Source organism: Pelophylax lessonae, assembly GCF_965119305.1.
Source record: "Pelophylax lessonae genome assembly, chromosome: 4".
In the NCBI taxonomy this organism is placed as follows: Eukaryota; Metazoa; Chordata; class Amphibia; order Anura; family Ranidae; genus Pelophylax; species Pelophylax lessonae.
Window position 1 is genome coordinate 89,281,888 of NC_138771.1, and position 142,742 is coordinate 89,424,629.

Sequence of the window (142,742 nt, forward strand, 5' to 3'; positions counted from 1 at the left end):
AACTTCATTTGAAGTGCCACAAAGTAACATTTCATTAATGTCTCCACACTACAGCGGCAGCAACATGCGGTGCCTTCCAGTACATTGCAGTAAAATGCTACATATCCGCACTTTACTGCATCTCACCACACCTCCCGTCTGGGTTGTAGTGTGATCGGGGCACATAAAAAAACAATTGTTTAATAGTTCAGAAAAACGCAGGCCCAGGCCACCACACTATATGTAAATGAGTCCTTAGGCTGGGTTCACCGATGTGATTCCTTTGCATACCCCATGCGATACTGTGCTGTGTAATTTGAGCCCATCATTTTGTATGTCTCAAATCGCACCACATGAAAAGATGCAAGCACCTTTTCTTTCTGTATTGGAATCAGATTGCATGTGTTCATACCCATGAGATCCAATTCTAGCAAAACGCACTGCGTTCTACGACCTGCTTTGGGGTGTCGTTACCTTTTAACCACTTCCCGTCCGCCCTATAGGCGATTGACGGCAGGAAAGTGCAGAGCGGCGATCGGTGCTGTGGCGTGTCACTCTGACACACCGCATCTCTGATCTCGGTAAAGAGTCTACTGACGTAGGCTCTTTACCATGTGACCAGCTGTGTCCAATCACAGCTGGACACATAGTACACAGGAAGAGCCGTTGATCAGCTTTCCTTAGTTCGTCCCTGACAGGCACGAGTATAGGAGAGCTGATCTACGGCTCTCCTGACAGGGGAGGGTCTGCACTGGTAATCAGAGCAATGATTACCAGTGCAGATCAATAGGGGGAGTGCCACTAGAACCACCAGGGATGCCCACCCATGACCCCAGGGATGCCCACCATGGCCACCAGGGATGGCAATCAGGGCTCAGGGAGCCCGCCAGTGCCCTCCCCATCAGTGATGCCCACCAGTGCCATCTATCAGTGCCCCCCACCAGTGCACATCATTGCCCACCAGTGCCGTCTATCAGTGCCCCCCACCAGTGCACATCATTGCCCACCAGTGCCATCTATCAGTGCCCCCACCAGTGCACATCATTGCCCACCAGTGCCATCTATCAGTGCCCCCCACCAGTGCACATCATTGCCCACCAGTGCCGTCTATCAGTGCCGCATATTCGTGCCACCCCATCAGTGCAGGAAAAAACGTATCCATTTACAAAATTGTATAACAAAACAAAAAAACGTTTTTTTTTTTTTTCAAACTTTTCGTTTTTTTTTTTTTATTTGTTTAGCAAAAAAGAAAAAACCTTGCAGTGATCAAATACCACCAAAAGAAATCTCTATTTGTGGGGAAAAAATTATATAAATTTGGTTTAGGTACAGTGCTGCATGACTGCGCAATTGTCATTCAAAATGCAACAGCGATAAAAGCTGAGAATTGGCCAGGGCAGGAAGGGGGTGGAAGTGCCCTGTATTGAAGTGGTTAATTGAGACTTGCATCAGATCGCATGAACACGTTTCATGCATCGCATCAGTGTGAACGAGCCTTAGGCCATATTCATACTGGCACCCGTGTATTTAGCTTTTCCAGACACAGCAGAAGTCATCTGGAACATAAACAAAGGTTATGCCTCCAAATCACTCTCTTCTCTGTTTTTAGACCCCGTTCACACTGGGGTGACGCTACTTGCCGGGGCGACCTCACAAGTCGCGGTGCGCAGCTCGCACCGCGACCTCGGAGCGGCCGGCACGGACTTCATATCATTGAAGTCAATGCAGTTCGCTCCAGTTCGCCCCAAAGAAGCTCCGGACCCTTTTTCTAAGTCGGAGCGACTTGTGTCGCTCCTATTAGAACGGATCCACAGCTTCTCTATGGCAGGCGACCTACGGCGACCTGGTCGCCTGACAGGTCGCACCAGTGTGAAAGGGGTCTTAGGAGTTCCTGCTTTAGGACTTGTTTACATCACAAACCCCGCATTCAGTGTGTAATTCTGTAAATCCATTTATATACATTTGTAATGCGCTTTGAGGTGCATTTTTAGCATTGTTTTGGTTTCTTTACCAAGCTGCATTCACTCAGTGATGGTTTGTGGTGAGTTCTGCTACGTTTATGTGCAAAATGCTGCACTTTTTTTAAAAACGCACAAGAAACGCACTGCAATGGGGTAAACTATGCCCAATGAAATCCATTCAATTTCAGATGTAGACGCAGCTGTGTATAGGCTCACCGATTACCATAGGGCTGCGTTTAGATGCATAAGATCGCATCAAAACACTTTATGCATCTAAAACGCAGAGTTTTTTCCTGCCCATGTAAATAAGTTCTAGGAAGCACCTGTAGATAATAAAAAAAAGGTGTAGGCCATTTATGCACCTCTTGAAGCCTGGCTGAAAAGCTCCCAGAGATGGCGCCCTTCCATCTCTGCTGGCTGTGTCCCGGTGCTTTTTTGCACCCAGGATGCAAAGCGGCAACTTCCAGCCCCACTGCCTGCAGCCTGGCAAAGTCTACGGTAGGCTTTAGCTGGATGGGGATGAAGGTGGTAGAAGAGTACCAGAGTTTGGAGCATTCATCAATGAACACAGAGGGTCCTAAATGTGGCTTTCACTCAGTACAATGTTAGCCCCATCAAGCCCAAACCTGCCATAGGCTTTACCAGGCTGCAGGTGGCAGGGTTGAACTCTGTGCCTCCAACGCGCACTAAAACACCACAGCAGCTAGACGGTCCCATGTGTGGGGGGTTTTGGAGGGCGTTGAATCCTTTTGTATCTGATGGGTACACCCCAAGTGTGCAGAAACTCAAAATCCCGCTCGCTGTGAAATCTCAAAGGGTCCTTGGAGCCTTCCTGCTTCCTCAAGGAGAGTCTCACTTATCCTGCTTCACTCTGTATAACAACATCAAAGAAAAGAATACACCAAAACGTGAGAGGCTTCATACAGGGTGCAGCAGGATGAACTACAAAGAAGCTGGCAGCAGAGATCTCATCATCAGCCCCCAGAGGATATCAGTGAGAGAGAGGAGAGTGGGGGGGGGGGGCACGCTACAGGCTCCATTACAGAGAAATCAGCTTTCTGTGGATTATCAGCCTCATCACTGAAACCCCCACCCCATACCCAGCACACACACCGCCAGCCCCCCTCCCCCATACCCAACACACACACTGCCATACCCAGCACACACACCGCCAGCCCCCCCCTCCCCCATACCCAGCACACACACACACACACTGCCAGACTCCCCTACCCAGCACGCACATTGCCAGCCCCACCCCCCCTCATACCCAGCACACACACACTGCCAGCCCCACCCCCCCCTCATACCCAGCACACACACACTGCCAGACTCCCCTACCCAGCACACACATAGCCAGCCCCACCCCCCTCATACCCAGCATGCACACTGCCAGCCCCCCTACTCCCCCTCATACCCAGCACACACACACACACACTGCCAGCCACCCCACCACACACACTGCCAGCCCCCCCCCCCACCCCTAGCACACACACATTGCCAACGCCCCCCCCCCCCATACCCTCATACCCAGCACACACATTGCCAGCCCCACCCCCCTCATACCCAGCATGCACACTGCCAGCCCCCCTACTCCCCCTCATACCCAGCACACACACACACACACACTGCCAGCCACCCCACCACACACACTGCCAGCCCCCCCCCCCCACCCCTAGCACACACACATTGCCAACGCCCCCCCCCCATACCCTCATACCCAGCACACACATTGCCAGCCCCACCCCCCTCATACCCAGCACGCACACTGCCAGCCCCCCTACCTTCCCTCATACCCAGCCACACACACTGCCAGCCCCCCCCCTACCCACCACATACACTGCCAACCCCCCCCTCGTACCCAGCACACACATTGATCCCCCTATACCCAGCACACACACTACCAACGCCCCCCCATACCCAGCACGCACACTGCCAGTCCCTCCACCCCCCCTCATACCCGGCACGCACACACACACTGCCAACAACCCCTCCCCCCCACCACACACACTGATCCCCCTATACCTAGCACATACACACTGCCAACGTCCCCCCCCCCCTCATACCCAGCACACACATTGCCAGCCCCCCTCATACCCAGCACACACACACACACACACTACCAGCCCCCCCTACCCAGCACATACACTGCCAACGCCCCCCCCCCTCATACCCAGCACGCACACTGCCAGACCCCCTCATACAATGCCAGCCCCACCCCCCCTCCCTCATATCCAGCACACACACTGCCAACAACCCCCCCCCCCCCCCACCACACACACTGATCCCCCTATACCCAGCACGCACACACTGCCAACGCCCCCCCCTCATACCCAGCACGCACACTCCAAGCCCCCCTACCCAGCACACACACTGCCACCCCCCTCATATCCAGCACACACACTGCCACCTCCCCATACCCAGCACACACACTGATCCCCCTATACCCAGCACACACTGCCAGCCCCTCCCCGGCCATGCTCGGTATTACCTGTCTGGAGCTGAGCCCGGTGATATTTCTGATCAGACTCCCCAGCTTAGAACTGGCCCCAGGCGGGGGGTCCTGTAGGAGGAGGCCGGGCAGAGCGCTCAGTGTTCTCTCTACAATCTCACTCATCTTCCCTCCGACTATTCACAACAACAACACCAGCCGGCATCTTCATCCCACACTTCCGCTTCTCTTCAACAACACAAAACTTTATTCCACTGACAATCACTGCGCTAAACACTTCCACCACTAGATGGTGCTGTAGGACCATAGGATCGACAGAGCACAGCTCCAGCTACAGAGCGCTTTCTACACCCACAGAGACCGACCCCAGAATGGAACATTGGATGGACCTGGAGGGGGGCTCCTCCTATTCACATTAGCCAGTTCCCATATTCAGCAACTTTTTATTTATTTTTTTATTCTGTTTTTTTAATTTTTTACACACATGTAAAAATCAGCATTTTTTGGCAATCAAACTGAAACCCCCCCAAAGAACATTATATATTTTCCTAAAGACGAGGCCCTGGAGAATAAAAAAGTGGGAGTTGTATTTTTTTATGTTGCACAATATTAGCGCAACTGTTTGCACAATTGTGAATGACAGATACAAGGCTGTGACTTACTCCAGCTCAGGTCTGTACAAAGGCATGGACCTTCAACTCAGGGGTGGATTGGACGCGTGGGCAATTCTGATGCCCCTTAAAAAGGCCACATTGCTTGCACCACAGACATACCTAAAGGCTTCCTGGTGAAGAGGAGTAAAAAGTCCCCACCGGTGTCCTACCTAGTGCAGGATGAGGACGAGGACAGAGCGCAGGCTGTCCCCCCCAGCATATGCCATGTCCAACCAGTGGCAAGATCTGTGCCCCACTGGAGGCTCTCCTCCCCGGCTAGCCCCTACCAAGCCACCCCAGCTCCACCTGCAGCCCCTGGCCACCCCTGCCAGCCAGTTCAGCAACCCAGCGTCAGTGCAGTAGGTGCTATCCAGCCTGAGCCACCCAGTGAGCAGAGAGTACTTAGAGAGGAGCTTCCTCCTGGGATGGGGGTCAGGAGAAGGGGAGAGAGGGGAGCCAAGTCACAAAACTAAAAGTAAAGGAGGGTTATAACCCCTTTTGTTTTTGTTTTATTATTTTTTTTTAATAATTTTTGCCATCTGTGTCCCAGTGGGAGATTTACCTTCACTTCCTGTCCCATAGTCAAAACAGGAAGTGGGAGGAAATCCCTGCAATTTAGGTGAATCACCTGGGGAAAACCCACAATTTGGGATTTTCTTTTAATTTACTTTTAATGATAATAGTAAGGCTCCATGTACACGGGACGCTGGAAATGGCCGTTTAGGAGCAGTTGGGCATTTTTTTCAGAAGCCCCTGAACCCATCTACATTTTATCTTATCTGTCCATGTATACCAGGTCGTTTACAGTCATTTGCAGGCAGTTGCGTTCAGGGACTGTTTTTAGAACGCAATTATTTGCGTTCGAACGTGTGTTTCCCGGCGTTTCAAACGCACAAACGCGTCCGAACGCGTCTGAACGCGTCTGAACGCGATTACCCGCGTTTAGCGTTCGTGTTTTTCCGTTTTAAAGGGGAATAATTTTTTTGACCTCTAGGAAAGCTTCTAAACGCAAACGCTGCTAAACGCCCGCTAAACGCGGGTACAAACGCGACCGAACAGACGTTTCAAACGTCCTAAAAATTCCAGCATTCAAAGGGACTTTTAACAACGTCCCGTGTACATGGAGCCTTATTAGGACAAATAAAGAGGCTAAAAAAAAAAGTTTTGCCTTTAGTTATATGTTCAAATAGAGAGCTGGAGGAGGTATCAGTGGGCTAGACATGAAGTGACATCACAGTCCCAATAAACAGTCCAGGGATGGCTTCTGTTGACACGGACAGATGTGAGTAGCGGGAGCTCCGAGTCCAGCCTGGATCCCCGGCAATATCCTGAGTAGCATTAGCGGTATTGGTGGCACCGGAAAACCCGATCAGTGAGGACAATTGTAGACCCAGTGAGAAGATGAGCAAAGACTGGCAACGTTCAGCAGCGGAAGGGCTCAAGGAGTTTGCAAGGATAGATAAGCTGGAAGGCGGGCGTAGCCACCCACACACGCGGACTGGCGGTCCCAGTGGGAGGGCATTCTCGCAATGCATCCTGGGATTGATCATAATAAATACTGAGGGGACATGCGACAGGGCATCTTTGGTGGGAAGCAGAGTCCCAGGAGGAGGTGGACGGCTGTCTCTCCTCCGGCAGTGTGTGATGAAGGTGGTCTTAAGTGGTCGGCCTAGTGAACCAGGTATGAAGCTGAGCTGCAGAGGATCCGGTATAACTGACGGTGAAGCTGTTGGCAGAGTCTTTGGGGAAAACAATGTCCGTGAGTACTGAGGGACCTGCCAAAGGGTCTGGCCCAGGAAGGGGGACCACTCCAGTGAAGTCAGGGGATCAAGGAGCTAGCTCACACGGAGAGTATTACAGTAAAGGGGGTGCCATGTAGAAAGCCCTGAAAAATAGGAACAAAAAGGGGGTGCCAGGAAGGGCACTGAAGAGTGTTCTGCAGTACAGTACAGCTTATCTAAAGTGGTGCATTTATTATTACTTCATCAATATTGACAAGGTGAAGCAGCGGCCTTGCCGCACTCAAGTACGGTTAAACGTCCCAGCAAATTGTGCATAGTTTATTCAAGCTGGAGTATCCAACTCATTCTGTTCTTCTATCCAAGTTCTCAATAAAACCACAAAAACCAAAACCCCTAGACTTTGAAGTCACTGAACTATTGTACTGTTGCTTTGGGTAACCCAGGGGAACCCGTCACCAGCAGCTCCCCAGGGAGTAGTGCTACAAATGGTTAAGGTGGATGGAGGACAATAGATTGGGGGAAGCAAGGAATAAACACAATGTACACAAGATTTAAATAAGTAACACAGTGAAGTATACGTAGGGGTTATACAAATGAGACACACATGTTATAGAGGGGGGTGTTAGGGAAAATGTTCAAGTGAATCATATAAATGGAAGGTGAAGAATTGAAACCCAGAGAGGAAATAAGAATAAATAGTGGGGAAGGTTTGGTGAACTTTAAGTTTTATGAATTTAACATTTTAAGCACATGTGTTTTTTTTTTGTGGTGATAAAGTTGGGGTATTGGGAAGTAAACACAATGAACACAAGTTTGGAGAACTGTACATATGAACAGGGATGAAAGGGGACACACATGGAAGTTATATGGGGACTTGTTTTAAGTATGAGATGCACAAAAGGAAGATAGGGGAATTTTGAGCTGAGAGGAATTGGGTCCATAACGTAATAATGGTGCAATTATATATATTTATAAAGGAGAGGGGGAAGGAAAAAAAGAAAATAGATTTTTTTTTTTTCGTATTCCCTTTTTTTTTGTGGCAATGAATAGAAGGTTGTTATCATCATAACCACCTAGGATGTGCTTATACTGATTGAATGGAATATGTGATTGCAAAGTTTTTTTGCACACAGGAGAGAAAAGAATATGCAAATATTAAGCCCCGGTTCACATTTGTGCGACCGCGGAGATGGCATGTAATTCGGAGCGCACTGCTCCTAAATTACATGCGATCTCATGTGCGGTGCAAATTTCAGCCATACAGTTTGTATGGCTGAATTCGCACCGCATCCGCACTAAACTCGAACATGAGGCTTTTTTTTATCCACAGCAGGATCGGATCCCATAGTGGTTCACACTAGTGCGATCCGATTCTGTGCGAACTGGCAGATCGCACTGCGATATGCGATCGCAACTGGGGATGTCGTTAACTTTTAATTGACACCCCAAATGGCAGTGTGAACTGCCAGAGGTGCGGATGCGATGCGGGATCACGCTGCATATTCGCAGTGTTCCCGCATCGCACAAATGTGAATCAGCACTTAAAGAGTGCAATATAAAAAAAAAAAAATGTATTATTATTATTATTTTTTTTTTTGTAAGCCACTAAGTAGGAGGGTTAGAAGAGCCGGGAAGGCTGGAATTGGTATGGATTGCTCACATATTAGCAGATGCGATGAGATAATGGTAATACCCTAGTTCTTTGTTTAGTATGTAAGTTGGGTGCATGGTTGAGTGGGGATGAAACAGGAAGTGAAGATGAGCGAGGGAGTGCAAGAGTAGTAAATGTTGCAAAAGAATCTTGTGTCCGTCGATATGAAGGGGTAAGAAAGACCCCTATTGGAGGATTCAGGAAAATATTTCCCCTTCTCCTTTTTTAATTTTTTCTTATGTAAATGATAGTCATAGCTGAACAGTGTCTTTCTGTCCTGGAATGTAAGGGGCCTAGGCACAAAAGTTAAGCGCACACAGGTGTTTTCATCTGTTCAAAAAAGCCAGGCAAAAATTATATGCCTGCAAAAAACACACATGCTTAAAGATCGGCTTGATTTCTTAAAAAAACATGAATTCAGTGGGCTTCTCACTCATGTCATACATCCTACTCAAGAGGGGTCTCTATTATGGTGCATAGGACGGTGACATGGGAGTGTATCAGGGTTAAATGAGATTCAGAAGGAAGATATGTTTTCATTTATGCCATGTTATATTCATTACCATTTGTAATTATGGGGATTTATAACCCACCACATTGGGGGTATTGAAAGAGGCAATGTCGGAAGCCAAGGCTAGAGGTGGAGCACAGGAGAAGACGTCACAACTGATGACGAAACGCGTACGATTGGAATGCATGTGGTGACACTACTAGATGTGGTCGGAGCGCATGCAGTGACACTACTAGACGTGGTTGGAACGCACGTCATAACTCGCTGCATTCCACCTCTAGCCTTGGCTTCTGACATACAAGTGGGGAACCGCATGGAGGACACTATTGTTTCTGGATATTTTTCTTTTGTGCCTGTGTGCATGCAATTTACACAGAATAAGGGTTTTACAACTTTTTATTGATTAATTAAATTGTATGGTGTAGCAACCGCTGTTGGAAGCGTGCAATAGGCATGCTATTTTTATCATTCATCTAGCTTTTTGTCCATAGCAGCCGCTCTTTAACACTTAATATTTACTCACATATAGAACATTATTGTTTTCACATTCACTATTCCTTGGCGCGAGTGGAATTCATACACATTCTTTACTTACCAGCTAAATATTATACTGTACATGAAACATATCTTAGTCCAATTAGATTGCACAAAATGGGGAGGATGGCAACATCAAGCTGCATGAGATTCCGTCGGGAAGAGGCAGATTTTCTCCATGTAATGTGGTATTGTAGCAATGTATTGAGATATATGAAATTAATTGTAGACAAATTGTCAAGAATGTTAAAAAGACAAGTCCCAGGTATGATAGAGGTATGTTTATTGGGGCTACTAGAAGATGAGCACTGGTCTAGATGAACCAAGATATTCCTGCAAGGAGCATTATTCATGGCAACTGGCAAGGAAACAAATAGTGGAAAGATGGATTCAACCTACAGCTCCATTGGTTAGTCAATGGGTTAAAGCCTTAAATCAGATTTTACGATATGAAATAATAAAGGTATGAACATAGAGGAAATGATCAGAAATAGTATAAAATATGGGGAAAATGGAACAATTCCTACTTGTCGCTGGATAAAAATGAAGGTTAGAAATTAGTACAACTTGAAAGAAGATTAGGAAGTAAGGTAAAAAGAATAAAGAGGCAGTGGAGAGTGGAAGTAGAGGTGGGATGTGTGCAAATATGTGTAGGGAAGAGAATGGAATTGTAAGAAGATGTATGAAAATGGTAACTGTATTTGTAATTAATGAAACTAAGATATTGTATTATGTATTATAAATGCAAGAAAATTTGTAATACAGAGTGTTAAAAAAAAAAAAAAGTTAATGTGCGTGTAAAGGCAGGCGTCCCAATTTTTTTTATACATTTTTTGAAATGATCAGTGACTTATAATGGGACTGCGATAGTGCAGCGGATAATCTGACCCTTAAGGATGCTGGGGGAAACTGGTTAACTGCCACTAACATCACCTGTGACACTTATACAGTGGTCAGTGACAATACTATACACTGTCACTGGACTAATGACTCTGGCTGGGATGGGGTTAACATTTAGGACGATCAAGTGATTAAATGTGGGCCTAACAGTGTGTAATGTGTGCTACTTTTTACTGAAGATCCCTTTGTTTCTTATCCCTATTTTGCAGGGATAAGAAACAGAGAGATTGTTCCCTCTGTACAGAGCCCTGTGTTGATTGTCAGCCCAGGGCTCTGGGCTGTGATTGGACACAGCCGATAAGCCATCTGCTGACAGACTCTGGCTGTGTACAATCACAGCAGGTGACGGCGGGGGGTGCACACATATTGGTATATTACTTTGCCTGTACTGGCTGCCCATTCAAAGTACATTGCGGGAAGGCAGTCTGTAAGTGGATAACTGTCTCATATAATCATAAGCACCGTGTAGTGTCATAGGCGCTGTGTAGTGCCATAGAGTGCTGTTTTTCCTGATGAAGTTATTTAAATTCTAACTGAAAAGTTTTACCTACAGGGAAGCTCAAAGCGAAACTTCACCCAAAAGGTACCATGAATATCTCCTAAACTTGCACTGTTTAGGAGATATTCCAGTGAGCTACAGCCAATGACGTTACTGCGTATGCGCAGCATGCTCTGCATTCAGGGCAAACTGAGTGTCCCTTGAATCAGAGAGCGCCATGCCGTGATCCTACATCAGCATCATCCACGTTCTAGTTATTTTATCTTCAGTTATTTTTTTAAGCACTAGATGGCGGCTTGTTACTGTAGTCTCTTATTTGTTTATGCAAAGTTGACCACATGCATTTCTAAGTATGAGACTGATTTTGATTTCTCTTTTTTTAAACTTTCTACATTGGTACAGGTAACCCTGCATGCTGCAAACCCCAATATGTCATGTCAAAAAATGCTGTTGTAGTAACTCGATAGTTAGCAAATCAGGTTTGCCAGTTCCTGACATTCTGTAAAGAGATACTCATTATATCACTACATCACTGACAGGTCTACTTTAAAGTGATAGTAAACCCTCCGTTTTTTTAAGCACCGATTTAATCATTTACTGAGTAAGCAACGTCATTGTTTAATCCTTACCTATGTTTCAGTTGAAGTTGGTCCCATGATAGCTGCACCAGGTTTCCTGTTTCTGGGAGGCTCCCTTCACTTGCAGCATCCTATGGAGTCACCCTTGCATGCAGGGAGTAGAGTTGTGTCTACCTACACTGTGTGTGTCAAAAGAAACACACAGTCCCTCCTCCATGCCCCTCTCTTCTCCAAACCAACATATTTAATGGGGACTGCACTGTCCATTGTTAACTCTTTTCTGTGAAGATGGAAAGTTCAGAGAAGCAGTACCAATAGAGCCCGAACTAGGAGCATTGAAAGCTGCAAACTGCACGTTTTTACTTACTGGTGTTAGAATTTTAGCAAATAGCTTACTAGGAAATGTTTATTTTAATGTGCTCTACGTGTTCAACTAAAACGCTACAGATTGAATAGTGCATTAGGGCTTCTTAAGATACAGGAACCTTTGGTGGCAGAAGGCTCATAGTGGTAGAGGCTGGAAATGCAGATGGCTGTAGAAGTAGAGAAGCATGGGAATTGATATCAGAAAGACACATATTAGGTACCTCCACAAGTTAGGAATAACCTATACAGTATCTGACAAAAGTGAGTACACCCCTCATATTTTTGTAAATATTTTATTATATCTTTTCATGTGACAACACTGAAGAAATGACACTTTGCTACAATGTAAAGTAGTGAGTGTACAGCTTGTATAACAGTGTAAATTTGCTGTCCCCTCAAAATAACTCAACACACAGCCATTAATGTCTAAACCGCTGGCAACAAAAGTGAGTACACCCCTAAGTTAAAATGTCCAAATTGGCCAAAGTGTCAATATTTTGTTTGGCCACCATTATTTTCCACCACTGCCTTAACCCTTTTGGACATGGAGTTCACCAGAGCTTCAAAAGTTGCCACTGGAGTCCTCTTCCACTCCTCCATGATGACATCACAGAGCTGGAGGATGTTAGAGACCTTGCGCTCCTCCAGCTTCCATTTGAGGATGCCCCACATATGCTTAATAGGGTTTAGGTCTGGAGATATGCTTGTCCAATCCATCACCTTTACCCTCAACTTCTTTAACAAGGCAGTGGTCGTCTTGGAGGTGTTTGGGGTCGTTATCATGTTGGAATACTGCCCTGTGGCCCAGTCTCTGAAGAGAGGGAAATCATGCTCTGCTTCAGTATGTCACAGTACATGTTGGCATTCATTGTTCCCTCAATGAACTGTAGCTTCCCAGTGCCAGCAGCACTCATGCAGCCCCGGACCATGACACTCCCACCATCACCACCATGCTTGACTGTAGGCAAGACACACTTGTCTTTGTACTCCTCACCTGGTTGCCGCCACACACGCTTGACACCAACTAAACCAAATAAGTTTATCTCGGTCTCATCAGACCACAGGACATGGTTCCAGTAATCCATGTCCTTAGTCTGCTTGTCTTCAGCAAACTGCTGGAGGGCTTTCTTGTGCATCATCTTTAGAAGAGGCTTCCTTCTGGGATGACAGCCATGCAGACCAATTTGATGTAGTGTGCAGCGTTTGGTCTGAGCACTGACAGGCTGACCCCACCCACCCCTTCAACGTCTGCAGCAATGCTGGCAGCACTCATACGTCTATTTCCCAAAGACAACCTCTGTATATGACGCTGAGCACGTGCACTCAACTTCTTTGTTCGACCATGGCGAGGCCTGTTCTGAGTTGAACTTGTCCTATTAAACCGCTGTATGGTCTTGGCCACCATGCTACAGCTCAGTTTCAGGGTCTTGGCAATCTTCTTATAGCCTAGGCCATATTTATGTAGAGCAACAATTTTTTTTTTCAGATCCTCAAAGAGTTCTTTGCCATGAGGTGCCATGTTAAACTTCTAGTGACCAGTATGAGAGAGTGAGAGCGATAACACCAAATTTAACACACCTGCTCCCCATTCACACCTGAGACCTTGTTACACTAATAAGTCACATGACACCGGGGAGGGAAAATGGCTAATTTTGCCCGATTTGGTCATTTTAATTTAGGGGTGTACTCACTTTTGTTGCCAGCGGTTTAGACATTAATGGCTGTGTGTTGAGTTACTGTATTTTGAGGGGACAGTAAATTTACACTGTTATACAAGCTGTACACTCACTACTTTACATTGTAGCAAAATGTAATTTCTTCAGTGTTGTCACATGTAAAGATATAATAAAATATTTACAAAAAGGGGGTGTACTTTCTTTTGTGCACTACTGTACCTGTGGGATGCCCTGACCTTGCATATGAGCTGGCTCATCTGTACAATGTATACTACTGCATAATGGACTAAATATGAATATGGCTATAATTGGTCAATGACATTACCTAGGAGACCCCGCCCCTATATTTACATTTTTCTGGATCTGTCATTCGCAGGTTAGCAGTTGTCAGGAGCAGATCATTTTGGCAGTCAGCAAGTTTTTTTGTCTTTTGGCAGACATTATTTATTGTGATGGACAACATGATTGACAGTGGATTTACATCATTGGGGACTTTTCTTAGTTAAAGCGGTTGTAAACCCGAAAATTAAAAAAAAAAAAAAACCTGCAAGACAAAGCCATAATGAGCTAGTATGCATCGCATACTAGCTCATTATGCATTACTTACCTTAGAACGAAGCCCCGACGCGGACCCCCGGACATCGCTGCGGGCGCCGCCATGATCCGGAAGCGTCTCTTCCGGGTTCGGCGGCTCCGGCTCTGTGATTGGCCGGAGCCGCGATGACGTCACTCCCGCGCATGCGCGCGGGAGTGATTTTCCGGCAAGCTGCCGGCTAGGAAAACTGAAGGTTCCCCCGGACCTTCAGAGCGCATGCGCCGCTCGCGTGAGCGGCTGCATGCACTGCAAATATCTCCTAAACCGTGCCGGTTTAGGAGATATTAATTATACCTACAGGTAAGCCTTATTATAGGCTTACCTGTAGGTAAAAGTGTCAAAAAGCGGGATACTACCGCTTTAAAAGAAACTGTAGGTGTTTATTTACTTTTCACTTTTTTGTGACTGAGTAGGGGTACTGTTTACATAGGAGGGACTAGTATCTGTGGTTTCCCTTATTTTTCTTGTACAAAAGTTTTTATTTAAGAAAAGGCATAAACATACATCAATGCAAGGTATGTGCGTACAATACGAAAAGAATGTAACATATGAAACAGGTAGCAACAAAACAAGATACAAACATAGGGCATAAGCCAAACTGAAAACATTGTAAACTAGATAAAGTTTATCAGCAAAAAGTTGTTGGTTTCCCTTATTTTTAAAGGGGATTTCCATATTCCGATAAATACCCTGTGTCCAGACCCCCCCCACAACCACTGTGCCAGAGCCTTGGGGAAGAAGATCTTATCATCATCAACATGGGAAAAAGGTGCTTTGCCAGGCGGGTACCCCTGGTCTCCCCAAAGGGCCTGGTATAAAATTTCGGGGGGGGGGGGGGGGGGATTCTTCTTTCTTTCTTTGTGTGTTGGTTTCCATTTAAAACTCATACCAGACCTGCAGGGCTTAGTATAAATTATGGAGGGGAACCGCATGCCATTTTTTAATTTTAAAATATCCCTGTCGTTTTTGTTACATAGCCAGGAATTCTCGGCCAGCAAATGAATGAACCCCGGTGACATCACTGGTTGCTAAGGACACAAAAGGTGCAAGAACCTGCTGCTTCCTTTAACAATCATTGACAGCAGAAGAGGGAAACTGTCATATATAGTATTAGGAGAAAACAATACGCTACTATATATGAAGTTCAGCCACCACTGAACAGGCAAAAAGTCTGTGTTTTGGACAAACACATGAACAAGCAAAATGTGATCCAAACTTGTGAACTAAAAGTACATTCCTACTGAAAAGAATGAAGAATAGCAAGGAAGAAAATACCAAAGCTGCCATTTTCTTCTGAAAAAGCTTGCTGCCTGGCTTTCTCTGTCCTCAATATTTCTATATCACTGATCAGACAGTAAGAATTTCTGATACTTGTTTCCAGTCATTGACTGAAAAAGTACTGAAGCCTTTGGCTCAGCATTACTACTAGACAGCTAGTATCTCTAAAATTTGGAGGATGTGAGCAATATTTCTCATTACAGATTTTCTTCCAAGTCGAATTCCAGGGAACGGAAAAATGCTGCCTTGCAGTGGGGCAGCCCCTGCACTGCAAGTGCTAAATACACTATATTACCAAAAGTATTGGGACGCCTGCCTTTACGCTCACATTAACTTTAATGGCATCCCAGTCTTAGTAGGGTTCAATATTGAGTTGGCCCATCCTCTGCAGCTATAACAGCCTCAACTCTTCTAGGAAGGCAGTCCGCAAGGTTTAGGAGTGTGTCTATGGGAATGTTTGACCATTCTTCCAGAAGCGCATTTATTAGGTTAGACACTGATGTGGACAGGAAGGCCTGGCTCGCAGTCTCTGCTCTAATTCATCCCAAAGGTGTTCTATCGTGTTGAGGTCAGGACTCAGTGCAGGCCAGTCAAGTTCCTCCACCTCCACCTCACTCATCTATGTCTTTATGGACCTTGCTTTGTCCACTGATCCAAATCATTTGGTGGAGGGGAGATTACGGTGTGGGGTTGTCTTTCAGGGGTTGGGCTTGGCCCCTTACTTCCAGTCAAGGGAACTCTTAAGGCATCAGCATACCAAGACATTTAGGACAATTTCATGCTTCCGACTTTGTGGGGATGGCTTCAACCTGTTCCACCGTGACTGTGCACCAGTGCACAAAGCAAGGTCCATAAAGACATGGATGAGCAATTTTGGGGTGGAGGAACTTGACTTCTCATGCACATCAGTGCCTGACCTCACAAATGCACTTCTGGAAAAATGGTCAAACATTCTCATATACACACTCCTAAACCTTGCGGACAACCTTCCCAGAAGAGTTGAAGCTGTTATAGCTGCAAAGGGTGGGCCAACTCAATATCGAACCCTATGGATTAAGACTGGGATGCCATTAAAGATAATGTGCGTGTAAAGGCACCAAAATACTTTTGGTAATGTAATGTACTTCTAAAGGTGCTATTAATATGAAATTGTCACCACATGTCCGGAACAACCCATGCAATCCATACATATAAAGAATCCATACATATAAAAAAGTTCAAAAAGTAAGTTAATGGAAAGCCAAGACACCAGCTGAAATCTGGTAATAATTAGAAAGCAATCCTGCCCTTTGTCAGTGCAAATTAATATCAGCTGGTTCAGTCTTAATATTGACCTCTACGGACTAAAGCCCCGTACACACGTAGCGATTGTCGGCTGTAAATATTCGGCCGCCGAACGATCGGCTTGTTAGTATGATGCTTCCGACAACCGACAGCGACTTTTCGGCCGAACAGAATCGGGTGTGCAGGCATTAAAATTTTTGTTGGCCAACACCAGAACGGCCGATTGTTCGCCAGTCAGTACAGAATTCGGCCGACAAAAGCCGATTAGCAAGACTGGGCATGCTCAGAAAAGAAAAAACACACGGAAAGTTAACCATCACATGACATCACTACTGAAGTCGGCTGTTGTTGGCCGACAAAATTCATGTGCAGTCTTTTGCAGTTTTCAGCCGACAGGACAGCACCGGACAAAAGACGGCCGATCGTTCGGCCGACATTCGGTACGTGTGTACGGGGCTTAAGACTGGAATTCTATTAAAGTTCATGTGCGTGTATAGGCAGGCGTCCCAATACTTTTGGTATTATAGTGTACTCGTTTAGGTCTAGGGGACTGGGAAAAATCAGTTTTACGTGCCAAATCCTCTGCTCCCATAGGCTCCCTCTGGACTGTAAGACAGACCCCACAGCCTCTTCTCCCTACGCTCCTGTGACATCATCAAGTCCTATGAAGAGCCAATAACCCTGCACTCGATGTGCGGATGTGAAGCAATAGTTCACTGCTGGAGTGTAGGGGAGTAGTGGAGAGCAGCAGCTCCTGGGGGGAATGGGGTGGGGGGGTGTAAGTAAAACTTTTTTCCAGGCTCCTAAACAAGCATTTAACCTTTGTAGTGTAAAGTCAGCCCCACTGCAACAGAGGAGTTTTCCTTTCTCAAGAGACGGGCTTTATATTACAAATAGGTTTTTGCACTGGAATTTATCTAATCTCCTAACAACTTCATTAAATCAATCAGAAACACTACATTTCAAATTGGTAGCAATGCCCTTTTTTTTTTAGTGTAAAACATTTATATTTCTTAAACTGGAATCTCTGATTAAGAGATTTTTTTCTCGAATTGCTTTTTATGGTTTACTGTACTCTGCACATCATAATGTGTATTGATGTGGAACACCAAAAGGATCTATAGTAATCAATGATTAATGCGAACGTTCTGTTACTGCATTGTAAACATTTAGAAGATACCAGATTTTTAAATATATAATTTTGGGTTTTGTGAAAACTGTACCCCTTCCCCCTCCCAACAGAAAGGTTTGTATTGCCTTTCATTAGCTTGTTCAAGCCAGGAGACATGTATCGTGTTTTAGAGCAGCCCATTATTTTACTGGGCTGCCCTGCAGTATGTGCGCGAAACACACAAAAAAGATGCCAACATGATTTTTTAAATCACGCTGCACCAAAACACATGGTACTGTGATACCATGCCGGTTGGCGGGCATAAACACGTGTACGTATGCTAGATACATGGGGTGCCATTAAGAATTAATGGCACCCATGCGCGTCCGCAAAAGACATCATGTTTTTGTGTGTAGTGGGAAAAAGCACGATTTTGCAAGCATTCACACACAGCACCTAGTGTGAACAAGCCTTAAAAAATTCAGATCTTGAAAGCTTCTTTCCTCTATACATCCAACTGTAATATGTGTTCTGATTTCTTACTGATAGGATTTCACTTATTTTAAAATTGTTTTCATGACATGCTGTGTCATTTCAGAAAGCTCTTCAAAGGGATAAGATGATGAGTGCAATCCACACTGTACATTTAGCAATTATCTATTTGATTCTCCACCATAGATTGCTATATATCACATCAACAATCTGATAGGCTACCATAGATTTCTATGTATCACATCAACAATCTGATAGGCTACCATGGATTGCTATGTATCACATCAACAATCTGATAAGCTACCATAGATTGCTATGTATCACATCATCAATCTGAGATAAGCTACCATAGATTGCCATGTATCACATCATCAATCTGATATAAGCTACCATAGATTGCTATGTATCACATCATCAATCTGATAGGCTACCATAGATTGCTATTCTATCTTATCATCAATCTGATAGGCTACCATAGATTGCTATGTATCTCATCAACAATCTGATAGGCTACAATAGATTGCTATGTATCACATCAACAATCTGATAGGCTACCATAGATTGCCATGTATCACATCATCAATCTGAGATAAGCTACCATAGATTGCTATGTAGCACATCATCAATCTGATAGGCTACCATGGATTACTATGTATCATATCATCGATTTGATAGGCTGCCATAGATTGCTATGTATCATATCATCGATCTGATAGGCTACCATGGATTGCTATGTATCATATCATCGATCTGATAGGCTACCATAGATTGCTATGTATCATATCATCAATCTGATAGGCTACCATGGACTGCTATGTATCACATGTGGTATTGAGGATGATTAAACTCAAGCAGCAGGTGCGTTTACAAAGAGTTGCAACTGTCCAAAACTGTAATTTAGGGCATGGCAGCCAACTTTTAATAAATAAACAGAAAGTTCACATACACATGTGTTGCCCACGCAGGGGTTTCTTCTGCACAAAATCCAAACAATGAAAATGCTGAACCACCTGGCTTGCTTTTTGGCAGCACCACTGCTCCTCTTATGAGTCCCTCTAACTGTGTTGTGTCTAGCTCTCCTGGATCACTTAGCTTCCTTATCTTTTGGTCACAGCGCCCTGCTGCACAGCCCACCTCTGGCAAATGAGTTGGGGTTCTCCTGACATCCCGATAGGAACTGATCTGACTCCTAGAAGGAGACCCTCTGTCTCCTGGCTGGGCACCTCTGACCCCTCTGTGAGATCCTCTGTCTCTTGGGTTCTGGCTGGGGCCCCCTAACCCCTGGGTGAGACCGTTGTCTCTTAGCTTCTGGCTGGGACCCCCTGATTCCTTGGTGGGAACCTTTGTCTCTTTGCCCCAGACTCCTGGGTGAGACCTTCCATCTCCCACACTGGGAGTGGTCTCCAAACTGGTAGCTCTGGGCTATCCTCAAACCTGAGTATATAATATCAATGCACACCTGTATACTCAGCCAGGTTGCAGGCGTTGGTAAAACCCAGACACAGGTTTCAAAGTTTTAGTTCAGAACTACAGAATCTGGAAAAAGCCAAAAACACGGATTTCTTTGCTCAGAAACAATAGTCTAGAACAGTGTTTCTCAAATCCGGTCCTCAGGGCACACTAACAGGCCAGATTTTAAGTATTCCCTTGGGGAGATGCAGACTTGAATACTGCAATCACTGAGCAGCAAATGATATCACCTGTGATATATTTCAGTTTTCTTGCAAACTTGGCCTGTTGGTGTGCCCCGAGGACCGGAGTTGAGAAACACTGGTCTAGCACAGAAGTGTCAAACCTCAATTTAATCGCGGGCTGCATCAGCATTATGGTTGCCCTCAATGGGCCGGTTAGATCTGTAGGATTAGATGTCCAGAGCACCCCACCCCCTTATATGAGATGTCAAGAGTCCCCCACCATCAGAAGTCAAGAGTCACCCACCATTCCTTACATCACAATATACCCCCTTTCCTTGTTTTGCTGCCAGGAAGAAGATGCGGGTGGATCTGGGAAGAAGTGCAGGGTCTAGAGAAGAACCAGAGGAGGGCTGGAGTCATCTTCCAGCTGAATGCTGAGACCAGGGGAGGCAGAGACAAGGTGGGGTTGTGGCTTCACAGAGAGGTGCAGGATCTGTAGGAGGAATTCTGCCTTTCTCTCTGCTGCGGACTGCTGAGAAGGGGGGGGGGGGTGGGTAAAGACGAGCCTTTCTGCAGCTGCATAGAGGACTGCAGGACTTGGCAAAGGAGTTCTGTCCTCTCTTCTGCCAACTACAGAGACAAGGGATGTGCCGCAGCTGCAGGAGAGGTGCGAGAGCCACATGAAATGGCCTGAGGGGCCGCATTCGGCCCGCGGGCCTTGTGTTTGACACCTGTGGTCTAGAACTTCGCATTAACCCTAAATGCTAATCCTGTGTCACATTTTCCTATATTCTCACAGTGACACGGCTTCTTACTGTCACACACATCATGAATTTGATACCATGGATTGATATATAGCATGTCATTGATCTGATAGGAATCCATGGATTGGTAACCTATCACATCATCATTGCTCTTTGCACATTCTTGCTAAACAAAGTCATAAGTACTAACAATAATAACAGCACGATGGCATCAGTTGGATTCTCTCATTCATCCTTTTGCTGCCATTCATTAATCCTGCTGTAAAACATAAAGGCCAAAGCTTAATAATATGAGAGCCGCCACAACAGGATTTCTCTTGGTAATGACTCATTTCAGCTAACAATTAGTTCTTGTATCTTTCCTAAGAGGCTACAGTCTCCACCAATGATATCACTCTGATGTACGTCATAAGCCTAATTCTATCATAATTTAAGAAACCTAGCCAGAAATAGATGTGCATGAATGAAGCCATAATGAAGAGAGGCCAAATTTCATGAAAGACTCTTCAGCATTACGGCTCTATTCATAGTTAATCCGGCCAGACTTTTAACCCTTACAATGCTTAAATAGAATGGAACTAGTTAAAAAAAGATTTCCTGAGGCTCGCTCAGTCATAGTCTACAAAGTGCCAACTCATATGGTGGCCATACACGCCTCAATGGATGACCAATTTTTTTCCAATTGATTCTGATTCTTCTGATTGGAGTAATCGATCCATAGTCAACATCCCATTCAATTGATATGCTACATTTGGGGAAGTGGATTTTGATTGATTGTTAACCACTTAAGGACCAAGCCTATTTCTGACATATGTTGTTTACAAGTTAGAATCAGTATTTTTAGCTAGAATATTACTTAGAACCCCCAAACATTATATATAAATATTTTTTAGCAAAGACTCTGGAGAATAAAATGGCAGTCATTGAAATATTTTTTGTCAAGCAGTATATGCGCAGCGGTCTTTCAAATGCAATTTTTGGGAAAAAATTAATTTCACTGCATTTAGAAAAAACTAGACAGTAAAGTTAATAAAATCAAACAATGCTGTACCAGAGTATAATGTGAACTTATGTGATAATATCAAGTAATAAATACAAAAGAAATGTAATAGACCAGGAGTTCCCAAACTGTGGGTCGGGACTCACTGGTGGGTCGTGAGCTGCATTTCAGTGGGTCGCGCTGAGCCAGAAATCACTGAGAGCGGGCCCGCTTAAATTATGCTGTGCAAACTCAAATTACAGAGAGCCAGAGCAGTCAATGGATGGATTCAGGACCCCGCCCATGCAGTTTACGAAGGCTGGTCTACATTTCCCGTGAGGAGGATACTTGCATCAGTGAGTACATTTTTGGGCTGTTATGTAGGATATGTTCATGGGGTGCAGAGTCAGCTCCTCAGTCCTGCTGGCAGCAGCAGTGGTGGCTAGACTGCTGGCAGGATTCTCTCAGCTATAGTGGGCAGAGACGGCAGCCTCGGTGTCATAGGAGGACCAGGTGGCCCGGCGGTATCAGGAGTTCATGGCAGCTTCTGTGACCCCAGTAGAGGATCTGAAGGAGAAGATCCAGGACACCAAGACCAGCATAGAGCTCCTCATCATGGAGACTCTGGGTGAGGTGTGCTGGGCCCTGGAGAGGGCAAACAGGGGCTTCACCTTCACTGTGGACCGCTGGGAGAGGAAGGAGGGTGAGTGCCATATAGCCTGCTGATCACTGTCCTGGGGTGGTTGGTTTCTGTTCTCTGCCTGCCTTATACTGTCTATGAGGGTGCTGATTACTTACAACTCCGCTTATATGCCACACATGCCACAGGTTTCTGACCCCTCACTTAGAACATCTGGCAAGTGTATTCAATAATACATTGAAAAGTAGTAAATTTATATTTACATCCCATATTTATATTTACATGATTGTGTACCACTTGTTGCTGATTCTTCACAAAAAATTACCGTTTTATATCTTCATGTTTGAAGCCTGAAATGTAGCAAAAGGTCGCAAAGTTCAAGGGGGCCGAATACTTTTGCAAGGCACTGTATGTGTGTGTTTAAATATATGCATCTATTAAACAGCAGTCTTCTACTTCATTCATAAGAATTTCCAGGTGTGATTCACTGGGTCTGAGGGAGTGTCCCCACTGTATCCAATGAGGAAGCTTGTTGGACAGTGGAGGAAACCCAGCCAGTGACACATTGGCTTTTATGGGAGTCCCAGTGGGAGGGCATTCTTGCAATGCATCCTGGGATTGCTCATAAATGCTGAGGGGACATGTGACAGGGTGTCTTTGGCAGGAAGCAGAGTCCCAGGAGGAGGCAGACGGCTGTCTCTCCTCCTGCAGTGTGTGAGGAAGGTGGTCTTAGGCAGTTGGCCTAGTGAAGCAGGTGTGGAGCTGAGCTACAGAGGATCCAGTGAAGCTGACAGTGGAGCTGCTGGCAGAGTCTCTTGGGATAAACAGTGTCTGTGAGTACTGAGGGACTTGCCAAAGGGTCTGCCCAGGAGGGGGGACCACTCCAGCAATTTCAGGGGATCAGGGGGCCAGCTCACACAGAGAGAGTTACAGTAAAGGGGGTGCCGTGTAGAACCCTGAAGAAAAGGAACAAAGGGGGTGCCTAGTTGGGCCCTGAAGAGCGATTCACAGAGAAATACAAGTTCATTAAATTCTTCTTCACTGCTAGTGACAAGGTGAAGCAGCGGCCTTGCCGCACTCAGCTATATCTAGACGTCCCAGCAAATTGTGCATACAGTAGTTCATTTAAGTTGGAGTATCCCACTCATCCCTTCTCCTATTCAAATTCTCAAATAAAACTACAAAAAACCAAAACCCATATACTGTTTCATGACTGAGCCAAGCACTTTAAAGATAATAAACTGTTGTGTTGTTGCTATGGGTAACCCAGGAGAACCTGTACCCAGCAGCTCCTAAGGTGGTAGTGCTACATGTAAAACCTATATCCTAAAATGGAAGAAAACTGTTGCTGCAACTGCTGATAAAGTGTTAGCTGGAGCGTGGCTTTAATTTGTTAGTTAAGTCCATCTAAATCTGCTGATCTAAAACTATCCTCCCCCAAAACTGACAATGCTGCAGTCCAAAGGTGCCCCCATTCCTCCTCCACCCAGAGTGGAGACACCCTAAGGCCTCTTTCACATTAGCAGTTGGAGGTGGTTAAAACAGGTGGCTGAGTCACAATTTTACTGCCCCCCAGCTGAGCACCAAAAGTCTAAAATAGAGTTGAAGGAGACTGTTCATATGTTTTGACCTCAATGCTTTACATTGTAGCAAATTTAACAGAACAAGTTGAGTAGTAACTACTTAGCTGCACTCTGGAAAGCAATTCACCCACAGATCAGGTTTTAAGAGACTGGACTAGTGTGAACATAGACCGGATGTGTGTTACCGGCCAAATCACCAGGTCAAAAAGGGAAAAAAACCTAAAAAAAATCGAATTTAGCTACAAACTACAACCCTTTTGTGACAAAGGTAAAACAACTCTTAATGCCTGAAGCCAGTTTTGCAGCTTTCATGCGTTAGTAAAACTATACAGATCATCACAAATACTTGTATCCAGGTGGATTGTACCTATTTAAGGAAAAATTATCCATTCATTTGGTGGTAAATAGTTCCTGTTTTTTTTCTATTATCAAAGAAAAACTGGCAAAAAATATAAAAAAAAAAATCTATTTTTTTTAATCCTACAAAAAATACCCTGACCCCAACCTTTGATCCTGGCCATTACCTTTTTCCCTCAACTTGACCTAACTCTAACCCTAAGCCCCCGTTCACACTAAGGCGACCTGTGAGGCGACCTGGTCGCCTCACAGGTCGCCGTAGGTCGCCTTCCATAGGGAAGCTGCGGACCCGTTCTAATAGGAGCGACACAAGTCGCTCCGACTTAGAAAAAGGGACCGGAGCTTCTTTGGGGCGACCCGGAGGCAACCGCCATAGACTTCAATGTTATGAAGTCCGTGGCGGCCGCTCCGAGGTCGCGGCGCGCTGCTCGCACCGCGACCTCGGAGGTCGCCACCCCAAGTCGGATTGCCCCTATGTGAACGGGGCCTAACACTGACCTGGATCAGACCCTTTTTTATTTATTTATTTATTTTTTTACACACTTTTATCTTTGTACTTTGTCCTCTAGCAAGGAGAAAATGATCAAATGTATATTTTTTCCCCATTCAAGAGGAGAAAACAGCACAGAGGTTAGGTATACAGCGATGGTCACAGTGTTGCAGCAATCAAGTGTTTGGGAACCGGACCTCCCAAATTCAGATTTTTAGTACGAGAGCGGGAAATCTCGGGAGCTCAGTCTCTGTGCTGGGAGCGCTCAGTGTAACTCACTCTAAGCACAAAAACATTAATGCATCTCCGCATCCCCATGGATATGGACCCGCTTCTGTGAAGCCACATACATGCATATATTCACTTGGGAAAGGGTCAAAAAAGATTTCCAGCAGTGGTGGCTGGTGCCATAGATTTTTTGGGGGCACAAACAAACCCCTTCAGGTCCGCACTCACCACGGTCATGGCTCCCCTCCACGGTTTTCTTGTTTCTTGTTAAACCCGATCTTCATTCTGGGTTCCAAATCTTCAGCCTCCAGGAACTGGAAGTGACACAATGGTGAATATTGATTCCCAATTTTCTAAAATCATAAGTGGGAGGGTTCGGGGGGCACAGCACATCCTAAAATAAGCCAATTAGAGCCTCAGGCTCCAATCACATGCTTGTACAAAAACGATAGAAACACATTAGTCCAGTGCCCCACACTGTGCAATGAGTGCACACACATAGAACTATTGATTTTTATATAAATAATAATATGACTAACATTTTTTAACTTTAAGATGTTAAAAAATGTTTTTTCATATTATCAGCTATTTAAAAATAAATTGTTCTATGATTATGCAAACTGACTTTGGGAACTTTTGGGGGGGGGGGGGGGATTTGTGCCCCTGTGCTCCTGTACCCCTTATAGACCGGCTGCCACTGAATTCCAGGTATGGTCATTTTTACATAGCTACACTGGACCAGCTTGGATCAATGTAAGTATGTATGTTCTATATCTGTGGGATCCATGTGGAAGCTGGAAATCGCTGTAGCAGGGGCCATTACTACAGTGATTTCCACTAGCTTCTGGGTCCTGTGATGAGCAGCTCTCACTGCTACCTAATGAAAACAGGAGATCACTCACTTCGCTTGGCATTGAGGTCTGGTTCACATCACAAAAATGCACTCCAGATCTATTTTGGATGTGTTTCTTGCTGTGCGTTTTTAATGCGCTTTTGGTGCATTCCAGTGTGTTTTTGATGCATTCCAGGTACTTTTTTACTTCTTTTTCCTGCTTTCTTTCCATTATACTGGAGTCTGGTGTGTTTTTGATGCATTTTACCGAATTCCAGTACAGTCCAGTGCAGAAAAAATGCAGCATGTTCTACTTTTTTTTTTCTGGAACTGGAAAGCCCTGGAACTACCCGCACTGGGGTGTACTATGCCATTAGAAATCATATACCCTACTTCCCATGTGTTTTTGATGCAGACAAACTGCACTGGTCTGCATGTGGTATGAACTGGTGTCAGGGAACACTTTGCATCTTCTCAATGAATGCAAAGCATTTTCTGACTGGATGGGGGGGGGGGGGGCTGATGTTATGATCTCCCCCTCATCCAATCAGAGAGCACTACTTTATTAATTACTATTTATTAACCACTTAAGGACCACCCGTCGCAGTTTTACTGCGGCAGGCAGCCCCTCCTGTGCGAACCGACGTAACTGTATTTTTAAACTGTATTTTTTTCTGATGCAGGGATGCAGACGCTGGGCATTACCTGCTGGTGTCTCACCTAAAGTCCCACATAGCCTACATTGTTTATGTAACCAGGGATGGAGGCACCTTGCCTACAGGCTGGTGCTTCATTTAAAGTCCCACCGTGTGATTTTCGTGCGTTTTTTGGTGGATGCAGTCTGATTTGACCCCAGTTTTTTCATATACAGGGATGGAGACCAATAGCATGACCTGCTTGTCTCATGTAAAGTCCCAAATATTTTATGAAATTAGGGATGGAGGCACTGAGCTATACAGGCCAATGCCTCATATAAAGTCCCAATCTGTGTTTTACACTGCATCCGCCAAGGGGTTGGAGGTGTAAGCTTCTCAGCTGGTCGTTTTCAGTTTGTACCATCGCAATAACATTGCTATTAGAGTTTTGAGATACTAGACCAGTCATGGATGGGGGTGGGTTGGGGGAGGTTTGGGCTGCTCCCTCCCACCTGCCTCCTATCCATCCATTAGCAGCCATGTGCTCCCATTGTGGAGACACTCAAATTAAAAGTGTTAGTACTGCAGGTAAAACAGGGTGCCGTGTCATGGCCCTGCAGCTTACACATGCATTTGCATGCATTTGCAAATGCGTGTCAACTAAACCCCTGTTCTTTGTTTATATCGAGACAGGTCTACTTGGTTGGTGGCAGACTGGAGGGTGAGTACATCAGACTGGGGGCTGGCTGGCTTCCATGCACCTCTTTTAATCCTTTTCAACCTTTTTTTTTTCTGATACAGAGATGGGGACGCTGGGCATTACCTGCTGGTGTCTCACCTAAAGTCCCACATAGCCTACATTGTGAACCCACTCTGCAGCGGGGACTCGGACGCATGGGGCTGGTGGCTCCGATTGCTGCCAGCCATCTGCGATCGCTCCCTGCTGAGAGAGAAGAACGGTCAGCTGTGTAAACACAGCTGACCGTTCTTCTCTCTGGAATGATCACAGAGCGCCTCTGATCCTTCTATATAGGATCACATGTCTCTGTGATCATTTCAAAAGCCCAACCCCCATACAGTTAGAAACACTCCCCTAGGTACACATTTAACCCCTGATCACCCACTGTGTTAACCCCTTCCCTGCCAGTGTCATTATTACAGTAACAGTGCATATTTTTTAGCATTGATTACTGTAGTAATGTCACTGGTCCCCCCAAAAGTGTCAAAAATGTCAGTTAGGGGTCCAATCTGTCTGCCGCAATTTCGCAGTCCCGCAAAAAATCGCAGATTGCCGCTATTGCCAGTAAAAAATAAAAACAATAAAAATGACATAGTTACATAATTTGTGAGGTTGAAAAAAGACATCAGTCCATCCAGTTCAACCTATGATGTGTGTGTGTGTTTGCTGTTAACCGTACATTGTATACCCCTGTATGTTGTGGTCTTTAAGGTGCCCATCTAATAGTTTTTTGAAACTATCAATGCTCCCTGCTGATACCACTGCTTGTGGAAGAGAATTCCACATCCTTACTGCTGTCACAGTGAAGAACCCCCTGCGTATTTTAAGGTTAAACCGCCTTTCCTCTAGTTTTAGTGAGTGGCCACGTGTCTTATTGTATTTCTTTTCTCTGAATAGGTTTTTCCATATGCTATGGTTTCCAGTACAATATTTGTACATTGATATCATATCCCCCCTCAATCGTCTCTTCTCCAGAGAGAATAAGTTCAGTGCTTGTAGTCTTTCCTCATAGCTGATGTCCTCCATTCCCCTAATTATTTTTGTTGCCCTTCTCTGGACTTTCTCCAGTTCCAGCACATCCTTCCTGAGGACCGGTGCCCAGAACTGGACAGCATACTCCAGATGTGGCCGGACCGGAGTCTTGTAGAGAGGGAGAATAATCTCTTTATTTCTGGAGTGAATCCCCTTTTTTATACAACCCAGTATTCTGTTGGCTTTGCTTGCAGCGGCTTGGCATTGCATGCCACTTCCAAGCCTGTTGTCTACCAGTACCCCCAGGTCCCTTTCCATCCTAGACTCACCCAGAGGTCTCCCCCCTAGTAATTAGCTTGCTTTCTGGTTTCTGGCCCCCAAGTGCATTACTTTACATTTTTCAACATTAAACCTCATCTGCCATGTAGTTGCCCACCCCATTATTTTGTTCAGGTCCGCTTGTAAGGTTTCCACATCCTGTATAGAAGATATTGCCATGCCTAATTTAGTATCATCTGCAAATACTGAGATTGTACTAGATATCCCCTCCTCTAGATCATTTATGAATAAATTAAACAGGACATAAATCTTTCCCTTAGTTTGTAGATGTGATTACTTTTGCGCAAACCAATCAAAATACGCTTATTGCAATTTTCTTTATCAAAAATATGTAACAGAAAACAAATTGGCCTAAAATGATGAAAAAACTGAAAATTTATATCAAATACTTACCGTAATTTTCCTTTCCTGATGGACTCCATGGCAGCATACGTATCGGGTTTGGCCCCGCCTCCAAACCTACCCATAGGACCTCACTCCCATAAATCTTTGCTCCTGTTCAGCACACGTGTTCTGTAACTATCCTCCACAGAAATCCGGGAGGGAACTCCTGCTGCCATGGAGTCCATCAGGAAAGGAAAATTACGGTAAGTATTTGATATAAATTTTCCGTTTTCCTGACAGACTCCATGACAGCATACGTATCGGGAAATAACTCGCCGTACACACAGGGTGGGCAGGTGCTGAACAGAAAAATTTTAATGCATTTTGTCAAACAGACAGGACTTGCAAACCAAAATTCACAGACGAAAGAGCCGCTGGCTCAACACAGTAATGGGACAAAAACGTGTTAATAGAGGACCACGACGCTGCTCTGCAGATGACTTCAGGAGCCACATGTCTGGATACTGCCCAGGAGGTAGAGATGCTCCGCGTCGAATGAGCTGTAACTACTGCTGGAGGGGTCAAGCCCTTAGCCCTATAAGCCCACTGGATGGTCTGGATGATCCAAGAGGAAATGGATCTCGTCGAGGCTCTTGAACCTTTGTTTTTTCCATAGAAGGTAACAAAAAGATGTTCTGATTTTCTGAAAGAGGAAGTGGCATCTAAATATTTCTTAATACATTTTCCAACATCCAGCGGATGAACCGAAGATTCTTCCTCTTCCTGTCTAAAGGTTGGTTATACTGTTTCTATGTTTTCATGGAAGACAGAAGTCCTTTTTGGTCTCGCATCCAGCATGGGAATGAGCACCACTCTGTCAGGAAAAAATGTTAAGAAAGGCTCTTGTGTCCCAAAGGACCCAATTTCCGACACTCTTTTTGCTGAGGTTACAGCTACCAGAAACACTGTTATCAGTGTAAGCTCTCTTATGGTCAAAGAATCAGACATGTCTTGAATCTGACCCGCCAGGAAATCCAGAACTAGAGGCAGATCCCACTTGGGAAACCTGGGTTTTCTCTGAGGTCTGATTCTCACTGCTCCTTGGAAGAATTGACGAATTAGGGCATGAGTGGCCCAGGAGATCCCTGTAAAAGCGGAAATAGCCGAGACCTGGACTCTGAGCGAACTCACTGATAGAGGCAAGTCCAATCCTGATTGGAGAAAGCTCAATACATCCTGGATCTTAATTGAAGATTGAGGATCAGGCCTTGTAGTCAACTGTGCAGAAAATTTTTCCCAGATTCTCTGATAAACCTTGTTCGTTGAGTTTCTTCTAGCACTAAGCAATGTAGAAATCGCTGTTTCTGGACAGCCTAAAGCCTGTAACCTCCTCCTCTCAACATCCAGACCCTGAGATGTAGACGGTCTGGGCACGGATGGAGTACAGACCCCTGGGACAACAGATCCGGTCTGAAGGGTAGCGGGATTGGGTCTCGGACACTGAGTAGCGTCAGAAGGGGAAACCATGGCCTGTTCGGCCAGAAGGGAATCACCGCCACTACCTCCACTGGCTCCGACCTGAGTCTCCGAAGAAACTGTAACACAATCGGAATTGGTGGGAAGGCGTATGCCCTGTGGAATCTCCACTGATCCGAGAGTGCATCTATCCCTGATGCTTGTGGATCTCTGAATCTTGAATAGTACTTCGGCAGTTTGTGATTGCAGGGGGAAGCGAAGAGGTCTACCTCTGGAGAGAACTCCAATGTTAGGATCCAGTCGAACGTTTCCTTGTTAAGGGACCACTCATTGTTGTCCAGGTCCACTCTGGACAGGAAGTCTGCTTTGACATTCTGGACTCCTGGAACATAAACCGCTGAAAGATTCGAGAGATTTCTCTGTGCCCAGGACATAATCGGCTCCACTTCCCTCAATATGGACCAGCTGCGTGTTCCCCCTTGCTTCCTGATGTATGCCATTGCTGAGGTGTTGTCCAGACGCAGCATGACAGGTTGGTCTTTTGTCAGGTGAGAAAATGCCCGAAGAGCTTGGAATGCTGCTCGGAGTTCCAGTATGTTGGATACTATTCCTCGAGTGGAAAACTCCCACCTGCCCTGTGCCACCTCCGACAGACAGTGGGCACCCCAGCCTATGTTGCTGGCGTCCGAGGTAACCACTACCCACGGAGCTGGCTTCAGAGAGTGGCAGTTCAGCAGGTGGTCTCTGCACAACCACCAGGGGAGACTCGCTCTCATTGAAGGGGTTAAGAAGATGCGTTGATCCAGATGCCACGTATCCCATTGCTGAAGGAATCCCTTCTGAAAGGGTCTCATCCTCCACAGGGCCCACTTCACCATGGGGACTACTGCGACCATACTCCCGATCACCTTCAGGCATTGACGTGCCTGAAGATGAGAGGATGAGAGGGCAAAGCGAATCCTGTCTCGAAGTGTCCCTATTTTTTCCTCTGGAAGAGAGATAGTCGCCTTCTCTGTGTCGAACAGAGCGCCCAAGTAGATCAGGGACTGAGTTGGAATCAGGTGACTCTTCTCCTTGTTGAGTAACCAACCAAACTTCTGGAGAGTGGACACGACCTGCTCCAGATGAACTAATAGTTGGTCTCTGTCTTGGGACAACAGGAGGAGATCGTCCAAATAATGGTGAAGACGGATACCTTTCAATCTCAGTAGGGCTACCACGGCCAATAAGATTTTTGAAAAGGTCCGTGGAGATGTTGAGAGCCCGAATGGGAGACAGATAAATTGAAGATGTAATCCTCCCACTTCGAACCAGAGAAACCTTTGAAAATCTTCGTCCACAGGGACATGAAAGTAGGCGTCTTTCAAGTCGATGGACACCATCCAATCTGCCTGCTGGACTGACTGCTGTATGGACAACAGGGTCTCCATTTTGAACCTTTCTTTTTTTATGAATTTGTTCAAGAAGGTCAAATCTATTACTGGTCTCCATGATCCGTTCTTCTTTTGGACCAGAAAGAGCGGAGAATATATTCCTTGGCCTCGCTCGGACTCTGGAACGGAGATGACAGCCCCTTGAGCAATGAGAGCTTCGATGTAAGAAAACAAAATCTGACGCCTTTCTTCTAGGAATGGTATGGCAGTAGGCAGGAACCTTGAGCCTGGCCTCTCCTTGAAGACCCACTTGTGGCCTGAGGACACCGTCCTGACGGCCCAGGGGTCCTGAATCGAAGCCGCCCAGACATGCCGGAAGGAGCGTAGACGCGCACCCACCCGACATGTCTGAGCGGGCCCACCTTCAAAAGGACTTAGTGGGCTCACGGTCCCCCGAGGAGACATTCTTTGTCGTCTTCCTGGAAGACTGTCTGGATCTCCAGTTCCGGTTGAACTCCCGACCAGGTCTATAAGAACGAGCTTCCCTGGCCCTGTCAGGAACAAATTTTCTGGTAGGCTGTCCTTTCTTGACGTTGAACTGGCGCCGATCCTGGGGAAGAAACCCAGACTTACCGCCTGTAGCCCGGGTTATGGCCTCGTCAAGTTTATTCCCGAAAAGGGAGGACCCCTCAAAGGGAATACGGCACCAAACTTGCTTTGATGCCGGATCCGCAACCCAAGGGCGGAGCCAAAGAGCTCTCTTAGCTGTGACCGAGGACAGCATAACCCTTGCCAATAGACGGATCAGGTCTATGGAAGCCTCCCCAAGGAACGACGAGCCCAGTCTAAGCTCCTGGATTGGAGCGCTTCTAGCCACCTCCTCCGACACCGATCTGACCGATTCGTCTACCACATCAGCCCAAGACTCCATGGCCTTGGATAGAGCGGCTAAAGCCAGGACTGGCTTACAGGCCATACCTGCTGTAAGGTAGATTCTTTTCAAATCGGAGTCCATCCTCCGGTCCAACGGGTCTTTAAATGAGACCGTATCCTCTAAGGGAAGGGTCACGTGCTTGACCAGTCTCATGACTGCTGCGTCAACTAGAGGAGGAGACTCAAGATGTTTCACATCATCCTCTTTGAAGGGGTAAAGTTTAGCCATCTTGGATACTAAGGAATTCTTTCGTTCCACCTTTCTCCACTCCTCCAAGATAATTTCACCCAACTCTCCCAGGAAGGGAAAATTAACACGCTCCTTGTTGAGCTGTTTAAAGTACTTCTTCTGCTTGGGAGGGGGAACAGCTGACTCTTCCCAATTTAAGGTCTCTCTGACCGCTTTAACCAGGGAAGGCACCAAAGTATATTCGAAACCCAGGCAGGGATCCTCATCTTCAGAGTCGCTACCTGACAAGAGCATTGACTGATGGCTTGTGTGGGCCGACTCGAAATCTTCCTGTACCTGAAGTGCTACAGGGGAAGGGCTTGGGGAAGCCGTTGCAGTGTCTTGAGAACGACTGACACCCATCTCTGCCAAAGAGTCCTTTACTACTCTCTTGACCAAAGCCTCAATGCGTTGATCGGAAGTATCCCTTTCTCCCGCAGCCTGGGAGAAACATCTGTCACAGAAAAGCTTCCTCTCCGGGACACTATCGCCACAGCCCCTGCAACCTGCTTTGTCAGGTCTCCGTGCGTGGCTGGCTGAAGTGGACGCTTTACGACGATGTGAGCCCGAACGGGACTTTCCTGTAGAGTGCCGGTGGCGAGAGCTCGAACGCCTTTCACTTCTTTGAGAAGAGTGCCTAGTCTCTGAACGAGGAGGGCTGTAAACAAGAGAAAAAACAGAAAAAACAGACAGGAAGCTAGGAACACTTGAGTTCCTACCCCCACCCCCTATAACCCACAACCCCACCAAGAAGCCCCAAATACCTGTTAGGGGTGGGCTGACCACCGGAGGGCAAAGTAGCTTCCATTCTGATGCTGACCTACAAGAATGAGCTGGACAGCAATGTCAGAAAAAAAACAGCAAAGCAGGGGGGGGGGGGGCGCTCCCAAACTGGGGCCAGTACTCACCAGGAACCAAAGGTTAGCAGGCAGAGCGGCAACGCACAGCAAAACGACCAAAAAACGAACGATTTTCGTATATGGAACACCCAGTATCAGCAGTGTGTACAAACACAACACTGCTGACAGCTCTGGGGTTTAAATATGGCGCCTGGTGACGTCATCAGCGATCGCCACCGATGCCAGCTTACTGCGCATGCGCCGTGCTTACACTGCGCATGCGCGAGAACCAAGCCTCGTTCCCGAGGCGCCGCACATGCGCAGTAGCGCGCACCGGAGGCCGGTCAGGAAATGAATCGCTGACCGGCCCCGGACCACTAGCCACCAGGGAAAGCAGGAGAAAACCAGGTAAGACATAAAGGCACTTAGCATGAGCAACAATATAAACAAAATAGCTGCCATGGAGGACTTTGTACTCACGAACCGCAGATCACCAGGGATGGATGCACACACCGGACTTATCTCATTCTTAGGGTACCGGCCACCCGCAGCAGCTGGGCTTTTTGGCCAAGGCTGCATACATCTTCGCCCCTACTCCATACCCCGCAGCAGCTGGGGCTTATTGGAGAGCTCCATACCCGACTGGTAGAGCCATCCATCACCCGGAATCCATCTTCAGGTAGGATATCAGGTAATCCTTTGGAGGACAAAAAAAGAACACGTGTGCTGAACAGGAGCAAAGATTTATGGGAGTGAGGTCCTATGGGTAGGTTTGGAGGCGGGGCCAAACCCGATACGTATGCTGCCATGGAGTCTGTCAGGAAATTAGATTTTTAAATTTTTTTGGGGGGGAATGTTATATAGCAGAATGTGAAAAATATTCTTTTTTTTTTTCCAGAATTGTCGCTCTTTTTTTGTTTATAGCGCAAAAAATAAAAATCGCACAGGTGATCAAATACCACCAAAATAAGGCTCTATTTGTGGAAAAATAAGGGACATCAAATTAATTTGGGTACAGCGTCGCACGACTGTGCAATTGTCTGTTAAAGTCACACCGTGCCGAATCGCAAAAAATGGCCTGGTCATTAAAGGGGAAAATCTTCGGGTCCAGAAGTGATTAGGCATTCTCTGTATGGCAGCCATGCGGGGTGAATGACCTCCTGTGTTCAGGAAAGGGCAGGGAAGCTGCACTGAATGAGACCTGGAAGTTAGAGGAGATGATTGGAGTAATAATTCCTGCGCTCCTGTGATCTGCAGCTTCCCGGGGGATCCCACAGGTATGGTATATACATATATACACAGTATACATCATATATATAGGTCACATATACAGCAATATATAAACATATACCATACCTACACTTATCCTTTATTGATTGGATACTGTATATTATTATATAATAAATGTATACTCTAATCATTTTTAGTATGTGGGTTGCATTCTCTTTAATCCATTCTACTTCACAATGTTTTCCTTCTATGATCAGCTCCTATATGTGTAAATCCAGCTCATCATCAGAAGGGGCGTGTCCTCCTCCTCCAATCAGAGCTCTCGGGGCACCAATCAGAGTGCGTGTTACATGTCCAGCCGGGGAGATGGAGGTGAGGGTCCCGTGTGACATGTCGGTATTGGTGGTGTCAGGAGCTCCGTCCAGGTGACGCACACAGGACTTCTCATCCCCGGCACAGCCAGCGCTGCCCACTGACACTCCGCTGTATGGGGATGAACAATAGACGGAACCCTCGCTGTGCCTCCTCCGCTTCTCACTGCTTCTCCATTCAGCACCACCGCTACCCCGGACAGCTCCATTACTGAGCCCAGCCTGAGCCTCCTCCTCCCCCCGGACACACTGCAACACCGCTCTACCCGGGGACATGGCTCTTATCACCTACCTTCTCTATACTGCCCTTATCGGGGTACAAGGGTTCCCCAAACCCGACACCACCCAAGGTGAGACCCCCCCCCCCATCAATCCAATCACCCCCCCCCCCCCCCACATCATACACTGCAACCTTCATCATTACACAGGGGACACACTTCATCATCATTACATTGGGGACACACTTCATCATCATCACAGGGGACACACTTCATCATCATTACATTGGGGACACACTTCATCATCATCACAGGGGACACACTTCATCATCATTACATTGAGGACACACTTCACATCATTACATTGGGGACACACTTCATCATCATCACAGGGGACACACTTCATCATATCATTACATTGGGGACACACTTCATCATCATCACAGGGGACACACTTCATCATCATTATATTGGGGACACACTTCATCATCACAGGGGACACACTTCATCATCACAGGGGACACACTTCATCAGATCATCACAGGGGACACACTTCACATCATTACATTGGGGACACATGTCATCACATCATTACATTGGGGACACACTTCATCATCATTACATTGGGGACACACTTCACATCATTACATTGGGGACACACTTCATCATCACAGGGGACACACTTCACATCATTACATTGGGGACACATGTCATCACATCATTACATTGGGGACACACTTCATCATCATTACATTGGGGACACATGTCATCACATCATTACATTGGGGACACACTTCATCATATCATTACATTGGGGACACACTTCACATCATCACAGGGGACACACTTCATCATATCATTACATTGGGGACACACTTCATCATATCATTACACTGGGGACACACTTTATCATATCATTACATTGGGGACACACTTCATCATATCATTACATTGGGGACACACTTCATCATATCATTACATTGGGGACACACTTCACATCATTACATTGGGGACACACTGCATCATATCATTACATTGGGGACACACTTCACACATGGCACATGTCATCACATCATTACATCATTACATTGGGGACACGCTTCATCAAATCATTACATTGGGGACACATGTCATCAAATCATTACATTGGGGACACACTTCATCATATCATTACATTGGGGACACATGTCATCAGATCATTACATTGGGGACACATGTCATCAGATCATTACATTGGGGACACACTTCATCAGATCATTACATTGGGGACACATGTCATCAGATCATTACATTGGGGACACATGTCATCAGATCATTACATTGGGGACACATGTCATCAGATCATTACATTGGGGACACACTTCATCATATCATTACATTGGGGACACATGTCATCAGATCATTACATTGGGGACACACTTCATCAGATCATTACATTGGGGACACATGTCATCATATCATTACATTGGGGACACACTTCATCACATCATTACATTGGGGACACACTTCATCACATCATTACATTGGGGACACACTTCATCACATCATTACATTGGGGACACACTTCATCATATCATTACATTGGGGACACAGATTATTAATACAGATTCATACATGGGGAGGGGGGTGGACTAAATGTATAGGATTCTGAATCGGATGATTTCATTGGGAAGCACTTCATCAGATTAATAATGCAGATTATTACATGGGGGGGGGGTTGGACTACATATATAGGATTGATTCGGATGACATTATTGGGGAAATACTTCATCAGATTATTACTGCAGATATTTTATGGGGAAATGAAGACTTTCATGTAGATGATTCTGAATCAGGTGATTTCAATGGGGAATACTTCATCAGATTATATTGGCAGATTATAATTTTATTGGGGGAATGTACACATTAAATGTAGAAGATACTTCATCAGATCATCTATACGGGATGAAGCCATAGAGCAACTGATTTACTAGCAAACCATAAATATATCATTTTTACATTATTATTACAGATTATTTAATTAGAGAAATATACTGAATCTAGACGATACATCATCAGAATTATAATGAAGGATGTAATGATAAAGCAATTGATTTACTATTAAAGCATGACTGTAACATTTATCAGAATATTCATCTAGATTATTTGTTGGGGAATGTTGACCAAATGTAGAAGATGCTTCATCAGATTATTTCATCAGAAAATTACTGCAGATTACAATTTTATTGCGGAAAGTAGACGAAATGCAGAAGACACTTCATCAGATTATTAATGCAGATTATTTCATGGGGAAATGTAGACAATACTTCATCAGATGATTCAACTGAGGAAAAACTTCATCAGATTATTACTGCAGAATATCATTAATTGGGAGAAATGTAGACTAGAAATTGAAGATACTTCCTCAGATTCTTATTGTAGATTATTACACTGGGGGGGGGTTAATGTAAACTCAATGTAGAGGATTCTTAATCATATTATTTCATAGGGAAATGTAAGCTAAATGTAAACATTTCTTCATCAGATGATTTAATTGGGGAAATACTTTATCAAATTATTATTGCAGATTATTCTCTTATTGGGGGAAATGTAGACTAAAAATTGAGGATACTTCCCCAGATTATAGATGCAGGATGGAACGATAGAGCGACTAATTTACTATTAAAGCATGACTGTAAACTTTCTGAGTTTATTAATACAGAATATTTCATTGAGGAATTGTAGAAGATAAACTTCATGAAATTGGTAATACAGATTATTTAATTGGGTTGAATGTTTCCTAAATGTAAATAAAATACCTCATCAGATTATTAATGCAGATTATTTCATTAGGGAAACGTAGAAGACAATTTATCAGATTATTAATGCAGATTTTTTAAATTGGAAGGCAGGTATCCTAAATGTAGAAGACACTTCATTGGATTATCAATGCAGACTATTTCATTAGGGAAATGTAGAGTTAATGTAGAAGATACTGCATCAGAATATGAATAGAGATTATTTCATAGGGGGGAATGTATCCTAAATCTAGAAGATACTTCATCAGATTAATAATGTTGGATGTAGTGATGAAGTAAGTGATTGCTATTAAAGCATGACTAACATTTATCAGACTGATAATGCATATCATTTTATTGGGGAATTGTAGACTAATTGTAGAAGATACTTTAATCGGATTATTAATGTAGAGTGTAAAGATTTACCAACTGATTTACAGTAAAATAGGACTGTAACATAAATCTGATTATTTATGCAGATTATTTAATTGGGGAAATGTTGACTAATTGTAGAAGATACTTTATCAGGTTATTATTGCAGGATGTAGTGATATAACGAATTTCCTGGTAAAGCATGCCTTTAATGGTATACTATATATGTTTTTAATGGTATACTTTATATGTTTTTAACGGTATACTATATATGTTTTTAATGGTATACTGTATATATTTTTAATGGTATACTGTATATGTTTTTAATGGTATACTGTATATGTTTTTAACGGTATACTATATATGTTTTTAATGGTATACTGTATATATTTTTAATGGTAAACTGTATATATTTTTAATGGTATACTGTATATGTTTTGCTTGCAACAAGAAAATGCAGACCAGGATGGATATAAAGGGTGGCCAGCAGAGATGTTCCCTTCTAATCCTCCGATTAAACTAATCCGATTAGACATGTTTCTCCACAACCAGCTCTTAAAGGAATGACGTTTTATATAAAGCAAAATAATTCATCAAAATGTTATAATTGTTAATTCAAAATTAAGTCAATTCTTTATTTCTTGTGTAAAGCACCAGTCTGAAAATCTGTAAATCTGTCTGTTTTGTTCTTTATAGACAAAGCTCTGCATAATAGAGAACTAAGTGTAGAAAGACCTCTAGAAGAACAGGTAAGTTACCATGTCTTGTGCCTGAATACAACTGCTATATCTTCACTTTGTATAAAAAGAATATTGCTAGAGCCCATATACGGAATATCTACTATTATAAACCTGTCAATGGAATACAATGTATTACGTATGTCTAGTTTTTAGTCTCACAGTAGATCGATTCCTACAAGGGTAAATAAGTCACTCGATAGTGCAATATGTCCAAGCAGATGGTATGCTCACAAATGTAGAAATGTGCCTGCCTACAGCTTCTGTGATTTCATTCATTTCATATGAATATATCTGAAGGTTCTTATTAATTCAAGTCATGGTATATTTTAACCTTTCTCAACCTTTTCAACACAGAGGAACCCTTGAAATCAATATCTGGTCTCGGGGAACCCCTGGTAAAAATTAAAAATCTACAACTCATGACACATTAGTGTGACAGTCAGTTGGAAGAATGCTCCTTACTCTTGTCATCATTGGGAAGACTTACCCCCTTACAGATAGCTAAAAGAAACAATGGTGTCATTGGGAACTTATCTGAGAGGCAGAAATGGACGATTTCTCAAGGAACCCCTAGCAACCTCAGGAGGAACCCTGGTATATTTAGTAGTAGATAATCACTTTCATCCAACCTGTAATGTTGAAGACATTTCAAAGCTTACCCAGCCCATCTTCAGATTCTAAAGGAAGATACCCCAGTATTTATATCCACACCTTGGGACACCCTAATCCAACCACCACCCAATGTGTAAATTGATTGTCCAGGAACAGGATTAGGGGTATGAATTGTGGTGCCACCCTGTCTTAGGTACACCTCATTGTTTGTGTCAGAAGTCTGCATAGATGTTGATTGTTTGATTTACATGGCTAAAAGTGTAATTTTTTGTCAAATGGAAGGGTAGAGATGTTAAACTGGTATTATATGTGGAAGAAAGATAATGATGATGGTGATGGTGATATCAAAAGAATATTGCTAGAGTCAAATTTACAGAATATCTACTAGTATAGACCCAGTAACAGAGTAAGATGGATTGTGTCTATATATAGTCTCATAGTAGATTGCGTGCTACAAGTGTAATAAAGTTGGTAAATTGTGCAATATGTTCAAACAGATGTTAGTTATGTTCACATATGTAGAAAGACCCCAAGAAGAGCAGAATAACATGTAGTATGCCTGCCTACAACTTACAGCTGCTAAAATAAGTATTGAACACGTCACCATTTTTCTAGGCAAATATATTTATAAAGGTGCTACTGACATGACATTTTCACCACATGTCATTAGCAATCCATGCAATCCATAATACAAAGAAACCAGAACAAATAAGTTCGGAAATGAAGTTATGTGTAATAAAATAGAATGATACATGGAAAAAGTATTGAACACGCTAACTGAAATGTGTTTAATACTTCGTACATAATCCTTGTTGGTAATGACATCATCAAGATGCCACCTGTATGGAGAAACCAGTTGCTTGCATTGCTCAGGTGTAATTTTGGCCCATTCTTCCACACAAACAGTCTTCAAATCTTGAAGGTTCCGTGGGCCTCTTCTATGAACTCTGATCTTCAGTTCTTTTCATAGATTTTTTATTGGATTTAACTCAGGTGATTGGCTGGGCCATTCTTGCAGCTTTATTTTCTTTCCTTTAAACCAATTGAGAGTTTCCTTGGCTTTGTGTTTGGGATCATTGTCTTGCTGAAATGTCCATCCTGGTTTCATTTACATCATTCTGGTAGATGGCAGCAGATTTTTATTAAAATTTTTTTATTAAAATCTTGGTACATTTTTCCATTCATCCTTCCTTCAATGACAGGATGTTTGCCAGTACCGTATGCTGAAAAACAAGCCCCACACCATGATGTTCCCACCTCCAAACTTCACAGTTGGAATGGTGTTTTTGGGGTGATGTGCAGGGCCATTTGACCTCCAAACATCGTGCGAATTGTGGCATTCAAGGAGTTTGATTTTGGTCTCATCTGACCAGACTATATTCTCCCAGTATTTCACAGGCATATTTTAACGATCTTCAACATGCTTTTTCTTCAGCAAGGGAGTCTTACGTGGTGAGCATGCATACAGGCCGTGGCCGTTGTAACTGCTAATTCCAGGTCTTTATGAAGCACTCCACAAGTGGTCCTTGGCTCTTGGACAACTCTTCTGGTAATTCTTTTCACTCCTCTGTCAGAAATCTTGCGAGGAGCACCTGGTCATGGCCGGTTTATGGTGAAATTATCTTCTTTTCACTTACGGATTATGGACCCAACAGTGCTCACTGGAACAGTCAAAAGTTTAGAAATTCTTCTGTAACCAATGCCATCAGTATGTTTTGCAACAAAAAGTTCGTGAAGGTCTTTAGAAAGCTCTTTTCTTTTACCCATCATGAGATGTTTCTTGTGTGACACCTTGGTAATGTTACACATTTTTATAGGCCATTAGTTGAGTCTGAACCATTTGATATTAATTTGCACTGACAAGGGGCAGGATTGCTTTCTAATTAATGACAGATTTCAGCTGGTGTCTTGGCTTCCCATTCCTTTTTGCACCTCCCTTTTGTAGCCCTACCCCCAGAGGGGCTGCTGAATGTGTTGACATCCTCCTCACTTCTTTGGCCCTGAGCACCTTCCAACCCACTTGACACCATAGGTTCAGACATGTTGAGTGAATAGACACAACCAAGTTTAAATAAAAGACCAGTTTTACTGTCTTTAGTAAAAGAGAATAAACAGTTAAAACTTCAATATAGCAAGTAGTACAAAGACCTGAAATAAAAGAGAGATCCTGAATTCTCAAACCCAAAATTATATAGGATTCAGCACTCAGGATCTGATATGACAAAAAGGTAAATAAACATGTATACTATGAAATATTGCAAGAGGACTGATGTATCAGTTGCTCATCAATAAACCATTCCTCAATTGAAGTGTGAGAGTGACCATAGTAATATATTCAATGCAATATTGACTATTACTATTACCAATCTAACTTCTATCAGTGACTCTATCAACCTACTGCTATGCAGCCTATCAGAGTGCACTCTGTATCCTAGAGGGGGCCCCCTTTACTATGAATTTGCATGAGTCTCCTTGTTGAGCAAGGCCTTGCTAGTCTTCACCGGCAAAAGATCCCCAATCACTCAAGGAATGACATTTGTAATCCACTTTAGTAAAGAAAAATATATAAATAGAACACCCCGCGCCCTTTAGAAAAAACACATCAGCAGCTAAACTCAAAACACTGGAAGGTTAAAATAAAATAAAATACATAGAGCAGCGCTAATTTAACAAGAACCAATAATGATGATAACGTATGGTTATATAAAGTCCATATTAAAATCACAAGAAGTGCAGGTGAAGCGTCCGCATATAATCACCACAATGTGAGTCAACACGAGATGAAGTGAAATCCCAGCCACCACACACTGACTCTTACCAGAGGATGACGGGGATACAGCAGCAAGCGGTTATGGGAAACCCTCTCCGGCCAAAACCTCCATAGGAAAAAGATAGCCTTATCACTCTTCGGTCTCCAAACATACCAATGAGATGCATGACAGATAGCCAAATCCTCCTTGAGTAGCTTTACACCTCATAGATCGGGGAGAGAAGTCCCATAACCGCTTGCTGCTGTATCCCCGCCATCCTCTGGTAAGAGTCAATGTGTGGTGGCTGGGATTTCACTTCATCTCGTGTTGACTCACATTGTGGTGATTATATGCGGACCCTTCACCTGCACTTCTTGTGATTTTAATATGGACTTTATATAACCATATGTTATCATCATTATTGGTTCTTGTTAAATTAGCGCTGCTCTATGTATTTTATTTGTAATCCACTGTAAAGGCAAAGTTTAATTGTAATCCAAACCGGGAAGGAGCATGGGCTTCTGAACTCAGTCAAGTTGATGTACAATCTGGAAACTGAAAGTGTAAAGTGAGGCCTTTTGGTTTGCCACGTATCACTCAGCACTACAGTGTCCTATGGCAACCATTTAATGTGTATCAAGGCAGCTCTCTGTGCAACAAAACTGCATCACAGGCCTTCTCTACTACCGTCTAGTAAATCACTGCGTTTACTTCCACTTGGATTTCTCTCAACCTACATAATGGGAATACGCATCCCGCTGTCCCCCGCACCAGAGTCCAACACTCCTCAGAAGCACCCACAGTCTCTCTGAGTGTCTCTCCCCTCGGTCTACCCCTGAGCTCTGTCACATACGCCGCTCTCTCTCGGTCGTCCTTCCGCTAGGCCTCCGGCCTACTCTCCTCTATTCACCACAGCAGCTCTTCACCTCCACACAGCCCGCTGTCCTCAAGGCAAGAGAGTAAATATTTGATCCCGCCCCCTATTGATAGACACTCCCATCTGTCTCTGCGGGACTCAATGCTCCCTGGGAGGATAGTCCAATCAGTCGAGTCATCCATAGTTTCCACTTTCCACGGAACTACATTTCCCACAGTCCATTGTACCATCACTTCACAGAAACCCCAGCATTAAAGAGATAGAACAACACTGAAGAAGCTGGAATGAATTCTTTATCCAGGCTACACTTTCTTCTTGTGTTTAATACTTTTCTCTGTGTCATTCCATTTTATTACACATAACCTAATTTTTTAACTTTTTTGTTTTGGTTTCTTTATATGTATGGATTACATGGGTTGTTCCAGACATGTGGTAAACATTTCATGTCAATAGCACCTTTAGAATTAAATTATATTACTAAAAGTATTTTGGTGCCTTTACAAGTTTACACGCACAATAATTTTAATGGCATCCCTGTCTTAGTCCATAGGGTTCAATATTGATCTGGCTCACCCTTTGCAGCTATAACAGCTTCAACTCTTCTGGGAAGGCTGTCCACAAGGTTTAGGAGTGTGTCTATGGGAATGTTTAAACATTCTTCCAGAAGCACGTCTGTGAGGTTAGGCACTGATGTGGAATAAAAGGCCTTGCCTGCAGTCTCCGCTCAAATTCATCCCAAAGGTGTTCTATCCGGTTGAGGTCAGGACTCTGTGCAGGCCAGTTAAGTTCCTCCACCCCAAACTTGTTTATCCATGTCTTTATGGACCCTGTATGTGCACTGGTGCGCAGTCATGTTGGAACAGGAAGGGACCATCCCCAAACTGTTCCCACAAAGTTGTGAGCATGAAATTGTCCAAAATGTCTTCGTATGCTGACGCCTTAAGAGTTCCCTTCACTGGAACTAAGGGGCCAAGCCCAACCTCTGAAAAACAACCCCACACCATAATCCCCCCTCCACCAAATGATTTGGACCAGTGCACAAAGCAAGGTCCATAAAGACATGGATGAGAGAGTTTGGGGTGGAGGAACTTGACTGGCCTACACCGAGTTCTGACCTCAACCCAATAAAACACCTTTGGGATTGAATTAAAGCGGAGACTGTGAGCCAGGCCTTCTTGGCCAACAGTCAGTGTCTGACCTCATAAATGCGCTTCTGGAAGAATGGTCAAACATTCCCATAGACACACTCATAAACCTTGTGGACAACCTTCCCAGAAGAGTTGAAGCTGTTATAGCTGCAAAGGGTGGGCAACCTCTATATTGATCCCTACGGAATAAGACTGGGATGCCATTAAAATTCATGTGAGTGTAAAAGCAGGCGTCCCAACACTTTTAGTAATATAGTGTGTATTTACCTAGAAAAATGGTGACGTGTTGAATACTTATTTTACCCTCTGAATACAGGTATGTTTTCATTCATGTCACGCAAAGTGTCTGTGAAGTGTCAGGGAGTTACCCCAGTTTTTTTATCCACACCTTAGGACACCTTAATCAAATCACCATGAAATGTGTAAATTGATTGTCCAGAAGCAGAATGAGGGGTGATAAAATTGTGTTGCCATCCCATCCTAGGTACACCACATTTTTGTAAAAATATAATAATTATCTGCACTAGGGTCTTATATCTAGCAGAATAAAGCTGCCACCATTCAATTGTGATACCAATTGCTAAACAATACAAAATACCCAAAGGCAATGCTAAATCACAAAATAGACAATAAATTATATACAGTGTATACAGAAAAAAATGATCTAAAAATGTTTTTTTTCCCAAATTTAATTAATTCAAAATAATAAATTAAAGTGCAAATGCTTGTGCAAAAGTTCATGTATTCCTTCAAAAGCCCAAGAGTTGTAATGATTCTTATCTGACAATTCATATATTTTAAGTGAAAGTGTCCCCACACTCCTACTTCCTGCTGAAAAAAACGTGCTTCCATGACCATGTATCACCATTCAAGGAGCCTTTTGCCAGACAATGTGGACCATTAGGTTATAAATGGTCAGATAGCGCTCAAATATGTTTCACACCACACGGTGTCCTGGCCTGAGATTCATCTTTAGCTTGGATCCTCTCTGCCACCATCAGATGTTACTATCAAAATAAAAACTGGTACCCATCTATCGTAAAGTAGGTAAAACTCAGTGGACATCTAAACCCCATCCCAAATTCAGGGTCTTAGCCCCTGGTGTGTGTGACGGTGGCGGGTATCAGACCCCTGGCCTTCTCATCCAACTCGTGACCAAAGACCAGGCAATCTCACACCCTGCCGTCACTTGCGTAACAATGCCACTCTCAGCTGCACCCGGCACACAGATTGTCCAGCTTGCGGGACCACAATCTAGATGCCAGCAGGCTGAGAGCGATTGTCACCGGGCTAATTAAGTAATTAACCCTTTCTCTTCCACCAACGATACGTTAGGATGAACCCAGCGGACACTCGTAATTTTAGAAATACCAATTATGACTTTAGAATAATCATCTGTAACACACACTTTCACCTCAGACAGGAATGTTCAGAGGGTTTATTCTATACAGTAGCGCTCTTCTAAGAGGCAGGTTCTTTGGTTAGCTTGCGTTAAGAGCTTAGAGACAAAATTAACACTTTTCAAAATAAGGTTTAATTATAAAAAATATTAAAATTGGTTCAAATAAAAATATTTACAGAAAAATGGGTTACAAAGAAATAGAGACACAATTCAGCAATTTAGAAGAATAGATAAAGAATTAGAAATTTAACACTTGCATTCAAAGTCCCAAGTGTATCTTAGTTTCAGAAGCTGAACATGTGTGATCGGTTCCCCAGCTTGATGTTTCTGCTTTGATGGTAAAATGAGAACTGAGAGCTCCATCAGCTTCTCTCTTTTTCTCTGACCCGCAGGGGGCGTCACCAGAGGTCCTTGACCAATAAACACAGGGGCCATGGGCGGCTCATAAACTGCTAAGGGACCTCCCGCTTAGACAGATTTTATAACAGCATTCATATCTTGAAATTTGTAATGGTTACATTCTTATAACTGATATTTTATTGTACAGCATTGAATTTTACATCCATGGACACCAAACACAGGTTATCTCGTAATAACCTCTGACCCGTAAGGCATCTGACCGCTAGCTTGTCTTCCCTAGGAGCGAACATGATCATGTATGATCTTAATTCAATTGATATTTTATTTGGCATTCAAATATATACTTTCTAGAGACATATCTTGTTTGGGTTTAAGGTTCTGAAGTTGTGTGTAACTGTGGTCATTTTCCTAATGAACCATTTGGCTGTGAATACAACACAGCCTGTAGTGGACATCTGTGCTGAGATAAGGTTTGCTTAGTTTATGGCTTTCTTTTGAAGTAACAGTTCTGTTTGAAGCTTGCATACTAATGTTAATTAGGGTAAGGTTGGGGCTGGTGAATGGAGTGGCCTTTTGGTTTCTCTGCAATGGCTACTCTCTCAAGTAAAATGGTTGCTTGCGACAGTTTTAAACAAAATGGTTGCCTGACAAAGTGGTGTCCCAGCGCACGATACCATTAAGGTCTAGCAGAAAAGTTCATGATTTCCTGGTATGTAGTTTTGGGACGTGAAAAACAGTAATACACAAGAAGACGTTCATCAGCTGACCACATTGTTGGTGTCAGAAGCCTGCTTAGATGTTGATTTTTTGATTAACATGATTAAACGTGTTATATGTTGCCAAATGGAAGGGTAGAGATGTTAAACTTCCATTACATGTGGAAGAAAGATGATGACGATGATGGTGATGGTGGTATTAAAAGAATATCGCTAGAGGAGAATATACAGAATATCTATCAGTGTAAACCTTGTAATGGAGTAAGATGGATTGTGTCTATATATAGTCTCACCGTAGATTGTTTGCTACAAGTGTAATGAAGTTTGGTAAAGTGTGCAATATGTTCAAGCAGATGGGTTTTATATAAGAAATAAAGATAGTAAATGACTGTGACCATTTGTGGCATACCAGATACTGTAAATGCAAAGCACAAATGATGTGTGTGATCTCTCCAAAAGAGGTCTAATCTTTTTTTGTTATTAGGGTGTCTGTTGAACAATGTTTTTCCCCAAGATTCACCAATTTTTCTAATTTATTCTTATGTGAAAAATGTGTGCATTTTGGATGGGCGTTATGTGAATCTTGGGTGAAAACTTCAGCAAATGGACCCCTAAATAATTGAAAGGCACTTTTTATGGTATGACATGAGGCATATGTTACAACCTTTGCATACAAATGGCATGTTATGGTACTTATTTTACAACATTTTGTACATATAGGATATGGCGATTATGTTACAACATTATGTACACAATTATGGTACATGCTGCAGAACTGTGTAAAAACAATATTTTGTAACTGAGTTAATGAGGGGTATTAAAATTGTGGTGCCATTCCATCTTAGGTACACCACATTTTTGTAAAAATATAATAATTATCTGCACCAAGGTCTAGCAGAATAATGGTCTTACATCTAGCTGAATAAAGCTGCCACCATACCAATTGCTAAACAATAAAAAATACCCAAAGGCAATGCTAAATCACAACATAGACAATAAATTATATACAGCATATACAGAAAAAAATAATATAAAAAAGTTTTTTCTAAATTCAAAATAATAAATTAAAGTGCAAATGCTTGTGCAAAAGTTCACAATATTTTGTAACCCATGGTATCTAGCTAAGCCTGATTATACGCCTGTTTTGTGATTAGTGGCTATAGAATTTTACAAACCATTGCTCATCGTATCATGTTTTTAATTATGTCAAACATTTAAAAATCACATTTTTCTTTAAAACTGACTCAGCTCAGAGCACAAGTCACACTAAAGAATGTTAATGAGAAAAAAAGATAATACAAATCACCAAGAATAATGCCTCAAGTTAATTCTGTTTTTTAATCATCTCCCTAAAAAGATTGCAGAGGCTGACACAGTGAGCAGAGGTGCAAGAACGGGTAAGTCATAATAGACATGGAAAGAAAACATTTTTATTACTATGCAGTTATGAAAGTGCTAAATTTCTATTAATTTTGTTGTCCTGTAGAAACGAAAACGAAAAATGATTCCCTTGTGGATGATTTGAGTTTCTTGATGTCAGTGGCAGAAAAAGAGAAAAATGTGAAAAGAGGTGGCGGAGTAGTAAGTACAACTAGTGGCCAGAAGACCGGCACTGAGGATGCAGACTCAACAAAGAACTTGAAGCCTGTGGAGTATTTTGACTCCACCAAAAGTGGACTGGATTATAAAGATGAAGGTATTTTACTATTGATTAAAGCAACCCACCACTTTTATATATTTAGATGGTGAAGCTAGAAATGTTCATCCCAGATAGAAGGCACTTTAACTGCAAGTTTGAAATTAATTTGCTAAGCTATTGCTGGACTTGCCAAGCTTCACAAGTTTGTTGCACAATTGCAGCAAGTCCACATTGCATGCTTCCCAGAGGGGGTCAGACTTAAGTCACCAGTTTGAGGACTTGAGACTTGCTTGACTAAAATTAATAAAAGACTCGACTTGACTTTGACTTGGTATTCATGACTTGAGACTTGACTTTGACTTGAGACATATGACTCGAAATGACTTTACTTTTTTAAGTTATTAAATATTTGCATTTTCTCAAGATGTGTTAAAGCAAAATGAATGTGGCTGTTATGTTTCTGACACCACAGTCACTTAAAACACCTCAGTGTGTTCTGATTTTAGGACACTGGCTGTTTAACAGTGGAAATACTTAAAGCGGAGTTCCACCCTGAAATTTGTTTTTTACCTTTTCCGCTTGTTTAGAATCACCTGTAAGGGCTCTTTCACGCGTCCGCTCCGATTTCTTCTTCCGCTGCGGCACCTTTTTTTTTTGACGGACACGGATGACACTTGTATGTCTATGGGCATTGCGGATGTCAGCGGACAACTCATGTGTGAATCGCGCTGCGCTTTCTTTATGGGCCAGCTTCGGCCAGGGCCGAACTTCCGGGTGATTTCCTGCGGCGAACTAAGCAGGAAGTGGGAGCGGGTACCTGTCAAAACCAGGTAACCCCTCCCCCCTACAAGTTGCCAAATGTGGCCCTGGAGGGGGAGGGGGGAGGTGACAGATAAGTGGAGTTTGGGAGTTTCCCCTCTTGGGTGGAGCTCCGCTTTAACGTTTCAGTAGTTTACCCTATTTTTCCTAACTGGAAAAATATTCCATGGGAATCAGTTTTATACATAGGATTCTTTGTTAAAATATTTATATTTATATTATTATTATTATTATTATTAATAATAAAAATTCATGTGAAAAGTGTAATTTTTGGAATTTCAAGGTTGCTTATTGTAACTATAACTGTAGGGACATACCTTAGTTACATACTGTATGATTTTTCATGGATTTTTTACTTTAAAATATGATTGTCAGATTATATATGACTATTCAAGTGCTGCTAGGTAGGAATTATTTTTTTTTCCTAATTAGAATATCTACATTTTGCAAACATTTTGGCAAAATATTTTATAATGAATTTCTAATTTTGTATTTCTACAGTTTTATTTTGACAGATTTGAAATCATTTTTAGTCTTATTCATTTTTATGTTTCATAAAGAATACACTGCTTCAAACCAAACAGTCTTCATTTATATGCTAAAGTGAATCCCATTCCAAACAATAATCACTAAGCCGCGCATTTAGAAAGTGCACGTGTAAATAAACATGCATGTGCAAATAAATAAATCACATAATATTATTAGTGACAAAAAAATATATAAATAAATAGCAGTCTTCAAATAGATGTGCACAAGAACTAGTCCAGTATGCTCCGTACACAATGCATTTCTTATGAAGTAAACTTTTAGGTGAGACTGATCAGATAATGAGAGTCTTGTGATAAGATTGGGTCACCATAAATCCACCACCATCGTGATACCGCTCCCATCAGCTGGCAACTCACCCCAAATTATTGCCCCCCATTCTCATGGTCAGGGCTCATGCGCAGTGGGATCACTAATAAAAAAAGGGATCGCCCTTAGATCGTCCTCCTCCAACGCCTTTTACTCTCTCATGAATAGCCCATCAATATGAACCATAGAAAAGAAAAGAGCTCTACTAGTGTAATATGGTCTTTACATTGATTTATTCATTCATATTACAAACCCACAAAAGATGCACTCACAAGGTGTTATAAAGTACATGATTAAAAATAGGGGGTCTGGGGCATTCCAATAGTCCTCACCACTTCCACACTGGACCCTAGGGAGCAGCCTCCAAGCCTCCGACAGATTCTCCGGTGTGCCGTGTAGCCACGCCCGGGCGCGTTTCGTCACTTCCGACTTCGTCACAGGGGGATCTTCATTCATAAACTCTTCATCTATATACAGGCTTCTGTTAAGATTAACTGAAATTGAATTATCCGTTCATAGGAAATGTTGAACTATGTTTACAGCAATTCACCTTCCTTTCAAGTATTTGTGAAGTCCAGTTTTGGTTTAGCCTTTTAATTACTGACAGTTTTTAATTTCTTTCTTACTCAAGTGAATTCATTTGTATATGCAGTACACAAAACTGAAACATAATCCTTTTGTAAATGAAATAGATCAGTAAATTTTCTTCTTTATGTATGATGCCTTATGAATGGAAATGAGCTAGGAGAGGTTTAAAGAGTGGAGCCCAAAACTAAAACCACATATTAATGAATGCAAAGTTACTATCATTAGCTCTGATCTAAGTTGTATTTATAACCAGGATCCAGACAGTAGAACAAATTAGAATTTCATTTATTCCCTTAGATGATCCTGATGGTCTTCACCAATTAGACGGAACCCCGTTAACTGCAGAAGATATTGTTCAGAAGATTGCAATGAGAATTTATGAAGAAAATGACCGGGGAGTGTTTGATAAGATTGTTTCAAAGCTCTTAAATCTGGGTCTGGTAAGTTATTAAGCATGTTCTTTAAGTAGTTATTTGCTTACTATAAAGTTTTCAGCTTTGCAGCCACCAGCACAAGGGACACATTTCATTCAATAAAAGTACCATCTCATGTGCTGATTAAAAAAAAAAAAAAAACTAAACGTAAGCTTTACAATTAACTTGTAGTGGGAAAAATATTAAGGCTGCCATTGATTGACCTCCTTCTGAAAATGCAAGTGGCCTGACTGTTATGCTGGTCTACTGGTAATAATATCTTCTGAATAGAACAAGAGAACAGCAGATCAGGAACATCAAATATCCTTAACGGCAAAATGGTTCTGGGGTAGGGACTCATACAGTACTGAACTTGATCTTTAATTGCTATTTGTATCCCTATTGCAGATTTTCCCTCACTGAGGTTTTGTTTATTAACCTAAGCATTTGTGATTTAAAGATGTGAAGGGAGCCTAAAAGACTTGAAGCAAAAAAAGTCTCCATGGCAGCCAGGCAACTAACAATGGCAGCTTTTATGAAAGGGTTAGTTCACCGGTCAACTGGTGAACTAACACCCTACACCCCCCCCCAACCCCCTTCCCCCAGGCCTTGGTTGTACTTACCTGGGGATGAGCTGTCAGTGCCCATGAAGCCAATTTAGCGGTCTGGGGATTTTAAATCCTTACTCTCCTCCCCCCTCTTCCTGAAGGGTTCCCAGGATGGAGCAGAGCGATTCTTATTGATCAGCGCAGACACAGAAAAGTGCTCTGATTCATCCTGGAAACCTTAAAGAAAAGAAAGGTAGAAGAGCTGGGATTTCAAATCCCCAGACCATTGAACCAGCTGTGTGGGCACTGACAGCTCACCACCCATAGAGGTAAATACAGCGGGGAGCGGGAAGGGGGTGTAAAGTGTTAGTTCACCTTTTTTTTTTTCCTGAAAAGGTGAACTTACACTTTTTCATATTAAAGGTGTACCCCTGGTTGTATATATTGACTCCATTCAAGCTTTTGCATATGCATTGTAAATCATTGTGATGTGGGACTTGAGAAAATAATAAATATGCTGTTTTTTTATACTGTAAACTGCAATTTTTGATATATCTGGCTACTTTGAGACTCTGGTGACATCCATAATATTTTACACTAACAGTGCATTAAAAACATGAATACTAAATATAAAATAATTTGATGAATATGTGTGGATTTGGGTGCACAGCCCTAAACACAGACAGTGTGCACTTGCACACAGATGTTGGAAGGGAGCATTGGCTGGGTCCATGCAGACACTGTATCCCAATTCACATGAATGGGACAACCTGCACAGGGAAGCACAAAACACCTGTGCATCCCAATGTGGAAAAACATGGCCCTTGCACAGGTGTAAGCTTAAAGTGGAAGTAAAGGCAAAACCTAAATAACTCTAAACCTACTCCCTCCCCCATTCTAAGCCTAATATATCTAGCCCTGTAAAGAAAAGATGGCTATATTTACCTACTGTAAAGCCTCTTCCGGTCCAGTCTCCAGCGGCTCCCTATGTGTGCTGGAGAAAGCCAACAAGGACAAGGAAGTGACATCACCCATAGACTTACTATGGAGCTTCCATTGTCAGCTGCCTCTCCTACACACTGAAGCTGCTGCTGACAGCTCAGCCTGGGACTGGACCGAAGTGACTGCAAAATAGGTAAGTATAGCGATCTTTTCTTTACAGAGCTAGATAAATTAGGCTTAGAATGTGGCTGTGAGTAGGTTTAGAGTTAGCAAGGTTTTGCCTTTACTTCCACTTTAAAGTATAACTAAAGGCAAAACTTTTTTTTAATTTTGCATAGAGTTTAGGATTAGAGCGCTTGTCAGTTTTTATTGCTCTCTGTGCCCCCATTAAGGAGGTTTAGACCGCATTCGCACTGAAGCGGCACGACTTGTGCACTACTTCGGGGGCGACCTGTGAAGTCCTGTGCACCGCGACTTCGGCGCAACTTGCACGGACTTCATATAATGAATGTCTATGCAAGTCGCTCCGAGGTCGCCCCAAAGTAGTACAGGACCCTTTTTCTAAGTCGGAGTGACTTGTGTCGCTCCTATTAGAACCGGTCCTGTAGCAGTCAATGGAGGGGACCGCGACTTGTCAGCCTGACAAGTCGCGGTAGTGTGAATGAAGCCTTAAGAGCCAGTTCACACTGAGGCAATCCGACTTCGAGGGGCGACCTGTGAAGTGACTTCACATAATGGAAGTCAATGCAAGTCGCTCCCAGGTCGCCCCAAAGTAGTACAGGACCCTTTTTCTAAGTCGGAGCGACTTGTGTCGCTCCTATTAGAACGGGTCCTGTGCTAATCAATGGCGATCGACCGAGCGCGACTTGTCAGGCTGACAAGTCGCCTGACAAGTCGCACTAGTTTGAATGGGGTCTAAAGGTTAACTACACTTTCATGGGGAAAAAAAAATAGCAACTAAAGAAAAAACAATATAGCGTATACAATTGCAACACAAATCATATTGTAATTGAATGTTATTAACAATTACCTTTCCTTCTAAATCTGAAGCTGTTGTATTTTTCTGAAAATGCAATGCAATATGGCTACCTGGAGCACAGAATGTGTACTGACCACACCCCAGAAACATAATTTCTTGCTGGGGGGATTGGCTCACCAATTTTCCCAGAAGTCTGCACTAAGATACAAGTCAGATTTCTGGCATCCCCTGTAACAAAAATTTCATTTTTGGTGAGATACTCCCAATAGGAACATGTCTAAAGGGATGCAGGCCATGCAGCTTTCCTCATTAGAGCCCTGCAGCTGCCACAGCTGATAGATAATTATAAAACCGCTCCCATTTGACCCACTCATTACAGAGGCACAGAGAAACAAAAAGGGATTTCTTCAGAATAACAAAAGGTAGGAATCTGTAGCAAAGTCTGTTAAAGAACTTGTAATGTACAGAGGTCACCCCGAGGGGAATGTTTTTTTTTCTCAATAAAAGTGGAGTTACGCTTTAAGCTCTCTATCTGTCCTGTTTACCATTATCATTAAAAGTAAAAGAAAATCCCACATTTTGGGTTGTCCCCAGAAAAGTATTGCAGGGGAAATCTTCTAATGGGGACACTGGTTCTGCTAATCAGGGATTTCCTTTTACTTCCTTTTTGGCCATGGGACGGGAAGTGAAGGGAAATCTCTGCAATGGGAGACAGATGGCGAATAGAAATCTGACAGGGGTTACAAATCCTCCCTTGCTCTATCCAAAAACAACAAAAAAATGTTGCCTATACTCCTATTTTAAGCATGTCAATGTGAACGAGGCCTTATGCTGGCCATATACTAGCCGAAAAACCATTCAAAAATCTGTCATTTGGTCCCTTCGTTCGTTTTTCATCCAGTTAATGGGAAAATCGGTTTTAACTTTTCAGAGCTGGAAAATCGGAGGAACAGTTTGGAAAATTCTGCCGAACGAACGATAAATTGAAAAGTTAATGTGTTTCTTGCCCAAACTGTATGCACTAGGTATATGTGACAAACTGAACGAAAAACTGACTGTCCATTGAAGGATTTATCATTCGAAATTCGGTCATTACATGATGGGACGATCGTCTGCTCTCATGGACGATTTTTTGTTTTTCGAAAATGAGTTTGAACGATTTTTCTGGTAGTGTATGGCCAGCATAACTGTCCCATATACAGCAGTGCTCAAACTAAGAGTGGGTGCTGGAGCACTCAGAGCCAATCGAATGCTTTGCACTGTGTCCTCTGTGGGTGTGGCTACAGAATGAGTGAAACACAAGCTCATTTGAATATTGCTACTCTTTCATTATCCAGTCTCAAGCTGGAGCGGGCCCCCAGTCTGGAGCGGGCCCCTAGTCTGGACCTATTGATTTATAAGAGCAATCTGCAGGGAGGACCTGTCTCTGGCTGTGCTAACTGGTAGAAAAGAGGGGGCTCACAAGACAGGCTGAACAGAATTAAAAATCATTTTGCAAAATTGTGGTAAACAAAATTTAAATTTTTCTGATGTTCCCCTGGAGTTCAGCATTAATAACTCTTATAACGTAATTATTTTAGTTTTGCTGACTGCAGTGTTGGACTGGTAAATTTCAATTAAATGGATATATGATGCTTTTTTTATGCCATATTAACATTACATTTTTCAGCAGAGAAGGTCAAAAAAAAAAAAACCTTTGATCTTGTAGGTGACTGGAAAATAAAAATGTTTAATAGAATATTATTTCGTCTGCACACACAGCTTAAGTTACATTACTGGGAATAACAGGAAGCCAGAGCTGCAGCACGTCTCAGGCAGGTCCGCAGACAATAAATGAAGAAATTAGACGCCAGGAGGCTTAATAAATCAATTTCACCAGCAGCAGGGAAAGGAGACAGCCAATGCTTATCCCGACTTGTAGGACACGAGCTGGGTGACTAAGACAGAGGAGGGGAAAACATTGGCAGCAGTTCTACTGATCACTGCTATCACTTTTATTAAAAAAAGCCGAAATTCATAACATTTTACCAGAGAAAATGACTCGAGTCAGTGTGACATTGTGGTATTGAACTTCTTATCTATACAGCATGCATAAAATTCTGAGATTACTAAGAGCTGAACTTTTTCAAGTTTAATCCATGTCTATGGGGCAGATTTGTTAAAGGGATAATGAGTGTTCACATGGCTTAGTGAAAATAATGAAGCAATATCTCATTTCAAAATCCAATCATGTGCTAGGAAACGTACATATGCACATAGCGCGATAATGGAAATGAACACAGCTTTACTTAAAGCGGAGTTCCACTCAAAAGTGGAACTTCCGCTCTTTTGCTTCCTCCCCCCGCCTCCAGTGCCACGTTTGACACCTTTCAGGGGGGAGGGGGGAACGCGTACCTTTGACAGGTACCCTTCCCCACTTCCGGGACACGGCGCCGCGGCCGACCGTCCCGGAAGTTCGCCCCCCCCTCCTCTTTCGCGCATGCACAGTAGGGGCCCGGCCGTGAAGCCGCAAGACTTCACTGCCGGGTTCCCTTACCGGCAATGGCAGCAGCAGCACCGGACAGCCAATGGAAACATCAGCTGCGGTGCCGACATCGCTAGACTCCAGGACAGGTAAGTGTCCTAATATTAAAAGTCAGCAGCTACAGTATGTGTACAGCATGGGTGTCCAACCTTTTGGCTTCTCTGGGCCACATTGAGTGTAGAGAAATTTTCTCAGGCCGCATATAAAATATATACTATAGTTAAGGTATATAAGTAATAAAATGCCGCCGCGCCCTTCCCGCGCGGCCGCACCCCCCGCACTAATTTAACACAACTAGAGGATGATGAAATGGAATCAGTATACGGAGGTTTACTTCTTCTGAGAGATATTAAATGAACACTCTAACCACCATGACCACTTCAGTGATTTGAAGTGGTCATAGTGGTAGGAGTCAGAAACACTACACATGCTCACATCCCCCCCCCCCCCCCCTCCAAGGCAGCCTCTGCCTACTGTTAGTTGGAAGCCACTGTGGCCATGCCCCCGACCCGACTTCCTTCCTCCCCAGCAAAATAAAAATTGTCAGTGGGCCGCATTGCCTGGGGTTTCCGGGCCGCATATGGCCCCCGCGCCGCAGGTTGGACATACCTAGTGTACAGTATGTGTAGTTGCTGACTTTTAATTTTTGGAGGTTAAGGCGGAACTCCGCTTTAAAGGGTAACTCCACTTTTGTGGGGGAAAAAATAATATAGCGTATACGATGCGACACAAGTAATATTGTTATTGATTGTTATTAAAATGACCTTTCCTTTTCAATCTGCAGCTCTGTAATTTTCTGAAAATAAAATGCAATATCGCTATATGGAGGTGTTCTGTAGACAGAATGTATACGTACAGAATGACCCCCAGAAACATAATTTCCTGCTTGTGTGATTGGCTCACTAATTTTCCCAGAAGTCTGCACTCAGATTTAATGCATTCCCAGCAACACAAATGTCATGTGTGGCTATCTCTCTCTTCAGTATTTTCTGAGAGTGAATACTCAGATCAGGAAAGTCAGTGTGGAGTCACAACTACTAATCTGCAAACTTGTTCTGTCTCAGTGACTAATTACTGAAGCCATTGGATCAGCATGACGGCCAAGGAACTGTAATCAATGGTATCCTCGATACTTCCTCAGTACAGATTTCCTTTAAACAGACAGTAAAATAAATGGTCCACTTGGCCTGCCCTGCAGTTGGCAGCATTACTGTTGGGCTGATTCAACAGTATGATGTAATGAACTAAGTATAGTTTAATGAGCATTGTCCTTTTTTTATTTTTTTATTTTACCAGATTACAGAAAGCCAGGCATATGCATTAGAAGATGAGGTGGCTGTTGTTTTACAACAGCTAATTGCTAATGAGGCTAAAAATCGTGAAAAGGGATCAGAAGATGTGGATTATCCTGCAATCAGAACAGACGTCAATACAGAGGAGAAGCAGGAGAGAAGAATGGTAAGTTTCTTGATCCTGATTGGGGAATGGAGGATAGAATGCAGAGATTGGTCTTACAAAATAATAATTTTACTAAAGCTTTTATTGAAGATTCCTCATATATGGATTAGATATCTGGCTAATAATAACTCTTGTGTTCTGCGATCTCCATATCACTGTTCACAAAGCCGAAAAAGAGTTTGCAATTATTTTCTTGTTCAATTTTTTTTATTGACATTTTTAAATACAAATGGAAGGGGGGGGGGGGGGTAAAGGCTGCAGAATATTTTTTTCTTTTTTATATGAAGAATATACAGTGAGCTGTAACATGCATCTAATCAATAAGATATTCTCAAGTTAGTTACTGTTACACCATCTTATGTTACATTAAGAGATTTTATGACACGTACGATTATTTAAAGTTTTTAGCTTAGAAGGGAGACAAGGGTTTAAATTAACATTGGTATATGTCTACAAAACAGCCGTTATTGTCACTGTGGCACCATTGGTTCACAATGAGATGCAGAGATTCAAAGAAGAGATAAATGAGAGGCTCAAGAAAGAAAGAAAAAAAAAGGAAGGGGAAAAGTTAAAGAGAGAATGGGAGGATAGTGGAGGAGTGGGGTAGCGGGTGTTCTCCCCTCCCCATGGACAGCATGAGTATTTTAGTAACTCAAGGATGTAGTACTCTGTGGTGAAGACCATTGCATAGGTTACAGTCCGGTACTGTACTATGTAAATCCAAAGTCAGCTCTAAAGCCTGCAAGTGCTGTATCCTGGCCTAGGCCAACAAGGCCCAGGCCTAGGGCGGCACTTTGCAGGGGGCAGCAAAAAAAAAAAGCTGCTCCCGGCATGAAAAAAACACAGCCTCCTCCTGTCTCCCGCAAGAAAAGGGTCCCCACCGGCTTGCAATACACAGTGCCAGTTTCATGGAGTGAATTGGGCCAGAGGGCAGGGTCCTGGAGGCAAATCAGACTGGCACCTCCATAAAGCAGTCACACTGCTACCTGCCGATATGAAAATACCAGCCGGTGAGGACATACAGATGGACCGCAGGCTGCCGACCACACCTAATACAACTGGCCCAACGACCGCCAATGCTAATAAGTGTGGCACTGCAGCCTAATGCTCCACCTACCCTCCTCCGCCCCCAGTTATGGCAGGCATCATGTCAATAATATAATTTCATTTCTTTAAACATCCTTGTCCTTGAGCGAGCATATTGAATTGCATCATATACAATTAAGACTTTTAATTGAATATGATGGCAATAATATTTTGGACCTGCTCACCTCATACTGTATGTGCTATCGCAATATGTCACTGGGTTAGTAAGATTTCTCCTAACTTATAAGATATTTGGACTTGTGTTTGCTGCCACTGATTATTTCATTTATTTGTATAATGACTCTGGACTTCCTATTTATTATACAAATAAGTGAAATAATCATATGATTACAATCAGTGTCAGCAAACACAAGTCCAAATATATTAAAAGAGTAATCTTACTAATCCTGTGACATAAGGCTGTACTAATGGGCACTGATAAGGCTGCACTGGTGGCCACTGATGAAGCCACACTGATATGCTGCACTGATGGGCAGTAAAGAGGTGGCACTGATGAGGCTGAACTTATGGGAACTGATAAAGCTATGCTGATAGACTGTGGTTGTGGTCGGTGGTTTACAGATGACAGGGTGGGTCATAAACCGGAAGGGGCGTGGCCTTTACAGGAAGGGGTGGGTCATATTTAAATTAGTGTGTGCACAAGTTTAGTCAGGCCTAGGGCAGCACAAAACCAAAATACACCACTGATGACCACCATATATGAAACATTGTACATTACTGTCCACAAGTTCAAAAATGGAGCTGTGAGTAATGGGGTACAAATTTAGCAATTCTAGAGGGCGTCAGATACCATCAAAAAAAGACTTTATATAAATTATCTAAGGCTAGAAAATGAAATGAGGGCTTGGCCATGGCATATGGCCATGGAGTAAATTTCCTCCCAATCTTCTTCAGGGTTTTCCAAGTTCCTCCTGCCAGAATTTGCAGTTATTTTTATGTACCAAAATAATATTTCAAAGCTTTACATTATTATTCATACAGGGCATGTAAACTTCGCACATGAGAAGGCTACCTTGGTGCAGATTAATTCAGATTACTGCTAATTAATAACCTCTGAATAATCAACAGTTTAGGACCTTTTTTGGAAGGGCAACAACATTTTGTTGGTTAGTTCTGTCTCGTTTCTGTCTCTGAAAACTAGCAGATAATCATTCAGAATGCCTCCACCCAGAGTGAATTCTGTTAAACTTTTCCCATTAATAAAGACCTTAGAAAAAATTTGTTATTCTGTCTATCTAGCAAAGCCTGTCCAGATGAATGTTTCATGGGATCAATTCCATTAGATTCCCCTCGGACCCTTATCTGGTTTACAGCCTCATGTGTAGTCACTGTGTACCAGTACAAAAGATGTAAAACAAGATGTGATTTAACTTTTGGGTTAATTTGTAGATCACATGACACATTTCAGTTGGATGTTAATTACTTAAGCTCCAGAAGGTTTTACCCCCTCAGTGACCAGTCGTGCGACGCTGTACCCAAATGAAATTGATGCCGTTTTTCCCATTAATAGAGCTTTCTTTTAGTGGTATTTGATCACCAATGCAGTTTTTATTTTTTACGCTATAAACAAAAAAAAGCCACAATTTAAAAGAAAAAAAAAAAACAATATTTTTTACTTTTTCATCATTTTAGGCCAATATGTATTCTGCTACATATTTTTGGTAAAAAAAAAATCTTAATAAGTATATATTGATTGGTTTGTGCAAAAGTTATAGCTTCTACAAACATTTGGATACATTCATGGACTTTTTATTGTTTTCACTAGTAATGGCGGCGATCAGTGATTTTTAGCGGGACTGCAACATTGCGGCGACAAATGTGACACTTTTTGGGGACCAGTGACACCAATACAGGGATCAGTGCTAAAAAAAAAAATGCACTGTTAGTGTATAAATGACACTGGCAGGGAAGGGGTTAACACTAGGGGTGATCAAAGGGTTAAGTGTGCTCCTAAGGAATGATTTCTAACTGTGTGGGAGAGTGGATGCACTGGAGGAAAAGAGAGATCTGTGTTTTAGCTTAGCTGAAACATAAGATCTCTCTCTGCCTCTGTGACAGAACAGTGGTCTGCTTTGTTTACATAGGCAGACCGCCATTCTGTCATTCCACAGAACGATCGGTGGGTCCCGGCGACCCGCTGATTGGCTCCCGCTGTGTCCAGGTGCGCCCCTGAAAACCCGGGTGCAAAATCACGTACATGTACGGGAGTACAAATAAAAAACAATGTGGTTGATTAAGTGTTCACACCCTCTTATAGCTGGGGATGTAGCTGTGTTCAGAATTAAGCAATTACATTCAATCTCATGTTAAATAGGAGTCGGTACACACCTGCCATCATTTAAAGTGCCTCTGATTAACCTCATCTGTTCTAGTAGGTCTTTCCTGACCTTTTCTTAATCGCATCCTACAGCAAAAGCCATGGTCTGCAGGGACTAAAGCATCAGAAGGTCTCATTGTTTAAAGGTATCAGTCAGGAGAAGGGTACACAAGAATTTTCAAGGCATTAGATAGACCATGGAACACAGTGAAGACAGTCATCATCAAGTGGAGAAAATATGGCACAACAGTGACATTACCAAGAACTGAATGTCCCTCCAAAATGTATGAAAGGACGAAAACTGGTCAGGGAGGCTGCCAAAAGGCCTACAGCAAAATTTAAGGAGCTGCAGGAATATCTTTAATGAACTTTAATGGCATCCCAGTCTTAGTCCGTAGGGTTCAATATTGAGTTGGCCCACTCTTTGCAGCTATAACCGTTTCAACTCTTCTGGGAAGGCTGTCCACAAGGTTTAGGAGTGTGTCTATGGGAATGTTTGACCATTCTTCCAGAAGCGCTTTTGTGAGGTCAGGCACTGATGTTGACGAGAAGGCCTGGTGGCTCGCATTCCCCGCTTTAATTCCTCCCAAATTTGTTCTATCAGGTTGAGGTAAAAACTCTGTCCAGGTCAGTCAAGTCCCCCCCACCCAAACTCGCTCATCCATGTCTTTGTGGACCTTGATTTGTGCACTGGCCCAAATCATTTGGTGGAGGTGGGATTATGGTGTGGGGTTGTTTTTCATGGGTTGGGCTTGGCCCCTTAGATCTGGTGAAGGGAACTCTTCAGCATACCAAGACATTTTGGACACTTTCATGACTGGGCACCAGTGCACAAAGCAAGGTCCATAAAGACGTGGATGAGCGATTTTGGGGTGAAGGACTTGACTGGCGTGTGTTTAGGAGTGTTTCTATGGGAATGTTTGACCATTTTTCCAGAAGCGCATTTGTGAGGCCAGGCACTGATGTGCCTGAGAAGTCAAGTTCCTCCACCCCAAACTTGCTCATCCGTGTCTTTATGGACCTTGCTTTGTGCACTGGTGCACAGTCATGTTGGAACAGGTTGGAGCCATCCCCACAAAGTTGGGAGCATGAAATTGTCCAAAATGTCTCGGTATGCTGATGCCTTAAGTGTTCCCTTCACTGGAAGTAAGGGACCAAGCCCAACCCCTGAAAAACAACTCCACACCATAATCCCCCCTCCACCAAATAATTTGGACCAGTGGACAAAGCAAGGTCCATAAAGACATGGATGAGTGAGTTTGGGGTGGAGTAACTTGACTGGCCTGCACTAAGCCCTGACCTGAACCTGATAGAACAACTTTGGCATGAATTAGAGCGGAGACTGAGAGCCAGACCTTCTTGTCCAAAATCAGTGCCTGACCTCATAAATGCGCTTCCGGAAGAATGGTCAAACATTCCCATAGACACACTCCTAAACCTTGTGGACAGCCTTCCCAGAAGAGTTGACGCTGTTATAGCTGCATAGGGTGGGCCAATTCAATATTGAACCCTATGGACTAAGACTGGGATGCCATTAAAGTTAATGTGGGTGTAAAGGCAGGCGTCCCAATACTTTTGTTAATATAGTGCGTGTGTGTGTGTATATATATATATCTTTACCATCAGTGTGATAGACTAATATTGCACTTTGCGATTTTGGAGGACACTTTTCTGTTTTTGGACTATTTGCACTCTGTTTGAGTTTTAGCTTATTTGTGCTGATTTTTGCATTGTTTTGCACATTGTTTGTTATATTGCACTTTATTGAAGGGAATTCATTCATATTGTTATTTTTAGGATTTTATAGCTCTATGATATTGCTTTCTTTGTTCATTTTGGTTTTTTTTTTTGCACAATTAGCTAAGCACTTTTTTACGCATATCAAATTTTTTAAAAGGGTGTAGTGCTGTTGTTTGTCTGCATAGTCCATGTATCTCTTTTGAATATTTGCGCAGAAGCTATTGGTTTGTTTTGTAGGAGGTTGTTTTTGTTTGAAGGTTAACAGGGCGACAGGGACGGGTCCTGGACTTTAGGTATATTTCCCTATCCCTATGTCCTTAAGGAGGACAGTTTGAAGTGATTGTAAAGTCTTGTCTTGTTATTCTTACCTGCTCTGTTGCAGTGGATTTGCACAGAGCAGCCCAGATCCTCCTCTTCTCGGGTCCCTCTTCTGTGATCCTGGCCCCTCCCACCTGATGAGTGCCCCCACAGCTATCAGCTTGCTATGGGGGCACCCTAACTGAGTCACAGCTCCCTGTGTCCATTCAGAAACCGAGCCCCAACCCCCCCCTCCCTCGCTTCTGGTTGGCTAGCTGACTTTGATTGACAGCAGCAGTTGCCAATGGCGCCACTGCTCTGTCTCAGCTAATCAGGAGGGGCAATCTCAGACTGCTGAGACACTCGTGGACATCTCTGGACAGAGAGGGACCTCAGGTAAGTATTAGGGGGGCTGAGGGGGGCTGCTGCACACAGAAGGTTTTTTTTTTATCTTAATGCATAGAATGCGATAAGACAAAAAAAAACCTTCTGACTTTACAACTCCCTTGAAGACATGGTTGAGTGCTTAGGGGTTCTCACCTATGCAGGGTGAGGTCTGTCGGATAGTTCAGTTGGAGAAGAGAGGTCTGATTTTCAGTACTCTCTGGATACGTAAGTCCTCAATTGGGACCTGGAATTGGGAGGTTCGGTGAGACCCTTGGATGGGAAAAAACCTCCAAACTCTGATTACAGGGACTGAAGGGGATAACCCACCTGCATCAGAGACCAGAAAAAGAAAAGGAAACAGTCAGTACCTGTCCATGTGAGGTGGAGTAACGCAGAGCACAGCTAAGTGTGCAGGGTGGCCTAGCTTGTGGTTGAGATACGGCTGCTGAACTGTGAAGATCTCCTTTTGGGGATCCCTGAGGCAGACGGGAGCTTTCTAACACCCTGTAAAGGATGAGTGACGTTGAGCCGACTCTTTTATTTTGTTGTACCAACAATATTAGGAGTATTTTGTTTGCTGAAGATATTTTTCTATTTGCCTATTTTTTTTTTTTTTAAATAAAAATGAAAGTTTGCTTTTACCAACATGTTTAGCTGAGGATCTGGGGCTCCTCAAGGTTGCGGAGGGGCAGCAAAGAAATTCTTGGTTTATATTTTTATTGTTGTCTGTGTCTGCACATCTATTGCACAAATTGTTAAATTGTTTTAAATCATGGAGGGCAAAGAAGAAGGCATGGAATACCCAAATGAGTGCAAACATAAAGCACGCCAAGAAGTCCTTATAGGATGCAGGCCAGGAGATGACTCATTACACCACTCTCCACCCTTTTTGAAAAATAACACATTTTTGTTGCTGGGAGATTACATAATGTGGGCCAAGTTATTATTTGGCATCCAAATTATCAGTTGTAATTGCAATGCTGAGTAATGTTGTTATTTAATTATTAACTCTTTGGTACAGGAAAATTCTTCAGAAATAAATACAGCTATTATACAACAGGAGAAATATAAAGTACATGACATCATATAGAATGAACATAGATATCCTACACATTTGTTTTCCAAAATAAATTCCAGTATCATTTACTTTAGCTTGCTCTACAGGAAAGCCTTATTTATTCTGAAGACAAACATGTAATATATATACAAACCTGATTCCAAAAAAGTTGGGACACTGTACAAATTGTGAATTAAAACCGAATGCAATGATGTCGAAGTTTCAAATTTAAATTTTTTATTCAGAATACAACATAGATGACATATCGAATGTTTAAACTGAGAAAATGTATAATTTTAAGGGAAAAATAAGTTGATTTTAAATTTCATGGCATCAACACATCTCAAAAAAGTTGAGACAAGGCCATACTTACCACTGTGTGGCATCCCCTCTTCTTTTTATAACAGTCTGCAAATGTCTGGGGACTGAGGAGACAAGTTGCGCAAGTTTAGGAATAGGAATGTTCTCCCATTCTTGTCTAATCCAGGCTTCTAGTTGCTTAACTGTCTTAGGTCTTCTTTGTCGCATCTTCCTCTTTATGATGTGCCAAATGTTTTCTATGGGTGAAAGATCTGGACTGCAGGCTGGCCATTTCAGTACCCGGATCCTTCTTCTACACAGCCATGATGTTGTAATTGATGCAGTGTGTGGTCTGGCATTGTCATGTTGGAAAATGCAAGGTCTTCCCTGAAAGAGACAACGTCTGGATGGGAGCATATGTTGTTCTAGAACTTTGATATACCTTTCAGCATTGATGGTGCCTTTCCAGATGTGTAAGCTGCCCATGCCACACGCACTCATGCAACCCCATACCATCAGAGATGCAGGCTTCTGAACTGAGCGCTGATAACAACTTGGGTTGTCCTTGTCCTCTTTAGTCCGGATGACATGGCGTCCCAGTTTTCCAAAAAGAATTTCAAATTTTGATTTGTCTGACCACAGAACAGTTTTCCACTTTGCCACAGTCCATTTTAAATGAGCCTTGGCCCAGAGAAAACGCCTGCGCTTCTGGATCATGTTTAGACATGGCTTCTTTTTTGGCCTATAGAGTTTTAACTGGCAACGGCGAATGGCCCGGTGGATTGTGTTCACCGACAATGTTTTCTGGATGTATTCCTGAGCCCATTCCTGTATGTGATGCAGTGCCGTCTAAGGGCCCAAAGATCACGGGCATCCAGTATGGTTTTCCGGCCTTGACCCTTACGCACAGAGATTGTTCCAGATTCTCTGAATCTTTGGATGATATTATGCACTGTAGATGATGATAACTTCAAACTCTGCAATTTTTCTCGGAGAAACTCCTTTCTGATATTGCTCCATTATTTTTCACCGCAGCATTGGGGGAATTGGTGATCCTCTGCCCATCTTGACTTCTGAGAGACACTGCCACAATGAGAGGCTCTTTGTATACCCAATCATGTTGCCAATTGTCCTAATAAGTTGCAAATTGGTCCTCCAGCTATTCCTTATATGTACATTTAACTTTTCCGGCCTCTTATTGCTACCTGTCCCAACTTTTTTGGAATGTGTAGCTCTCATGAAATCCAAAATGAGCCAATATTTGGCATGACATTTCAAAATGTCTCACGTTCAACATTTGATATGTTATCTATATTATATTGTGAATAAAATATAAGATTATGAGATTTGTAAATTAGTCCATTCCTTTTTTACTCACAATTTGAACAGTGTCCCAACTTTTTGGAATCGGGTTTCTATATATATATATATGTATATATATATATATATTTTATATATATGTATATACTTTTATTTTACTTTATTTTTTATTGTATACTTATTAAGGAACCACAAGAGAATGAAGCATCAGAACAGAGTACCAATGTTGCTGACAGTGACTGGTCCCCTGCAACTAATATGGAAAGGAGGAATGAAATGCCATTGGAAGAAAACTTTGAAGATTTACAATATTTCCCAAACTTTTATCAACTCATAAAGAGCCTTAATTCAGGTATTTGATAAATAATAACTTATTAGATCCTATACCTACACCATTGTACTGGAAAAGCATAGCCCAGGTGTGTCCAACCTCTTGACCTTCCTGGGCCACATTGGAAGAAGAGGAATTATATTGGGCCACACATAAAATATACTAACAATAAGGATAGCTGGTGAGCAGAGAAAGCTGGGTAGATCACACGCTAATGATCACTGATATAGATAATGTATCTGAGTAATTAAACTTATTTTTTTTTGTAATATTTTTTATTATAAAAGTAAAAGAGGGCAACATAAAACTAGTGCGATATTTGACACTGTGTTTGATAACCTAACACATCAGTATCTGGTTTGATAGATGTTGTAGCGATTCTCAATAAATTCTCAAGGTCCTCATCAAATATTTTGGTTTTAATTTTGCCCTTTGTAAGTACATTTATGATTTTGTGTTGAGCTAAGTGTTGATGGGGGGACAAGTGTTAGTGAAGGAAAGCTCAGTGTCAGCTCAGTCCAAACAAGCTATTTAAAAGTTCACTGAAAGATGGAGTTCAGCTTTAAGGCTTGGGTTCTGCATTGTATGTTAATGCATGTCTGTTTCTCAGATCTGCCCCTTATATTCACATTGCCATCTATTCTAAGCAATTTGTTTTAGGTATGCTGTGTGAAAGGAAAAAACAACAACAAATCATAGGGGATTCTCAAATTTGACTGCAAAACTGGAAAAATACTTTAAATTCTTAACGGGCAGCATTCATTATCCCTGTAATTTTTCTGGATGTACAAGAGATATTAATATGGTCTCTAAGGATGCAAAAGAAAACAAACAAGATAATTTGTATTTTTAAAAAGTTAATTAAATGTCATCCAATTTAATTTCTTCTTTTTTTTTTTAATTGGAACTCATTTTTTTTTTTTTTTGTTTAAGGGTAAGGGTATTACATTAAAAGCAAATCTGTCCTTACAAAATAAAAATGATAAAGCAAATCTGGCATACAGGTACAGCTGCCATAAGGTGTTATAGCTTATTTTTTTATTTTTCATACCAGCCTTCCAGAGCTCTCTGTCTGAAATTTGGAGTATATTCTGCCTATGATTCTACATGAGTAGTCTGTAATGTCATGCACGTGTGATCTTTTGAAAAGGATGGGGAGGAGGGGCGTGCCTATTATTTTTCAGATAGTTGGTATTTGTAGAAAAAAAAAAAAAAGTGTTTGGATTCCAAGGGCATTTAGCAGTCTAACTCTAAAGGCAAAGGGTTTGTACTGGCACCTCACGATACAGTAACTTGTATGCCAGGGTTGCTTAAAATTGTGTGCCAGTGTTGCTTATAATTGTATACGTATGCATTGATAACATTTGATTTAAAATAAATTAGTTGTATGAGTAATTATACAGTGTGTGTGTTTATAAATGTTGTAGTGTTATCTAATTTCCTCATTTTTATCCATAGAAAATGATGCTAAAGAAAAGGAAACATTGATATCCATAATGAAAACTCTTATTGATTTTGTAAAAATGATGGTAAAATATGGAACAATTACACCAGAAGAAGGAGTCAATTATTTGGGTAAGGGCATATTTACCGATACATACAAATTCAAACAAATTGAGCTTCTTGACTGCAGCTGAAAAAAAAATAGCAATATAAAAAAAAAAAAAAAAAAACGTTAGCATAACAACTTTATTGGTAAAAATTACCTTTAATAAATGCTAGATAAAGTAAATCTAAGCTTAGTTATTAAAAATACATATATAAATTAATTGCTTGATGTAATTTCAAAAGATATTTTCAGTCTATTTTTCCATCCTTTATTAACCACCCCAGTACTAGCATGTTTTACTCCCTACCTTTCCAAGCCATTTTTCAGTTTCTAGTTCTGTGATAGTTTGGCTGACTCAGTCATTCAATAGTAATCCCAGATAAACGTTATATCATTTTTTTTTTTAAACAAATAGACTCAAATATAACTTAAACTTTATTTTGGTGGTTATTAATAACCATTTTTTTAAATATATATATATATATATATAAAGAAAAAAATGCGAAAAAACATTCTGTTTTAAAACATATCAATCGAACAGTTTTTCTTCATAAAGAAAATGTAATAAATGAAAACGGATTCTGTCATTGGTAAAGCAGAAGGGCGGTGTATACATTTTATAGAGGGAGGTGGAGTTATACATGTACAGGCCGGAGGATGTGTATACAGGGCCGAATTTACATCTCAGAAACCTATAGGCAGAGAATTCTGAAACGCAAACTTTCAGCAAAAAAACACACTAAAGTGAATTTTAGGGCAAACAAATGCAAGAAAATACCCGTATTTTTGGTAAACTATACAAGAGGAGATTGCACTGAATAAATAGATACCCAACATGTCAAACCCTAAATTTGCGTGCGCCCATGAAAATGGAGACATACTTCAGTACCCTATATTTTCTTTAGGCGACGCTTCAAAACCCCCCTATAGCCATCAGTTTAGTGTTATGGAGGAGGTCTTGTGCTAGAATTATTGCACGGCGATATGCAACGTGTATCATAATCAACATTTTCCCGTGTTGACGCCCATGCCGCATATGTTTACATTTGTACGTACATATATTATTATTATTATAATACAGAGTTTATATAGCGCCTATAGTTTGCACAGTGCCCTAAAATATGAGGGCAGACAATACAGTTACAATAAAATTCTATACAGGAGGAATCAGAAGACCCTGCTCGCCAGAGTGTATATTTGGGGGTGGGGGCCTAAAAAAATGTTGTGGGGGGGATTTTATGCACTTGGGTGTAACTTTTTTTCTCTTTCGTTCATTGACGGACACAGCTCCTGATCTTCAAAAACCATTGGGTTATACTGCCCCCTACAGGAGTAGGACACTAGGCAGAAAAAGAATCTGGCTACGCCTATGGCAGGGTTCGTACGGTCATTAAAAACCTGGAAAAGTTATGGAATTCTGAGATGACACTTTCCAGGCCTGGAAAGGTCATGGAAAAGTACGATTTTACAAATGTTTTGGAAAAGTCATGGAAATCTGGGGAGGAGCGGGGGGGAGCGGCGGGCAGCGGCTGGGGGAGCGGATGCTTAAAACTTTTTTATTGCAAATTAATGTATAATTTTATTTTATGCTTGTGCACATTTCCGGGTCCGCAGCAGCCGAGGAGTAGATCATACACCAAGCACCAATCGCTGGCAGCGGGGAGGGCCGGGCCGCGGTTTGCCTGGATGTGACTGGCCAGCAGCAGCAAACCAATCACAGGAGGCGGAAGCGTCACTGGAGGGCGGGCCGCATGAACGTGATGATGACGCGGAAGGGGGCGGTAACCGTTTCAGTTACCGCACCCCCGCGTCATCACGTTCATGCGGCCGGCCCGCTCTCCAGTGACGCTTCCGCTGCCTGTGATTGGTTTGCTGCTGCTGGCCAGTCACATACAGGCAAACCGCGGCCCGGCCCTCCCCGCTGCCTGTCATTGGTGCACGATCATTTCCTCGGCTGCTGCTGGCCAGTGACCGACCGTAGGGCAAACTGCGAGCACCTACTGTACCAGTCCTACGGGAATGTTAAAAATAAATGTAAATAAATAATTAAGCATTCAATCCTGAGTCGCCTTAGTTTCTGTGAGAACTCTTTTCTGCCTCATGGGACTGTTAGGTTCGGCCTAAGAATAGTAAGCGCCGCATTTTTTCCAGCTGCACCTTCATGACTCACTGCCACCTGAACAGTTTTATTTGGGCAAGCAGGAGCACCACTGTTCTTTCTCCCAAAAGTAAGTGCCGCATTTGTGCACCATAAGATCTGTGCCATCCATACCAGTCTGCCTGCACCTCATGACTGTTGCTTGGGCCTAAAAGATTGCTGTGCTGCATTTTGTGCATCTGACTGTCTGTGCCATCCATACCAGTCCGCCTGCACCTTATGACTGTCGCTTGGGCCTAAAAGATTGCTGTGCTGCATTTTGTGCATCTGACTGTCTGTGCCATCCATACCAGTCTGCCTGCACCTCATGACTGTCGCTTGGGCCTAAAAGATTGCTGTGCTGCATTTTGTGCATCTCACTGTCTGTGCCATCCATACCAGTCCGCCTGCACCTCATGACTGTCGCTTGGGCCTTAAAAGATTACTGTGCTGCATTTTGTGCATCTCACTGTCTGTGCCATCCATACCAGTCCGCCTGCACCTCATGACTGTCGCTTGGGCCTTAAAAGATTACTGTGCTGCATTTTGTGCATCTCACTGTCTGTGCCATCCATACCAGTCCGCCTGCACCTTATGACTGTCGCTTGGGCCTTAAAAGATTACTGTGCTGCATTTTGGGTGTGCTGGGTGTGACACATGCTGGGTGTGACATAGATTTTCTTCTTATTTAACACGTATACATAGACATTTCATGAAACATTAGGTCATGAATATTTACGTGAAGTCATGGAAAAGTCATGGAAAAGTCATGGAATTTCATTGGTGAAAATGTGTATGAACCCTGTATGGGCAGTCCCAGGGGGTATACTCCCTCTCTCTGCTACAGCTACTCAGTTTTTTCTGTCTAGTCAGGAGTAAGGGCCTAGTTCCTTGCTGGGATCTCTGGTCCTGGCAAATTTTTTTATTTCTTTTTTTGCACGTGCAGACCTTAGCTCCACGCTAGGTCGGCTGCGACATAGCCCCACTGGATGGGGGCTGGCCTTTGAGTTAAACGCCTCGCAAGGTCGCATACGATCAGGTCTCGGCCTGAGTCGTAGCGTTCCTCCTGGCCAAAAGCTCCCCATTTCGATGGGAGCGGTGCCCATCTTGTTCCTGGTATGGTGATTAGTTGTCCCCCCTCTCATCTGGAGGGTTTTGGGGTGGATGTGGTCCCCTCCTTGGGACGGTCGGACCCCCAGGTTTCCCTCCATCCCATCTAGCACCCCTTTTCATCTGTCCCCCATCCTACCCCCCTCCACTTATGCTGGGGCTGTGTGGGTGGTCTGGTCCACCTCCCAGGGTGGGGGCAGGGTGCTATGCTGGCGATGGGGGCCGGGGGGTGCGCCACCGGCGACCGGACAACCGGCTGTGCGAGGGGGGGGGTTTGTACCTTGTGGTGGCTCCTGCCAGGGCCCCCTGTCCTGCCTGGGCCTGTCCTTGAGGCCTAGGGATCCCTCCTGGGTCCCTGGGAACCTTGTGGTGCTGCGCAGGTCCGCCATTTTGTTGTTCCCTTTTGTATTTAATGCACGGCAGCTATGTTTGTGTAGTACGGAGGCCATTTTGCGATGGTTTGCCAGCGCACTCTACTCGGGCCTTCCGTCATCAGGCGTCAGTGATGCAGGTTTGCAAGGCGGCCACCTGGTAGTCGGTGCACACTTTCACAAAGTTCTATAAAGTGGATGTGTTGGCATCTGCGGATTCTTCTTGTGGCTGCAAGGTTTTGCAGGCTGCTATTTAGAGGACCTGATCCTCTTGAAGGTGTATTGGTTTTTTTCGGGTGAGCTCCAGTTGTTTTGGTTGAGTTTCTGTTGCCTGGTTGGCTACTGTTTTAGCCTTGGGAATTTTTGTTGCTGTTCCCACCCCTCATGTTTAACACTGCTTTGGGACTTCCCAATGGTTATGAAGATCAGGAGCTGTGTCTGTCAATGAATGAAAGAGAAAATGGGATTTTTGACTTACCGTAAAATCCATTACTCTGATGGCCATAGACAAACACAGTACCCGCCCCTCTGTGGAGTTGTACTACTTCCAACACTGCTTGTAACAAAACTGAGTCCCTATTGCAGAGAGAGGGAGTGTACCCCCTGTGGCTGCCCATAGGTGTAGCCAGATTCTTTGTCTGCCTAGTGTCCTACCCCTGTAGGGGGCAGTATAACCCAACAGTTATTAGTATCTGAAGCTGTGTCCATCAATGAACATCAGAGAAATAGATTTTATGGTAAGTCATAAATCCCATTTTTTTTTTTGCTTAAAGGAAAAGCAGAGCCAAAGCTCACTTCAGTTTGTTCTGCTGTCGGCTGACATCACAGAGCTTGTCCAGGCTCAGGCAAGATCGCAACAATGAAGTCGGGACCTGCCAACATGCCTGGACCAGCACCCTGCTCTGTCTCTCAGCGCTGCTGAGAGCCTGAGCTGGCCGCTCCCACCCCCTCCACAGCTCAGTGCTCCAGTGAGTGGCGGGGGGTCAGCGCAGACTGCAGTGACTGACACTCACCAGCTCTCTGCTGAGTAAGCTGTGAGAACTGAGCGATCAGCGATGTTTGCTCATTTGGTTCTCAGTGTTAGAGCCGGCAAGGGACAGGCTAGGTAAGTATGATTATGGGATAAAAAAAAAAACATACATCTCTTTTAACTTTTTTTCCATCACATAGGGGAAAAAAAGGGATGATTTTTAGGTGACAGGTTCTCTTTATTGACACAGGGTCTAAAAGACTCTCCTCTGGGCAGCACTGGATGTATTACAATGCACATTGCATTGTAATACATCCCTTCCCGGTTATGCTAGCCTGAGAAAGTTACAGGGTGACACGGAAGTGATCTCATACACATCACTTTCCAGGTCACCAACAAGAAAGGGAGGACCTGCTGAGGAAGTCATGTCTAGGATGTAACGTGTACGGGGGAAGGAGCCACGCATGACGTTACCTGCGGCCATCTTATTGCATTATTTGTGTATACACAGTGCGCTTGTTTGTGCAATTGTGACAAGTGCCAGAGTTGTAAGTGGTTTTGTATATCTTGAATAAATTAAAATATAACAGAGAGCACTAGATTCTTTCTATTTGCCTTTATATCGCTATCCACGATCCTACAGAGGAAATGGCTGTCTCGGATCCACTCAGACCATTGGGAGACTATTAGACCCTTTTATGGGAATGCTTGTTTGTCCATCATGTTGGTTCATGGTCCTAAGGTGAGCGGCCATCTATTTGTATGGTGGAGGTGCTGCACGATACATGACACCTGCACGTTCAATCTAGAGACACCACTTCGCACCATCTGGGATCTTTTTTATGAACTTTTTATGGAAATGTATTTTCTCATATATTTTATGATGATATGTTTTCTAATATATAAATTTTTCTTGCGCGGCACTATTTTCATTTATTAGTTTATTTGGAGGTGTTGTGTAATTGTCCTTGAGTGTTCAGCTGCAATTATTAGTATTTACTCAGGATTTTTTGCGCTAATTATTTTTAGTTTATATTTAGTGTGTACTTGTTTGTAGCCTAAATACTGAAATTTGCACCTAAAACTGTAATTTTGTAACTTTTGGAAATGCCAGTAAAAACTTGGCTGTGCCAGTACATTTCGGGCATTTGTGTGTCTGTAAATTCCAATCTGGTAGATTGGCAACACTGGGGTGTATATAGTGACCATAATGCAGCATTTTCTTGATTGAGGTATTATAGGAAAAATAATGCATTATAGCACTGAAAAAAATGGCCTGGTAATTAAGCGGTATTTATGGCTGGTATACAAGTGGTTAATCAATGAATTCATTATGTAAGGCTGTAAGTCCCAATATCTGACTTTGCAAAGCACATGGAAAAAACAAATCACATTTTCTTAGCTGTCACTTATCTTCATTCTACATTCTCTGCCCCATAGGCGTGCTCACAGGGTGTGCCAGGTGTGCCTAGGCACACCCTAATCTGGGGGATTATTCTCTATTTTCTTCCTGGAGCAGCTGAAAGAAGGCTTCTGTTCCTCTTCCTCCCGTTGGCATTCAGCTGCCACAGGAGGAAAATACAGGGGATTGGTACCAGAAAATTCTGCTCCCGCCACCCCTCCTGTCTTGTTCCTCTTGTTTCTGCTGCCCGGCCCCATGTGTGCTCCCTTGTTCACTGCCCACAGCTCTTCCGGCTTCCCCTCCTCTCCCACCAGCTACTGTGAGTGATCCTTGCAGGATGGAGAGCGGGAACGGGGAAGGAGTCGGTAAATATCTAATTTGCCGGCCCCTTTCTTTTCTGAATGAACACAGCGAGTGATTGGTACCAACCACTCATTGTTCATTCATAACTGCAGCATAGTAAACTGTGTTGTTGTTGTTGTGTGAATGAATAGGAAACCGCTCAGCACAGAGAACTTCCCATTCATTGTGAAAAAATATATTGTATATACTAACAGCAAATACCCACTCTCGCCAGACTAGCGTGATGAGAAATTCCAACCTCTAAATATTAAGCAGCTGCTGTATCAATCAATAGGTAAGTACTGATAGTAAAACTCTACCAGATAAATTCTGAGCAGAGAACAGCGCTTGCTCATGTGTTCAATACACCGTGTACAAAGTGAAATAAACTAAAGAAATATCTAGTGCTAATATATATGATCTGTGCAAACACCATATACTTCTAATAAAAAAAAAACAATTGTTAATGAAAAAAAGAAAAAAAAAGTCCAAGTGAATATCAGTGAAGGAAGGAGCCCTCAAAAGAAAAGTCCACTATTGTCCTTGTAAACAGTGCACTCCTACTGTCGTGATGAATCAAACTGTTCCAACCATGGATGGATGGATGAAAGAAAAGTAACCACAGTAGTGATAACTATAGCGCTTGCAGTGTTCCCCTAGTGGAAAAATAGTGAATTACAATAGTGCTAAAAATATATATGTTGCTCTCAAATTAAATCAATCAAATACACTGATAGAAATAGATCATAAATAAATAAGTAGATAAATTAATAAACCACTTATAAATAATGTCCTTCCAGTGTATAGTGATAAAAAGCTGATCAATGTGCCAAAAAATTAAAAAATTAAATAATTATCATATACAGTCCAAAAAAACTTAGATGACTAAAGTGCTGGTGCTTCATGCTTGAAGACGTCTAACCAATGACGAAACGCGTTAGGTGGAACGCACGTCGTGACGTCATACGCACTCGAGTGGAACGCAAACCGGAACTACCGCTCTCCACTTCCTGAGTCCACACGTATGATGGTCCTATCCGTTTGTTTGCACTGTTTGGATTGATCACATTTTTATCTCACCTTTGCTGCTAATTTGAACTTTGGATGAGCATGTCACCTATTTGAATTTCACCTGTTGGAACTTTTTATGGATTTTACCTTTGAAGTGTGCGGGGTGTGTGAATAAAATATTGAAAAAACAATACCACACTATCCGTTTTTATTCCCCCATCACGGCTTGTGATTGGAGGTGATTTACAGGTGAGGCACATTCCAGGAATTGGATCATGGCTGGAGGAGATATATCCTAAGGTGGAAGTCTAAATCGCAGTGGCTGTATATACCCAGGGAGAGTTTATCCGAACCTGGAAAGGATCTCCTATTAAGCACACACGGTTCTAATGTCGTAAGACATATAGAACCCACAGCATCTGGTGAGTGGGCATTTCATTTATTTTCACGGTGAAGGAAGCACCAAGAAATCAAGCAAGAAGCACCAGCACTTTAGTCATCTAAGTTTTTTTGGACTGTATATGATAATTTTTTAATTTTTTGGCACATTGATCAGCTTTTTATCACTATACACTGGAAGGACATTATTTATAAGTGGTTTATTAATTTATCTACTTATTTATTTATGATCTATTTCTATCAGTGTATTTGATTGATTTAATTTGAGAGCAACATATATATTTTTAGCACTATTGTAATTCACTATTTTTCCACTAGGGGAACACTGCAAGCGCTATAGTTATCACTACTGTGGTTACTTTTCTTTCATCACTAGCACCCGCACTTTACATAGCAGCTGCAAATAATTTATTAATTTATGAATTTATAAATCACTTTATTTATCCACACATATATTTATTCATACCAGATTCTGATATAAACTCCTTGGCGCGCTAATATATATTTTGTATATATATATATTTTTTTCTCTATGGATGGATGGATGCAGGGAGCCAGGTGTCACCCAGTGCAAACAGTGAGTGTAATAAAAATTCCCACTCACTGGATAGTGTGGATCCTCCTTACCCTATGGCAGTGATGTTGAACCTTGGCACCCCAGATGTTTTGAAACTACATTTCCCATGATGCACTGCAGAGTGCATAAGCATCATGGGAAATGTAGTTCCAAAACATCTGGGGTGCCAAGGTTTGCCATCACTGCCCTATGGTAATAGAATCAATCAGGCTGGTCTGGTCTCTTTGGACCCAAACGGTATATCACTGGTTCCTCCTTTCTTGCCTCTAGAAAGATCCAAGATCCAGGAGTAATATGCAGGAAAAATAAAAATAAAAAGAACAACTTCCTCCTTGTGTAGTATCACAGGTGGTTTATTTAATTAAAAGATCCCATCCGGACCAATAAAACGTATATGGTTGTAAAATTATACAAAACTTTACTCGTATGGGTACCGCATTGAGCGTAAGCCAGACCCATCGGACCGGCTAGAGGACGGCGTATGTTCCACCTACGAGTTAGTATGGCGCGGCATGCGTGTCAGCTTTACGTGTTTCGTCATCAACCCATGACATCTTCAGAAGCTGGGACTTTTTTCCATTAACAATTGTTTTTGCATTAGAAGTATACTGTATGGTGTTTGCACAGATCATATGTATTTGCACTAGATATTTTTTTAGTTTATTTCACTTTGTACACAGTGTAATGAACATATGAGCAAGCGCTGCTCAGAATTTATCTGGTAGAGTTTTACTATCACTTCCCATTCATTCACTGTCCAGAACAGCTGAGGCTGCAGAGAAAGGGACTGGGGAATCTCTGTCCTCAGTCCCTTTTCTGTTTCAAAAGGGAGATATCAGGGTTCTGTTAGGAACCCTGAAATTCCACCAAAACCCCCAAACAGGGCTTCTAAAAAAAAATGTAAAAAAAAAAATTAAACAAAAAATATTGTAAAAAATAATAAAAAATGAAATTGTAAAAAAAATAAATAAAAAATAAAAAACTATAGACACTGTACACTGTTGTGCTTACACCATCCTCTGACCTACTGACATGTCCACTGCTTTACGGACACCATGTTTTTATCTATCTATCTATCTATCTATCTATCTATCTATCTATCTATCTATCTATCTATCTATCTATCTATCTATCTATCTATCTATCTATCTATCTATCTATTTATATATATATAGATATATAGATAAATATATAGGCTTCGCATTGCTCTTCCCCTGAATATCACTTGACTAACAGGCTGCTGTGGTCTGTATTTACCAACCCAGCTTTTCCTATCCAAAGGCGGAACAGACCCTGTCATTGCACTCTATTCATTCTGCAGAGAAAACATCTGCAAACTACTAGATCAAATAACAAATGAGTAATGCATACTGCAGAGATCAGGATCTTTACATATCATGTCTATTGATTTTGTCAACCCAGAGTATAACAGATATGTGTAATCCAATACCATGAGCATATTGGGAATTATCCTACAGAGAACACTGCAGTTCTCGTCTATAATATGGATCTGAATGACATTACAAAAAATCTACAACTTTTTGATCTCACAGCAAAATTTCAATGACCCCATGAAGCTTCAAGGTCTTTCAGATTCCACTTGTCAGGGTTGTAAATGAAAATTGTGATGTGAACAATAACTGCCGGTTATACGGGCAGAATAACAGCGACGGGGATGCCCTTGTAAATTTTCCTAACCTGTTTATAACCTTGGTTCTTTTTATCGCCAAACAATGCATCTGCTTATAAATATTTATATGTGCATGCTAATCTATAGGTGTTACCGTGCGTCTGTGGATGCGGTGTGCTGACATCTGATGCCCGGCTTTCTGCAGAGAATAGAACTGTTCAATGTCACAATGGCAGCTCTGAGAACCTGAAATGGGAAGTACAGTATTGAAGCAGACAAATAAGAGAATTGGAGTGAATAATAATATTGTGCTAGACATCAAATAGAAAGTGTTAGCATTGGGGCTAAAATATTTTTCTAGAGAACTTTTGTAATTTCCCAGGAAATTATTTGGCAGTTTACAGTGATAATAAACCCTTATATAAGTGACTAGCCATAGGTGATATTTTATTTTTTTTATTTATTTCAGGTACTTATATAGCGCTGTTAATTTACACAGCGCTTTTACATATACATTGCACATTCACATCAGTCCCTACCCTCAAGGAGCTTACAATCTAAGGTCCCTAACTCACATACATACACAGTAGGGCTGATTTTTTTTTATACAGGATCCAATTAACCTACCAGCATGTCTTTGGAGTGTGGGAGGAAACCGGAGTACCTGGAGGAAACCCACGCAGGCACAGGGAGAACATGCAAACTCCAGGCAGGCAGTGTCGTGGTTGGTATTTGAACCAGCGACCCTCTTGCTGCTAGGTGAAAGTGCTAACCACTACACCACTGTGCCGCCCACATTGGTGTACACAGTGATTTCTTAAAGCAGTATTAAACCCAAGAGCAATCATTTATTATATTGCAGCCTACCAAATCTTAGATGTGGTGGCTGCATTCGTTTTATTTTTCAGGCTTTCTATCTTGTATTTTCTACTGGTGATCCTGCCAGGAGGTCTGTTTCTGTTTCATTTTTTTTTTTTTTTTAACTGATACATTAAAAAAAGAAATGAACAGCTGTCAAATTCACGCAGGGGCTAAAGCGTATGCATGTAAAATTGTACAAAGCAAGGATACTAATACAAGTTCAAACTCCAAGGGGCAGACTGCTCCAAGTTGATGTCAAAATCAGTGATGTTTGGGTAAAACAGGTCACCTCAAGGGGCTAACATAAGATAGAAAAATGAGGAGGAGGAGACAAGAGAGTAGAAGGGAAAAAAAATAGGGGAAAAGGTTGAGGAAGATTCCCCACCGACTCGGGTCTACCCCAAAACGGGAGCTAAAAAATAGGACAGGCTGGCCAGGTGGAAGAAGGTAACGCGTAATTAAGCCATGGCTCCCGTATCTCTATTCTATGTAAGTTTGTTGTTTATCAACAGAACAAGCTGTCTTGCAGATGTAGCAATTAGAGGGTTGAGACAAATTATATACCACTGACCGAGGTGCTTACAATGATTATCTTTTTTTTTATTTAGGTAAAAAGATTATCCCAAAAGTAACTGTAACTGGCTAAAAAGTGGCTAAAAAGTTTTAGCTGGAGTTTGGCTTCAATTTGTTTTGTGTATCTAAATCTGCTAGTCCATCTAAGACTGCCTTCCCTCCAGACTGACAATACTGCCGTCCAAAGGTGCCTCTGTTGCTCCTTCATCCAAAGGGTAGGCACTGTTATACAGAAGGTGTGTTACTGGCCAGATGGCCAGGTGATAACAGAGAGAAAAAAAATCCTAAATAAGAAAACAAATCTAACCACTACATCTAACGATTAGTAAGCTGCAATATGTTACATTTTGGTTCTTGGCCTTAATACTACTCTAAACCCTCCTATATGAACTATACCTGTTTATCTGCAGCCTTCTCATCCTCCACAGCTTTCCAAAATACACAGTTTAGATGCTATTTCTCCACTTGCATGAGGCAGGGGTGGGGATCTGATGTCACACACTGGACAGCTCAGAAAGGGCGAACATGAGTGTAATCTGAAACCTGAGTGGAAGGAAAGAACACTACCCCCCACCCCCTTTCCCATACAGTCTTACTGGGAAGCATGCACATCTAGGGCTGTCAATCACTTGCTGCGTTCTGGGGGGACATCCTCAAGCATTGCCTGGTGTCTGGAAATACAGTGAGAAGTGACACGTGCAGATAGCAGAGGAAGGAGAGGACAGATAAGAACCACACTAAGTGCTAAGGACTAGGGCAAGTATACAACATATGGGGATATGCGTTGTTCATATTTCATTTCACGGGTTTCCAATCACTTTAAAATATGAGATTTTATGCTTCATAAATGTTGTAAATAACCTTGAACCCATTACATTACTTCTGATAGTATACCATCCCAATGGCATTAGCTTTCTTTAGATGTTCCTTATCTAAGGCACAGCCTTTAGGATGTGGTCATGAGAATTTCATTGTATGATATATTTTCTATGGTGTATTTGCACTACTTGAGTTTGATTTTGAGCCAGGCTACTTAACCTCCCTGGCGGTATGATTCTGTCAGGAATTCTGTTCCAAAAGCGGTACAATTCTTTTCATGGAAATTTGGCGTTATGTATTATAGGCTTACAATTCTTAGTAATTACTGACTTAAACCTGACCAAAACAATACTCTAGTAGACATCCCAGATGTGATAAATTTGAAACACAAACAAGTGAATTAATCGAATCAATAATATTATTTTATTATTTAATATATAATATATATAATAAAATTATATTATTGATTAGATTATAATTCATGCGTTATATATTATATATATATGTGTGTATATATATATATATATATATATATATATATGTGTGTATATAGATATATATATATATATGTGTGTGTGTATATATATGTATATATATATAACGCATGAATTATAATCGAATCAATAATATAATTTTATATATATATATATATATATATATATATATATTTGTGTGTGTATATAGGTATATATATATATATGTATATATATGCATATATATATATATATATGTATATATATGTATATATATGTATATATATATGCATATATATATATGCATATATATAATATAAAATGTGTTATGTGTTTTGTGCAACGTTTTTTTTTTTTTTTTGAATTTCCCTCTCTAGTTCCGCTCCCATGCAGCATTGCTGCTGTAGGGAACGGAACTAGGATGTCCTCCTACCGACAGACGAGCGGCGGAGATCTCACTGGCGGTCACAGCAATGAGAGCTCATCGCTGGATCGCCAGGATAAGGTAAGAGACGCTCCGCTGCGCTGTCTGCATAGCTCTGCCATTCACCCCGAGCGTGACTCGGGGATACCGCTAATAGCAGAAAATTCCTACCCCGAGTCACGCTCGGGGATACCGCTAGCGAGGTTAAAAAACATACCTGGTAACATTGGATTAGTGTTACTGGTAAAGTATAACGTTTAAGTATTTTGATCCTTTAAAACTAAAATATAAAAAAAATTTTTTAGTTAAGTACATATTAAATGTTACAGTAATAATACATATGAAGATATGGGTTCCTTTTTCTTTGATTACCAAGCTAACCTTAAACTTCCCTTCCCGCTCATCCCAGTGCCTCTTTAAAGAGTTCGGAATGCCCGGTAGGTGGAAAGGATCAGAGAGTACGTGGCCACTGTCACACTGGTCACATGACCAGAAGCTGGTCCCGCCGGCTACCGATCTGTAGTCCCGACCAAGAGTTGTCTGCAACAGCTTGGTCTTTGTTCTGGAACGCACTCTCAGTGCATAAACAACAGTCTCCCACCGACGCATATGTGTATATATGTTAGGTGTTACACCCATATTTAAGGTGGCCATGTAACATGGTGAAAATTAGAACCCCACCCATGAGTCATGTGTTGGGCACCAGGATTTTAGATTTAACAACAACTGCTTTCCTGCAAGATACATTCAATTTACATCTAGACATGTAGGTCTTTGCACTGTATAGTAAATCTAAATGAGATTGTGCACTAAAATTGTACCAGTGTGACCAGGTTAAGGGGAAAGGTTCAGTGTTTGTTTAGGCGTTACACGCAATGGACATTTTGATAACTCCCAGATTCCTTTCCTTCTCATCCTGGCAGCAGAGTTTTGGCTTGACGCTTGTAAACTCCTGTAACACATTTAGACGCCAAGCGTTTGGGTGGTAATTCATATATTTGGGCAGAATAATAATTTATCCTACATATTCTGGATGGACCCCCTGCACACTGCTACACCCTTTCCAGCAAACTATGCAATGAAAAAAAGGGATATTTAGTTCACATATATTGCAATACATGTTTAAGCTGACCAACTGCGTCAAAGTAATCCCTCTTCTGGCCAGTCCTACACTGCTCTGCCACTGCAAATGCTATGGTGGACACCATGCCAACATAGGGCATAAAGACCCAAGGTGGGGGAGAGTAACTAGGTTACAGATCTGGTGACTAACCTGCATTGTAACAGAGAAAAAGATGGACCTGAGCTCAAATCCCAACAGTTTGTTCATGTATTTGAACTATCAGGTGCTAAAGGGGTATGACCACATAGTAACACTACACATTCTGGATGGACCCTCTGCACACTGCTACACCCTTTCCAGCAAACTATGCAATGAAAAAGAGGGATATTTAGTTCACATATATTGCAATACATGTTTAAGCTGACCAACTGCCATGGAAATTAATTAACACTTAGGCGCTAAATACATTTAGGCACATTTAGACGTGCTTACATAAATTTACGCATGCCAAGCATTTTTTCTGCCAAAGCTCTGCAGCTCCCGGACGCACTGGCTGTGGGTTCTTTTTTCTTCCTCTAAACTCCTGTGTATAAATGGACACACTGGCTAACGTGCAGAGGTGTTTAGAGGCAGAAAAAAAAGCCAAACGCCCCTAGAAGCAGCAGAAAAAAACATCACAAGGCCTTAATATCACATGATATAAAGGTAGGGCAGTGATGGGGCAAAGCGTGCTTTTAGCCCTAGATGTTGGACTAAAAGGTAATCTTGTGAATGGTTTATGGCTAAGAGACCCAGGTTTATGTCTGAAATTAAAAATAAAATCATACACCTAATTTATAAAAGGAAATGTCTCTTTTTTTTTTTTTTTTATTTCTGACCTTCTTTCTCCTTAGAAAGTAAATAGAGGCCGCTTAGAGCCTTCACCTGCCAAGCTCAATTACTACAGAGTCTGTTGGCTGCCTCTTGTGTCCTGGAGAGCCCAAAGCAATTATTATTTTTTACAATCTCAGATACCTCCTAGAGCCTCCTGAGTGTTATTATAATAATGCAGCCAGTACTACTTTAGCTGAAAGTATTTTTTTTTCTGAAAACTAAATACCATCCATTGCCATTGCGCAAATATAAAGTGCAACTATCATTAGTAGTTCTATATGAAATAATAATTTATTTATTGCTACATTGTCAGATTCAGATGTTTTCTTGAATTTAAATTGAAACTATATATTCAGCTTAAGTATATTGTCCATGCATTTGTCCTATTTTACAAGAGATCTAACAAATTCTTACAAAAGGTTAGATGGCTGTCTTGGAAAAATAACCCTGAGTCCATAATAGTGGAAAATCTTCAACAGAAAAAAAAGTACATAAAGCTGTAAAAATGTAAAATTATTTGGATTTTTACTTTTATGTGTATGACTTTACATGGAACTCCGCCTTTGGCTAAAAACATACTCCACATACCACAGAGCGAAGCAGGGGATACACTGCCCAACATTCCAAGGTTGTCTAAGGCTACGTTCACATGTTAGCGTAGCAGACCGTGGGCAGAATCACCCCCCGATTCTGCCCGCAATCCGGAAATCATTGCAAATCGCGGGACGCCTGTGTGGTGCCGTTGATTTGCAATGGCACCCCAAACGCTGTGTGATGTTGCCTCGATTTCCGCCTGCCGAGAGCTTCTTTGGGGTACGCTAACATGTGAACGTAGCCTTAATGGCACTGCCCACAGGCCCCAGGTGCTTTGGGGCCCCATGATAATCTTGCATTATAGGCAGACAGGAGACATGACAGTAGTATCACTCACTACTCCACTAAGAGTGGATTTGCTGCCAGCTGGACACTTCTTATGCTTTAAGGTGCTTCAGGTTCATGTTTTTTTTATCAGAGCAACAAGGTCACCTTGGGATAGAGCTTACCTTTTCTGTGGAAACTGTCTCTATATCTAAAGCCTAGTACACACGATAAGAATATCGGACAAATGATCATGCGTTTTCTTTTGGATGCTAGACTCATATTGGAAACCAATAGGTTACTTGAGTTACGAAAATTCTCGTAGAAAGAATACAACTTCGGAAGTGATGTAATGTGTTGTATTGTATTGTAATGTATTCTTTAGTTTCTGAGCATGCGTGGTCTTGGTTTTGTGATTTTTTTTTACAAAGACTATACTAATTACACAAACATCGTTTGTTGTGTTATCGTAAGAGAAACATTTTTCAAGCTTTGGATATTTTTTGCATGAACTGTACTCAGGAGCTGTGTACTAATGATCAGATTATCGGATGATCACTCCGAATTAGTTTTTTTTTGTCCGATATTCACATAGTTTATACTGGCCTGTAAGCTGGCCATACACTAGCTAAATTTTGTACAAAATTTTAATTTTTGGAATGTTTGCTTGATTTTCTTTTGTTTAGTAAGGTCAAATTTACATTTGTTGTTGACCACGGTGATGAATGAATTTAAAAGAACAGGATGGACAGAAATTCAAGACAGAATTTTTCTTGAATGAACTACTAACTGTGAATGTGGTTTTCCTTCAGATAAAATCTTACATGTTATAATGAACCCTGTTTAATTCATCTGGTATTCCATTCAAATAGCAGATCTGGATAACATTTTAGGGGCTTTCAAACTAAATTAGTTGATTCAATGATAGCAATAAAGAATGTTCTGATGAGAATTTCTGTACAAAAGTGTATGGCCACTTTAAAACTTAGGACATGTCTCCTATGCCTCTAGACTAGACAAATGAGGCATTCATGAGAAAAACAAACATATGGGCAGTTTTCTACACTGACTGACAAGTTCTGTATTGCAAACTTCGAGAACTGTGCTAGGCTCATACCTTATGTTTTCACTTTAATTAAAGCTAGCCATAGATGGACCGAATCTCGGTTGCTTTAGCAGTTACTGGCCAAGATTCAATTCATCTATAGACAGGCTGTTTGTACTGAAGTCAATCCATCGATCAACTTCAGTACAACCAACTCTGTTCAATTTTCTGCATGGCATGCAATCACTGCCAGTGGCTATAGGCGCCAGCAGTAATCATGTTCTGCCAGCTGGGAAGGCTCCCTGTCGGCAGAACACAATAGTGCAACGGAAGGGATTCCCCCATCAACACTGACTGTGCTAAAGGGAGAATCAAGCAATTTTCTTTCGTTCCACCATGGGAGAAAAGTTTTATAATATATAGTTTACTTCACTTACAGTATATTGAAAAGTTATGAGACATAATAAGAGGATAGCAGGTGTCTCATCATGCAGCATTATCTTTCAGCCTTCATCCCTAAAAAAGCTGCTATACTGATAGCCCCAAACAAACAAAGCAAGCCACAAGGAAAAGACTATATTATTTAAAAAGTTGTATCAAGCAGGAATCTGAAAAAAAAAAACTTTTAAAAATCTTTGCAATATTTATAATAAAGTTTTGAGCCAAACCCATGCTATACTTTAATCATCTATTTTACTAAACATTGTACGGTTTTTTGTTCCGCACATGCAGTGTCAACCACATTAGTTACTACCATGGTTGTTATGATGCTCTTGAGAATTACACCATTCATTTATAACATTATCAGGGATCAAAAATTTCAAGTCCTGAGCTACTAGCCAGGCCTTAAGAGTTACTCACCACCAGTTTCCTCACCCAACCCCTATCCTGCCCCGACCCTAATTCTGCCCCTAAACATGCCCTGGTAAATTATCTAATGAAATGCCACTGTTAAATGTTTTATGCAGAATTAAGTTACAAAAATATATATTAACAACAACAACTTGAACAATATTAATATAAAGCATATTTCATTGATCTGACTGTGATTAATAAAATAAGGATAAAATATGATTGGCTATTATAGGCACTGTTTGGCAGGTTTGGGCAGTATAGGGTGGTATAGTGGTAGGCTTGGGTAAGAAAGGTCAATAAAGATATGGATAAGTGGGTTTGGGGTGGAGGAACTTGACTGGCCTGTACAGAGTCCTGATCTCAACCCGATAGAACACCTTTGGGATGAATTAGAGTGGAGACTGTGAGCCAGGCCTTCTCATCAACATCAGTGCCTGACATCACAAATGTGCTTCCGGAACAATGGACAAACATTCCCATAGACACACTCCTAAACCTTGTCTCCCCAGAAGAGTTGAAGCTGTTATAGCTTTTGTTAATATAGTGTGTGTGTCTGTGTGTGTATATATATCTTTACCATCAGTGTGATAGACTAATATTGCACTTTGCGATTTTGGAGGACACTTTTCTGTTTTTGGACTGTTTGCACTCTATTTGTGTTTTCATTTATTCGTGCTGATTTTTGCATGGTTTTGCACATTGTTATATTACACTTTATTGAGGGGAGTTCATTCATATTGTTATTTTTAGGATTTTATAGCTCTATGATATGGCTTTCTTTGTTCATTTTCTTCCCTAAACCTTGTGGACAGCCTTCCCAGAAGAGTTGAAGCTGTTATAAAGGGTGGGCCAACTCAGTATTGAACCCAACGGACTAAGACTGGGATGCCATTAAATTTCATGTGCGTGTAAAGGCAGGCGTCCCAATACTTTTGCTAATATAGTGTAGTTATTACTAAAGGGAAAACTGTGGTTTTGGATAGAGTGGAGACCGATTACAACACCTGTCAGGTTTTTATTGCTGTCTGGGCTCTCATTAGGGAGAGCCACCCTCGCTATTTGTCTTGTTTACTGTTTGTGACGGTATTCACTGTCACTGGGAGTGAAAGACAGATACTTAATGGACACAGAATATGGTTTGGATTACTCAAATGGGACAGTAATATTTGTCAACAATATATCTCAAAGAATATTTGAAGACTCTGGGACTCTAGGCCTAGCTGCCTATTGCCAATAAGGCTTCACACAGTCAGACTCCTAGCAGATGCGAATATCATCAGCTCAACCACCTGTCTTCCACACATTGTAAATGATGCTGATTTGCGCACCTATTGTTTACGGTGGGTTCTCAGTGTTTACACTTATGATAATGTGCATTGTTGGAGCTCGAGGATGGAAAGTCTGTTAGTTAATTGGCTCAGGTTGATTGAATCACTGTCATCTATTAGTTGCTGAGTGGAAATAGTATACTGTTTGTGTTGGTTTTTCCTTAGATATGTTAATTATAATTCTGTATACAATTTCATCTGCATATGATAATGTAATCAGGCAACTCCTGACCTGGGTGTGGTAATCTGATCAGGAGAGGGATGTGCTCATGTGCGTAAAAATTGAGTGTGAAACTGTTCAATAAAAGGAGATTCCAGTACAAGCTAAGTTGTCGGCTAGCTTTGTATGGGGTCGGCTGGAAAATCAGATACCTATGTTCACGACTGGGAAGAAGCCGTATACTGACGGACGTCCACAAGCACACTGTGGGTTGCTGTTCCATTATACTGTTATCACAAAGTGAAAGGCAATTCCTAAGTTTGAATTTTCATCAGAACATTATTAGAGAGGAAGTTTTCCAATGAAACACTAGTTCTGGTGACAATCAGGGTTTCCCTCATTTTGTGAGGATTTCATTCCATTTCTTGTTTTGGCTATGGGACAGGAAGTGAAGGGAAATCTCCCCAATCACAGAGGTTATAACCCCCCCCCCCCCACCCACCCACCACCGATACTTCATCCAAAATTAATTTTGTCTTTAGTTCTACTTTAGGCCCCTTTCTCAAGGGCTGTCCAATCAGGTCTGCCTGTCAGTTTTTCACCCCTATGGAGCAGCGGATGTCAATGGTGACATGTTCGCTGACACCCGCTGCTATCCGATCCCATCCTGTCTGTGAAATCCAGACGGATAGTAACCCTATTTTCCATCTGCCTGGAGGATCGGATGAAAACGGACAGGTGGTTCTCATCCGATCTCCCCATAGAGGAGAGCAGGGCTCTGACAGGTCTTTCTCAGCACAGTGAGTGGAGACGGACCTGTCAACCACCTGCTCAGACCGAAGTCCACAGGGCGGAACGCCCGTGTGAAAGGACCCTTAAGCCTGAGAGATCATTTTCTGTTTGCCTTTTAGCCAGTGCAAATAAAAACATAAAGGTGGAAATCCTTATATTAAACAACTAGCAAAGTATTAATATCAAGTTTCATATCCATTACCAGTAAGGGTATATTTGGTAGGAGAACAAATGTTTAATCCATTACGGGAAGCGCTTTCTATAAAGTAAATATACTCCTGCACATTTTCTTTTAAATCCACTAAGCCATGAACGCTTTGTAATAGATAATTACCATGAACTGCGAGAGCTTAATACCGCGTTTCATAGAAATGCATTAATGTAGCTTTATCAGTAATAGGAACAAGAAACTGTGCTAACCGAAGTATAATACATTCAGAATAAAATCAGAATAATATTATAGAAGACGTTTGAAGAAATTCAAGCTTGTCATTAAGGCTACATTCCCACTTGAGGGTCGGCATCTTTGATCCTTTTCTGCAAGTTTCTACACATATTTTCAGTACATTTAGGCTTAAGTGTTTTTATTTTAGCCAATGGAAGGCTAGGTACAAGGAGGGAAAGATAGTTGTTAGTAGAGATGCACTGAAATTTTGGCGGCCGATAAGAGAAAAAAGTTCTGATAATGGTGCTGAAAATGCACGCGATTTTGCTGCAATTGTACCTCTATTTTGCTCTGATTTTACCACAATTTTACTGTGCTTATGGTGTGTTTTTCAAAGGTAATGTGACTTAAAAACCGCATCAGAAACGTAACATGTGTGCGTTATTGATGCATTATTGCTGCGTTGTCAATGTATTTCAATGGGGAGGTGCGTTTTTTGGGCGGTTTCTTTTTAATTGACCAACAATTCAGCAAGCAGATTTTTTTAACACTACAAACGTAGTGGACCAGTGTGAAGACATAAATACTAGAATTTAAATGGATACATTTTTCTTGAGCTTTTCGTGCGTAAAGGTGCCAATAATGTCCGACACCAATATTATATTCATTTAAATTTATGATATTAAATAGGGATGCACTGAAATGAAAATTCTGGGCCGAAACCGAAAATGCAGGATGCCCTTGGCAGAAAACCGAAACCGAAAATGACTTTTTTCCCCCCAAATAATTTTAAAATAGATAGAACAGGGGCATACACCAAAAACAGGCAGGCGTACACTTGTAGCTGCCACCCTGTCGCAGTATAGTGGTTAATTTAATTACCAATGGTATTTGTATTATGCAGCATGAGGGGGTTAATGTATTGCCACTGCTGATCACTGATGCATTAGTGACCGACCAGTGGCAGTTAATTAACCCCTTTGTGCTGCATTAGTGCAACCAGTGTCAGTGTTAATTAACACTGGTTGCACTGATACTGGTTGCACTAATGCAGCACAAAGGGGTTAATTAACTGCCAGTGGTCGGTCACTAATTCATCAGTGACCAGCAGTGGCAATACAATTAAACCCCTCATGCTGCATAATACTAATACCATTGGTAAGCTCGCCTCAGCGTCCCACCCCCTGCCTCAGCGTCCCCCCCCCCCTGCCTCAGCATCCCTCCCCCCCGCCTCAGCGTCCCTCACAATCCCAATGCAATCTCCTTACTTTCAGCTCCAGTCCTCCTGTGTCCTGTCCTTCCTTTCAAAAGTCCCGCCTCTGGCCGGCGGCCCGCCTTCCGGTGATGTCACTACTACTACGATCTGTGCATGAATGAACTAACACACCGGGCGGGAGCCGCTCGCCCGCCCGCCCGCCCGCCTGGTGTGGTAATTCATTCATGCACAGATCGCAGTAGTAGTGACATCACCGGGAGGCGGGCCGCTGGCCAGAGGCGGGTTTTTTTAAACCTGCGCTGCACGCGCGGCGGCCATCTTTAGTATCGGCATATTTAACCCACTTTCGGCCGAAATGGAATAAGCCCATTTTCGGCCGAAAATTTCGGTGGTCGAAATTTCGGTGCATCCCTAATATTAAATAAAAAGTCAAGTTTTTTTTTTTTAAACTTTTTTTTCGGTTTTCGGCTGAATGCATCCTGCATTTTCAGTTTCGGCACCAAAATTTCCATTTGGTGCACCTCTAGTTGTTAGGTGTCATATGCCAAAAAAAAGGTTGGTTTTTAATTGAAGTCTGTTGGGGCTAAAATGCACAATCATGCCCCAAAGAAACCTCTTTGTCTGAACATTGGGAGACAGTACATCGCTTGGTGTGTGTGAACTGACACAATAGAATAACATGGAAATTGGAGCATTCAGCGTTGAAGGACATTTGGAAATGCGCTTCAAATTGATTAGGCGTAATTGGGGGCTTAACCCACATTCACATTATAGTGTACCACATTCAGGAGATTTTGAAGTGTTAAGCTTTTTGCGTGTAGTGCATTTTTTTTTTACATGCCCCATAGATTTTTATCATGAAAGTATTTGAAAAACATGCTTAGTACATGTTTAAATTAGGGATCGACCAATTATCGCCAAAGCCGATATATCGAGGGCCGATCTGCACTTTCCCTGATATATCGGAAACGGCCACCAAGCAGACCGATATTTCAGGAAAGTGCTTGTACCGGAGTGGTGCCTGCATCTAGAGACATCACCCCGGTACCGGCGTCCATAGCCAACGGTCGGCTGTCTTCTAATGACAACCGATGCGGCTGAGAAGCTGCTCGGCTGTCTTTACAAGGAGCGGGAGGGAATGCCCCCCCCCCCCCGCCACCTTCCGCGGCTCGCCTCGGGTCTCCCGTCCCACTGGGAGATCCAGGCAACCAGCCTGCACGGCCGCCGAAGACCCGATCAAAGCCGCATTCGGCTCTGATCAGGTCTCCATGCAAAAACCTGGAAGTGATATCATGACATCACTTCCGGGTACTGGCGCCAGATTTAAAAAATTACAGCATTCAAAACAGCCAAACTTGGCTGTTTTGAATGCTTTTAAGTGCAGAGGAGGGGTTTGGGGTATTTTAGACCACCAGATCCCTCCACAAGAGTACCTGTCAAAGAAAAAAAAAATTAAAAAATGTTTTTTTAAATGTACGAAAATATTGGCCCATATCGGCTGATACCGATATGCATTGACCAAAATATCAGTATCGGTAACGAAAAACCGATATTGGTCGATCACTAGTTTTCATGTTTTTTTTTTTGGCAAGCCCCTTTTACAGTCAAACACATAAAACACTCCACTTTGCCTGTAAAAAAAAAAGCTCATGTACTTTTTTAAGCTACAGGCGTCAAACTACAAGCAACTCAGGTGTAAACAGGAATAATTAATACCAATAGAATTCATGATGTGGAGTGTTGTCACACGTTGGATAACACCCAACAAAGCGCGCATGAATGGGGGTATGGGGAGCAACTTCCCTCAACAAATAAAATAATCAATGGCCTTCTATTGAGAAAACAACTTGACTGAATACACTCGGCTGTGGAGTCTATTGCGTTATGCTCCACTATATTTGGATGAGGCTACAGTGGGCTTCGAAAAAGTATAGTGCTCGGAACCATTAAACATTCCAGCTTGCATTTTTGTAGACTCTGGGGTTGATTTACTAAAACTGAAGAGTACAAAATCTGGTGCAGCTCTACATAGAATTTTTTGTCAAAGCTTAATTGAACAAGCTGAAGTTAGAAGCTGATTGGTTACCATGCACATCTGCACGTGATTTTGCACTCTCCAGTTTTAGTATATCAACCCATCAGATTCAGGTCAATCCTGAACATAAGAACAACATATACGAAGCTGACAAAATATAAGAGCAAGTTCCTAGAGCAGATCTGTTATATAAAGATACAAATTATTCCATTAGTACTAGCATGGGTAAAAAATGAAATACAACATGTGGGTACAGACACACTTAGCATTTTTGCAAATGTTTTGCGCGTTTGCCATAACAGTATGCATAATAATGATGTTACGTAACTGAAATTAGACCTGGAAAGAGCTGAGAATTGTTGTGTATGCTTTAATCATCTTGAACCAATTGGAATTAAATTAGCAGCTGAAATATGTGATGTTATCAGGTAAATTGTGATTTTATGATACATCATTAAAGTTATGAATTTTTAGATTTTCTTGTATACTAGAAAAATTAACAGGTACCTAAAAAGTCCCATGTAGCACTTCTTTTATACGATATTTAAATAAAAAAAAAAAGGCATCAGTATATACCCGATTTTATCACTCTGCCACAATTCCTAAGGTGTGCAAAAGTTGCCCAAAATTAGCACATTGCATGCAAGCCTAATTTAGCATATCATTACAACTTGATGAATTAGGGACCATATGTATTCAGGGACAGCCATATCTGGAAGCTAACCAGAGGAGAATAAAGAAAATTTAGAAGTTAAAATGCAAAAATTATTATTTAGCAGGTCATATTTAGCACTTTGTTCACGTGATGTTAAAAAAATATATACAATACATCAGCTATACCCTTGCATTGTATTTTCTGTAATTATATATGGAAAAATAATGCTGGCCTGGTGACCAGTACAAAAAGCATCAGAAAACTAGAGAATTACCATGACCTTCCCTTAATAAATGTCACATTGGTCATAATGGATTGAAGTCTGGTGTGGATTCTGAGTGCTAACCAACCTTTTAGAGGTCTCCTCTGTCATTATGTAAAGAATTAATTTGGATTACAGCTCATGGCTCTGTGCCTTCATACGATCTCAGTGACATTAACAGCACAGGCAAAGGACATATGATACAGGCTGTATTGTAAGTGAGTGGAAAATTCCCTAATTGGGACACGGACAGCAATAAAGACCTGTCAGGGGTTCTAACCTTTACCTTATCATTCCAAAACAAGGATGGAGTTATTCTCCAGCTTGCAAAAACAGCCGATGGTTTGAAATTTGCAGTAAACTTTTTTATAGAATGAAGTTAATGTCATGTATTAAATCATTGCATCATTAACATGAGCAGAAAAGGGTTTCAAAGTAATAAAAACAGAGACCCGCTGTAAGATCTGTTATGTAAAACTGGATCTTGAAGGAAAATTCTCTATGATCATATAAAGCTAGCATTAGGAGCTCATTGACACCAGCTAAACACATTACAATGTGGCTGCTGGTATGCGCTGTAAAGGTACGGTGCGATGAATCGATAGAAGACATCACATCGTTTACCTTCAACTTTATTAAAATCAGTGTTAATTTCGTCGACTAAAACCGACTAAAACGTTTTCGTCGACTAAATTAACACAATTTTAGTCGACTAAAATATGACTAAAACTAAAACAATTCAGATGACTAAAATAAGACTAAAACTTAAATGGCATTTTAGTCAAAAGACTATAACTAAAACTAAATCGAAATTTGCTGCCAAAATTAACACTGGAGCATGCTCAAAGCTTAATACCATAAATAATAACATATTAGATTTTTCACTCCAGGACCAGCAGTAGTATATAATGAGTTTGGAAATTGTAGAGAAATGCTTCAATAATGCATTACAAATTACAATTGAACTACACCCATGCGATTATAGATGACTAAAATTAGTTTTAGTCGACTAAAAGGTACTGGAGTTTTAGTTGACTAAATACGACTAAAACTAAAACACTTGCAGAAGACTAAAATGGGACTAAACCTAAAATGCCATTTTAGTCCTAAGACTAAAACTAAATTGAAATTTGCTGCCAAAATTAACACTGATTAAAATGTCACAAAATTAAATTTATTTCCTCTTTATGTGTTGCAATGCACTGTGCTGCATAAAGATGCCGCATGTCCCAATTTTTCAGTGTCGGCCACCACAGAGCAATGGTTTACTGTAAATTGAACTAATAGGACATAAAACAAATTGCTATGTCTGTCCATTGGGACTGTGTTGGGCAAGTGCATTTGATGTGAATGGGCCCTAAAAACCACCATACAATAATTTCAGTTTGTTCAGTGTACAATGCTGTGATCTTAACGTAATGACACTTGAACACATTTTTGTAAAAAATAAGTCTGGTGCGCTAAATTCTAAAGTGCCATTGCCAAATGAAATAACTTAGTGACAAAATAAATAAGATGACAATATACTAAAATATCTATCAAATAATTAACCAATGTGGGAAAATAAATACATAAATTTGTGTTCCACATAAAATACTGTGCAAATTCCCCAGATGGGGGTGTATCAAAAAGTATCCAAACAAATTTCCGGTTCAAAGTCCAAAACCTTGAATGCAAAATTAGTGTGCTTTAAAAGCTTGTTGCTGGATACAATTCAAACAGTGCTCCCGTGTTGACGTGACAATTTAATATCCCACCACCTAGCAAGTTTGCTTCTTACCAGCAGATTAAAAATAAGGGCGAAAGGGCAGCCACCTCCAGAGAATAGACCCCTCGTGATAGGAGAAATAAATACCCTCTTCCCACACCTCTCAAAAGGGTGAATGGGCCTCTGACTGGATTCTGAAAATTCCTAAGCATATGATAATTCTCTTATTGGTCTTTCTTCCTCCCGTCACTCCTGATCCCCTCTGGGGTAGATATGCTGAGAATCTCCTGTGGTCTCCCACTCCATCCAGTCCCAAAATACTCTTGCATGTATGGAACAAAGAGGAAGGCCAATAGTGCATTATCCCCAAACAATTTTATTGAGTAAAAGTAAAGCACTTACATATTCACGCAAATAAGACTGCCTGATGTAATTAAGATGTCCGCGGTTGCCTGCAGTGCAAGCCGCGGCAATGTGTGTGACAGAGCGGCGCCTCCTCGCTGACGCGTTTCCTCCCGACAAGGGCTTCCACTGAGGTGGAGCAGGTATGGACATCCTCTATTGAATACTGGGGCAAGAAAATCATTGGTTGCTGGGAGGCCAGCAGTTAGAGGTGTAACTAGAACCTTCAGGGCAATAGTGCAAGAAAACCATAAAGGGACCCCCGGACGCCCCCCCCCCCCCCCCCCGGGCAGACTGACCTTTACGATCCTGGTAGTTTTGCCACTGGTGTCAGTTGTTTTTATTTTTGTTATTTTATTTTTTCACCATTTTATTTATCTGTACAGAGCTTCCCGTTCATTCACAAACTGAAGCTCAGTAAACTCAGTTTACTATGCCTCAGTTATGAATGAACAGAGTCAGTGATCGGTATGGATCACTAACTCTATTCATTAAGACGAGAAAGGGGCTGGTAAATGACAGATTTACCAACCCCTTCCCCGCTCTCCATCCTAAAAGCATTACCCGCAGCAGCTAATAGGAGAGGGGAAGGGGGAACCCACCAGCGCTGTGGGGGATAAGGGGAGCACAGGGGAGTACACAGGAGCCCGATCACAGCAGAAGGGGGGTAGAAGGGGCGGTATGTAGAGGTACTGATCTATAAAACAAGGGAAACACACTCGTGATGATCACAAGCAATCTCCACCCTGCGCCAAATTACAAATATCAAGTAAAATACCCAGTCGATAATTAAGCAGCCACCTATCAAGGTTAATCGAAAATCACAATGTACAAGGATGTACAAGCTCAAAGAACTAAAACATCAAGCTGTGCTAAACACTCCTTAATAAAATAAATGGTGAATGAATAAAAATGAATCGAGGTTATGGCCACATCACACACTCATATCTGTTGATAGGCCACACGTCAAATACATATATCTATAGTCCCAAAACGGATCAAATAAATCAAGTAAAATAAACCCTATAAGTGGTTAATCATAACCTGGAGACAGCGTGGAATCATAAGGCTGATCAATCATATAGGCATATGCTAGAGTGACACAGCACCCCTTCATATAGATTATTGGGACATAGAGCAATCAATGTATCATAATAGTCCAAAGGATCACAATAACATGAATTGATAAGTCCGTATAATCAGAAGGTATTCAAAGGGTGCACCACGTGAGGGAATTCCTGAAATGTAACATAATAATCCGTCACCACACCACGTGCAGCCTCTCCCAGTGGTCATACACTCACCAGAAATACATTAGTTAACAGCCTGTCATTTCCACAGTGTCCTCTTGCAGGCACACACTTAGCATGTTTCATCAGCCCCACTCACAGGACCTCTCCAGGGAATATGCAGTTGAGTCTTAGAACAGGGGTATTCGAAGTTTTGAAACCACCAAAAAAGAGAAGGGGAAACTCATTGTGCAACTCAACAAACGACTTTATTGGAAACACACACCAATCCCCCCTTATAAATATGCACTTACAAAAGGTTTTCTTTAAAATCCGCATATACACACATATAGGCAGAGCGCACAGCTTCAACCACCCACTGCTAATGTCTGACCAGCGGAGATCAACGGTCAGGGGAAGCCGATCAACGTCACTGTGTGAGAGCCGCGTGGTCACGCCCTAACGCATTTCGTCATCGCTTCATCAGAGGGCGTGGCTAGCACACATTTATAGCGTGCTAGACCTACAGCCTTAACCCCTGCACCTTCCGGGCAAGGAGCACACCATCTTAACATACACTAGATGCCAGGGTGACCCGAACTAACAGCTCATTTCTCCAAAGCCACTCTAATGTATATAAAGTAAAATATAAGCAAAATAAGCTAAAAAAGGGGGTAAACAACTAAAACAAAATCACCCCAAGTGAATGGGAAAAGCAAATGAGCCACCCCCACCCTGCTAAGTAATGGTTTAACCCCCATGACGTAGTGACACTACAAACGGTGTCTGCACCAGCCATATCCCAGGTTCCTAAGATTGCATATTAAGCAGATAGTTAGAGTGACCCAGGGCTGCAACAACATTAAAACCCAATATAAAATTAGAATGATATACATTCCATACTTCGACCTATTGCTAGAACATAGAAACAGGTATACAAATACAGGTATAATAGTAATTATATACACGAGAGCACCATTGAACAGGAAATTGCACCCACACATATAGCACCCTGATGATACTAACACATACTCAATCTATATGTATACCTTTGAGCTTGTACATCCTATTGCGATTTTAGAGGTACTGATCGCATCCATTTTCAGCAGCTTTAGGCGTAAAATGGAGGGTATCGGTTCCTCTATATGCCACCCCCACTGTCCCTCCTATCCAGGTGTACAGAAGGCCGCACAGGCCCCCTGGTGCATGGGGCCAGGTCACAATTGCGACCCCTGTATGTACACCACTGACAGCAGTCAGAGCAACCAACAACACAGCATAGTGGGGGGTGGATGGACTTGGGTTGAAGACTTTTGGGGATATGGGGGGGGGGGGGGAATGGAGACCAACTGACCCAAGTCTGAGGATATGGCATTTACCTTAGCTACGGCCTGGATAAAATCACGTAGCAGGCCAGATGTGGTCCTGGGCCATAGTTTGTAGACAAAAGTGAAAAAATAATGAGGATATGCCACAGTGCCCATTACATTTTGTCACACTATAAGAGAAATAGGTCAAATGGGTCAACTGACAGAATCTAGGGATTCATCAGCTCCATGATTTAAATCAAAATGCCTTTTCCTATCAGAGAACTCTTTTTCAGCCCTTCATAAGGTGGTAATCTATTCCAAGAAAACAACATTTTGCTTTAATATGATTAGTACAGGGCGATTCATTGAGGCTGTATTATGCTGTTCCCTTTTGTACCCATTTGTCAACATTATGTAACAATTACGTAAAAAAAATCATAGAATGACTGCAAATAGTGCACATAGAGGTTAGAACAAATACGTCAGTAAAATATGAACTAAAATAAGGATGCTTCTGGAATTCTTTGTTATCCATAAAATAAAAGTCAAACCGAAATGTCAGAATGATAAGATCCAGCAAAGCCATTAGGACAATCAGTTGCTTGGAAACTGGCCACAAACTCCAGCCTGGTGCCTGGGATGAGTCACCTCCAGCAATGCCGTAATGTACCTCAAAGCAAACACCATCCACCTGTGCACAGATGGCTGTTATCCTATTATGAGTTTACGGTGCAGACAACAGAGGTATATCTGTCAGCCACTTGTGGAATAATAGGCAGATGGTTCTTTTTCTGCTAGATCTGCAATTAGACTGGGCAAACAGAATATTTTTCTTCTTCAAAAAAAAAAAAAAAAAAATGATGTTTATTTTCTTGTCTCATTGATTAAAGGGTTTGTGCTTCTTGTATTACACTTCCCCTTGTGTATAGCACTGGCCATAGGAGTGCCAAAAACAGAAAATTATATACTTACCTTTCCATAATTTTCCTTTCCTGGTACACCTTCATGGCAGCATAAACTTGGGTTGTGGCTCCGCCCCCACAACCTGATGGAACTGGTTAACTATGAATCAGAGACAGACCCGGCTCGCAGCATTCCCTCTAACTTTCACCACTGCATCTCCTGTACCATGCCCGCAGCACTGCATCTCCTGTACCATGCCCGCAGCACTGCATCTCCTGTACCATGTCCGCAGCCCCTACACCATGCCCGCAACCCCTGCATCTCCTGTACCATGTCTGCAGCCCTGCATCTCCTGCACCATGCCCGCAGCCCCTGCATCTCCTGTACCATGTCCACAGCCCTACAACTCCTGCACCATGCCCGCAGCCCCTGCATCTCCTGCACCATGCCCGCAACCCCTGCATCTTCTGCACCATGCCCGCAGCCCCTGCACCATGTCCCCAGCCCCTGCATCTCCTGCACCATGCCCGCAACCCCTGTATCTCCTGCACCATGCCTGCAGCCCCTGCATCTCCTGCACCATGCCCGCAACCCCTGCATCTTCTGCACCATGCCCGCAGCCCCTGCACCATGCCTGCAGCCCTTGAAGATTTTCCCCCTTAATGACCAGGCCATTTTTTGAGATTCAGGACTGCGTTACTTTAAAGGACAATTGCGCGGATATGCGACACTGTACCCTAAAAAAAATTAATGTCCTTTTTTTCCCACAAATATAACTTTCTTTTTGTGGTATTTGATCACCTGTACGATTTTTATTCATTGCACTATAAACAAAAAAAGAGCAACAGTTCAGAAAAAAAAAATATTGTTTTTAACATTCTGATATATAACATTCCCCAAAAAAATTGAAAAATCAAAAATTTTCATCCTTTTAGGCCAATTTGTATTCTGCTACATATTTTGCTAGCAAAAAATCACAATAAGCGTATTTTGATTGGTTTACGCAAAAGTTATCGCGTCTACAAACTAGGGGAAAGATTTGTCATTTTTATTTATATTATTTTTTTACTAGTAATAGCGGCGATCTGGGATTTTTAGCAGGACTGCGACATTGCAGTGGACAGATCGGACCCCTAACTGACATTTTTGACACTTTTGGGGGGACCAGTGACATTACTACAGTAGTCAGTGCTACAAATATGCACTGTTACTGTAATAATGACACTGGCAGGGAAGGGGTAACCCGGGGGTGATCAAAGGGTTAAGTGTGAGCCTAGGGCGTGTTTCCTAACTGTATGGGGGAGGGGTTTATGAAATGAACACAGAGACCTGTGATTCTAAATTCTCTCAGCAAGGAACGATCGCGGGTGCCCGGCGACAATTGCGGCTGCTGGCCCCATGGATTGGCATCCCCGCTGCCTAGTGGGGGCCCCCAGGAGCGCTCCCACGAACCAACGTACCCATGCAAAACAACAAAATATACAAGTAGGCAATTTGTACCCACTTTTAATGTACAGAGAAGAAGAGGTGGAGCCTAAAGAGGAAGGGGAGTGGTTTACAGATGACAGGGTGGGTCTGAAACAGGAAGGTGTGTGGCCCTGACAGGAAGGGGTGGGACATAGTTAAATTAGGGGGTGAACGAGTATAGTCCGGCCTAGGGCAGCACAAAACCTAAATACACCACTGAGTATCACTACTGATAGCATGACCCTATAGAGGTTGCACAGACAGTCCAAATCTTTCAGGATGGCACATCAATACATCCCATTGCCAGAAGGTTTGCTTTGTCTCCCAGCACAGTCTCAAGAGCATGGAGGAGAGTCCAGGAGACAGGCAGTTACTCTAGGAGAGCTGGACAGGGCGGTAGAAGGTCCTTAACCCATCAGCAGGACCGGTATCTGCTCCTTTGTGCAAGAAGGGACAGGATGAGCACTGCCAGCACCCTACAAAATGATTTCCAGCAGGCCACTGGTGTGAATATTTCTGACCAAACAATCAGAAACAGACTTCATGAGGGTGGCCTGAGGGCCCAACGTCCTCTAGTGGGTGTAGTCAAACCCTATGCTGGTGCAGTGAGTCCTGGGTTCCTCCAGGTGCACAAAAATGCCCAGCCTTATGTGGGGATAGTATGCAACCAGTTCTTGGAGAATGAAGGAATTGATACCATTGAATGACCCCCACACTCGCCTGACCTAAATCCAATAGAACACCTCTGGGACATTATGTTTCGGTCCATCCTACACCTCCATGTTGCACCTCAGTCTGTTTAGGAGCTCAGTGATGCCCTGGTCCAGATACGGGAGGAAATACCCCAGGACACCATCCGTCTTCTCCAATGTTGGGGTAGTTACTCAAAAAATGTAACTAGTTACTAGTTACTTCTGTAAATTGTAACGAGATTACTTTACTAGTTACTGCATTTGAAAAGTAACTTCACTACTTATTACTTTACTTTCCTCTTTCTTAATTGACCGTGTAGAAGAAGATACATGACACTCTTTCTGCATATAGTTTATTGTATAAACACAGGCTTTGGGAAACATGAGAACAAAACCTGAAAAAACAGAATAAAACATAAAGTGAAACAAAAAGTCATAAACTTCATCCCTCTCTATTCTTCGAAATAACGATTGTATCGCACGGCTTGGGTAACGCAGGAAAGAGCGTTCCTATAGTCTAGTAAAGTAGTGTAGTTACCTCCTATAGCCTAGTAAAGTAGTGTAGTTACCTCCTATAGCCTAGTAAAGTAGTGTAGTTACCTCCTATAGCCTAGTAAAGTAGTGTAGTTACCAATATTAGTATTGTAACTAGTTACAGTACTTCGTTACCAAAAAAAGTAATGTAGTTACTGTAATCAGTTACTTTGTAACTAGTTACCCCCAACACTGGTCTTCTCATTAGGAGCATGCCCCGACGTTGTCAGGCATGCATACAACCACGTAGGTCCATACAAACTACTGAGTACCATTTTGAGTTGCTGCGATAAAATGTCAGCAAAATGGACTAGCCTGCTGCATCATTTTTTTTCACTTTGAGTTTTAGGGGGTTGATCATTTTAATTTCCATTAAAGATGTGGCAACCTTTCATTCCTAACACATTACCCAGTCCATATCAGTATAGAGATCCAGCATGATATTTTTCCCCATTGAGATCTGATGTGTTTTCAAAGTGTTCCTTTAATTTTGTTGAGCAGTGTATATATGTGTATATATATATGAACTAACTAACTGAAGTACATACAGTATGTGTATGTTATTCAAGTTTACCTTTAAAAAGTTTAATCAGCCTTTATCCTTTCTCTAAATATCTAACTTTTCTGAATCTTTTCTTGGCAGAAAATCTAGATACCATGATAGCTGTACAGACAAAGAACAAACTTGGAAAGAATTCTACATATCAGAAAAATGGGCTCTCATCAGGTATTTCTTTTTTCAGAGGTCAGACTTGTCTTATAACTCAAATGAGCAACACTAGTAGTACTGTTCGTAGAAGGATCCATTATCCATAAACATCGGAATGGCTGGTTCTGCTTTCATTGGCTGGATGCACTGGTTCAGTGTGACCCTCATAGACAAAAAGTGCCACTCCAAGCAGCAGTATCTCTAAGCCCAGTGCATTCTATTCTTGCAGGGTGCCGGCATCCAGAGGGCCCAGGATGCCCGATAAAGCTATCTGTCAAAGAGCAATACAGAGCTGCACGCCAAAGAACCGCTCAGTCCTAATATGTAAAAGATCGACTTCAGCTTGTCTCCTCCCAAGCCATGCCCTCTTACGCATTTCATTCTCTGATGGACTTAATCCTATGATTAAGCCTCTCAGAGGGTGAAATTAGTTAGGGGGGTGTGGCTTGGAAGGAGACAAACTGAAGCCAATCTTTCAGATATTATAACCAGATGGTTCGATTGCGTGCAGCTCCTTATTTCTTTTTGATAGTTTTCACTGGTTCAGTGAATAAGTAAATAAACACAGCGCTGAAAACAGTGTACATTTCTGGGGGTCTAAACAATTAATTCTAATAAACCAGTGATAAAGTGATTTAAATATACATTGATAGATAGAAGTGTCCAAAAAATATATATTGATATAAATGAGAATAACATTTTTTTAAATTATACTGTATATAATCAGTGTCCAAATAAAGTTCCGTAAACACAAATGTCCACTGTAAAATTCTTTGTGCAAATAATGAATAATAAAGTGCTCCAAAATGCTTCAACTAATTAAGTGAAATCAACACGTGCCCTTCCCCACATGTGAGTCCACTTACCAGATTTTGTGGACCCCTTAAGGCCTTATGGTCTTGGGGTCTGACAGGCTTTAGGTAAGTGGATAAGCTTGGGTACCTTCAGGATAACCTTCCCATGTGGATATGCAAATAAGCATAAAAAGACCAATGGTGCAGTACGTTCCAGTTAAATTAATTTTAAATTATTCAGAGAAACTTCAGGAAATACACTCACATTTCCAAATTGTATACAAGCCTTCTAATATCAAAAATATCCCCGTCGTCTAGTGGATAGTATTCCTACCGTCCTCCTAGATCTGGATCCGATCTGGATAGATCTGGATCCGATCTGGTCCACTAAAAACCCGGTTGGATCGGATGACAGTCGGATGGAAACGCACAGGAGGTCCGTTTCCACCAAACCACCTCATGTGGAACAGTGGGCTGTCTCCATGTCCACTCTGCATCAGTGGACACAGACCTGTCATCCGTCTGCTAAGCAGGGATCAGCGGAGAGATCCTCTGCTGAACAGGCGGATCTGCTGCTGGCATCCACCTGGGTGAAAGGGGCCTAAGTCTGTTGTTTTATATTAATAAAGATCAAAAGTTTCACTATACCAAGGTGTGCTGGTGAAGATTAGTATATCTTTATAATTGCACGATCTGCATGTTCTCTGGGCAAACCTGTAAGGTGTGCAGTTTATACAATTTAGCTTCTCTGTGGATCACAAAACCAACTAAATAGAATTATACATTTTTAGTTGGGTAGTCGGTTTTGTGATCCACATAGAAGCTGAATTGTATGAATTGCGCACCTTACAGGTTTTTGGGCCCTGTGCCCTCTTAGGTTGGTCGGTACTCCTATGTGTGAGCCCTGCCAACCATGCGTCTTTGTATATCTTTTGAAAAGGTTCAATTAACAGAATAAAAAAACAAAAAAAAAAATGGTTTTCTTCTCGAAATGTTCCTTTCATATAGGCCCAGTTATAGTAGTAGAGAAGGGTCACTTTCTTCATACGCAGTGTGTAGGCCATAGCAGAATGTCTTTTTATTGCAGGTGAAAACTGAGACTAAGGCTGCATTCACACTTGAGCGTATCGTTTTACCACGTTTTTACCACGATTTTTACCACGATTTTACCGTGATTTTCAGGCGTTTTTCAAAGGCGTTTTTGGAGGCAGGCATTGACATCTATCAAAAACGCTGGTAATCAGCCCAAAAAGAAGCTCATGTACTTTTTTCAGCTACTGGCATTTTGCAAAACGCTCAGATGTGAACAGGGGCCATTTAAATGAATGGGGTTTTACTTGTCGGGCGTTTTGGAACGTTTTTTTTGACCGTTTTTGGAGCTGAAAAACACTCAAAAACGCCCAGGTGTGAATGGAGCCTAATGGTTCCTAATGTAAACATGTACAATAGTAGGGAGAGATATTTCTGCATTGCTACACATTTTAGTACGCGGTTGGTTTTCCACTTCTCACTGTACTATAGTATTGTCATGGGCAATGCTTGTCATAGCTATGTTACTTGAGAATGTATCATGTGGTATGGTGAACATTACCCATGATCCCTTACTTTACCAAAGTTAGCCAATATTTTAGCAATAAATGTCAGTATGGCAGAACAACAAACTATAGAATACATGGTACACCATTTACTCCGATTCCTAATTACATATTCTTAGATTAAAGTGTTGAGTTGAGTGTTTGTAGTTTTCAGGAACATCAATTATTTATTCGACAATGATCCCACAAGACACAATCTAACAGAGATGTAACGCCCTGTCACTTCTTGATTTAGCTGACAAAATAGATGAAGAGGCTGATAGCACCAAAGAAGCTGCAGCTAACATGGAAAAGGAGTATGAGAAATTCAAGGATTCCACAAAACTCGAGGAGCCTAAAGAATCTACAGAGGTTCTGAAACCCAAAGGTATTCTTTGATCAGACGTTAGTGAGTGTAGTAGAGTGAGTGTATTCTTTTTAAACAAGTGTTCAGTGATACACTGCAGGAAGGCAAAGCTGCCATTCCTTTCCATATTTCCCTTCACTACCTTAGAGGTCATAAGTAGTAAAAATCTCGCCAACAGGAATGCAAGGAGCTAAACACATTTTTAGTAAGGTGGGGAAATATTTATCTTTTGTCAAGATTTTAATTGCTGTTAGTGTTCCCATTACAGAGATTTTTTTTAATTTCCCGTGTGGTCATTAGACAGGAAGTGAGGGAAAATCCCCTGGTTGGGACACAAACTGAAAAAAGAGCTCATGCATAACTATTCATCAAACCATACCACACAGACATACATAGGTAACCCTTGTGAAGGCTGGGTGCAAGGCCTTAAAGCGGAGTTCCACCCGAAATTTATACTTACCTCCATCTTCTCGCTCCCGGTCACCTGAAAAACAAATGGATAATCGCAATTTTTTTTTTTCACTTACCTTTTAGAGAAAATATGCTCACCTTACTTCCTTCTTCCTCCCCTCGGCGGCCACGGCGATTCGTCACTTCCTGGCTTTTGCAATGATTCCTGGGAGCTGAACGTCATCGCTCCCAGGAATCATTGCGCCTGCACCGGCCCCGACGTCAGTTCCGGGGCGCGCGCGTCATTCCCTTCTAAACAGCTTCTGGGCATGCCCAGAAGCTGTGGAGGGATGACGCGCGCGACCCGGAAGTGACGTCGGGGCCGGTGCAGTGCATCGTGGGACCGAAGAAGGAGGAAGAGGACCGAAGGATCGCGCTGGCTTCAAGCTGCCCACACCTGAGATGGCAGCGCTGGAGAAGACAATTTCAAGGTAAGTATTTCTCCTGAAAGGTAAGTGCAACCCGGGACAGATCAGAGGCTAGCCATTGTGGAATGTGCTAGCCCTGACTGTCCCAGGGGTATTTTTATAAAAAAATGTATAACTAGGGTGGAACTCCGCTTTAATGACGGTACAGTACAGAATCCATCGAAGAGAAAACCAGCAAAGCAAGTACTATAGAAGCAGGATTTACTGAAATCCCATATCAGCAGTTGCACCAATGTTTCGAGAGCATGGTGGTCTTCATTTTCAAGCTGTCTGTTCCCTTGAAATAAAAGGGCCTCAATGGTGAAAAAAAAGGGCCTCAGTGGTCTTGCAAAATTGGTGTATCTTTTTTGCTGATATGGGACTTCAGCAAATCCTGCATCAGAATCTTCTTGGTTGCTGGCTTGCTCTTCATCACTAGAAAAAAATAGCTGACAGTTTACCCTTCCCCATTCTTCCACACTTGGCTTGGGTTCCAGTTGAAGTACTCAGCTTCTACTTTTAAGAGAAAACTCATAAAAAAATAAAAATAAAAAAAACAAATATGTACAATTTCTGTGCAATGCAGAAATGATCTAGATGGCTACAAAACCTGCTAAATCTTTCAATAAACAGCCAAAGCATTTCAAATTGCCATCAAAGTAAATTTTACACGGGGTTCTGTTGTTTGTAGGACGGACCTAGAAATGTTAATTCTTGCATGACTGAATCATTGTTTTTTTCCCCACAAGTTTGTAAAGAATGTGAATTGGCAATATTAGAAGCCTCGCTTACCGCCCCTTCTTAGGTCTATATTTCTCTTATAACATTGAGATGGTAATAGTATGATGTTGATGTTGTTAGAAGTTGAATTGAGCTACTTAACCACTTTACCACCGGAGGATTTTGCTGTCTTACGTCTGGGCCACTTTTTGCGATTCGGCACTGTGCGACTTTAACTGACAATTGCGCGGACGTGCAACGCCGTACCCAAACGAAATTTACGTCACCTGTACGATTTTTACTTTTTGCTCTATAAACAAAAAAAGAGCGACAATTTTGAAAAAATAACAATATTTTTCAAAATTTTTTATATGAAATACCCCCCCCCCCCCCCCCCGAAAAATGTAAAAATCAAAATGTTTTAACATTTTAGGCCAATTTGTTTTGTGTTACATATTTTTGGTAAAAAAAATCGCAATAAGCGTATTTTGATTGGTTTGCGCAAAAGTTATTGCGTTTACTAACTAAGGGAAAGATTTCTGTCATTTTTGGTGGGTTTTTTTTTAACGAGTAATGGCGGCGATCTGCGACTTTTTTTGCGGGACTGCGACATTGCGGCGGACAGATCGGACCCTTGACTGACATTTTTAACACTTTTGGGGGTACCAGTGACATTACTACAGTAATCAGTGCTATTTATATGCACTGTTACTGTAAAAATGACACTGGCAGGGAAGGGGTTGATTTTTATTGGTGATCAAGGGGTTAATGTATGCCTGGTGCTTACTAACATGTGTGAGGGGAGGGGACTGAGTGACACAGGGACAGATCGCAGGTTCAGCTATGCTGAACCCTGCAATCTGACCCTGTCTGTCACTTAGGAGATCACAGCGGGTGGACTTCCACACTTGATTCCCTGACGATCGGGGAAGAGCGGCGGTGATCACCGCCGCTCCTCCCCTGGCCCGACTCCCGCTGTGAGTGGGAGCGAGCCTCTGGTGGCACGCGCGCGCCACCCACAAGGGGACAAGTCCAGCGACGTAGGTCTACGTTGCTGGACGGAATTGAACCACTTTGCTGCAGTACAGTCAATGTGACTGGTCGGCAAGTGGTTAAAGGGGTATAAAAACCCAAAACCAAAAATGTAATATATTACAACTTACCAGTCTATGGATGTGGTGGCTGCATAAGTTTCCTTTTTTAAAGCGGTAGTAAATCACCGACAATTCTTTTATTTCTTTAACCTGCAAGGTAAAGCCATAATGTGCTAGTATGCATCGGGATCTCCCGTTTACGGCACAGGACTCTTAAGGAATGGCCCGGGTGGCCATAACACAACAGAACAGCAAGGGAGATCGCTGTACTAACGTTGGATAGTTAGTACAGTGGCTTTTCCTGAGCTGTCAGGTTTTTTTTTTTTTTGGTTCAGCCCTGTGGGGTTGAACAAACTACTAGTGTGTACTAGGATTAAGTATAACATGTTTGTTATTTTTTCGAAAATGTAGGCCTTTAGTATCACTTTAACCTCTAAGAGTAGCAAACAGATCTCCTAAATAGTGTAAACTACACATGTACATAGCAGTGGTCAATTGTGAACAATGATATTGTGATGTACAGTATTAAAGGTATTTACAATTGTGCAATCCTGCAAGATCCACCCCTTCTTCATGCCACATGTGTAATTTATACAAAGGAGAGTCATTTGTTTCATCTGTATAGCTCATCATTTTTCTAGCGCTATTAAAGTGATTGTAAAGTGTCTTTTTTTTTTTTTAGGTAAAAATATTAAACATGTCATACTTACCTGCTCTGTGTAATAGTTTTGCACAGAGCAGTCCAGATTCTCCTCTTCTCAGGTCCCTCTTGGGCTCTCCTGGCTCCTCTCTTCTGTTGAGTAGCCCCACAGCAAGCAGCTTGCTATGGGGGCACCTGAGCCAAGCCATAGCTCCCTGTGTCCATTCAAACACGGAGCCGTGGCCTGGCCCCACCCCCTTTCTCTCTCTCCTCATTGGCTGACTGACTTTGATTGACAGCAGCAGGAGCCAATGGTGCTTTCTCAGCCAAAGAGGAGGGGAGTCCCAGGCAGCCTAGACACTCCTACAACATCCCTGGATCTAGATGACCCTCAAGTAAGTATTAGGGGGGCTGAGGGGAGCTGCCCCCCTAATACATAGAATACATTAAGATAAAAAAAAACTTCTGACTTTACAACCATTTTAAGCTTCTTATGTAGTTCTAACTATAGGGAAGGTAACTTCATTTAAAATAATTTTATCAAAATAACTGTAATAATATTCTTACGTAAGCTGCTTTTCAGGGTCTTATTCTTTTATACATGAATTCATACCAGGTCATAAGCCAACCACTTTTGTTGGTCTTAAAAAGTAAAATGAAATGTTTGAGCCATGTTGAGTTGAGCAATAAGTAAAGTTAATAGGAAACTGAAGCCTTTCATGTATTTGACACTGGTTTATTAATCCTTTAAGCTGGTTTTCTTCTGGCAAGCAAAAGCTATTATCTTATATTAAGACTTTGTCGGAAGGAGGAAAAAAACAGCTACTCTGTAACACTGGTAACTAATGCAACTTAATATGGATGTCTTACAAATCACAACAGCTTTTCAACTTGTACATGATCATCTTTATAACACTGTTATGCTGTAGACAAGAGAAAAGGGAGCACTGTTCTATTAAAAGCATACAGGATATACCGTAGTGTGATCACGTCAGTCTCTTTTCCCGCTCATCAATTATAAACCATCCCTGCTGTTTTTCTCTAGGGAAAGGAGAAGCATATTTAGAAGCAATCAGAAAGAATATCGAGTGGCTGAAAAAACACAAGCAAGGAAGCAAAGAAGGTAAAAGCAATCATAAATTTTGAGCAAAAATTACAATTGGCTGGTGCGTACACATGCCACAGTGTTATTTAATGGAAGAATCTATGATAAGGTGATGTGCAGCGATGCCTTCTTAAAACAGAAGGTATTTACAAATTATCACATTCATCGTAAATCAAAATAACAAGAGGTTCATCGCTGATGTATGGCAAAGATAAAGCCAAAAATTAAAGAGTCATGGATTTTAACTTTAGAACAGGCCTTTCACATTTGTTAGCTTTTATCAGAGCAGGGCATGGAAACAATATATTTTACGGGGAAGGCTTGAGGAGTAGGTAGTTTATACTTGTGGTTGGGGAGCAGTTGTGGAGTGGCGGCTGAGCTGTGTTTTTGAACCCTATCTTACTCTTCGAAAGATGGTGTTTGAACTTATCTGTGCTAAACATTAGTAGATTACAGTTTTAATATCTGAAGTGTTTAATTACTTCTTATGTCCTTACTATGTTCAACGGTGATCTTATATCTAAACCTCCTTAACTTAGATAACGTATTAACTTCATACATAAAAACATGAGGTTTATTAATATTCTGGGGATTGGATTGTCACCAAACTTTTAAACAAAGGGCCTGTTTACTGTCCTACAGACTTTAGAGGGGCCAGATTGTGGCCAGTGGGAGTAGAAAAGGTCTGGGTATAAATGGGAGTATATAATGCCCCATCTTTATTTCTAGGGAGAGGAAAAGTTCCCCATTGTTGTTGTCAGTGGGAGGTTAAGTGCTCCATTGTTGGTGTCAGTTAAACGAATAGTGCCCCATCATTGGTGTCAGTGGGAGAAATAGTGTCTAATCATTTGAAAGGTGACCAAAAAATAAATAGTTTGCCAACATCCCTTATACACTAATTTGTAGGGTTTGGTGCCTCAGACCAAAGAAACGTGGGACTTTATGGGCAAGTAAGGATTAGATTTCTGCAATATGTGAGTAAATAAAACAATTTATTTTTAAATGAAGATTTAAAAATACACATTATTTTGTGTTGGGTTAAAGGCCCATTAGTGAAGAGGTGAAGAAAAGTATCGAAAGTTTGTGACATGAGGTGATATGGTGACTTTTTTAGAACATTTTTCTCTGTTGTTCCATGCTTGTGATCAGGCTTGGAATTGGGCAGAGAAAACATCTTAAAAATATCCAACGCGTTTCGGCTTAGTTTCAATTGTATGCCTTTATCAAGGAATTATCACCATATCTGCAATACAGCAAAATATATTTAGATACACATATGCAACCCAAGGGATACATTTCCATTGGTGCAAAATGGTCAGGATACATACATATCATTCGTTTGCCTGATCCATGTAGGAAGACTATTCCCTCTGGTCCTCTGGTGCTCAGTCATAAAAACATGAGGTTTATTAATATTCTGGGGATGGATTGTCACCAACTTTCTAAACAAAGGGCCTGTTTACTGTCCTACAGACTTTAGAGGGGCCAGATTGTGGCCAGTGGGAGTAGAAAAGGTCTGGGGATAGGTGGGGGTATATAATGCCCCATCTTTAGTTCTAGGGAAAGGAAAAGTGTCCCATTGTTGTTGTCAGTGGGAGGTTAAGTGCTCCATTGTTGGTGTCAGTTAAACGAATAGTGCCCCATCATTGGTGTCAGTGGGAGAAATAGTGTCTAACCATTGGTGTCAGTAGGTGTTCTAAGGGTTGGATAAGGGCATGCAAAGGGCTGCAGTTTGGAGACCACTGGCTTAGTCAAACCACATTTATATATGGAAACTCTTAGGCTGGCCATTTATTATACAATTTTCTTACAATTTTCTGTGCAATTTTCTTCAGATTTACCTTCAACTATGTAGTACAAAGGCCTACCTAATTGGATACAATTGGAAGTATTGTTTAGTTTTGACCTCATATTATATGGTTTTTGGTAAATCTAGCAGAAAATTGTACAAGAAAATTGAGCATGTATGGCCAGCCTTTGTTTCAAAATTAACGCTGACTACTTTGTGGATATTTATGTTCCTAATGATTTATCCATAATTTGATTATCTTTCCAGAATATGATCTTTCCAAACTGAGAGACTTCATTGATCAGCAAGCAGATTCATACGTAGAAAAGGGAATCCTCGATCAGGAAGAAGCTAATGTAATAAAGCGTATCTATAGCAGCCTGTGAAGAAGAAATGGAGCTGAGCTCTTTTCTGCTGTGGGGAATAAGCTTTAGATTTAGAAAAAAATACCGTAAATTTCACTCTTTTCCAAAGTTTACTGCAAAAAATTCACTGGATAAATTGACTAAAGGTGTATTTTTTTCACCAGTCCAGTGTCAGAATTTCTGAAATTATTTTGCTGTATTTGTTTGTTAGCTTGGTTTTGTCCAACCCACGAAGGACTGGAGATAAATTCTCTAAAGTCTGGAAAAAAGTTACACCTTTCAAGTGCACCTGCCATCTACACAATGGTGGACAAACGTATAGGAAACATGTACCTCGTGATGATTTTGTCATCAAAGGGGGTTTCTGTGTTACAAAGTTATCCAATACCCCTTTTCTTCTTTAACATTTGATAGTTCAAATATAAAGTGCCAATTCCTTACAGTTTCAAATTTTCTTCCCATTTAATGGGACCTCCCAGTAGTTTTCTGAGAGTCAGAGTCAATCGATATGCTGCCCTGTGAATGGGTTGAATAGCTTTAATATATATAAGGTCTGCACACAGGGTAGGTTTCATAGTTAAAACTAACTAGACTCAAAGATGATCAGTGCTATAACTACATATTACGACAAATATGTCCATGAGGTGTAATTCATCCTAAATATATGGTAGCTTAAACTTCTTTGTAATATTTGAAAACAACAAGATTCCAATGGTAATCCCTGTATGTGCCCCAATGCTTTCACAAAATATTTTCAAGCCACCACCCAATGGTTTCCAGTTTTTGGAATCTGTAGGTGACAGGTGCTCTTTAACATGTCACTGGTAAATCTTCTTACATGTGTCTAGTCTGTAATTTCAGCCATTTGATGGATCAGAACTCCTCTTTTATAACTGATGTGACAACCTTGATACCCTCCCCGCTTGTGATTTCAGCACCTGTAATAAATCAATGGTGGATTTTCTTCAAAGTCTACAGAGATAAGGCTTCCTGGAGTTTCATAAGGTTTACAGGACCAATCTTCTGTGCTCCGCTTAATCTTCTCATTTTAGTTCAACCCAAATTTTACAGATACTGAAAAATATACAGGAACAGAACCAGTTTGAATATTTCCAGTCATTCCAAATGATAGAGAATGAAAAAAACAGAATCGAGGGATGCCTTACTTTATATTGTCCAGATGTATGTTCCCTGCAGAAGATATGTTAAAGCTGTGTATCCAAGATAAGATTGTGTCCCCAGGTGAACAGATTATCACAGGCTGTGGCCATGTTTACCCTGGGATTTCTGTGGTAAGGCAAACCTTTTATGACAGTAAATACTGAGATTTAGAAGGAAAATCCCTCTCTGCACATAGGTTGGTGGTTACAGGGACTGCACACATCGTATACACTGCCAAAAATAAGGTCATATAAAACATTGTCAGTGTCCATGGCCTGTGAATGCACACAGAATAATTCCGATTGTGATTGCTGGAAATAAAGTTTGGCTGACATCATACAAAAGCTGTATTCTCAATTCTACCATACAGCTGTACATATCACTGTTACATGTGCTCTGTGTTTTGTCTGGCATATCGGTGCCATGCAGTAGAACATTTGTATAGATCTATGCACCAGTAACTGGAATAGAGGCATTAGGATAAACCGTAGAATGCAATGGTAGCTTGCAATAATACATTGAAAGCCATCTCTCTACGTTGTATTCATTGCATTACAAACTGTATTCCCCTTGAAACAAACAAGCACTTTCTAAGACTGGATCCATAAAGTAAACTAAAACATAGATCTACCATTTTGCACCTTTTGGGTAAATTTTGTATTTACTGTGGCATCAAAATTAATCCGATTTGTAAATATTTATATATAGTCTTGTTTTTTTAAGCCAGTCAAGTATTCACTGGGACTGGTTTATTTATTTATTTATTGCTCTGTTCAAATTTGTATTAGGGCAATGTACATACATGGAATGCTGGGTAACCATTCCACGGGTAGTACCTGATAACTGACACACAACCATAACATTTACATAGAGTAAACATTAGCACTGGGTATATACTTCAACAGTTTGTTCAAGCACAACAGAAATAGAACATTGCCACTGAGCACATTCCATACTTTATGAGTCTGTACAAGTGCAACATGGCATGGTCATGCCCATATAATCCTATAGGAAACTCTATAAATACAACATCTGATTTTCCTAAAAGGTGCAGATAGGTAGAGTTATGCACAGAGCTCCAAATTTAACAAAAGTAAAACTCCAGCCAAAATCTTTTTCTTTGTTGTGGATAGAGTAGGGAAGGTTTAGAACCTCTTTCAGTTCATGGTTTCTCTTTGGAGCCCCATAACGGAAGATTTCTATCTCAGTGACAGTGGCCATCAAGAGAGGAAGTGGAAAGAAATCATTGAAATGGGAATGCATACAACAATTATAAAACCTGAAAATTGTATCAAATACCATCATTTTACTTAAGTGGTGCCAATCCATGGCAGCATACTTGAGCACATGTATACTGCCATGTTGGCGTCAAATAAAAACTTTTTTTATGACAGTGGTCTTTATATGGTTTAAACCCCAGTTGGGGAGATTTCCTTCACTGCCCATAGAGACAACAGTCACTAGATTGTGGGGCGAAAGGAAACATTTCCAAAAGGCAGTAGAAGCCCAAATAAGTTTCTTGCCCTTCATTACTTTATCCAAAACTAAAAAAAGTGTTGGTTGGAGTTATTGTTTAATTTCTAAATGTTTGATTTACTGTTACTATTTGCATTCTTGTAATTTATATAAAAAAAAAAGAAAATAAACTGTGTGAATTTCTAATGTAAAAAAATATATGAGGTATAAATTATAAAGAAAGAAGAAGTGCCCTTTATTTCATCTTGAAGGTAGTGCGAATCACAAAATAGCAATGGAGAAGATTTTAGGTGGAAGGTGAAAATGGAAGAGATGTAATCTTTATGTAAAACACCCACACATGATATTCATAAATCTGTGGATAAATGCTGTAGACTAAAGCCCCGTACACACGCACCGATTGTTGGCTGTGAATTTTCGGCCAACGTCCGATCGGCCGATTGTCGGCTTGTTAGTATGATGCTTCCGACAACCGACTGCGACTTTTTGGCCGAACAAAATCTGGTGTGCATGCCAAAAAATTTTTGTTGGCTGTCACCAGAACGGCCGATTGTTCTTCAGTCAGTACAGATTTCGGCCGACAAAAATCAAATGAGCAAGACTGGGCATGCTCAGAGAAGAAAAAACACACGAAAAGTTAACCAGAACATGACATCACTTCTGCAGTTGGTTGTTGTTGGCCGACAAAATTCGTGTGCAGTCTAGAGCACATTTCAAACAACACAACAACACTGGACAAAAGACGGCCGATCGGTCGGCCAACAGTCGGTGCGTGTGTACGAGGCTTAAAGGACAAATAAAGTCCACCTTAACACTAAAATCTCTACATCTACAGACATTTATGATCTAAGACAGACCTATGTAGCCCTGTAAAGAAGAAATCAGTATACATACCTTTTCTGGAGCAGTTTTGGTCCGGTCCCATGTTGAGCTGTCAGCGGCGGCTTCACTGTGGAGGCGGGTGCAGAGGACACATCCGACAACAGAAGCCCCATAGTCAGAGGCGTAACTAGAACCTTTAGAGCCACGGTACAAGAAACCATGAAGGGCCCCCCTGACCCCCCCCCTCCCCTCCATCCGAGCTCCGGGCTTTCAGTTCTGGGACATTCCCCCCAGAATCCTGCCACCCCTGGATGCGCATTCAGCATGCTCTGTGACTGCTGTGTTCTTCAGACAATCACACTGACCCTTTACCATGTGATCAGCAGATCATATGTAAACAGATTTGTCCGTTATCAGCTCTCCTTTCTTCCCATGCTGTGTCTGTGTGGGGAAAGGAGAGCCGCTACCAGCAAGATTGTCAGTGCATTGTTTACATTCATCATCAATTTCCTGATTATCAGTGCTGCCTATCAGTACTACCTATCAGTGCTCATTAATGCATCCTATCAGTGCTCATGAATGCCGCCTATCAGTGCTCATGAATGCTGCCTATCAGTGCCACCAATCAGTGCTCATCAATATTGCCTATCGGTACTCAACAATGCCCATCAGTGCTCATCAATGCTTCCTATCAGTGCTCATCAATGCCGCTTATTAGTGCTACCTATCAGTGCTCATCAATGCCGCCTATCAGTGCTCATCAGATCCACCTATCAGTGCTCATCAATGCCGCCTATCAGTGCTCATCAATGCCTATCAGTGCTCATCAATGCTTCCTATCAGTGCTCATCAATGCCGCTTATCAGTGCTCATCAATGCTGCCTATCAGTGCTCATCAATACCGCCTATACGTGCTCATCAATGCCCATCAGTGCTGCCTATCATTGTTCATCAGTGCTGCCTATCAGTGCTCATCAATGCTGCCTATCAGTGCTCATCAATGCCCATCAGTGCTGCCTATCAGTGCTCATCAATGCTGCCTATCAGTGCTCATCAATGCCCATCAGTGCTGCCTATCAGTGCTCATCGATGCTGCCTATCAGTGCCCATCAGCAGTACTCTGAGCTGAAAGTGTCTCTCCCACACAGCTCAGACTCAGAGCCTACACTGACAGTCACTCCTACCTCACACAGATAGAAAACAGCCAATCTGCTCCTTCTCCTCCCGCCCCTCTCCTGTGTGCACAGCGGGAAGGGTGAAGCTCAGCAGCTGAATGTGATCATTCAAACTTCCCACATTGCACACAGGAGAGGGGTGGGAGTAGAATATTGGCTGTCTTCTATCCATTTGAGGTAGAAGAGACTGTTAGTACAGGCTCTGAGCCACTGACAGAATGGTCAGGCAGGGACGGCCCCCTCCCCTCGCAGTGACAGAACGGGCGAGGTCCCCCTCTTCTCGCAGTGACAAACTGGGTGGCCGGGGGTGGGTCCTCTCCTCTCGCAGTGACCGACCCCTCCTCTCACAGTGACAGAACGCAGGGTTATACTGCCCCCTACAGTAGTAGGACACTAGGCAGAAAAAAGTTCTGGCTACGCCTATGGGCAGTCCCGGAGGGTACACCCTCTCTCTTCCTGCATAGAATGTCAGTTTTTTTCTGCCTAGTCAGGAGTAAGGACCTAAGTTCCTTGCTGGGATCTCTGGTCCTAGCATACAAAGTGTTTTTTTCCGTAGATTTTTTTAGCTAGCCTTTTTTCCTGTGAGATCTTCAAGCAAGTATGCCGGGCTGGGCGACAGACTGGACCCCCATATCTGCCCATATCACCCCAGTCTGCCATCAGACCTTAGCTCTGCGCTGGGTCAGCCGCAACATAGTCCCACTGGACGGGGACTGGCCCCGCGAGTTAAACGTCTCGCCAGGACGCACACGACATTGTCCTTTCGTTCTCCCTATATGTTGGTTCATGGGACCAAGTAGTACTTTGTCCGGATCTGTCCTTTCCTCCGAATATGGTTTCTAGTGTTCACTTGCACGAGGCCATTATGTTGCCATCTTGTGTCCTAAGCCCCCTCGTCCTAAGGAAGGTGCGCCGCATTCTCTGGATGGAGTTCGGGCACTCGAGGGGTACTTGGCGAATGAGTCTTCCCGTAGTCAGGTTCGCTCTTTGTGCTCACTGATGGCCCAAGGACAGGGCTTGCCTGTGTCTGCTGTGACTATTTCCAGTCACGGACAGTCGGTGGTGCAGGCTTCTTCATTTATGGGTCAGGTCCTACCTTTCCCTGTTTCTGCGCCTCCTATCGGGCACCTAGTGCTTCCTGGGATTTTTGCCATACAGGCATTTGTGCTTCAGGTTGCAAGATGAATACCTGGTCGTTTGTTCACACATTTGCCACGTTTTATAAGGTGGCCACAAGTTTTTTTGCTGGCTGCTGTTTGGAGGGCTTTTGGCCTTCCTTGAGGGTGTTTACTGTTTGTTTTCAGGTGGGCCTCATCTTTTGTTCTGCTGAGTCCTATTGGCCTTGGGGACTTGTTCTTTTCTGCTGTTCCCACCCCTCATTTTGTGGCACTGCTTTGGGATGTCCCTACTGATATGAATCAGAGAGAACTGCGTCCGTCAATGAACAATAGAGAAAACTGGATTTTTGACTTACAGTAAAATCCTTTTCTCTTAAGTTCATTGAAGGACGCAGTACCCACCCCTCTATTTTGAGTTGGGTTGGTGTTACTTTTCTGACACTGCTTTGATACAAAACTGACATCAGGAAGAGAGAGGGTGTACCCTACGGGACAGCCCATAGGAGTAGCCAGAATTTTTTTCTGCCTAGTGTCCTACTCCTGTAGGGGGCAGTATTACCCTACTGATATGAATCAGAGAATTACTGCGTCCGTCAATGAACTTAAGAGAAAAGGATTTTACGGTAAGTCAAAAATTCATTTTTCTTTTTTTTAATTAAATGTTACTCTTTTTAACCCCTTTTTAACCCTAATTTTCTCTAATCAGCCTTAATTAACTCCTTTTCTCCTCCATTTAATTAGTATTTTCCTGCTGATTTTTTATTTGTTCACTTTTTTTTATCAACTTTTTTTTGTTTGCTTTGTTCGTTAATATTTTTACACCTTTAACATATACTTACATGTTTTTCATTTAAAAAAAGTGCACAATTAATAAAAGTAAATAACTTTTCAATGCTTTGTACCATTGCTAACAGCTGAAGTATAAACACAACAATTGTGGTAGGTATCAGTAATATGTATTGGCAAGTACTAAAAAAAAAAAGGTATCGGTGCAATCCTAGTTATAACCCCTATTAGTTTTTTTTTTTTGCCATCTGTGCTCCATTGGGGAGATTTCCCTTAACTCTTGTCCCATAGCCAAAACAGGAAGTGAGAGGAAATCCCTGCAAATTAGGTGAATTCCCGGGGGGACCAGAACTGGTGTCTTCATTAGGTATTCCCCTCTATTACTTTTCTGGGGTCAACTCAGAATTTGGGATTTTATTTTACTTTCACTTTCAATGAAAATGGTAAACAGGGCAAATAGAGAGAGAGTAAATCTCCCTAATGAGAGCACAGACAGCAATAATATTGTCAAAAGTATTGAGACGCAGATGAACTTTAATGGCATCCCAGTCTCAGGCCGGGTTCATACTAACTGCGGCCATGGCTTGCAGCAAGGGGTCCAGTGCATCCATGTTCTCCGTTTCAAGTGCCAAAAAAGGTCTGAATTTTTGCCTGAATTTGGACCTGAAACAGAGTCAATAACGCACAGGACCCTCTTCCTTTTTCTCCATTGAGAGCTGGTCACACTCTCCTGTCATGCAAATTGGATGCATCAAATTTGCATAAGTGTGAACCCAGCCATAGTCCGTAGGGTTCTTCTGGTAAGGCTGTCCACAAGGCAGTGTGTCTATAGGAATGTTTGACCATTCTTCCAGAAGTGCATTTGTGAGGTCAGGCACTGATGCTGGACGAGAAGGCCTGGCTCGCAGTCTGTACTTTAATTCATCCCAAAGGTGTTCTATGGGGTTGAGGTCAGGACTTTGTGCAGGCCAGTCAAGTTCCTCCACCCCAAACTCACTCATCCTTGTCTTTATGGACCAGATTGCCTATTTAAAGTGAATAATTTATCCCCAAGTTCACTATATGGACCATTTATACATTTTACATGTTGATCATATCCCCCATTAATCTCCTCTCCTCTTTAGTTATTCTTTAAAGAACTGTGCTACAGTATTTTCAGGACAACTCCTGGCCGCCCCATTAACAGGTTGACTTGAGTATCAGAAAACCTTAAGGCCTGTACACACGATAAGAAAATCTGAAGGGAAATTTCGTCCGACGACCGATCTGCCGATTTTCGGATTGTTAGTATGGTGCTTTCGAAAAGCCGACTCTGACTTTTCGGCCAAAACAATCCTGATGTGCAGGCTATAAAATTGTTATCGTCCGTCAACACAACGTTCGATTTTCGTCTCATTAGTACAGATTTCGACAGAAAAAAATCTTAAGAGCAAGACTAGGCATGCTCAGAGACGAAAGAACACATACAAAAAAATCCAACACATGACATCACTTCTGAAGTAGAATTCTGTCATACGGGAAAATTCGTATGAAAATAACCTCTTCACTTTCCACATCAGACTAGCATGCCACAAAAAAGGGACGACAGATCGTTCGATAATCTGATCGTGTGTACGGGGCTTTACTCTCCCATGTTGGTTTGACCTCAGGGACATCAGCTGGGAAGAATGTGGGAATAGGAAGTCAATGACAGAAATCTGTGTCCTGGAAAAAAAAAAAAAAGCAAAACTAAATGCTTTCAATGAAATGAAAAAAATGTACAGATAATTCTCAAACACTTCATACCTAACATAGCAGGAGAACTCTTCAAGCCTCATTCTGGGCATATCAAATTCTAAAGCTGATGTCAGCGTGGTGACACATTGCCGGGAGCAGAATCACGGAGCTGCAGAAACCATTTCTCCTAATTGGCAATGCTTCCTTGCTGGCTTGGAATGTCGCAGAAACACATTAGAGAGGAAGGAGCACCATAAGCAACATTTCACTAGTTCTGGCAGGAGGGTGCAATAGAATGGGAGAAAGTAAATGGTCTCCGAACCTTCCTGTCTCTGAGTTGTTGCTAGTGGCAGGAAAGGTCATATAACACGGCCTTTAGTTATTGCCTAGCAGCTTCAGTATTAAGTACTAGGGTGACCATACACTCCTGCCTGTATACTTTCCCGCAATTAATGTTAGGCAAAGATAAAAGACGGCAGATAATGGACTGCAAAGAAAAAACAGGCTGCATCTGCTTTTAAGCCACTCATCTGTCAATAAATGCACTGTCAAGTGCTTTGCCTTTGGCTACAGGTGTCCAGCAGTATAAATGGTGCCCCAGGGTAGCTGTCAAGTTTTTTTTTTCTAGGAAGAAGGGATTAGAAAGCTAAAAAAATGTGATTATTTTTATTCCTTCCCACTGATACACCAGTCGCTGATCTAAACAAGAAAAAAAATTAAATATTTAAATTTTTCATGGGGGGGGGGGGGGGGCGCTGATACAGCTCCTCGCCAAGGGCGCTGGAGACCCTAGGTACGTCTCTGCACCAATGTCAGATATTCATAGCACATCTACTCTTTGCATCGGCTAAACACAAATGGGCACAGAGCAAAAAAGGAAAGTACATCAGTTCTTGATGCTCGTATGTCTCAGGCTTAGTATTTTAGAACAAAAGAAAAAGAAAAAAACAAATAGACCAAAACTCATAAAAGACCTAAAATGTAAAGGCTTTGTATAAATTAGCTAGAAAATATGGCTTAAACTAGGCTTTTGATTGAAGTTTCAATACTTTCAAGACAGCACAATAAAAGGATCATACTATGAGCATCGATTGGACTACGGACACCTTAGAATGAATTTGTAGGTAATTCGAAAAATGAAAGCAAGCATCCTGCACTTGTCTTGACCAAGTTCTGCACTGCCGGAGCCCTCAAAGTACCTGAAAACTTACACAGGGCTAAGGGGACTCCACTGCCATCCAAATGACATCATTTAGCCCTAATGCTTGGCAACTCAGGCACAGGGCACAACACTCTGTTAAGCAGGGATATTATACAAGTTTACCTGGTATTTGTAGAGCAGGGCTGGGGAACCATTTTTCTGCCAAGGGCCATTTGGATATTTATAACATCATTCGGGGGCCGTACAAAATTATCAACTTAAAAATTAGCCTGTTATATTTGGTCAAACATTTAATTAATTCACCCCTAATGTGATGGCTGCAACTGCTTCTCTTTGGTGAGGTGTGTGATGTTAGCTGGTATTGATGATGCGGCTACTCCCAACTGGTTTTCCAGGTTTGTGTCGGTCAGTCTGGTGCGCAGTCGACTCTTTGTGGTGGTAAGTTTTGAAATGAACTGCTGGTGGGTACTGCTGGCTGAAATTGCTGGTGGGTACAGCTGGCTGGTACTGCTGGTGGGAAATGCTGGCTGGTACTGCTGGCTCAGGCTGGCATTGCTGGCTGGTACTGCTGTGGGTACTGCTGGCTCAGGCTGGTACTGCTAGCAGGAAATGCTGGCATGGAGGAGGAATGGAACCGCGCTGGAGGAAGATAGATGCAATGCTTCCTGTATTGGTCACAGATGGAGTGCATTTGAAATCACTCTGCCTGTGATTTAGACTGTCAGGACGGAGCCCGAACTATACAGGAAATATCGACACAGACTCAGCGGCAGCCTGGGGGGCTGGACCAAATGATTTTGCGGGCCGCATACGGCCCTTGAGCCATAGTTTCCCCACCCCTGTTGTAGAGGATCTGGTGGTGAAACCAAGTAGGAGTGGAGAAAGGCCAGACTTCTGCATAGCCAACAGGCCATGGCTAATTTTACCTGCAGCTTTAGGCCCTGTTCACACTGGCATTAGAGACAGACGTTTGAGGCGCAGTTTTGCTAGTCCATGAATGCCTAGTAAAGCAGCCTGTAATGGGTAGCGGACAGAGCTGTTTGCATTTGAAAAACATGTAATGTTTGCATCGCTTCGCATTCCTGTGCAGAAAAATTACCCTATATGCCACTTCTTGGAGGAGTTGAATCTTGTCAACTCCTGCCATTCAAGTCTATGATAATGCACCATAAACATGTACATCAAGTCTTACAAGCATTAATCAAATAGCAGTGAGGTGGAAAAAAATCAATCGGAGGGCGTCTGGTGTTAAACACGTACAAAATGTGTGTTAACATTATGGCGCATTGGTTTGTGTTACCGTAGTATTTTTTAGCAAGTGTGAACTTTAAAGAGACACTGGGGCTGATTTACTAAAACTGGAGAGTGCAAAATCTGGTGCAACTCTGCATAGAAATCAATCAGCTTCCAGGTTTTATTGTCAAAGCTGAAGAGCCCTTTCACACTGAGGCGCTTGAAAAAGGCCCATAAAACTCTGAATGCTTTTGATGGGCTTTTGAGGTGTTAGTGGTTCGATTTTTTTTTTATATACACGTGGCTCAAAACTGCTTCAATAAACATTTTGAGGTGCTTTTGAAATGTTTTTTAGGCGTTTTTGAGGCGCTTGCTATTCATTTTTAATAGAGAGGTGCTTTTTTTAGCGCTTCAAACATGCTCCAAAGATGCCGCTTGCAGGATTTTTTTCACCGCCCCAGCGTGAAAGCATTAATTGGTTTGAATGGGAATAGGTTTTTGTGAGCTTTTTAGGTGCTTTTTTTGGCGCCAAAGCACTTGAAAAGCGCCTCAGTGTGAAAGGGTAATTGAACAAGCTGAAGTTAGAAGCTGATTGGTTTCTATTAGGGATAGACAGATATGTTTTTTCCAGGGCCAATACCGATACCGATATTTTGGTCACAACGTATCGGTATTGGCTGATATTTTGTACATTTAAAGTTTTGAAAAATAAAGACAATTTTTGACACAAACCTGGTACTGAACATGTTAATTTTTGTTTAATGCTTAATGGCTGGCTTACTGGCACCCTGTGGTGGCTGGCTGGCTGGCACCCTGTGGTGGGTGGCTGGCTGTCTGGCACCCTGTGTTGGATGGCTGGCTGGCACCCTGTGGTGGGTGGGTGGCTGGCACAGGGGCTGTGGGTGGCTGGCTGGTACAGGGCCTGTGGGCGGCTGGCTGGTACAGGGCCTGTGGGTGGCTGGCTGTCTGATACCCTGTCTGTGGGTGGCTGGCTGTCTGGCACCCTTTGGTGGGTGGCTGGCTGTCTGGGACCCTGTGGCAGGTGGCTGGCTAGCTGGCACCCTGTGGTGGGTGGGTGGCTGGCACAGGGGCTGTGGGTGGCTGACTGGTACAGGGCCTGTGGGTGGCTGGCTGTCTGATACCCTGTCTGTGGGTGGCTGGCTGTCTGGCACCCTTTGGTGGGTGGCTGGATGTCTGGCACCCTGTGGCAGGTGGCTGGCTGTCTGGCACCCTGTGGTGGGTGGCTGGCTAGCTGGCACCCTGTGGTGGGTGGGTGGCTGGCACAGGGGCTGTGGGTGGCTGACTGGTACAGTGCCTGTGGGTGGCTGGCTGGTACAGTGCCTGTAGGTGGCTGGCTGGTACAGGGCCTGTGGCTGGCTGGTACAGTGCCTGTGGGTGGCTGGCTGGCTGGTACAGTGCCTGTGGGTGGCTGGCTGGTACAGTGCCTGTGGGTGGCTGGCTGGTACAGTGCCTGTGGGTGGCTTGCTGGTACAGTGCCTGTGGGTGGCTGGCTGGTACAGTGCCTGTGGGTGGCTGGTACAGTGCCTGTGGCTGGCTGGTACAGTGCCTGTGGGTGGCTGGCTGGTACAGTGCCTGTGGGTGGCTGGCTGGTACAGTACCTGTGGGTGGCACCGGGCTTCTGTGGGTGTATGGCTGTGATACACTCCCGCGAGACTAGTCCCGACTCCAGACGAGGCTGTCCAAGGCGAGGGAGGCAGCCTAAGAAGGCAGAATGACGTCACAAAATATTGGCAATATCGGCCAGTTCCGGGGCCGATATCGATATATCGGGGAAAGTGCCTTGCCGATAATCGGTCTATCCCTAGTTTCTATGCACACCTGCACCAGATTTTGCACTTTCCAGTTTTAGTAAATCAACCCCACTGCCACCCTGCCCATGCAAGTTGACAATGGGGTTGATTTACTAAAGGCAAATTCACTGTGCACTACAAGTGCACTTGGAAGTGCAGTTGCTGTAGATCTGGGGGAAAGATCTGAAATGAGGGGAAGCTCTGCTGATTTCTATCATCTAATCATGTGTAAGAACAATTGCTGTTTTTTATTTCCATTGCTGGTCTCCCTCAGATCTACAGTGACTCCTCTTGTAGTGCACTTGTAGTGCACAATAGATTTGCCTTTAGTAAATCAACCCCAATGTAACATAAATACTCCAAAAGAACTAAAGCAATCTCTCCTGAGAAGGAAATCTGGTTTTCATTTTCTCTTTAACCTCCGGGAGTATCAGAAGCTCTGACAGCCTTTGACATGCCATCCTCAACTCTGGCCTTTAATGTCAGAAGCTTTTCATGGCCACTACAGTGAAAGTCTTGGGCTTTCCTAATTATATCTATATGGTTGTAATGGGAAGCTCCTGCACTTACACTGTGACACAGCAGTCATTCACTGCACATGAGCGACATTAGAGTAACAGATCTGCAGCTACTGGGCCCAGTGCCACCACTAGGAAGATGGCAGCCGCCAGCTAATGAAGATAGAATTAGATTAGCTGAAAGAGTAACTGAGGACAATGAGGATGTAAATTGAAGGAAGGTAGGAATAAAATATTTCAAACACTATTTAGTGCTGATTAACTTCAGAGGACATTGGAGTTGATTTACAAAAGCAAAAAGGCTGTTCACTTTACAATAGAATTTTCCCATAGCTTAATGCAGGGGTACTCAACCTTTGGAGGAGCGCGGGACACTTAAGCGATTTGGTAATCGGCTGCGGGCCACAATGGAATTAAATGGTTTAGAATTTTGTTTGTTTTTTTATTCTATTGTAAATAGCATAACGAAGATTTTAACCACTTGACCTCCGCAATTTTAACCCCCTACCTGACCAGGCCATTTTTTGAAATACGGCACTACGTTGCTATAATTGACAATTGCGTGGTCATGCAGCGCTATACCCAAATAAAATGTACGTCCTTTTTTCCCCCAAATAGAGCTTTCTTTTGGTTGTATTTGATTGCCTTTACGTTTTTTTTTATTTTTTGTGGAAGAGGCCGACAATTTTGAAAAAAAAAAAAAATATATTTTTTACTTTCTGCTATAAAACATATCTAATAAAAATAATTTCTTCATCAATTTAGGCCAATCTGTATTGGGTTGCACAAAAGTTAGAGCATCTACAAACTTGTGAGATATTTTTATTTATTTATTTTTTACTAGTAATGGCGGCGATCAGCGACTTATAGTGGGACTGCGACATTGCAGCAGGCAAAAAAGATGCACCGTCACTGTACTAATTACACTGGCTGGGAAGGGGGTTAAACATCAGGGGCGATCAAAGAGTTAACTGTGCTCCTAGCCAGTGTTTGTGTTTACTATGGGAGGTGCTTTTACTAGGGGAAGACATGGATCCATGTCCCTTTGCAGGAACACAGGATTCACGCCTTCTCTCCTGTCAGAACGGCGACCTGCCTTGTTTACATAGGCAGACCACCGTTCTACCTCTGTGCTGGATGATCGGCGGGTGCCGGCGGACGCCGAGTCCGCGGTACCTGCAGATCAGCTACCACGTGCCTGCCCCCAACCCAGAAGTGGCGGATCATGTATTAGGTACGTGATCCGGCGCAGCAGTGCTACCTTGCGCTGTAAATTTAAGTTATGCGGTCGGCAAATCCCATTTTCTCTTTCGTTCATCGACGGACACAGCGCTCCATATATCATAACTACCGGGACGTCCAAAAGCAGTGCCAAAAGAAAAATGAGGGGTGAGGAAAATAACCCAAGGCTAAACACAAGAGCCCTTAACCAGGACACAGGAGCCCTAACCGGGTCACAGGAGCCCAATCTGAAAAATAAAACTTTAAAGAAAAACACCCCTCAAGAGGGAACAACCCCTCCTAAACAGCAGCCTGCAAAAACCTTGAGGCCAAAAGAAGCATAAGCGGATGCCAAAATATCAATTTTGTAGAATTTGGTGAAAGTATGCACCAACGACCAAGTGGCCACCTTGCAAAACTAAGATACTGACGCTTGATGATGGAAGGCCCAGGAAGTACTCAGCGCCCGAGTAGAATGCGCTGTGATTTTTCCCCTTAATGACCAGGCCATTTTTTGCGATTCGGCACTGCATTACTTTAATGGACAATTGCGCGGTCATGCAACGCTGTACCCAAATAAAATGTATGACCTTTTTTTCCCACAAATAGAGCTTTCTTTTGGTGATATTTGATTACCTGTGCGATTGTTTTTTTTTTTTTTGCGCTATAAACAAATAAAGAAACAATTCTGAAAAAAAAAAATAATAATTTTTACATTCTGCTATATAACATTCCCAGAAAAAAAAATTTAAAAATCAAAATTTTTTTACATTTTAGGCCAATTTGTTTTCTGTTCCATATTTTTGGTAAACAAAATCGCAATAAACGTATTTTGATTGGTTTGTGCAAAAGTTATTGCGTCTACTAACTGTGGAAAAGATTTATGTCATTTTTATTGTTTTTTTTTCTACTAGTAATGGCAGCGATCTGCGATTTTTTTGCGGGACTGCGACATTGCAGCGAACAGATCGGACCCCTAACTGACATTTTTGACACTTTTGGGGGGACCAGTGACATTACTACAGTAATCAGTGCTAAAAATATGCACTGTTACTGTACTAATGACACTGGCAGGGAAGGGGTTAACACTGTGGGTGATCAAGGGGCTAAATGTGAGCCTAGGAAAGTGATTCTAACAGTATGGGGGCGGGGCTTGTGAAATAATCACAGAGACCTGTGATCCTACATAGAAGGATCACAGGCGCTCTGTGATCATTCCAGAGAGAAGAACAGTCAGCGGGGAGCGATCGTGGGTGTCAGGCAGAAATCTGAGCCACCTGCCCCGTGCATCAGAGTCCCTGCTGACGAGCGTGGGCAGGAGCAGGCTGGTGGCGGCGGGCGCTCGCCCCCTAGCTGCAGGCGCACGACCGACGTAGACCTACAGTGGTTCGCACAGGAGGGGCTGCCTGCCGCAGTAAATAGGCGGCGGGCGGTCCGGAACTAGTTAATAGAATAGGCCTGAGTCACAGTCTGTCTGATCCATCTGGAGATGGTAGACACAGAAGCAGCCAGCCCTTTTGTTGGTCCTTGTGTAAACACAAAGAGCAAGTATGATCTCCGAAAAGGACTCTGTAGCTGCCAGATACACTTGAATTGCCTGAACCACATCCAAGGTATGCAAAGCCAATTTCTTGGGATGAGCCGGCTTGGGACACAAGGAAGGCAAAACAATGTCCTCATTCAAATGGAAGTCAGAGACAACTTAGGAAAGGAATGATGGACAGGGAAGAAAAACTACTTTTGCCTATGGAACACTAAATAGGGAGTACTGCGGGCCAAGGTAATAGCCACCAAGAATGCCACCTTCTGGGACAACGTAGGCAAGGGAATCTCCCGAATATTCTCAAATGGAGGTTTCTGTAGAACTGAGAGCACTAAGTTGAAATCCCATGGAGGCAAAAGAGGTCGTACAGGTGGAGCCACATGTCGAACCCCCTAAATGAAGGTACCAACTAAAAAGTGCGTGGCTAGGGATTGCTGAAAGAAGATTGCCAAGGCAGACACCTTCCCTTAATGGTACTCAAGGTCAACTTCTGCTCGACACTCTGTTGAAGAAAGGCTAAGATCTTAGCAAAAGAAAAGGATCGAGAATGAGCGCCAATTGACTTACCCCAAGAAATGTACGCTTTCCACGTACAAAGGTATATCTTGCTGGAAGTCGACTTCCTCATCTTCATCATAGTGGAGATCACTGATCCAGACAAACCTCTATCCCTCAGTATCTGGCTTTCAATAGCTAATCCATTAAAACCAGCGACTGTAAAGCAGGATGGTAGATCTGCCCTTGGGAGAATTGGTCTTCTTTGAGAGGTAGCCCCAAAGGGACGTTTACGGCCACAAGAATGCTTGGAAGACTCTCGCCCTTGATTCCTTGTAGGAATCGTGAAAGAAGCTTGAGCCGAGGATGATACTGGCCTTACCGCACCCCTAGGACACCTGCGGCGCCTGCCAGGGAGCGGATGAGCTCGCCACAAACCTCGTGTGGTGCTTAACCTGCTGAAGGAGCTGCATGTAGGACTGTGCAAACAGAACAGTTTTGACAGTGGATACCACCAGACCTGACAGGAGTCGGTGAATCATGGCCTGTGGTTCCTAAAGTTTGTCCAGAGGAAGGGCCACCCTGGTCAGAATTGAAATCAGACCTAGGTAATTGAATTTCCTGGACAGGGAAATTGAGACCCTTAATAATGTCAACAAGAATAGCCTCAAACAGGCGATTGCCTTGAAAGGGCAGATCAATGAGAGCTCTCTTAGAGGCTGGGTCTGCAGACCAATTTTTAAGACACAGCACGCACCTAATCACAACCGCTGAAAAAGAAAGCTTGGACAGCACAGGCGCTGTATCCAAAGCTGCATCACAAATAAACTGCAGCCCCTGGACCAACTGGTCCACTAAATCACCAAAACAATGGAAACCTGCTCACTCCCCAGGCCCTGGTGCAAAAGCTTGGCGCATTCAGTTACGGTCTGGGACACCAGGGCTGAGGCCAAGACTGGTCGCAATGCCGAACCAGCCATAGCAAACATTCTGCGTGCAATCGCCTCCGCTTTTCTTGTCAGCCGGGTCTTTAAAGGACGGGGATTCCCCTACGGCGATCATGGTTGCTTTATTCAACCTGGAAACAAGAGGGTCCACCACTGGTGGACTAGTCCACTTTTTTAAAAATAATTTCTCAAAGGGGTAACGTACTGAGAAACGTTTGGGGACCACAAAGGGTAGCTTTAGTTGTTTCCATTCCTTATAGGTAAACTTGTCAAAATAAGGCAGATAAGGGAACACATTTGGTGTGCAAGGTGACTTTTGCGTACTAAAAGAGACAGCCACATCAGCTGCATCCTCCATTTTTAAGTTCTCACGCATTGCAGTAATAAGTGCATCTACCAGCGCTTTCTCATTTGCTGCTGCGACCATGGAGGAATCATCCCCACTATAGAACGAATCAGGGGGTGTGATATCAGGCCCACCTGCACGGGCCATGTCCACGGCGGCATAAGGCTCAAAATCAGATGAGACAGACTCTAGCATCCCCAGCGAGGAGGCGAGCGTGGAATTTGAAGGCTGTGTGAAGTCAGCTGTTAGCGCCTGGAGCCGGAGCGGAGTCTGCCTATCCGATCGCACTGCCATGGCTTGTGTTACAGCTATGTGGATGATTTTCGTGGACTGTGCCCAATGTCATTAAATAACCTGTTGGCTCAGGATAGCATTTTCATCTTACCAAGGGCGAACTTCGCCAGAAAGGGTAAAGTACCTGATCCCTAGGCGGCCGCCTTGCATCAGCTAAAGGTAGCAGTACAATATAACTGATTTGCTATTCCTATTGAGCCACAGAGCCACACTGTGTTATTTGACATTTCTCTTTATGGCACCACTATATCCAGCACTACCGGAACAAATCCACATATCGCTAAGGCTGCATTCACTTTGAATTTTGTGCTCATAAATTCATGCATTTAGCACTTTTTTAAGACTCCAATTGATTCTATATTGGTAGCATCAAGTTGTAAACAAGGCGCGGCTACCCTCAACACTGTTGCCATTTCAGTACAAGTACATTTCAAGGACTTATTTGTTGCCACTTTGGTCGGACTTGGCCCCACCCTCCCCTAAATTGTCTCCTGCTGCTTTCCTTCCCTCCCTGCGCCCCCCCAGCTCTAGCTCCTTCGTGGTCCACACAGTGCCACTCCATCTTTGCACATTTTGTCCCGATAGGGAAATTGCAATTTGGAGTCCACCTGTTTGGAATTATCACCAAGATAATTCCAAACAGGTGGACTCCAAATTGCAATTTCCCTATCGGGACAAAATGTGCAAAGATGGAGTGGCACTGTGTGGACCCCGAAGGAGCTAGAGCTGGGTTGTGTGTTTTATGTTTTGTGTTTTGTTTTTGGTCGTGTTTTGTTTCCTTGTAGAACATCATCACTTCTGTCAAAACACCCACGAGCGAAGGATTTGCTTTATTATTATCTGTCCTGCACCTCTATAAGGATATCTAGTTACCTATCAAGATCACACCACTGTGAAAGTTTACTCACCTGTTTATATGCATAGATACTATATTGGACTTTTTGGTGACACTTATCAAGAAGCACAGTATATTCATTTTCCACGTAATTATGGACTTGTATTGATTATACAGATATCTGTGGCTATATATATTTTTTGCAGTTTTATATACATTTTTTGTATATCACATCACTGTGACTGCACGGTTCTCTAGCACTTTGTTGCATATCCCTTAAGTCACTTGGTTACTCATATATAATTATTTTATGCCTCAGTTAATATCACAGCTTTGCACATATATACTTGACACTTTATCTATTTATTTATTTTTAATCACCATTTTGCAGCTATTGCACTTTGCATTATTATACCCATATAAGCTTTGACAAGTTTTTATACTTACTTTTATTAGCATATTCGTGTATGTGATTATACCATCATTGTTTGGAAGTATGCTCTACTAATAGAGAGGCAGGGCCGCAATATAACCCACTTATAAGTTCCTGCTTTAATGCAGGTTTATCTGCATCCATTCAGTTCCTTAAAACTAATACTAAATGGACCGCAAACACAAATTTTTATTGATTTGGTAAGTGCATCTAAATGCTGAGCATGTAAATGCTTCTGAACATCAATTTACAAAAGTATGTATTCAGATCCGTTTAAGAATGTTCACTTTAGGAACCTCTATGGTCCATTATGAACTGTAGTGTGCATAAGGCTGCTTTCATACTGCACCGCTTTAAAAATGCATACTTAAAAGTTAGCGCAATGCATCGGCAGTCAATAGCTAGTTGTTAAGGACACCTGCGGGTGCTGGCTCCTTACCAACTAGCTATTTATTGGTTGTTAAGGGTGCTGGCAGGTGCCTACTCTTTAACAACCAGCATCTTTTGCCATGTGACCCCAAAATTGCAGTTAAAAACACACCCTAAGTGTTTTTTTGGCACATTTTTTCTATAGACTTAAACGGAAGGTACAGTTTACAAATGTAACTGCATTTGTCAATTGCACTAGACATGCTACATATTGACGCGTATGCGGGAGTGAAAACAATAATTCTATCCCCACTATTTATTGTTAGCTTTTAAACTGATGACCTATAGGGGCTTTTAAAGAGTCGCCCATAAAAAATATAGGGTAATGAAGTTTGTTGCCGTTTCACAATCTTTAGGCCTCATGCACACAGAGCATTTGAAAAAACGAGCTGCAAAGCCAGTTCTGACTTCATGAAAAAGCAGCTGTAAAAACGTGCTTTTAGAAGCGTTACATATTGGAGTTAATGCACGTTTTAGCCACGTTTAGCAGTGTTAGCGTTTAGCGGCCTCTCTCTGCCCTATTCTATTTTCCAACCTCAATTCCAACCACTACAGCTTAAAAACGTCTGACGTGGCCTAATGCTGTATGCAGCCTTCAGCAGCATCAGGCGTTTTTACATCTTAATGCTGCTGCTCCAGAACGCACTGGCCCTGGGTTTTTTTTAGAGCTTAAAAACACCTATACAGAGTTGTATAAAGTACTCGAAACCCATACTTGAGTAAAAGTACAAGTGCTCGATCAAAAAGTGACTTGAGTAGAAGTGGAAGTGCTCGATCAAAAAGTGACTTGAGTAGAAGTACTAAAGTATTCAACATTTTTTGTACTTAAGTATTGCAATTAGTTTTTTTTTTTATTTTGCTACTCAAGTACTGAAAGTAAAAGTACCAGTAGTTTTGAAAAAAAAATTGCTACTCAAGTACTGAAAGTAAAAGTACAAGTACTGTGTTATGTAGTTATTAAAGAAAGAAGACATCATATTGTTTTTTATTATTTCAAATGCAGCTTTTATTTATACATACAGTAGCTTTTATTTTTGTATGCGCTGATAATACACATGTTTTGAGCTTCATGAAACCTGCCATCTACTTTTCTGGCAGTGGTAATTTTTATAATTGTAACTAGTAACTATGCAGCACAAAAAAAATATATCAGAGTAGAAGTATTGAAATCATTGAAAAAATGTAGTGAAGTAAAAGTGGAAGTAGGAGAAAAAAATTCTACTCTAGGAAAGTACAGATACCGCCTTTCGGTACTTAAGTACAGTAGTGAAGTAGTTCTACTTAGTTACTATACATCTCTGCACCTATGCCACTTACAGCTCCTAAAAGCCTGTGTGTGCATGAGGCCATAAAATAACATGGAGGGGCCTTTTTAAGCTGCAAAAACAAAATGTCTGACGCTCCTAAAAGCAGCTGTAAAAGCGCCCTGTGTGCATGAGGACTTAAAGTGGGAGTAAACCCTTTTTTTCCACTTGTACCTACAGGTAAGCCTATAATAAGGCTTACCTGTAGGTACAGTGAATATCTCCTAAACCTGCACGGTTTAGGAGATATTCACACTGCATGCAGCCGGTGACATCACTGGCGCATGCGCTCTGAAGGGATAGTATAGTCGTGCTGTCCCTTTAGAGCTCCGTGCCGCGGTCAGTGACTCTCGTGCGCATGTGCAGGAGTGACATCATCGCGGCGCAGCCAATCAGATGGCCTGAGGATGCCAACCCAGAAGGAAGACTGGGTGAAGATGGAGGCTCCTATTAGCGGTGACAGCGCAGCACTGGAGGGCTTCCTTCTAAGGTAAGTATTTCATAATGTGAAAAGAGTGGAATAAATTGCGCTCAGCACTTAAAACACAACCAAAAAGTGCTTGTGTGCATAAATATGTGAATAAATGGTTATAAATAAATAAATATAAAATCCTAAATGTGAAAAAAGTCCTTGGTAAAATAAATATATCAACAGTCCTTAAAGTGCCCAGTGCAATACAGATCTCTCAGCAATGACTGAATATCACTCTAACTCCAAGTGAGGGACCTCCACCTTAAGGGACTTTCTCCACCCAGTGCTCGGGGTAAATACTTCTTACCAAAGCTGGTGGACCCCTTAATTACAGGGGGTCTAAAGCAGCGTAAATGGTCCACAAATGCCTCCAAGCTATCCTTCAGGTCCCTTAATATATGGCTCAGCTCGCATAAGGAACTCCAAGTAATTCCAGGATATTGTAGGGAGAAAGATAAGGAAACTCCAATAGTGTAGTATGTTCTAATATTAGGGTTTATTAATGAAATTGCACTTACTCAAACATTAGAATCAAATGCCTTCATGCGGTAAATGCAGCATGGGTTCGGTGTACGGGACGCTCCTCTGCTCCTGCGTATCACCAACCCGGAACTCCACGGTCTCACGTTCCCGATGCACGTTTCGTCAGACGCGCTGACGTCATCAGGGGATCATGTGACCGTACGTTTCCATTCACAATAAATAGAGGTATCTAGCTGACAACATCCAATCGCTGGCCGGCGGTTTCTGAACCGCCCATTCCTTTCGGGATGCTAGGTTCACTCCCATACCCGGAAGTGCTCCGCGGCCATTTCTTATTTGGGCAAATCGCCAGTAGTTTGCTATAACAAGCCCAAATAGACAATCGGCAGTATTATGCTAATACAAAAAGGGATCCGATTGCCATACTAAAGATTGATGGAATAATTAAATGCCAATCAATGTATAACAAATCAAGGCGATGGGATGCTGTTTACAATAAATGAATGTTATATATAAATATATTACCCTCAATGCAATATTTAGAACCATACTACATAAACTTTTATTTTATTAAAATATTAAATACATTTATTAATTTAAACATATCCCTAAAAATTAATGTGTAGAAAATTTTTTTTTTCTTTTTATTATTGTTAAAATTGTTAAAAAATATATTTTTATTTTTCTAATTGTTAATAAAATTAATATTAATATTAATATTGGTATGGAAAGACAGATGAAGTGCACTATATAATTTCTAAAATTTATGAAAAATTACTCAAAGGTATGTTTTAAAAATATTTTTAAAAGTACATTTTAAAAGTTGGAAATATAACAATTTAGGTCGATATCAATATTCATACCTGACGGCTGTAAAGTCTGCATTTTGTAGATCCATTGGGTTTCGTTCATTGAGATCTTTTTAGTCATATTTCCCCCTCTCCAATGACGATCTACTCTGTCAATACCACAAAAGGTCATCTGAGATGGATCCTTATTGTGATATAGACGGAAATGGTTGGAAAGGCTATGCTTGGGAAAGCCTCTCCTTACATTTCCTACATGCTCGTTGATCTGGATAGAAAGCTCTCGTGTGGTCCTGCCTATATATTGTAGTCCACATGGACAACTTATCAAGTAAGTCACATGTGTAGATCTGCATGAAATGAGCTTTTTGATTGCAAATTGTTGTCCTGTGACTTTCGACTGGAAGCTGGTGATTTTCCTAGGGTTTTTCTTTGTCATTAGGCAGGCATTGCATTTACCACAAGGAAAAAAACCCTTTACATCCAAAAAGGTCGGTTTGTTTTTTGGGGGGTCAGGTATATTTGGTGCCAGCATATGTCTCAGATTTGGGGCCTTCCTATAGATAAAATGTGGTCTTTCAGGGAGGACTTTATTCAGAGTTTTGTCTTTCAATAAAATCGACCAGTGCTTGCGCACAATTGCTTCAACCTGTTTATAATTCCTGTTAAAATCTGTTAAAAACGCTAGTTCCCCTTTTGTCTCTGTTTCCTTCTTTTTAGTTTTCAGTAACTCACTCCTAGGCATCCGATGTACCTGGTCTCTAATTTTAGTAACCTCTTCTTGTTTGTAGCCCTTTTCTACAAATCTTTTTGTCAATAAATTAGATTGGGCTAAAAAGTCTTCATCATTTTTACAGTTTCGCTTAATGCGCATGTATTGTCCTTTTGGGATGGCACCCAGCCATTTGGGATGGTGACAACTGCGGGTAGGGATATAACTATTTCTATCTGTTTCTTTGAAGAAACTTTTTGTAGCGATAGAACAACCCTGTTTCACCAATGTTAGGTCTAAGAAGTTTACAGATACTTTGTCCCATGTGGCTGTGAATACAAGGCTGTACTGATTCCTATTCATGTCATCAAGGAATATTTTTAGGGATTCCTCTGACCCATTCCATACTAACAGTAAATCGTCAATGAATCTTTTGTATAGAATGAGTGACGGGTTCAGATTGGCAAAAATTTCTTTCTCTTCCCATTGCCCAAGAAGGATATTTGCCACACTAGGGGCATATTTGGCGCCCATTGCCACGCCTCTAATTTGGTTATAATAACCTCCATCATGCCAAAAATAATTATTTTCCATAGCTAGGCTCAGGGCATCACAAATAAACTTTTTTTGTTGAGGTTTTATGTTGGTTTTAGTGTTTAGGGCAGCTATGGTAGTGTTAAGTACATCGTCTTGCTTCAAACTGGTGTACAGGGATTCGATGTCAACTGTCACCAAGAAGGTGTTTGGCTGTACTTCCACTTGCTCCAATAGGTTGATCAAGTGTTTACTGTCTTTCAGATGAGAAGGATAAAGTGGTACAATCGGTTGCAAAAAATGGTCCACATATTCCCCTATCCGGGAAAAAATCGATTCAATGCCACTAATAATAGGCCTCCCAGGGGGCTTAGTCTTGTTTTTGTGGACTTTTGGCAACTGGTAAATTGTGGGTAAGCGTGGTGCTTTGGGCACAAGATACTGTGCCTCTTTTTTGGTTAGTATACCTCTTTCTTTAGCCTTTTTCACAATTTTCTCAAGTTTTGATTTTAGACTCTGGGTAGGGTTGGTTCTCAACTTTTGATAGGTGACTTGGTCACCCACTAGTCTGTCCAGTTCTAGTTTGTAATCACTTTTGTTGAGAACCACTATTCCCCCCCCCTTTGTCTGCTCCTCGTATGACTATGTCTTTACGATCCTCTAGTTCCTTGAGACCCTTTTCTAATTCTTTTTTGGTGTAGTGGTGTTTTAATTTAATTTTCCGCACATCATCTTCTACCATACTTTTAAAAACTTCCAAACAATGGTTGGAAGCTTTGGGGGGATTAAAAACAGAACGATTTTTCAATCCGCTGTCCTGATAATCAGCATTATTAGAGGTAGAGTTAAACGGTTTTTCTAAAAAATTTTTTTTAATTTTAAGCTTCCTGACGTATTTTTCAATATCTATAAAAGTGTTGAAATTGTCAACACTTTTGTCAGGAGCAAATTTAAGACCAAGTTCCAGTATTTTTAATTCGTCAGAGGTGAACTGGGCATTGCTGAGATTAAAAATCCCAGCCCCTAGGACTCTCTTTTCCTTTTGTTTCTTTCGTCCACCTCTGCACCCTCTCCTCTGTTTTCCGTTCTTTCGTTTGGTGGAGGATTTCTTTGGGGTGTCATTTCCTGTTGATAATGGGGATAAGTATCCCCTCCCCACTGCTGCCAATGGTTCTCTTTCTGCCAGTAATTCCCTTGGTTCCATTGTTGTTGGGGTCTCCAATTCTGTGAACCCCTCCCTCGTTGCCAAGGCTGGCCTCTCCCACCTCCTCTGTGTCACCGCCAGGTTCCATTCGGGTGGTTGGAGCCTCTTCCCCTCCCTCTTTGACCCGGGGCGCCACCTCGCCCCCTCCCCCGAAAACCCTTCTGTTGATTTTCTGGGGTGTAGGCCAGAGGGGAGTAGCTGTTATACGTGGGTACATTGTACTGGGAGGTGTTAAAATACTGTGGTCTATTATTTCTATTTCCAGTATACTCATTCCTACCATTATCATCAAAGTTTGGAGTCCCCCCAGTGGGAGTGAAATTGGGATCTATGAATCTCTCAATTCCCATCTCTCTCACTGCCGGGGACTGTGTAGGGATATTATTAATGTTTGTGGCATTTGGTCCTAACGGAATATCCTGCCATTTATACACTTTAGACTCTTTGTAGTCCAATAGATCTCTTTGGTACTTATTAATCTTTTTATTTCGGGTGTCCTTATCTATTTTCTCTAGAAATTTCTGGGTTAATATAATTTTTTCTTTAAAATCAGCATTATCTTTAAAAGGTTCTAAAGTGGTTTTTAACTCACTAATTTTTTCCTCCAGCTTAGTCATTTTCACCTTCCTTCGCGATATAATGAGGCTAAGTAGTCTGGATTCGCTGTGGTTAAAGAAATTAAACCATTCTTTATCTAGGTCGGGATCTGCCAGACCATCATTGGGACCTAGATCCCAACGTAACCTTCTTGGCGTTATTTTCATTTTTATGTACTGTTCTAAGGTGGCCAAGTCCCACCATACACGGATTTTCTTTTCAAGTACATTTTTGAGAGTTTTGACACTCTGCTCCTACTTGAAAAGAAAATATGCCCCTAGTGTGGCAAATATCCTTCTTGGGCAATGGGAAGAGAAAGACATTTTTGCCAATCTGAACCCGTCACTCATTCTATACAAAAGATTCATTGACGATTTACTGTTAGTATGGAATGGGTCAGAGGAATCCCTAAAAATATTCCTTGATGACATGAATAGGAATCAGTACGGCCTTGTATTCACAGCCACATGGGACAAAGTATCTGTAAACTTCTTAGACCTAACATTGGTGAAACAGGGTTGTTCTATCGCTACAAAAAGTTTCTTCAAAGAAACAGATAGAAATAGTTATATCCCTACCCGCAGTTGTCACCATCCCAAATGGCTGGGTGCCATCCCAAAAGGACAATACATGCGCATTAAGCGAAACTGTAAAAATGATGAAGACTTTTTAGCCCAATCTAATTTATTGACAAAAAGATTTGTAGAAAAGGGCTACAAACAAGAAGAGGTTACTAAAATTAGAGACCAGGTACATCGGATGCCTAGGAGTGAGTTACTGAAAACTAAAAAGAAGGAAACAGAGACAAAAGGGGAACTAGCGTTTTTAACAGATTTTAACAGGAATTATAAACAGGTTGAAGCAATTGAGCGCAAGCACTGGTCGATTTTATTGAAAGACAAAACTCTGAATAAAGTCCTCCCTGAAAGACCGCATTTTATCTATAGGAAGGCCCCAAATCTGAGACATATGCTGGCACCAAATATACCTGACCCCCCAAAAAACAAACCGACCTTTTTGGATGTAAAGGGTTTTTTTCCTTGTGGTAAATGCAATGCCTGCCTAATGACAAAGAAAAACCCTAGGAAAATCACCAGCTTCCAGTCGAAAGTCACAGGACAACAATTTGCAATCAAAAAGCTCATTTCATGCAGATCTACACATGTGACTTACTTGATAAGTTGTCCATGTGGACTACAATATATAGGCAGGACCACACGAGAGCTTTCTATCCGGATCAACGAGCATGTAGGAAATGTAAGGAGAGGCTTTCCCAAGCATAGCCTTTCCAACCATTTCCGTCTATATCACAATAAGGATCCATCTCAGATGACCTTTTGTGGTATTGACAGAGTAGATCGTCATTGGAGAGGGGGAAATATGACTAAAAAGATCTCAATGAACGAAACCCAATGGATCTACAAAATGCAGACTTTACAGCCGTCAGGTATGAATATTGATATCGACCTAAATTGTTATATTTGAAACTTTTAAAATGTACTTTTAAAAATACTTTTAAAACATACCTTTGAGTAATTTTTCATAAATTTTAGAAATTATATAGTGCACTTCATCTGTCTTTCCATACCAATATTAATATTAATATGAATTTTATTAACAATTAGAAAAATAAAAATATATTTTTTAACAATTTTAACAATAATAAAAAAAAAAAAAAATTTACTACACATTAATTTTTAGGGATATGTTTAAATTAATAAATTTATTTAATATTTTAATAAAATAAAAGTTTATGTAGTATGGTTCTAAATATTGCATTGAGGGTAATATATTTATATATAACATTCATTTATTGTAAACAGCATCCCATCGCCTTGATTTGTTATACATTGATTGGCATTTAATTATTCCATCAATCTTTAGTATGGCAATCGGATCCCTTTTTGTATTAGCATAATACTGCCGATTGTCTATTCGGGCTTGTTATAGCAAACTACTGGCGATTTGCCCAAATAAGAAATGGCCGCGGAGCACTTCCGGGTATGGGAGTGAACCTAGCATCCCGAAAGGAATGGGCGGTTCAGAAACCGCCGGCCAGCGATTGGATGTTGTCAGCTAGATACCTCTATTTATTGTGAATGGAAACGTACGGTCACATGATCCCCTGATGACGTCAGCGCGTCTGACGAAACGTGCATCGGGAACGTGAGACCGTGGAGTTCCGGGTTGGTGATACGCAGGAGCAGAGGAGCGTCCCGTACACCGAACCCATGCTGCATTTACCGCATGAAGGCATTTGATTCTAATGTTTGAGTAAGTGCAATTTCATTAATAAACCCTAATATTAGAACATACTACACTATTGGAGTTTCCTTATCTTTCTCCCTACAATATCCTGGAATTACTTGGAGTTCCTTATGCGAGCTGAGCCATATATTAAGGGACCTGAAGGATAGCTTGGAGGCATTTGTGGACCATTTACGCTGCTTTAGACCCCCTGTAATTAAGGGGTCCACCAGCTTTGGTAAGAAGTATTTACCCCGAGCACTGGGTGGAGAAAGTCCCTTAAGGTGGAGGTCCCTCACTTGGAGTTAGAGTGATATTCAGTCATTGCTGAGAGATCTGTATTGCACTGGGCACTTTAAGGACTGTTGATATATTTATTTTACCAAGGACTTTTTTCACATTTAGGATTTTATATTTATTTATTTATAACCATTTATTCACATATTTATGCACACAAGCACTTTTTGGTTGTGTTTTAAGTGCTGAGCGCAATTTATTCCACTCTTTTCACATTTTATGCGTTTTATACGTTTTTATTGCAGCTTGCACTATGGAAGCAATTCCTCTTATATATATTTAATTAATTAATTTATGACAATTTGATTGATTAATTTATTATCGAATATCACCATTTTTGCGCAGTTTCTTTTGGGCCACCAAAATTTTTTCAAGTATTTCATAATGTACCTTTACCTTTTTCGGAAAAAATTATGTGGTGCAGTTTACTCTTGCTTTAAGACTTGACATGTTGGGTATCTATTTACTCCATGCAACCTCATGTTTTATAGTTTACCAACATTGGGTAATTTATTGCGTTTGTGTGTTCTAAAATAACCTTTAGTGTAGTTTTTACGGAAAAGTTGAGTTTTCTAAACCGTTGCGCTAATATTGTGTGCTAAAACATTTAACTACCATTATTTTATTCTCTAGGGTGTCAGAAAACATATATTGTTTGGAGGTTTTATGTAATCTTCAGGCCTAAAATTATTTTTTAAATGTGTGCATAAAAACACAAGCATGACTCTGCCAGCAAAAGGGTAATCCATTGAGGGAAACCATGCCGAGAGAAACCTAGTACTAACTTCTTCTGAAAACGCTAGTTGCAGATTGCTTTCATGCAATGCCACCAATTAAATTGCTGCTTGCTTGTTTCAAGTCAGTAGCTCAGACTTTATTAGTATTACTGCCAGGCAAACAGCATTTGTAGTAGCAGCTCAGTGATAACAGCCTCCAGGTTTCTCCCAGCACAGGTTCCCTTTAAGGGAAAACTAGCATGGAGTTTAAACGCCAGGCTAGTTGTAGGGTAACATTATTTGCTGTGACACTGAAGTCAAACTCAATTGCTCACATATGGTTGCATTATAACAATAACAGGATGCGAGCTGCAATTTCACGTTCCATCCAAAAGATGAATTCAGCTATTTATAGCGCACCTCAGCTACGGATGTAACAAAAACCGGCACAAAATGTCTAATGTGACTTAAATATGACCCCAATTCATCACAGGCCTAAATGACTTCCTAAGGGCATAGATACACGAACAATTGCTAATCGGTTAGTAACATGAGATTAACTTGATTGCAAATGTCTTATTGCAACACTTTGATTTCAGTTGTGTTTCAAATTAGAACATCATTTTCGAGAGCTGATTTCATGCTTCTATGCAGGTAAAAGCTGCAGGTGAGTCCATAATGACTGATAAGTAGGCCATTTTTCCTGCCGGAATGTGGCGGAATGGCGTTCCGCCACCTCTGGCAACCCTGTCCTCTCATCCTGTCACTGAACAAAGAAGGCAGTGGAGGGCATTTTCCTCCACCGGCTTCTGTGTCCTATTGCCAGGCACTCAGGACATGGGTAGAGCAGTGCATGTGTCAATGGGTGCCCCGAGTCCCCACACCGCAACTGCTGCATTTTTTTTTTTTTTCTGAAGCTTCGGGAGCCACAGCTCCCATCCCAGCCAGTGGCTCCTGTCCCGCTCAGCCCCGCCCTGCTGCTCTTGTCTTGCTCTGCGGCTCTCGTCCCACCCTGCCCTGCCTGTCAAATCTGTGCAGCTCAGAGCCGAGTGTTTTAAAACTTGGCTCTGTGTAACACAGGTCTGACAGGCGGGGCGGGACTGCACTGTGTTGGAAAAATGCCCATGTGCGCCTAATGGACTAGTGACAACTGCACCACAAGCTATTGAGAGGAGGTGAGTAAAAACTTTGAAGAGAAATGGAGAAGTGAGGTGAAGTGGTTGTGCAGAAAGGCAGCTGTGGAGGAGGTGACAGCTGTGAACCGCAGTGGGGATGAATTTGTGAAGAGGGGGGTAGAGTTGTTATAGCTGGAAGGGGGGAGAGGTTGTGCAAAGTGAGAACTGAGTAGTGGGGAGGTGGGGCAGTTGGTACATGGGCAAGAGCTGGAAAGGGGGGGTTGGCAGGTTGTTTAGAGGTGACAGGGGGTAAAGAGGTGAACGTTGGAGGGTTAAAGAGATGAGAGCTGTGGATTGGGGGTAATCTGTACATGGGGGTGCAGAAGTTAAATGTGGAAGGGGGGGTAGAGACAAGCTGTAGTTGTGGACTGGAGTTGTAAGCTGTGGATGAGGGGGTGCAGAGTTGAGTTGTTGACAGGTGGTACAAAGGTGAGTTGTGTGGGGTGCTAAGGTGTACTGTGGACAGGGGTGCAGAACTGAGGAGGGACGGGGGAAGAAGAGGTGCACTGTGGATAGGAGGAAGAAGTGGTAAGTTATGGACAGGGGGGAGAAGTGGTGAACTGTGGACAGGGGGGGGGTTGAAGTGGTGAGCTGCGAACAGGGGGAAGAAGTGGTAAGTTGTGGATGGGGGGGGGGGGGTATGGTGATAGGGGGGTATGAGCTGCGGACCAGGGAGGGGGGGGGGGTAGAAGTGGTGAGGAGAGGTGAGCTGTGGACAGGGGAAAGAAGAGGTGAACTGTGGATGGGGAGCATAGGTGATCTGTGGACAAGGGTTGCAGAGATGAGGTTTGAATGGGGGGCACAGAGGTGAGCAATAGATGGTTACATTGGGGGAGATATGCAAGTACGCTGTTGGTTTTGTTGATTTTTTTTTTCTGTGCCCTGTGTGATACACACCCCTCATCACTGCAGAGTACACTTTCCGGAGCCCTGTGTGTTTTGTGCTCCTAAGTGCGGTACTCTGTGCCTTTTGGGCCTAGGCCGATTTGGCGCCACTTACTACAACGACAGGGTTGGAGGTGGAGAGCTGACTGGGCAGAGTTAGCTCCTGCACCTATTCTCTGAGAAGAAAAGCCCTGCTGATAAGGCAATGTGATTTCTTGTATTCCATTTAAGCCCTCGTTCACATTGAACATGGCTTTGAAATTGTGCAACTTCCTCTGACCTCGCACAATTTCAAAGATGCATTTCGGTCCAACTTCAGGGGCAACTTGAAAGACATCTGTGCCGGTTTATGCACAGATGTCTATTGAAGTCACCCATGAAGTCGCCAAAAGTAGTGCAGGAACTACTTTTGGAAATCGGTGCTGCGCCACAAAGTCGAGTTGCACTGATGGGGATGGTGCCATTGCCAGCAATAGGCTGCGATTTGACATGCAATTTGACCTGTCCAATTGCACCGATGTGAACAGGAACTAAGA

General features: G+C 42.3%; 2 protein-coding genes across 2 annotated transcripts in view; one reads left to right on the forward strand and one right to left on the reverse strand.

The window, feature by feature from the left end:
- Positions 1-4,614, reverse strand: part of AP4E1 (adaptor related protein complex 4 subunit epsilon 1) — a 118,117-nt gene extending 113,503 nt beyond the window's left edge. Inside the window, exon 1 of the mRNA XM_082255970.1 lies at positions 4,429-4,614. Coding sequence (XP_082112096.1) covers positions 4,429-4,554 — 126 coding nt within the window. The 5' untranslated portion in view covers positions 4,555-4,614. The remainder of the gene's footprint in view (positions 1-4,428) is intronic.
- A 30,866-nt stretch (positions 4,615-35,480) lies between these two features.
- Positions 35,481-111,741, forward strand: SCG3 (secretogranin III). The gene is made up of 12 exons (XM_082254186.1): positions 35,481-35,576; positions 39,290-39,342; positions 48,556-48,595; positions 48,685-48,894; positions 51,397-51,539; positions 57,802-57,963; positions 66,675-66,840; positions 68,278-68,394; positions 101,883-101,966; positions 104,573-104,704; positions 109,040-109,117; positions 111,156-111,741. Exons 1-12 carry the CDS (start codon positions 35,501-35,503, stop codon positions 111,272-111,274), a joined length of 1,380 nt encoding a protein of 459 aa, XP_082110312.1. The 5' UTR covers positions 35,481-35,500; the 3' UTR covers positions 111,275-111,741.
- Positions 111,742-142,742: the final 31,001 nt, after the last annotated feature.

Bases quoted from the DNA above. Each gene is read 5' to 3' on its own strand.
- SCG3 (XM_082254186.1), top strand. From the start codon at position 35,501: ATGGCTCTTATCACCTACCTTCTCTATACTGCCCTTATCGGGGTACAA. The intron at 35,577-39,289 runs GTGAGACCCCCC...TGTTCTTTATAG, and splicing joins CAAACCCGACACCACCCAAG to ACAAAGCTCTGCATAATAGA. The intron at 101,967-104,572 runs GTATTTCTTTTT...TTCTTGATTTAG, and splicing joins GAAAAATGGGCTCTCATCAG to CTGACAAAATAGATGAAGAG.